Below are 125146 nucleotides of genomic sequence, written 5' to 3' on the forward strand. Positions count from 1 at the left end.
CAACTCACTCATTTTGTGTCCAAAGTCCAAACTGTCTTGGAAAGATCTTCGGCTCGTGTTGGATGAAAAATTCATCATCAGGCTTATCAAACACGTCCCATTTTGTTGTCACTTCGCCATTATCTAATATTTTCTGCAGACAGTGTAGCTATTGTGTTGATGTTGTTGAGGTGCTTCTTTGCTTCTCTTCTTGGTGGAAAAAAAGTTAAGGAGAAACCGACCGCCACATCAAGTTGGCTCCAGCTCTTAACCAAGGGTGACACCAAATTCCCGCCTTTTGTTGATAGCCTAATAATGAAGCAGTCGCTGCTTGTTTACTTCTTCCTTTTCAAATGTTATTTTTCTTCCAGTCCTTTGTTTTTGTTGACTGAACTCCTTCTCAGAGAGCCATGTGAAAAGGCCTACTGGGCTAGGTAGGCAGGTGTCACCAATGATAGGCTTAAGTACAGAAGTCCTGACGTCTGTATCGTTTATGATAGTCATTAACTCATATTTGATACAGTCTGTTTCTGCCGAAAATTTGACAAATTCGTCGGAAGTAGCATTACATTAGCGTTTTCTCACCGTCAGTTGATGCTTCATATCCATATGAGTCAAACCGCCAGGATCATTTGTTTATTTTTGGAACGCAGTTCTTATTTGACGCGATATTAAACACGACAATATGGGTTAGGGTTCAGAATTGGGGGGAAAACCCGCGACCCAGGTAGGATGCGTGAATTACGTCAGACTTCGGTGCTCAGGTTGTGGTCAGTGTTGCCAGGTTTTCCGAGAGAAATAAGCAACCATGTCTATGAAAACAAGACCATAGAAGCGACTGCCACATAAAGTACTTCAAACCTATCTACACTAGTGCAAAATGTGGAATATTTTTTAAACATTTTAACAACACAAATCTGGTACAGCACAATTAATTTCAGATGGGGGTCTACTACACGTTAATTTGGGGATCCTTGAAATGAAAATGTTTGAGAGCCACTGGTTCAAAAAATAATTAAAACATTTGGAAGCTAGCCCAAATAAGCAACTATACTTTAGAAACAAGCCCCCCCCCCGCCAAAAAAAAACACAACTACCTATATTGACAAGCGACAAGTTTCCCTGCTGAAAATGAAGCCAATGCGGAAAACAATGAAATATAATTATGAAAGCAGTTCTCATTAATGGCCTTGAGGTGGGTGTTGCTATTTCCCCTCCTGCTGGTTGCAGAATAATTGAAATGTCATTCCATATGAAGTCAATGGGACTTATTTCAATTATCATGATATGCCTTTTTGTTCATTATGCTCCCATTATTTTTTTTAATTCATTATAGGCTAAAGAAGGGTATGACCCACCCTATCTCCCCTAATAAACAAAAAGTTTAAGGGAAAATGTAGGTGTGATAATGATGTACCGTGCATGCTAAAATCATATAGCATACTATTATGTCTGACGTTAATTTTCCAATGCATACATGTATTCTTTATTTTTTGTTACATTTTGGAAAACAAACTGCCAACTTAAGGTTGAGGTGCCCACAAGATTTAGCAGCCCACTGAAGTTCAGTGACTGAACCTGTATCCATTGGTAACACCATGGACCGATTTGTATGAGTTTTGGATCATATCTACAGGAGTAGTATAGCAAAAAGTGTGTTTTTAAGAAAATGCTAAATGATCATGTCATAATCCAACGATTCCAGGAGTGAAAAAATCTTGATTGTCGACATATGGGTCAAGAGTTACTGTATAGGCCAAAACATAGACTTGGCCTCCCGGCCTGTCGAAGACAATTAATTGGGTCTGGCTGGTGTTATTGATCGTCACATGACAACCAGCGTTGTTTGGGCTGTAGTGGTAAACACGCTTCTCAGCCCAAGGGCCAAAAGTGTGTTTGGAATACTGTGGGTGGTATAGTGCTCTGATTCGATGAGTGGTGAATCTACAGCGAGCGCTGAGTTCACGAATCCAATTTAGTGGTGGAAGGGCACTCTAAGTTCTGCCGCTCAGAGAGTGCTCATTTACAAATGCACACAATGTTTTTGGCACTTTGCTCCAAGGGGTGATTTATAAGAAATAATAATGATGCCAAACCAGGAAGGCATCAACTCGATGCAGTGCACCCTGCATTGTAAGTGTGTCTGTTGTACATACACAGTGTTCATTTCACTCTGAGAGTGTACACATTTACCTGTAAAAGGGAAATTAACACTCCAGATTTAACTGTGCAGAGGAAACCAGCAGCCAGCCCAGGAGGTACTCAGATACCATGCCAAATAAGCTTATCCTTTGTGTTGTTATGGAGAGAGACTAGCCTATAGTAAGTTTGCTAAGTTTTGCAGGGGTGGATATGGAAAGAGTACTAATATCCCACACAAGTAACTTGTGCAGGATACTGTAAGTATTGTTACTTGAATTAAATATGACTCAAATTGAAATTAGTGGTGTTGAAAAATACTCAATTAAGTACAAAAGTAACACTTTTGTATAGTTATACTTAAATAAGGTCACCATAAAAGGGCCAATGTGGCATCCTGTCCATAAACGTTTTAATAGGATTTTGTCCTGCCAACCAGTCCCTGTCCAATTCATCTTTTCTTTATAAGAAAGCTTTCTCACAAACTGACTTACGAGGGATCAAACATACAATGGAATATCCTGATGATCCTAATTGATTCATAACAGCATAAGGCTACTCAGTGATTATTGAGTAGTTGATGGATACTACATCAAGCATCTACTTATGTGAAAGGAAAGGTACAATTAAATGAAAGCGTGAATCATTTACTAAGGTAACTGTAGGTAGGCCTTAGGGTTTTCCTTACAACTGTGAGAGGCAATTGAGAGGAAAAAATAACAAACTCAGAATTGGCAGATATAACTCGAGGGGATAACTAGCAATTCAGGCGTTTTATTTTTATTTGGCGATGGATGGAAATGGACTTCCATAGATATCTCTCTCACATGGCAGCTGTATCTGGTTCTTAGCATGGTCTCTTATTCCAAACACATGGTGTATCTCTCGCCCACCTTGATATTTGTCTAACCTGGCTTATCTCAGTTTGTAACGGTCTGACAAATATTCAGAGGCTTTGTGTGATCTATCTGAGCCGTAGATCTCTCTCCAACATTGATATATCTCTCAGAATGGGCTGCGGCGTGCTGGTACGCTGACAGCTTGAGATGAGACTGTTGAGACAAGGAAAGGGCTGGGAGAATATTCAAAGAGAGAGAGAGAGAGAGAGAGAGAGAGAGAGAGAGAGAGACACTGAGTGAGTTGAAACCGTGCAGCTTCATTCAGCCTGATAGGAACACAGAAAGGCAGTAATGTGGCTACAATAAAGACAGGTAAGGTTCTCAAACTTTTTCATGTCAAGAACCCTCAAATTGATATGTATTTTGCCATGGATCCCCATCTGAAAATGTTTGTGCCAGGAACCCCCAGAAGAGAAGATTTGTCTAAAAAGATTGTAATACTTTCAGGATTTAAGAATGTAAAAAATAGCAGATGTACAAGCTCACAGCACGTATCTGCTCATTTTGAATATCCAACGTATGAAATATGGATAAAGTGGCTAAAATGATTGTGATGCTGTAAAAACACGCGGGAACCGTGGGAACTGGGAACCGTGAGGTTCCCAGTTCAATCCTGGGCTCCCCCAGAGTTAGTGTCGAAGTGTCCTTGAGCAAGACACTGAAACCCTAACTGCTCACAATGAGCAGGTTAGTGCCTTGTATGGTTTCCTCCGCCATCGGCCTATGAATGTGTGTGTGAATGGGTGAATGTAATGCACAATCTATGTAAAGCACTTTGGATAAAAGCGCTATATAAATGCACCATTTACCACTGGGTTAGACTGAGGTACAGCTGATGTTAGTCTCGAGTAGCCATACGTTCAGAGAGATCTCCCCCTAAACTGATAGTTCTGGTAACATCTAAATTCAATGAATGGGCTAAAACTGGGTGGAGACAATTCAAAATGTTAAAGAATAACAGCATCACAGAGCCAATGCAAAAACCTTAAGGCGGTCCTTCATGTTGTCATCTTCATATGTTATCTTGGCTTGATTATTAACATTAAGAAGTGGTCCTGTATATAACTGTGTCGTTAAAGAATTATAAATGATCATGTTCTTTGACCATGCAGTATTTTTTTCATTATTCATTGTTAATTCATTATTGATGTGTGAAAATTATTAATATAGTCACTCACAACCCATTCATACTACACTCTCCTCTTCTCTTTCCAAGACAAGACAGTTACCGCACATGTACCCATACAACCCAGGTGCCAAATAACCTCTTAAGTGGTTACAATAGGACAGGGAGTACCCATAGTGCAGAGAGGTACATATAAAAAGCATTTATGAGACAACTTAACAATCTCGTCCCCCCCATCTGCCATACTGTACTCTCCATCCACCTCACGGCCTCGTGTGGAGTCCAGGGGAGTCGGTATACAGCAAGATCGTTATTATCGCTAGAGCAAGGGGTCCTATGGTGTTCCGGGGGCCGGTAATGGCCCACTTTGAGACGTGATGGTAGCTTGTCACAGGAGGCCTAATGAAGACAAAGTCAGGGGTTGTGGAGTGGGGATGCGTGGGTGAGGAGGGGCTAATGTTCCATTAATGGAAACCTCCGCTGTCCTTGACAAATCATAGGACTCGGAGCTGGCACTCACGCAGTGGGCGTATGTACTATAACAAACACTTAAGGTATGAAACACACACTGATACGCGTATAGTATACACGAGGCCTTGCGTCACCAAAGGCGTACGCCCACGTTTGACCATTGTAACTCCATAATGTAGACTAGAGAGGGAGCAGAGTGATGATGGCAGGTGTAAAATGTCTCACTTCACTTTCCTCGACGCCATCATTCAGCACCATTCATAATCTTCTCATACAAGTCTAGAATGGGTGTCACAAATTAAGTAATCACTGTGCAGGTAGGCCTATAAAAAGAACGCAGTGTTCACTTTAAAGTTTAGTTTAAAGCATGTGAGGTTGTTTATGACATTATGCCCTATGCTTTGTGTGACTTTGGCCAATAAAAATCTATACAGGCTTACTTTTATGAAAAGGGAGGGAGACTATAACAATAACATTCAGTGATGTCAAGGGAAGCGCAAAACCAAGATCAGTAGTGCATGCTCTCTCTCTTTCTCTCTAGAAAACTGGTGTATAATAGGGCTTACCCTGTAGTCCAATTAAATAGGCTGTAAATTCCATGCACCTCTAAAATGCTCCTAAAGAGCTTGGAGATGTTGAGCAGAGCTGTAAAGGGATGGAAATGGCACTCGTTGTGGCTATAGCCTGCAAGACATCCAACGGCTATAATGCTTTTCTGGAGCCATTGATAAAAACATTTGGAAAGTGGATGGTGTGGTGTGCTGTTAAGTGCGTTGTCATCCCCACACCAGGAAAGTTACGTGATGAGTGGTCTAAGATGGGAAGAGGCATTACTACTAATAGAGGAGCATTGATTTCTCACAACCACACTATACATCATTCCGATGGGGGACATATAGAAAAATAGCTATGCTTAGGCAGGCAGATAAATGGGGGGGGGGGCGCCCTACTAACAGACCACCCACACATAAGCACAAAAACAAACCTGTCCTACCCCCAATTGCATCCTAGGGCCTCAGTACATGCTGCAACAGAGTGATGGAGAGAGTGGGTTGTAAAGGACTTCAGACCATTAGGTTCATTGACACCTGCCAAAGGGGGGAGTGGGGCCGGTGAGAGTGCTGATGTGACACACAATAACATTATGAAGTTGTTGCAGGGAGAAATGGCGGTGTGTTGCTGCTCTGACAGACCTGGCATCATTCACTCTGTCCTCCCCCTGTACGGGAGCGTCATGGGCAATAACCCCAGCTTTCCTGTCACTGCAAAGGCAGCCAAGGACCCGGTCCCCACCCCACCCCATCGCCCGAAAGCACAACAACACTTGCAAGCACTTTTACGAGGGCTTGCAAGCACGCACGTCGCCTCATGCAGTCACAAAGCCACAAGGCTATGTTCACACTGTCACCTCAATTCAAATGTTTGGCCCATTCAGATTGGATTGATATTGGTTTTATCAAACAGCAAAAAAGAGAGAGAGAAAGAAAGAAAGAAAGAAAGAAAGAAAGAAAGAAAGAAAGAAAGAAAGACGAAATAATCACATTCCTATTTGTTTAGAATGCACAAAAAACAATCCAACTCCAATTTGGATAGGAAATCAAATTTGGGCTGGATTTTGGCTGCCAGTCTGAGCAAGGCCCAACATGCACAATGAACCACACACACACACACGCTCACTTGATTCACACCTCCATGCAGCCTCCCCACACATTTGCTATAATAACAGACAAAATGATCACAAGTTGTTTACAGCAAACACCTTCACCTGAGGACATTGCCAGAGCTGTGGGAAAACTCAGCTATAAATATTGCGGTGATACTGTAATGCCGCAGTTTATATTATCATAAATCCTATCATTCCTCTGGTGTAATGATATGCACCAGCTCACGTCCTCCTCTCACCCTCACCGTTGTTTATGCCGCAGCCTTTTAGACGTCATGAAACGTTTATAATTGGAAAGGGAACAGAAATGTATTTCATGCTTTTTTGAGCAATCCAGCTGCAACCCCCCACCTGAGAGGGGAGAATGAAGGCATCAGCTCTCGTCTACCAAGACTCAGGTGCCTTAGCTTCTGGCTGACTGACTACAGCAGTGGTTCTCAACCTTTCAGGCCACAACCCCCCAAAATAATCATATTTGAACTGTCACTTCACTGTCATCTTGGGACCCCCCAAAATCATGTGAGGTCCTTGTTTTTCAATGTTTAAGAACCACTGATTTAAACAACATTAGGAAACAAGCCCAAATAAGCAACTAAACTACACTTTAGAAACAAGCCCAAAAAAACCCCGCAACCCACAACTAAAGATATTTTCAAGCAACTTTACAGAAAAACAAGCCCAAAGTTACGTATAATAAGCAGACATGGCAACACTGGTACTGGGTACAGTGCATCAGGGAGAATTTCTGCATGCAGGTAGCAGCATCTATTGCCATTTCTGGCACACTACCAGAGTGCCCTCCTGTGGTTATTGATGGCACTGCACCCAACTGAGAGTGCTTTTTGATGCATTGCATGCAGGTGGTAGTGTGTGTGTGCTTGCTTGGTAATCTAGGCTATGTTTGGATAGCAATAAATCAATGGGGAGCAACAACACATTGGCATGTTTTTATCATCTTTCATATGCACTGACTGTGAAAGGAAAAACTCTATGAAGCAATTGTTTTTGGCCAGGTTTTTGTGGTCTGCATGGTTCAGTCATGATGGTCATCATGCCAGGCATACAATATGAGTATCATAAAGTAAGTTTATCATAAGCACCAAACAAGCAATAACTACATGTTTCATGATGGTTGTACTGTGGACTCACATTATTGGCTATTATAGGCATTATATGCTCTCATCATATATTTGTGTGCAGATGAGATCTTTGTGTGGAGAACCTGCTGCCATGAATTCTGAGGGAGAGCTGTCAGGGAGGTGATGTTAACCTTATCTCCAAGGAGTTGTTGGACGTAATGTTGTAGACTTGTCAGGATTAGAGACTTTCGAGAAATGCAATCCAATGGTTTTCTCTCTCTCTCTCTCTCTCTCTCTCTCTCTCTCTCTCTCTCTCTCTCTCTCTCTCTCTCTCTCTCTCTCTCTCTCTCTCTCTCTCTCTCTCTCTCTCTCTCTCTCTCTCTCTCTCTCTCTCTCTCTCTCTCTCTCTCTCTCTCTCTCTCTCTCTCTCTCTCTCTCTCTCTCTCTCTCTCTCTCTCTCTCTCTCTCTCTCTCTCTCTCTCTCTCTCTCTCTCTCTCTCTCTCTCTCTCTGCTCGGTTTCACATAAGACACTTCACAGAGGTCTATAGGGCAACTAGCGGACCGCTGAACGAACCATAGTCTTTCAGAATATGCTCTCTACGCTCTACAAGCCACATTAAAGTTTCAAGCTTTTTTGCAGTAAAAGGAGCTCTGACAAACGGTGATGGGTTTTATTATAAGCTGAGGCCAGACGCTGACAGCATCAATAATTCATCTGTTTTCATGCGAGTTCATATGCCACCGACTTAGTTGAGAAAATACAGGGCACTTGATTTGGGAGGGACGCTAACCGGGTTGCTTGGATCTTCAACAGGGGGCCCGGGACCTCTAATACAGTGGTTCTCAAACTTTTTCATGTCAAGGACCCCAAAATTGACACTTATTAGCCTGCGGACCCCCATTTCAAAAGATGTGCCAGGGACTAACCCCCATAAGAGAAGATTTTTTTCGGCTCTAGCAGAGATTGTCAACCATTCATTTCAAGGACCCCCAGGTTGTCATGCATTAGGCTACGAATCCCCATTTAATAGAATAATAGAATAATAGAATCTTTGGGACCCAAATTTATATTGTAAAATCAATGTCAATTTAACTCTCAGAGTTACAGACCCATAAGGGTCCATTTGGTGCCTAATCAATCATTTCGCTGGGGACCCCCTGGAACTCCCTCAAGGACCCCTGGGGGTCCCCGGACCCCACTTTGAGAACCAATGGTGTAAACAAACAAGCAAACATTCAATTTACACCACACAAGTGCTGTCAAACTAATCTATGAAGCCATCAAAGCTGCAGTGTCACTTGGAGCCTCCCATAGTCACTACAAGCCAGTGTGACATCTCTCAGATAGACATTGATGAGACAATCAGCTAAATATGGTGAGTTAGCTTTGAAAGCCTCTTATCAAGTTACATGGAAGGCTTACTTTTTGTTTTATTCAACAAAATAAACAAAATATATCTTTAGTTGGTCAGCAATCTTTAAAATTATAAATTGATAAAGTGGTTTTACCCCTTTGAACACATGATAGACTGTGCTGCCTATATAGCACACAGAGTCAATGGACTGAAAGAGCATCATCATAAGCATAATCCCCAAACAATGGGCGCTTATTACTGTAATGATTCTTGGCCTTGTACTAATCCTCTCAGGGCAGTCAGTGGGTACTGAGATCCAAAGACTTCATAAAATGTGAATACAAAATTACAGCTTTTTATCTTCAGTATTGGACACTGGAACACAATAACATGGAACTGAGCGGTGGGATGATAGATATGACTGCCAGTTGATGTGCTGGCAACAAGCACCAGTTTGTTTGTTTGTTTGTGTGAGCGAGCGTGCGTGTGTGAGAGTGAGTGTGCACGTGTATATGTTGGACATGTATGTACTGTGTTTGTGTGTTAAGCTTCTCTTCTTCCCTGGAAAGCCCTGCCCTGGCGTAATCGTTACATTTACACATTACAAGCCTCAGTCATCTCCAGGCTTGACTACTGCAACTCCCTCCATGGTGGCCGTCTGGCATGCTCACTCAAACCCCTACAACTTGAACCTCCCAATATTTTATTGACTTCTGGTTGCTGCCTGCATCAAATTCCACACACTGGTGATGGCCTACAAGGCAATCAAGGGCATTGCACCTCGTGTTTACCTTGCTATGCTCACTAAATTGCTTTGGATTAAGAGCGTCTGCTAAATGTCTGAATTGTAAATTCATATCTCCAGCATATAAGCCACCCTCAGCTTAGATCAACAACATCTGTCCCTCTCTTCCCTACAACACTCTGCCATCATCATGCTTTGCAGATGTATGTTGTTACTTATTCACATCTCGATAGATGTACTGTATACTGTTTGCTTATCTACAGATGCTAAGGTTTTGTGTTTACCTGGTATCCTAGTTACTTTGTAGCACTTTACCTTGTCCATTGTTGACAAGGGTTCATGCAATTTACTCCAATCTTAGACATAGTCGGTCTCTAGACATAGAGTGTCTGCTTTATGCCTGAATTGTTAATGGTGTGCTTGTGTGCATAATATACTGAATGTGACTGCAAGTGTATGTGTTTGCGCATGTGTGTTTGCGCGCGTGCATGTGTGTGTGCGTGCATGTACGGCCAAAACATTGGCTGCCTGCCATAGGAATCTGACACCTGAAATCACTCATTTGCTTCTCCTTATGAGCAGTTTGAACCATTAAACCAACCTTTTCACCCGACAAAATATTCTGTCAACATCATTTTATGTCCAGTCAGTGCAATTTCAGAATATTCTTGCCCCTTTCTACTATCTGGGAGGGCTGCCTCGTAATGGAAAATAATCACTCTGTATTACAATCCATTGTATTACCACCCTAAAAAAAAAGAAACTGTGCTGATGCACAGCACATTCTCTGAACGATGAGTCCTAGAGAAAAAGAAAGAAAGTGCAGCTCATAAAATGGCAAATGCTGAACTGATGTGTACTCCAATTATGCTACTTGTGTGCTCGCCTGGCGAACCCCAGGAGGTCTGTAGAGTAAAAACAACAACAGCAGCAGCACCACAGCGCCACACACGCTGACACACACACAACTAACAAGCTTTGTAGAGTCATCTGAATAACACTTAACCGTCAACAGTGTTGTCCTTCTGAATAAAAAAGGCAAACTAATCCTGGCTGTAAGCCCTCGTAAAAATAGGACTGGGAGTAGAAAGCAGCCAGTGTAGAGTCGGAAGATTAGGCTCAGGGATTAGCTCTCCGTTTGTTTTTGTGAGACTATCCCCGCTGCTGGAGGATGGTGGAGAGAGGAAGGGAGCCTGGGAGCACTGAGAGGGCCTGGCAGTACACCGGCCTGTTACTCTATTCACCACACTGAGTCTGGGAGAGGAGAGGAGAGGAGAGGAGAGGAGAGGAGGAGAGGAGAGGAGAGGAGAGGGGGGTGAGATGAGATGAGTTGATATGAGATGAGATGAGGGGAGAGGAGAGGAGAGGGGAGGGGAGGGGACGAGAAGAGGGGAGAGGAGAGGAGAGGAGAGGGTGGTACCTTTTTCTGCACACACATACAGTACAGTATGACTTCCAATGGGTAGATGTGTTATTTAGAAGTTTTAATTAGAGGAGAAGCCCCTTGAGATGCATCATCTCATTCTCAAGGGGGTCGTCGAGCACAAGATGTGTGTATATACCTGTGTGTGTGCGTGTGCGCCTGTGTGTGTGCGTGCGTGCGTGTGTGGGTGCGTGGGTGCGCTCGCGTGCGTGCTTGCGTGCGTGCTTGCGTGCGTGCGTGTGCATGTACTGTATGTATGTGCAAATGTGTGTTACTAACGTAGATCTGTGAGCAAAATCTTCATTCAAGTCATGCTTTATACATCAGATTGTGTGCCGTGTCAACGAGGGGGCTTTGCATAACTCCACTTCCTTCCTCTCTACCCAACTAATGATCATACTTAATCACAAGAGGCTCCGCCACAAATACGCCAGTCTAAAAAAGCCTGCCTTGCATAATGGTCAAGTCTGCCTGCAGGAAGGCACACTTTATCTCAGCGGAGTCTCACTCACTTCTGCTGCCTCAGCATTCATTAAGACCAGCGGCAGCCAGCCAAGGAAGCAGGGGTGAAAACTTAATGTTTCAAAGCGGATTGAATCTCGGAGGGAGATTTGGTTCGAACCGATATGCCTAATATTTTCATACTGTTAGGGAACCGCATGTGCAACATGCTGCACTCAATTTGCACTGAATAAAGTGGGCAAAGTGGGAATTCCACTTTGTCCAATAGATATTGGAGCACACTGTGGTTATATGCAGTCTTTATATATATATATATATATATATATATATATATATATATATATATATATATATATATATATATATATATATATATATATATATATATATATATATATATATATATATATATATATATATATATTATATGCAGGCTTTGATATCACTGTCTTAATGGTGTTTACATGTTATGCAAAACGTTACGCAATATGCAATTAAATTAAGCCATACTATTACACTCATAAGCTTTATATGTATCTCTGTAATTCCCTTTAAAAGGCACAAGTTGTCACAGTGCTTGTGTGTGTGTGTGTGCGTGTGTGCGCGCAAGAGAGAGGGGGGGGTGGATAGGCAGACATGTCACGTGTCTACATGTATGCAGTACAGTTTTAGAGAGCTTGCTCTCTACTGTCTTCTCTCTACTCTTGCATGCACACTGCATTTCTGAGGGCGCTTTTGCCTGTGTAACTTCCTGCAGATGCACACATACGCATGCAAAACCAGTCCATTAAACAGACTCACAGCAACACATGCTCTTCAATAACAATAACTGAATTAAGTATGTTAATGCGGTATTGTATAGTATCATATATTTTATATTTTGTATTATATAGTATGGAACAACGTTCCATACTATATAAAATATGTTTGTATACTGTATAAATGTTCATTGTGTTACATTTTAGGTTAATTAGAATAGTTATTTTTGGTTATATGTGTATATATGTATATTTATATAGGATATATATTTTGATATATAATTGAAGATTTTTGATATAATTGAGTATATTTTTTATAAGAGTAGTATAATGTGAAGCATGGAAGTCATCGAGTAATTATTTAACTTACAGATATAAAAGGGATGGGAGTTTATAAGTTGTACTTCAATCTCACTCCTTTTCGGATATGTTTTGATTACTTTCTCTATTTTTTTCTCTCATTTCTTTTTTTGCTATATTTTAATCTGATATTAATTTTAATTGTTTTTCTTTGTGATTTCGAGTGCAAAACATTGTTCTGTTTTTATTAACATATTTGAAATAAACATGACTAGACTAAACTAAAACAATTAGGAACGTCAACTTTGCTAACAAACTGAATATGTTCATCATCATTAGGTAGGCACTGAGGAGGAATTTAGGCCTGATAGCTATTGCTTTGTCTAGTTATGGTACTTGCTATGTCCTTGTAGCAGCTAGTATAACTATGGTCTGATCCCTGTGCTCTTTGGCAGAACTACCGTACCACCGACATGAGTGTTATTGTACTTCTCCCCATGATATGTACATTAAAGCATAACCATCACTACCTAGAATATTGTCTCAATCTCCTCCTGCCTCACCAATTACTGATTGATCCATACTTCCACGACAGTACTGTGATTGTGAGTGCTTTCTAGCCATTGAAAAATGAAACATATTGTGGCATTTTCTAATGCAATCCAAAAGAGAAAGTGGGAAAGCGAAATATAGATAAAAGCAACAGGGGATACACAAAGCAGATTTCAATACTTGCATCATGTGCAATTGTATTTCATCATTTCTAAAGCCTCTGGCCACCCACAGTGGCTCAGTAGGAGGTAGAACGGCTGCTTTGGAATCGGATGGTTCCCGCCGGGTTCGATCCCTGGCTCCCCCTGGGTTAGTGTCGACTGTCAAAGTGTCCTTAAGCAAGACACTGACTGAACCCCTATCTGCTCCAGATGAGCAGGTTGATGCCTTCATCGCCTTGCATGGTTTTCTCTGCTGCCGGTGTGTGAATGAGTTCACCTAATGCACATTGTAAAGCGCTTTGGATGCTGCAATGAGATAATCAAATTCCATGTACTCAATTGAATCCTAAAAGTGTAAATTGTCCTGCTCTAACATGTGCGACAAAACGTAGCCTACTGGGACAAAATAACTGAACATACTGTACATGTACCAGTGTGTACACTACAGGGCCTATAATGACATAATAGTTGACTATCTTGTCTTGACAGTTGAAAGCAGTTTACTTCTATTCCACTACATCTCAGAGGTAAATATTGTACTTTTACTCCACTACAAATCATTTGAAAACTTGAGTAACTAGTTACTTTGTAGATTTGGATTATTATCACAAGACATACATTAACCACTTCAGCCCTATATACATTTCGGCCATTTGAAAATAGTCGATCTACAAGCTCACAATGCATCACAATGCGACACATTGTGAGCTTGTAGATCTGCTATTTTCAAATGATTTTTACACATTTTATTTGAAAACATTCTGCATAAAGAGTACTTTCTACTTTTGGTACTTCAAGTACATTTTGATAACAATACTTTTGTACTTTTACCTAAGTAAATCTTTAATTCCATACTTTTACTTGTAACACTAGTATTGCTACTTTGCAGTATTGATACTTTTGCTTGAAAAGTAAAACAAATGTGAGTACTGGTGCCCAATGCCCTTTGTGTGCCAGCTGAGCTCCGCCCCCCCCCTCCCCACGCGGTATAAAAGCCAGGCGCGCACACTCAATAAGTCTTCTTTTCTTACCACGTCAGCCGGAGTAGTAGGATCCCAGCTTCTCTAGAACAACCGGAGCATCACTGTCTAAAGGTAATGTCAAAAAACAACCTTTTATTCAATACGTAATGCCTCATGCATGTTTCCTTTTGATTGCACAGCCTTTGCACAGGTTTTGTTCCGAATGGAAAGATGATCCCAGGTAGCGAGGCAGTCCGAGCCTTTGTTAAGGGCCGTTGACACTGAGCACTGTCTGTAACTATTAAGATAACTATAACTATATCGTTGGTTCACCATTTTATATTATAGTCGGTGTTAACTCTGCCATGCACTTGGCTTAGAACGATTTTGAACACTCTATTTTACGGACTAAATAGGGCCATTCACACGGTGTGAATGGCCCTATTTAGTCGGTTGTTTCCGTAGCTTTAGCATAATGAGTAAACTTCAGATACTGTAATAAAAGCTGCTGTGGCAACGGTTTCAATAGGCTCTAAACGTTGTACAGCATCAATAATACACTAGTTACCCTCCTTTGTACACTTAACAATGGAGCGGTGCATAATGTCCTCCTGCTAACAAAGGACCATGTGGTTGTGTAACGTCAGGCCCCGAACGCCGGCTAATGGCGACATTAAGTGAACTTTTAGTGATTTATCTTGACCTAAGAGTCGTGATGAAGCACTTTACTGTCGCTCACCGGGTTTGACAGATGGTTAAGTCAGCTCAGCTGGGGTCTGTCCTCAGGACCGATGCAGCTGGTCCATGCTGTCTGTGTGTGTGCCGGCCGGCTTGGGCCTGTGCTACATGACATGTCACCACTACTGTTGCCAGATCTTGCGAGAGAAATAAGCTACCAGGTCTATGGAAAACAAACTCAAAAGAAGGAACTTGAGGCCACATGAGGACTTTTAACCTATATGCGTTGGCTATTTGAAAATGGCCGATCTACAAGCTCACAACGCGCGTTGTGAGCCTACACATCTGCATTTTCAAAAGCTTGCAATAAAAGGTGGAATATTTGGATTTTTAAAAAACATTCTACAACACAAACACTCTCCTGTGGATAAGAGATTTTAATAAATATTTGATAACCACTGGCTTAAATAATTTAAAAAAATGTAGAAGCTCAAGCCCAAAGTAAGCGACAACACAAACAAGCCCAATAAAATCGCGGCCTGCAACTACACAGACACGAACCCAAAGTTACTTATAATAAGCGGACATGGCAACCTTGGTCACCACCAGCAGTCGGGTCCAAGATCACATGCCGCATGCGCTACACTCACCACGCCCATGCGCAACTGAGTCACTAGCTGGTGTATGATATCCCCAGCAAGGGATCAAGATTTACACAACCTGCTTGGCTGGCTTTAAGACATGTCACAACAAGCTAAGGTTATCCTATAGTAATAGAGGTAACCTTGATGTCGTTTGATTTGTGATGGGGTCGGGGGCATCTGGCCCCAGAGCAGACTGTGCCAGATGTGCTCAACAACAGTGAGTGATCCGTTTTGATGCCTTGATCCTGTCTGTAAGTTTTGTATTGGTGTCAAGTTTGTTGATTTTCTCCTTGTGTTTCAGAATCATGTCTGGAAATGAGGAACGCACCTTCATTGCCATCAAGCCCGATGGAGTTCACAGGGGACTTATTGGCGAGATCATCAAGAGGTTCGAAGTGAAAGGATTCAAACTCGTGGGCCTAAAAATGACACATGTAAGTGAAATCTGTACCTGCTCCAAATCTGCATTACTTGTACTTTTAATATGATAAGCCAAACGTTTTTAAGTTCTATATTTGTCATGCACTACATTCACATGTGTCCTTGAGTACCTTAAGACCTTAGAGACCTGAGACCAGATTAGCATCAAGTGTCACACATTCACAGTTATCCTTCCGTGCAAGCATCTGCCCATGGGCTTGGAGGTTAAAGGTCTTCAGTTAGTGTCACTTCTATGTGGCCTATTTAGGTTATATTGTTTATTCTCCAGAGGAATAACCCATAAATGGGGCTATTATTATCACTAAACACTGATATATGCACTGCTTTGCAGGTAACTGTCGTGGTGGTTTAACTCGTGCTTCCCCTGTGCAGCCGGTAGATTATTTTGTCTAAAGATGTTAATGGTTTTGTTTTGTCACAGCCCTCTGAAGACCTCCTGAAGCAGCACTATGAAGACCTTAAGGACAGACCATTCTTCGCCAGCCTTGTCGACTACATGCACTCTGGCCCAGTAGTTGCCATGGTAAGATGGTGAAACGCAAACAGATGGGCAGTGTTTAACTGAGGCACTTGGTGTCTGAAGTGAAAGAAAGGGGTCTTTTAATACCCTAGACAAAATGATGGACTTAAAACAATGTTTACGGAGAAGGAAAATAAAAAATGCTAAACTTGTATCTCCCTTGTGGTTGTTTTAATTCCAGGTTTGGGAAGGCAAGGAGGCAGTGAAAACTGGCAGGGTGATGTTGGGTGAGACCAACCCTGCTGACTCCAAACCAGGCACCATCAGAGGAGACTTCTGCATCCAAGTCGGGAGGTAAGGGCCACTGGTATACTGCTGCTCCATCAAAGTACAAATATTTCTAAACGTATGACCTAAAAGCTCTGTGAGTCATTGTGAGCTTGTACATCGGCTACGTCTACTTTTTGAGTATACAGCTTTTGAGTATAAAATATTAAATGTGGTGTATTTTGGTCATAATGTGAGGCATTATTGATTTTGATTATCGTCATTGTCTGTGTATTTACTTTTGTCATATCAGCCCTGTGCAACTTTTGTTTACAAGCCCTAAAAGCCACACAATTCATTTGTTAATCGCAATTATTTGTATGACAATTAATTGTAAGTAAAATGTCGTCATTGTGACAGCCCTAACCTTTAGACAATCGCTGCTGTTTACATGCCAATCTGGAAGTGTGCGTTCTAGGTTGAAAGCGCTGATTAGCATACAGCGCTGGCACTTGATCTCTTGGCTCGATTCGTTGTGTGAACTTTTGTTTTCTTCCCCTGTTTTCTTCCCCTGCTCAGGAACATCATCCACGGCAGTGACGCAGTCGACAGTGCCAAGCAGGAAATTTCCCTGTGGTTCAAGCCAGAGGAACTGGTCAAGTGGACCAACTGCGCACACGACTGGATCTACTAAAACTGCTCCGGCCATGACGTTGACCTTACACACTGGTTAAGGACCGGTTCACTTGCCTCCAAGCCTGGTTTCCCCCAATATTGGAGGATGGAGGAAAAGAGATCTGTTTGTAAATCAGTGTTTTTGACATCTCACATTCCCGTTGTACCTCATCATACTGTACCTGTCTGATTGGCCTCTTTGTAGGCCTGTTGTCAGTGTATTGCTGGTTCCATTTCAGAGTTCTATTCCTTATGCACATTGCATTACCCAGACTAAATGTACTGGTTCCATTCCTGACTTCTATTCCCCATGAACATTGCATTCCCCAGGTATACAGAAAATGTACTGTGTGTCACTTTTGTTAAATGGAGAACAAGTTTCCAATAAAAAGCAGTCATTCCCATCTTTGTGTCTTAATCTTTCACGTGCATGGTCAAATGGGTCAACTAATATAGATCGGTGTTTCCCCTATATGCATTAAGCAGTGGTGGGCCGCCACCCCTTAAATCCTTTTACAGAAATTCTATCAATGATCAAATGCGTTGATATAATGGTCTCAGGCAGAGTGCCATCACTAGTTGTTGATGTGTGACTGACGTATTTGTATACTTTGTCTAGTAAAAGTATATTTTCCTAAATTTGGAGACTACTCAAACTATACAGATTATTACTGTGCACATGTACTTTAAGACTTTGTGTTTGTGCATTTTGAGAACCCAAAAAACGCATGGCTCATTCCTCCCCCACACCTTCTGCTTCTAGCTAGGGGAAACACTGTAGATTATAAACTTGAAGAGACTCGGATAGATTGAACTGACATAGTCGGTACTATGGAGAGACAGCTGCTTGTACTGAACCTTCTGTGTTCTTCCTTGTTACAATTAAACACAAGTAGATAGACCGGCTCTGACAGCGTTGAGCTGCATTACATTTTTTTTAAGAGCCATATTGATGCTTAGTATAACCTGCCCATTAGTGCAGGCCTTATCTGAAGAGATTAAGAATAGATTTGCAGCTAGCTCCAGTGGCTGAACTGGGAAGGATGCCAAAAGGCCAGCAGATAATGGATGGCATTTTTCTCACACGGCAGGCTTTGAGGAGAACCACATTACCTGTGACCTTCAAAGGTTGAAGGGCTCAACTTTGAAAATTAAACAATTTAGAAATAGACGGATTCTGTATGTTCCAAGTAATTTTATTCAGTGTAAAAGTTAATCTTACAAAACCACCTTTTCACAGCCATGCGGAAACAGTTTGCAATGCTTGTAAACAAAATGAGCAATCATTACAACCAATAATGTTCCATTGTTTGATTTTATTTACAAATTCAAGAAAGTCTATCAAAGCTTGATCACAGCACAAATTTACCATATGAAAGGAAACGTGTATAGACGCTATCAAAAAGATGTACAAACTTTAAACTGCAATCTAATATGTACCTCAAGGGTCAGTGTTAATTTCAATAGATTTATAACTATTCTGAACATATATTTTTTTTATTTGTATCCAAAATAAATTTCGAACCATAACTTAACCCTCTCAATTCACAATAACAGTTTCTGACAATAATAATCCCAATACGATAAGTCATTTTTATCAAATATATATAGCACCACGATATAATGGTTGAATATAGTTGGGGCTATCACATACAAAAGACCCGTGTTAGTATCCAAGGAAAAAAAAACAACTATCTCCAATCTAGTCCATGGCACTGTACAGATCTAAAAGGATTGTTTGGGTGTGATCACTGCAGAACTGCTTCCATGACAATCCTTCTGAATCTGAGTGTGGGACGTGACTGGGAGATGGACAGAAGGAACAACCAATGACAATTACAACAAAAACAAGCTCAGAACAACATCAGCACAATGTTTTCTTTTCTTTTTTTTCCAACAACATGCATTCAGTTGATCAACGCACCCAGTCCCAAATAAGCTCCTCACTCAGTCCTAACTGGTCCTGATGCCCCGCATAAATCCTATGATGAGCTGGATCAAAGAAATGTGGTAGCATATTGCATTACACTTGCTAGTTTTCACAGATCTTAGGGGTGGACATGTAGAACTACTGGGTGGGGGAAGCAAAGATGTTCATCATAGATTGGGAGTCAAGTTGAGAAGGGGATGTTTAGATTGACTACTCACAAGGGAAAATGAGAATGGCTTAAAAAGAAGCCTTTTTTCCTTAACAAAAAGAAATATGCAAACAGTGTTGATTGTGCGTTTGATTATTTTGGGTTATCTGGGAGAGGGTAGCAGCAAAGTTAGCCCATGAAACAGTCTTTTCTTTTGTACTAAGATATTATGCAGTTTGGTCAGTAAATTAAGATTGTGACCATCGTTTAAACGCTCAATTCTCCCCTTCCAAATCAGGAAGGGAAATGAATCCTAAATTAATTAAATTCTAACCTGAAACCTATATATGATTGTGAGACACTACTTTTATTGCTCATTTGGTCTTGTAACCATAGCCGTCTAGTTTAGTTTAGTGTATCCAATGAAGCTGTAGACAAAGAAAAATGGAACCTTGTAGAAAACAGATTAATCGATAATCCTGTTAGAAATAACAGTGGAAAAAATCTATAGCAAAGCAAGAAGAGCTTCACTAAACATAGCCTTGAACGTTTGAACACAAAGTGTTTCTACATCATCAAGCCACAACACAGAACAGTGGGAGTAATAAGCAATAAAACATTCATACATCAAATGGGAAGCAAGATAAGACCTTTTTTTTCTTTTTTGAAAGGGCAAAGAAGTCTTCTTTGCGTTGCTTTTCACAAACCTATGAAATTAGATTAGACTTGTAATGCAACCATCTTTTGGCGACGTCATGACGTGTGACATGCTGTTGAATAAAATAAAAAAACATATTTTCAAGGTGAAAAGTGTCAACAGGACGCAGTTGAAAATACATAATTTGTTATCAATCTAAATGTTGCATGACTGTTGCCAAAGCATAAATCAGGCATTATAACCAAGAACATGTTTCCAAAAAATGCTTCCTGAGAATTGAATTGTGAACCTTACTGGTATAAAGACAAGTTATGTATCATTTGCCATCACTGAATAGCTTAAAACTATCATGCTTTTCAATATAGTATTTGGCCATATACAGCAATGCTATATTGTCATTTACCAACCCCAGCTCACAAAATCACAGTTATACAATACAATTGAGTTAAATCATCTCTTATGTAAATTATATTTAAATGTAGTGATCTTGTCATTAGAGGGTGTAAGACGTTTATTCAACATAAAATAATATGGGAACTATTATTGCATATCAAATTAGAGGACTTTGTGTGCTGTGAAAAACTCTTCCATGTTTGGTGTCTAGTTTTCAAGTGGAACATTTTAAGTTATAGTTTGCATATGCTATTACACTGCCTAGTTCACACGTTCTCTTTACATTTGCTAAACTTGCCTAGCATGAGGAGGTAGTAGATAAATAGCTGCATAAATCTAGCTGTAAATAACAAAATAATGTGGATTTGTTTTTCCACACATGCATGCAATAGAGAGAATTATGAACTAATCAGGATTTTTGCTCATTCCATCATAGTTGCAAAAACCTGTTCTGACTAAATAAAAATGATCTGTGTATTATGCAACTTTTAGATCCCATTGTCTGTGTGAATGTTGCCTTCAAAAGTAATAGTAAAGCAGTGCATCATTTGTACTCTTATTACTGACTAAAAACATGTTATTCTGTGGCTCAACTGAATAACTGACTCGAGTTTGCATCCATATGGCTCTGACAAGAGAACTACCCAAGCAATGAAAAACAAAAGTAATGCTTTGCATATCATTGTAATGTCTGACACATCCGTTCATTCAGTTTTCACTCAACTGCTTGGTTAAGAGATCATTACTTCTGTTTTCTCAGAGTAGACAAGCGTCCATGCTTTTCTACGACCACATTTTTATTACAAATGCTGAGTGAGAAGAGCTTCCAGCTTCAATTTTGGACCCCTTTGTCCTCCGCTGGGTATGAATGTTTACACATGGTCCAAAACAGTCAGTAAATCTGGCTGCGAAAGCCGATACCTGAAGACTTGTAAAGGTGATTTTCAACAGGCAAATCTGACTGGTTTGACTCCTGTAGTGCAATCAGTGACAGTGTTCGCATAATGTGCCCATAGCGACCACAACTTGCATACTATGCATGGCCAAAGAATTTTCTATGAGTGAGTATGCAAGTTTGGACAATGGGAATCAAATAACTTGTCAGAGTGTGCCCCATCATACCAGTAAGGTTTCTGATTTATACAATATACTCTGCTGGTCAGCTATTGGGACCCCTTGAAATGTTACCTTTTTTTCTTATTTTTTTTACCCCATCAACAGCTCCACTATTTGTTCTCAATATTATATAACACATTTATAATTTAAGGATTTTTGGGGGGAATTGCATCCAAAGTAATTTAATCTATTGAGGTCTTAAACATAGGAAAAATAAACCTTAAATATCAGAATAATTGTAGATAATACGTTTTTCACAGTAAACACTGTGTTTGGTCTTAGTGACAGCTGCCTAAATTTGCACAGTAAACAAGCAAACCGAACATTACTATATGTGTAAACATTAAACAGGATTGCTAATTGTCTGTGTTTTCTAAGAATAGGTACATTTACCAGATGCGGAAATACATCCTCAATTACAAGGTTCGAGGGATCACTGAAGAAGAGTCTTTACAGAGCTAAGTGCAGAGTGTGCTTGTAAAAAGCCACTCACATTCATGCATGTGAATCACTGTAATAAGTTGCAGACATGATTTAAAGGAGAAATTCTCCCAGAACGTTTAGAAACTTATTTTAACATTTAAAAAGGACTGGTTACCAAAATAGAGTTCCAATTATGCCCCTAGACAAAACATTTTCAACCACTATTTTGAATAACAAAAATAGCTGATCTACAAGCTCACAATATGTCTTCATGCAACGCATTGTAAGCTTGTAGATCAGCTATCGAATTATTTTGACTTGCTTAAAAAGGGTTGAAAAGTCTTCACCTATTAATGACATGCCCAAAATAGGGACAATGTATCACAATATATTTTGATTCTGTAATACGTTTGAATTATTAAGTGCAGCCGGGGGAAAATGTCAACCTGTTTTTAAAGAGAAGGTAACAAGGGGGACCAATGCTGAGCGTCACTGTACTATTCAAAACCCACTCTTTAAATCACATCTGTTATAGCTATATACTGTAGTTCTATATGAATAGGTCTCATCATACTTTATGAATATAATCACTCTGATACATACAACATCACACATTTAAGTACCCCATCCAGCCACCAAAAAGAAAATACAAAATAAGTAAATCATTTAAGACAAATGAACTAAAAACACTTGATAAAAACAGAAAAAAGCAAAATATATATATATCAAGACTTCAAGTACTATAAACAAAGCAAGTCCTCCTGGCAAAATTGTTCAAAAAACAAAACAAAATTATAATCAAAATATACATCATTCTGTTTCCATAATCACCCTCTGTTCTCTCTCCAGGTCAATGGGAATTCTGCCTGTAACGTTAGTAGCTGGCTCTCATACCTGATAAAAGAAAAAGAAAGACCTGGCTCAATGAATGTTTTGTCACAGTTTCTACAGGTCTCTGTGCGTGGCCCAGACTTGGGTGGGGTCAGAGTATTGGCAGAGGCAGGATGGAAGGCCGAGACAGACCTACGTTTAAGCAGGACTCTCAAGGAAACGAGGGGTTTTGTGTGGATACTTCCAGAAGTCTAATGTGTCTTTGTCTGGGTGGCTTTTCGGAGAGGAGAGGTGCTCGTTGCGGAATCATCCAGGGTGGTACGACAAAGAGAATGCCCAGATTTCAGTAACCCACCATTCCCCGGGTGTTTTTTGGAGAGGCACAGAGCAACCCCTCACTCATAACCCTGTAGGTGGTGTGAGGAGTGATCGAGCGTTGTGTATGTGCACACACGACGGCTACGAGGTTAGAAACAGAAAAACAACGAAAAAAAGTTAACTCTTGGAGAAGGACCTTTCTCAGAAGGATGCAACAAGCTTCCCCTCCTCCCCCCTGCCATGGGAGAGGTGCAGTGTTGGTCTATGAGTGTTGGGTTTCTTCTGAGGTGAATTTGTACTGTCGTTCCCCTCCATCCTGTCCCTTGGGTCTCCATTGGTGCACCGTGACCCGTTCCATCCTGCTTGGTTCCTCTGACCTCAGGGCTCCTGTTTGATGTAGTAGCTGCCTGAGCCGTTGCTCTCTTGGTCGGAGATGCCCTGGGAGAAGGTAAACTCATCCACCTCTGTCGCCTCCTCCTTCAGTCGCAGCAGAGACTCTGGCAGTGGGGGGCAGAGACAGAGAGAAAGAAAAACAAGATGAGTAAGTTGACAAACGTGCTTCTAATATGAGGAAGAACCGTAGTGTTGGTTTTCAGTTTCTTCCCAGTGGTTAAGTCAGATAGGGTTCTCCATGCACAGCAAGCACTGACTTAGCTACATGTTGTCCCTAATTGAAATGGAAACAGAATTCATGCCATATGATCATCCAAAAATAGGGCAGTAATGTGGCAATACATTGCTAATGTTTTTTTTTTTTTTTTAACAGTGCGGTTTTGTTCTTTACCTACATCTAAGCTTAATACATTGTTGCATGTCGATCGCTCACCGAAAACAACTTGTTGAAGAACATGAATCACAACAAGCACACATTCACCAAGTTCATTGAACAGTTGAAACATGCAGCATCAACAGTAGTAGCATCCACCACACAGCTAGCTCCACTGTGAGGGACCTACTTTGGAGGTTTTCACAAACCGCTCCTTTAAGCAGCACCCTCTGCTTCGGAGCGCTCAAGTGCCGTGCTTGGTTTTCATTAGTGTGCCGTTTACCTGGTTTGTGGGTTTGGTGGAGGTGGGTGCGGGGCCGGGGGCGAGTGGGCCCCTGGGCGGGGTAAGGGGGCGGACTCTGCTCTTCGTCCCCCGAGAAGCTCCTCCTCCTGCCTGCCTGACTGAAGGGCCGTCGACCGACTGGAATCTTCCTCTCTAAACACCAAGCCAGACTCGGGGTAAGCTACCAGGGGCTTATTACATACAGGGTTCAGTTCAAGTCGAGCTTGTTTGAATGTTCAGATTGAATGTAGGGGGGAAAAAGGTTAGACCTCAGGTGAGAATTGAAGCAGTAAACCCTCGTGCATTATTATGTTGCCGTTGAGCCCATCTGTATAAGCCCCTGGTACTCATGACTGCCAGACCCAAGTGAGCAGATGCACCATTAACTAACAAGAGCAAAGCTAAAGCAACGCCATCAAACTGCTTGAGAGATGCTCCATGCAGATTATACTTTAGTGTACTGATATTTTTTGGGCTGAAAGATCAGTGCACCATAGTTTGGTGTGAACGCCTAGGCCTTTTGCTTTAAAGTGTCAACAAAAACAATCAACACTTTTGCTTCGGTGTCACACGTGACATTAACCATTCAATCCAAAAGGGCCAAAAACACAAATGCCTATATCTTTCACCCTGTGCCAAAATATTCTGTAACATAGACACGTCAATCTGCCAGATAGAAACATTCCATACGTACACACCAAACACACAATCTGACCAGTGAGAGTTAAGATGAATGTCCACCTGTAGAGAAACTGGTGACAAGAATAGGATGGGGAAAGGAGGAAGTGGAAAGACGCGATGGAAAATAGGAAGCTAGACTGACAATATAGGAAGGATTACTCACTTTTCTTTTGTCCCTTGTACTGTTGGGCCTTTTTCTTCTGTTTGGGCACAGTTGGTGTCAAATCTCTGGTACCTGAATAAGAATTAAAGTACTAGGACTTACATTTTGGAGACTACAGTACTTTAACCACCCTTTAACCAGCCCTAATTTAACACATTTAGACCTGAGGCCTTCAGAGGTGTTCCCAGCTTGAAAGGCATACCAACGTATAGGTGTTCCAGGTCTAAATGGGTTAAAAATAAATAATTAAATAAATTGAAAAGGTTTCAAAAATAGCCGATCTACATTAAAGCTCAAAATGTAATCATGTTTTTATTTATTTAATTCTACGTTTGCCTATAATGCCAGGGTTAAAATGTAGGGTTTAACACCCAACATCAAAGTCTCTGAAATTAAAGAAAAGCGTCAGTGTGCATTGCTCACTCTGTGCAGCGGGTGGCTGGAGTTGGTATCCGGTCAGCTGACACCAGCCCACGGGGTAGAGGTCAGGTGACTCGCAATCCACCCATTGGTCGTACTCGTCTTCCCAGCCGTCAAAGTGGATCCGCAGCAGCCGGTGGACAATCCGCGTCACCGTGCCGACACACACCAGCCGTGGCTCCATCAGATCCACGGCCTCCAGCTTCATGCCCTGGCGGAAGCCGTGATTTGGGACATCCTGGAATGCCGAAAAATGGCGGAGGGAACAAAAATATTATCATTTTACACACTGTAAAAGAAGATTCAGATTTTTGGGGTTTTTGATGTACAAAACTCCAAAAACATCTTCCATCTTCACAGGGGAACTGAAGGCAAGGCAATTAAAAAAAAAGGATGTGACTTAAAAAAAAAGACTATTAATGAAACATACCTTGTTAAAGAGCTTGACAGGAGCAGCTATTGAACCCGTTTCTCTGAGGTAGTCAAACCATTTAAATGGCAGTTTAGTGTACCCTGAGGGACAGAATCAGTGGTGAAACTGGTATATTAGAAACCCTTCACCAAAACAGGAGGCCACAGACAAGAGGCCAAAATAAAAAAAATGAGCTAAATTGTATTTAGATCAGAGTACAGACTGGCCGTTTCTTTAAATATGAGGCGAGTGCCAAGTAGATTAGGTTTCTAATAAAGACATTTCTGAGGATATGAGTGCCAAAGGCTGATTTGGGACAGCTGGGCGTGTTCGAAGGTTCAAACCGGGAAAGATCTGGTTGTACATCTGCTATTTAACATTTTTGAACAATCTTGAAAGTGTGACAAACTACTGATTCAGAAGGCATTTGTAGAATCGGCCTCAGCAGGTCTTAATCGGTTAACGAGGAAAGACGGGTACCTCTAGGGGGCGTGAGTTCAATCTCGTTGATTTCACAGAAGCCGACGGGGAAGATGGAAGGAGACGTGGAGTGATAGCAGAACCAGTCTGAGCCATCCACCGCCTCCGAGCCATCGATCCCAATCATGAGGTACCCATCAGCCAACACCTGTACAGAGCAGACAGAAGACTGAATCACTATATGGAGGAGGAGGGTGGAGCCTGAGTCATGACAGCGGACTGAAACCCCTCCTCTAAAATACCAATGTCAATTCAATTCTTTAGTAGTTCCTAGGGCTGTCACGATTACAAATTTATGTTGACGATTAATTGTCACTCAAATAATTGCGATTAACGATTTCATTGTGTGTTTGGCCTTGAACATTGGGTAATAAAAAAATGCAAAGGACCAATATGACAAATAATTAGAATTAGAAATTGACATATTTGCAAATTTTTATGTAAAAAAAGCAGAAATAGTTGATCTATAAGCTTACAACGCGTCACAAAGTGATGCGTTGTAAGCTTGTAGATCTGCTATTTCTGCTTTTTTCAATATTTGAAAATGTGTGAAAATCTTTCAACATGGAAACGATTATGACGATTATGCAAAAATAATTGCGATTATCCCAAATAATTGCGATTAGACAGTTGTGTAATAATTGCGACAGGACTAGTAGTTCCACCAGCTCACCTTTCTTACAGTGGCTACACATATAGCTGAGAGATTGAGAGGATCGATGGCCTCAAGTTTCATCCCGTCCTTGAACCATTCCCCGTTCTGGTCCACATCTTTCACCTAGCGGAGCAGCAAAGAGGCATTAGCAAACCTTCTCACGCCAAAACACATAAGACGATCCAAAACAAATACCAACCCAAATGTTCTTAAACTGATCATGAAACTATTCAATACGAATAAAGATAATTATACAAATAACACACTGGATATATAATGCACTTTAACCACTTACGGTTTATTTTGTCGTACGACGGACAACGAAAATAGCTGATCTACAAGCTCATTAACGTGTTTGCATTGAAATGCGTTGTGATTGTATAGCTGCCATTTTTGCTATCATTGAAAAGCTTTGGCTATAATGACATGCTTAAACGGCTGAATGTTGTTCAAATGTAAAAAAAAAAAAAATGAAAAGAGATGATTACTTATGCAAATTATAATATTTCAATATACTTAAATTTACCTTCTGGAACAATTGTGAAGGAGCATCAACCTGACCCTCCATCTTCTTGGTCACATCTGGAAAACAATGAACAAGAGATTTATTTATAATGCTTTTGTTAAAGGAGGTTACATTTTCCACTAAATGGTCAAATTAGATTAGCCATTAAAAATAAAATGTATATTTAGTAAAGGTATTGCTCACATGCAATAAATTGTAAAAAGTCACACACAAGTTCTCTCTTTATCTTCTTTAAAATACCTTTTTAAAACATACTTTTATAAAAGGGTCTTTCCCAGGAATAAATGTTATTCGAGTCCCATAATTGTTTTTATTCTATTTTCAGTTTTATGTGAAGAACTTAGTTCCAAGAAGTGCTTTATAGATAACTAATGTTGTGTGTGTGGGGAGAGAGACACTGGTGGTTTAGAGAATGGTGGCACCATGCCAGCACACAGCCTGCTAAATACCATTGTCTCCACAACACAGCATGGAAAAAGGCAAGTTACTGCAGGATGGTAATACGTTTTGTTCCGACTAGGTGATTTCATGTGGTGTCAGATTTATGGTCTAGCCTACACAAGTTTCCCGACCAGGAAGTGCCACATGTCAGGTGATCAAGTCAGGGAAATCGGGATTCTAATCTGGATGCAAACGAATTAGCCAAATTGTGACGTGATCACAACTCAGCCAATCACAAAGGATATCAATGAAGGTTAGCCGTCTTTTATGTTAAGAGTCAGACTTTGTTCAGACTGGAAATCCAAATCCAGCCCAAATAATCTGATTTCTTATCCAGATTGGAGTGGGACTGTTTTAATGCAGTCTCAGCGAGGCAGGGTAAAGTGATTCAAATATGATGCCAAAAATCAGTTTCAATCTGATTTGGAGTGCCAGTGAACATAGCCTTATTCCCTGCACTTCTTCCTCATGTGGGAATCAATAACATATCCAGAGGTACTGAATACAGATAACAAACCACACATATGGCAAATATCCACATAAGTATTCAAACATGGAAAACACACACACAAGTGACATGCCGTTTAAAGTGGAAAATATATGAGTTGACGCTTGAAGTGGTGCAAGCCGTTTGAATGTGGTGTTAGCATCCAAACCTACCAGATCTCTTGAAGCGGTGTCCGATGCTGCGGGACCAGCCTATGTTATGGATGAGGGGGCTAAACATGTGGCACCAAAAGTCATCAGAGCCGTCCTGGCTCTCCTCATAGACCAGCCTGAGGCGTCCTCCGATCACCTGCTCCACCAGCGCCACCCGTGTCCGGCACAGGTGGTTCTTATCTACCACCTCCACCCGCATGAATTTCTTAAAGGGGAACTGCATGTTGTCATGCACCTAAGGAGAGGATGTATTGAAATGAAGACGATACCACAGGATATATGATATATCAGCCATGCTGAAATTTGGTATAACTTGGGTTGTATACAATTTAGGCATTTAACAGACGCTCTTAATCCAGAGCGATTTACGGTAAGCAAGGTAAACACGACATCAAATGCATAGAGATGGTAATCTAGGATCATGGGTAAACCAAGAACCTATCATCAGTTTAGACTCTAAACAGTATAAATATACAAACATCTATAATATGTACATTGAAACTATACAAACTATAGGATGCCAGGTCAACAAATTTACCTGGCATTTGTCTAAATAACATGATATCTAAATTACGTTTTAACTTTTGCATAAGCCTGCAAGTGCTACGGGCTAAGGTGGAGTCTGAAGAGGTGTAGCTACCTTGAGCATGATATAAGACCAAATATTGTCTTCAATGTCGTTTCTTTGAACAAGGAACCTTAAGGCGATTCCATTCACGATTCCATTCACTTTAATTGTATGGCAAAACAGTTCTCAACATTAACAATTACTGATACGCCAGTATCGGTGACCTATAAATGTGTTACATAAGAGAACTTCCATCAAGAGTAATGGCAGTACAATATTTTGTCTGCTTTGTTTGTAATTTTGAGACCCGTTTCACCATTCTATGAGAGTAAATAGAATTGCCACATCCAGTTTCTTGCTCACAGAGGACAGAAGCAATAGATAATGACTGACAATATTTTGAATTATATTATGCCCAAGGTCCAACACACGGTTCGATTAAAGTCCAACATAGCTTTAAATTTTCAAGACAAATCCATATGGATGCTGCTGATTTATATGAGTGCGTGTGTGTGTGACACGTACCTTGGCAGTGAAATCAGGTGGCAGTGTTTTGGCTCCAGTGAGACGTTTCACAAGAAAGGCTTTCCAGTTAGAGTACTTATGTTGTATAGCTGTAAGGGAGATAAACAACAATTTGCACTCGACTCCACAACTATCCAGGAACATAAAATAATAAATAACCGATAGTAGATCATTAGGATGGATTTTGCCTGGTGAGGTCCAGGTGGGAAATGCTGCCTCTTGTGGCATCTTATTTTGGGCCTCTATTATACATCTGCTGACAAAGACCTTTCTCTGTTCCCAAAATAGCCTGGTACAGTCAGCTTACTTACAGAAAACTTGGATTAGATTTGATGAAGTTTCTATTTGAGAACATTTAATATATAAGCAAACAAATTACGTCCTATTCAAAAATGCTCAATAATAGCAGCATTGTTTTTTTACATCTTTAAATAAAACGTTTGCTAATGTTTGCTATAATGACATACAATACAGAAGGGGCTTCAGGTTGAAAGTGGTGAAAAATCGGGACAAATCGGCTGCATAATTGCATCATTCGATATAACAAGTCTAATAACCATATATCGACCAAACCGATACATCAGTCTGGCTCTAGTTTGAATGAGACTCACATTTTGGAGGTACGAGGGGCTTGCCACTCGAAGCACACCACCCCACCGGGTGCACCTCAGGAACACAGAGATTACACCAGAAGTCCTTACTGGTATCATTGTCAAAGCCCTCATACCGCAGGAGAGCCTTGAACCCTGGACAGGAATATGCAATCTACAGTCAAAATCCATTCACACACTTACAATCTCTCAATATTTACACCCACACACAGAAAACTTGCCTTTTAAATCTTTTGTGAGAAAAAATATTTAACCCCTATATAGTTCAGTTGACCGGGGTCCGCCAGGGGTCTATACTTGGTCCCCTCCCCCGCCCCTCTACGCTAAATCTCTTCACCAAAAATAGCCGTAGATTGTAGATCCTCCATTTACACCAAATGTTCACCCATTATAACATGCCGAGAATAAGGACTCTATGGTTTGTGTGGCTAAATACATTTTAAGAAAAAATGGTTGAGCCTTACCTGCTAGCTTGATGATTCCCGCTATCCAGTAGACTTTAGTGGAGAAGTTGGTATCCGAGTTGAGGACTTCAACTCTAACTCCTTCTTCTATGTCTCCCCAGCATAAACCCATAGGGGACTGGAACACAAGTGGTATCAGGCCAAAGCTTATTCCATTGAAATGATTTGGCCAAAGGGTTTTAAACAGTTAATAAATTGTCACTCTAGCTACCCGATAAATCAGTGGTTCTCAACCTTTTCAGGCCGTGACCCCCCAAAATAATCATATTTGAACTGGGGACCCCCACCCTGTCAAGTACTTGGAATTGTCGGAGATGAGGCAATACATTCAGTATGACTCGGTTCCACAGATAAATATTGTGAAAATAGCAGATCTACAAGTAGATCTACAGTCGACTTGTAGATTGGCTATTTTCAAAATGTTTACCGCTTATATTATTTGACAATTTGACCAGTATTTATAGTGTAGTTTGTTGATTATTTTTGATGCATTAAAAAGGTTGTTAAAGTCCTTAAAGGTAGGGTAAGTGATATTTTTTGGTTAAAACAAAAAGTATTTTGTTAAAAGGTTAAAGCACTATATTCTGATAGTAATCATTGCTATAGAGTGTTTGTTCAGTAACAGGAGTCTCCCCGTCGCTCCAGCTCTTTAATAAACAGAAAATACATTTTCTGGTAGGTGTTAAAATCTCAGCCAATCAGGAGAAAGTACCCATTTTTAAGCTTCATTTTTATAGTGTTCCAGTTCCAATTTTGCCTGCTCATTTCTTAGTGTCATCACTTCCAATTTCACTTGTTTAATCTATATCCTGATTGAGTTCTCTATCCTGATTGGATAAAATTGGAAATGAAACTGAAACGAAAATTCATTTTCTGTTTTATAAAGAGCTGGAGAGACAAGGAGACTCCTTTTACTGAACAAACACTCTATAGCAATGAGTACTATCACAATATAGAGCTATTTAACACTTATTTTAAGCAAAGAAAATCACTTACCCTACCTTTAAATTGTCACTTTACTATGATCTGGGGACCCCCCCAAAATCATATGGGGGTCCCGACCCACAGGTTGAGAACCACTGCGATAAATCATCAGGGGCTGGCCAGCAACAGTTTGTACTCACATGTTTGAAACAGCTGACTGGAGCACCACTCGTGTTATTGCTACAGATGTATTTGCCCCATTCAAAGATTTCAACAGGGATCACTGGGAGAAATAAAACATGGAGTTAAGTAGAAGGTATTTTCCAAACATGACACCACTGCTTAATTAGTTTAATAAACATACCGGCTTTTGATTTGGCCTGGTTCTGTTGACTTGCTTGGTATTGGGCATATGCAGCCAGCTTCGCCATTAAGGGTTGTTTTTGTAAAACCTTTGCCTTTTTTGTTGGTGGTTTGCCCTTAAAGAAAGGAAAACACAATCACCACATCAATAACACTGGATGAAGACAGTTTGATCCAGTCTTTGATGCATTTTTGTGTATACGTATACATGCACATGGAGCATAAAATTCCAACACTGAAATCATCAGTCACCCTGATGAAGGCATTGTTTCCGCAACGCCTAAGTGCATTTTTAATTCTCGCTATGTATGCATTAGCCAGACTGTTAAAAGGAACTTTTGCACAAGAGTGCCTTGGTCTCATCCTTTGTTGCAATGAAATCAAATGTGGAGAAAAAAGCATGCAGTGCACCGAGTTTGCACACTTACCTGGAGTCTTGCCAAGATGCTAGCTTTTTTGGAATTTGAAGAATAACTCCTGGAGCAGGATACACTGCAGAAGCGCTTGGTTTTGGAGTAGAACGCGTCTCGTACACCAACCATCCCACACATCTCACAGGTGGCTGTACAGGAAAGGCCAATACAAAAAACACCATTAATGTAATAATCATGTGGCAAGCATTGTTAATCTACATTATGTATTCACTACACTGAATTATGTAAATCCATTCCATATCACAAAAACATGGCATTGCAGAGTAATTATAATTGCAATTTATAGTTTATATAACAAATATATAAAATAATGCATATACATAAACATACGCCTTTGTGATTCTCTTCTCAATATTGACAAGCTTTCCCCTTCAGATCATTTTGCACACCAGCATGTACTAACCCATTAAAACCAGGAAAGAATCTTTGTCATTTTAGATTTTGCCGTTGGCCATTCAAAAATGAGCTATGAGCTTGTACATCTATTTTTCAAACATTTTTAAAAAATCTTAAAAGTTTGAGAACTACTGATTTAGAAGGCATTTGTAGAATCAGCCTCAGTCTTAATGGGTTAATGTATATTTTATATGTATAATGAGTCCCATAGCTGTAATAAATGTTTCCATCTACTAACCCATGCCAGCCTTGCCATCAGGGTAGGTATACACTTGTCCATTGTTCTTGATGATGGGCAGGGTGGCAGGAATGGAGGGCACCACCTCATCCTCACTGTCCTCTGAGCTGGAACTTGTGGTGGACTCCTCGCTGCAGCTGTCATAGCCGTCAAACATGCCGAAAGAGTCTCTCCGCTTTCGCTCTGGACGTGAGGTGCGTTCAGCCTTTTACAGATGGAAGAATTATGGGGGGGGGGGGAAATGGGTTAACCTGGTAATAAAGGAATCAAAAATAACAATTATTTGCCAATAGATCTGTGCAGCTTTCCCAACAACATAGCTGAGCTGTCAGACGTTAAGCCACCAGAATAGGGAAGTTGACACACGCACACACACACACACACACACACACACACACACACACAATTATTATACAAAAATAGCCTTGGATCAAGACTATCATAAATGTAATTTATCGAGTCTGACTTTTACTTTCGTATAGATATCAAAATGTAAAAAAATATATGAAATACATCTATGATAAGTCTTGATCCAAGGCTAATCCAACAGTAAAATTCTAGTCTTCACAAATATGCTAAAAATAAAAATTGTTAAAAAATTGCAGGAACAAGACAAGAGCATTGACCATCTGGTCGTTGGGACCATCATTAATGTTATTGATTATTTATCTACTGTGGTAGCAGTTTCCTCGTCTGAGCATCACAGAACAGCTGACAGTTTAAACGCTATATTTAGTCTTCATTCTCAAACAAACAGCAGTTTAACACGCAGCAAAGCACCAGCCATCATTCAACTTCTACGACAAAACGAGACACAGTCACAACAAACAGAGAACCAATTAAAACACCTTGATGATGAGGAAGACGGGGGGCCTTTATCTGACTTAGCTTCTAGTGCTAGCCACCATTAGCACAGCTAGCTAGCTAGCGGAAACCTGTTCTTCCAGTTTTTATTAAAAAAGCAAACGGCAAACAATTTCAATTACTGAGCACTCCAACACATAGGGAACAAGAATAAGCATGGTTTTAATTTACGTTAGTCAGGCCTTGGGAGGTTTAACAAGCTTTCAGTTTCATTTATGTTGTAGCAACATAAATGCTAGCTTGCTAATGCTAACAGACAACAACAAAGGAGGAACGCTAGCCTGAGCAGATCCTCCCTGATCGGAGCCTCTCACGGCCCTTAATGTTTCACTGTTTTACTCACCAGATCCCTTGTGTCCTCCATTAGCCCCTCATGTAGATAACGTTGTGATTGACTGGGCCAGCTGATGCGAATAAAACCCCCCTAAATCGGGGGATGCATTGGGCTTTTTAGATGGTTTTAAAGTCTAAAAAAATGAATACAAACCAAAAGCAGGATATCAACAATTACAACTCCGGCGTTTCCGCGCATGTGTGACAGTGTTGCCAGATTCTTCTGTGACAGAAACAAGCGACTGTGTGTAGGGAAACAAGCCTAAAAGAAGCAATTAATTATGGGCCATGGACTATGGGAGGGGGGGCGGGGGGATTTGGAATATTTTGGAATATTTGAACAAATCTTGTATGGGGGGGTCTCTGCTCTCTGGCACAACATATTTTTAAATGGGAGGGGGAGGGGTCGGTGGACAAATAGATATTAATTTGGGGGGGTCCTTCACATGAAAATGTTTGAGAACCACTGGTATAAACGACATTTAGGAAACAAGGCCAAATAAGCAACTACACTTCAGAAACAAGACACAAAAAAACAACACATCAAAATACCAATATTTACAAGCAACTTACTAGAAGAACAAGCCCAACGTCGCTTATAGTAAGCAGACATGGCAACCCTAATGTGTGAGCGTAACCTACTTTTCTGTGATTGGGCCAGGCCGGAATGGGGGTGGATCACAGACTGATTTAGAAAACAAAAACATTGGGACACCCATCCCTGTGAAAGGTACCATGCCAGTACATATCATATGCCAGTTTCAAGGTCCATTATTTATTTGGCATTTGAGCCACGGACCACCATTTGATGAGATTTAGCCTCTCAGAACCCAAGGTTTAAAATATTTTGTTATTGTTGGATAAGATATTGTCCACACATCCATGCTGTATTGATGCTGGTGCCATAGGAGAGATGACAGGGAAACGTTTATCAAAATAACAATTATTCTACATCCTCTAATTGTGTAGACTTCTTGTAAATTAACTAATACAACAATAATTTAACTCTTGAGAACGTAAAATGAAACCAAATAGACCCGTAAGAGACCATTTTACGCTCTCAAGAGTTAAAGCTCTATAAGGGTCTATTTGGTTAACAGCTCTCCATCCTTTAGCTGGGGACCACCTGGAACCTCCTCAAGGACCACTGGTTGAGAACCACTGTACTATGCCACCATTGTTAACAGAAAGGGGATGTCAAATATAAACATTTGAATGAATATGACATGATCTGCTTATATATTATTCTGCACTATATTTGTATTGGCTTATTTAGGTGAATGCTGATTTTGTATTCAATGTAATACAATGCAATATGAGCACATCAATACAAAATAAAACATCCCTCTGAAAATAAAATAAGTGTCCCATGGCCATAAATAAAATATGCATTATGTCTTTGGATAATAGCCTTCATCTAACAAACATCAAAGCAGATCATAATTGCTGCTGTCCGGCAGAAACCTTGTGCCTCTATATTTCAACTCGCCCCCCTCGTAAATGTATGTTCGCTATTTTAAAGTGAAAATGTCTGCATGTTTGGGTTATTATAAATATTGAGCTTGTATCTATATCATAACTACATTGGATACATTGGAACACAGGTTATTTTATCCATTTCCTGAAAAGAAACCGTTTTCGACATACAGTATGAGGTTTCCACCTGACAGCAGCAATATGCTATAAAGCTCAACAATTTGATATACTGAATACAGTGATCTGAAATAAAGACATTGCACTTTAGTCTCTTTAACTTTATTCGTCAATACACGCTTATGGTGTAGTATATAGAGCTTTAATATTTTATTCACAGCAATATTTAAGACATTTAAAGGGATAGTTCACCCAAAAAATGACTTATTTTCTATCAATTAACACGGAGACGGAGACTTTTTTTTTTTTGCGATTTCCTGAGCCAATAATTTGATGACCGGTGGAAAGATGCTTATGTCTCAGGTAGGAGACTCAAAGTTGACACTTTGAGTCTCCTACCGGAGCCGCCGCCGGTCATCAAATTATTGGCTAAGGAATGCGACAGAAACTAAAAAAATCACCATGAATTCAATTCTCCATGGGGTGTGTTATCGATAGGAAAAAAAAAAGTAATTTTGGGGGTGAACTATCCCTTTAAGCCTTTATTATTATTATAACTCTGCTGCAGACACATTTCCATATTCAACAAAATCTGAATAGAATGTTCAGTACAGTTCTTATATAGTAGCATCTGAAGCCTTATAAATAAATGTGTCTTTAAATCTATTTGATTTACAATTTACAAATATAAAAATAAAAACAAAACATAAAACATAACCATTCAACAATGGCCTTCTGGTTCCGATAACTCACATCACAGTGCTTTAAACAAATAATACTGGAATTCTGTTTGCTCCCTTCTTCAATTCTCATACACATAAAACACTGTAAGAACAAACTGAAATAAAAGCAGCAATAGGCTGAACAGAACAGCACGGAAGGCTAAATATAATCTCAATCAATAATCCTGTTTTTGAACTACACATTTGGCTGGAAGAACTGCCTGTTGCACACTTGTCAAGTAATTATGGCTTCGTTGAGGGTTCATGTGGTTGTGGGGGGAGTGTCACTTCATCCCATTTATACTGATGGAGTGGATAGTCAGTGCTGGAAGCTGAGGGGAGAAGAGACCTTTATACAGACAAATAGTGGTTCACCAGGCCTCCATAATGTGTAGATGGATTACGATATTAATCAGAGAGGAGGTTATTGAATACCGTAACACTTATATCTTTGGTCTTAGAGCAGCTCGTCCTCGATTACATCATCAACACTTCCTGAGATTGAGGCAACTTCTGAGGTATGAAGAGAAATAATTTAGTTAATGGATGCTCAGACAGCGACCATACATGTGAGAAATACAGCAATGAAAAGCATGTATTAGTCCCCTTTCTATCCTATCCCTGTTCATATTGAAACCACCACAGTGCATTAGTGGCTCACATTAAGTGCCAGTGTGCTACCATTGTAGAATCAGAGGAAGTGCACTGGAATAAGATGTCACAGATTTGTCTGTCTGTCAGTGCATATGCAGATATGCATTTGTATGCATATACACTTTGTCCACCAGAGGATGCTGAAAACACACACCAAAACAAAACAAACTTTGTCTGGAACACAAGTAGACACCCCAAATGCAAGGCAATGGCTTAACTAACTCTAGGTGTGATGCTTTGCTATAGGCCTACTGGAGCCACATTAAAAAGAAGACCGCCGCGGTCCTGAACAGCGGCTGATAGGGACACACACATACAAACAAAGACACATGACCACACTGATGTGCAAACTATGGTCTCCTTCTACACCCTCTTGACTGCCTTGCACATCTTCATATCAGAGGTGCTGGTGACTGTCACAGCAGCGTCATTAATCAATAACACCAAAAAGCTTTGTTGGAGACAGATCATCTTCTCCCTTAACCCATTTAGACCTGAGGCCGATTCTAAAAAACACCTTCTATATCCTGACCTAAGTTTTCTGGGAAAAAAAACTCAAAAATTACAACAAATGTATGTTGCTATATACTGTGCAACAGGAACCCCAAAAGGTGTTCCCGTCCTGAAAAGTATAGTTACAAATAGGGGTTCCTGCCCAAAATGGGTTAACCAGTTTGTGTTAAACCCACCTGACAGGCTGATGCAGGACAGACTTAGCTCGGACGTTGCTCCCATCACATCATCCTATGGAAGAACAGAAGATGAGAATGTCTTAAGCCTAAGGCATTAAAGGAGTAACAATGTCAATGGTAAGAGGCTGTCATCATAGGAATCTCATTCTCTATCCTTTCCCATTTTCACAGTCAGTGTACATGAGAGAAAGAATGCAAGCCAAAGTTCAGTCACTCACCAGCATTCTCTGAAGACAGCCAAGGTTGTCCCCATCAACCGTTCCCATATCCTGGGACCTCACAGCATGGCCAAGCAGTACGAGCTCCTCACCCAAGTCCACAGCCTAAAAACACACAGAAAGAGGATAGAACACCAACATACTATAACAGCAACAATACAAACAACAAACTGCATACAATATTTTTTTTTTTTTTAAAGCCCCTTCACAAACAAATTGAGTAAACCAGCGACCACCCAGAATTGTATTATGAAGGGTATAAACACACAGCAGACCTTGCCCTCATTGTTGTCATAGAGCTTGACGCTGGGCCAGGAGGAGACCTCAGAATGAGAGTAGCTGCATAGTTTGGCCAGCAGGGGTCTCCACTCAGCACAATATGACAGCCTGTCAAAGTCATCCAGGGATTCCTCAGTCCACATCTCTTCTAGGGAACCGGTTCACAACAAATGAAATAGTTTGAATATCTAGATTGATATATAGCTAGATAAGTTATTGAGGGGGGGGGGGGTGTATGCATGCATTTATGTAAATACATAAATGCTTACCTGCTGGCTTCACTCCTGCTAAGCTACACTCGATGGCCTGGAACGGTAAACTGAGGAAGTCGCTCCTGAAATGCAAATGCAGAACATTACCAAAACAAAACATTACAGTAATTAATTGTGCCATGTTGGTACTTAGTCATTACACAATAGTATGGCTTCTGCATCTCCTATGCATTGATTATAACTCCCCCAAGCTTTTACCTCATACTGCAGAGGCAGTCTCTGGGTAGCTCCCCGTTGTCTCCAAAATCCACATAGTACAGATCCACCAAGCCTGAAGGCAGGACCCCTAGCACCCTGGCTCGGTTCCATTTGCCTTGTCTACGATATGGGGCGGCCACAATGTCCCCGACCACAATGGTCTCAACCCTGTGCTCCTGGAGGACATAAAACCATGGTTGTTTAGACACCCAGAATAATCCATATTCTTAAGATTACAAGAACAATGGAACTTGGTTCCTGCAGTAGTAAAATTGCATGGTGACAGGGCTCATTGCGTGAAATTCAATAACAACTCCACTACATATACTACATTGTTTCCCTCAACAGAATGCACAGGCTGCAAGATTTTGCCTTACAGTCAGGTTTCCGAGGCTGTAAAAGCGGTTCATTTCTTCGGTCAACTTGTCCAGCTGAAGGGAGCGCACCCCAAGGATCTGGATCCAGAAATGGTTTGGGTTTTCTGAGGCGGACACAAAAACCTCCAGGTGCTCATCGGGCTGGAAGCTCAGGTCCGGGCTGGGAACTTGACACAATAAGAGCAAAAATTTGAACACACAGAGCATTTATTTGTGTAGAAAACAGCAGGCTTTTTTTGTGTGGAAAGACCCTCCCAAAAAAGTGGATCGCACAGAGTGCAAAGTTTGCATGTTATATTTGGAAATGGAGACTGAATGTAGAGAGAGAAGTGCTTTGGTGAGACTACAAGTGGGCGGTGAAAATCAAATCCTGTATTTGTAATTCACTCAGCTATTGGATGTGTCCTCAGAAATACAGCTTTTAAAACTTACAGCTATGGTAAGCTGTTTTTTGGTTAAAGCAAAACGTTTTTGGTTAAAAGGCTAACGCACTATATTCTGATAGTAATCATTGCTATATAGTGTTTGTTTAGTAACAGGAGTCTCTCGGTCTCTCCAGCTCTTTGATGAACAGAAAATACATTTTCAGGTAGTTGCCAAAATGTCATCCAATCAGGAGAGAGTACCCATTTATCAGCTTAATTTTTAATGGTGTTCCAGTTCCAATTTCGTCTGCTCATTTCTTTGTGCCGTCACTTCCAATTTCACTTGTTTAATCTGTATCCTGTTTGAGGTCTCCTTCCTGATTGGATAAAATAGATATTCTGACCTGAAAATGCATTTTCTGCTTAATGAAGAGCTGGAGAGACATGGAGACTTCTGTTACTGAACAATCACTCTATTCTATAGCAAGGAGTACTATCAGAATATAGAGAAATTTAACACTTATCTTAATCAAAGAAAATCCCTTACCCTACCTTTAAATGTACAGTTCATGGAAGAACAAAATCTAGATATATAACAGTAATAACAGGGTAATCATTATTCAGGAGGAAATAAGCCTGTGTCATTCCAACTTTAACTTCTGAAAGCAGCAACGTACTTTCAAACTTGGACACGTCAGACAGTGAGTCTGGTGACATGATATCTTCCTCCTCTTCATTTTTCTCCAGATTTGGGACTCTGAGCTCCTTTGCCTCGTCTTCACACTTTACTTCAGGTTCTGCTTTGGTGCCTTTGGCCTCAAGGTGCTCCTGTTCCTCTGCTTTGACAGAGTAGGGACCGTTGTTGTTCAAAGCCAGTGGTTTGACCTCCTCCATCTCTGGCATCTGTACCTCAAGGTCCCGGGGTCCCCTCTTGTGGCGGAGGGCAGAGGCTTGGGAGATCATCTTTCTCATTGTCAGGTCCTCCCTGACTTTCTCTAGGATCATCTCCTGAAAATAGATAACTAAATTAATTCCTTTTCAAATGAACAGCAATGCGAATGCACTGAAATAGCATAAATAATCCATGAGGCCCAGGCAGTATTATCGCTTATTGGAGGAGTTGGGTCTCTCACCTTGGCCTGTTTGACTTCCTGACGTGTTCCTGTGATTGTTACGTTGCCCGTGGCCTCTAGGCTCCGTCCCGTATCCTTGGGACAAATTACTTTAGCCCCGGTGGTCCTTGAGATCAGCTTAATAGACTCGCCCCCACGGCCTGAAACAAGACATTACAAGACCACGCGGCACAAAGACAGACTTGAATTTCATTGAAGCACAAGTGAAAAGTAAATGTCATCACAGCAATTAATTTATTTTATTGGTAGCAGGCTTTATAATGTTGGAACAAGAGGCCTGAAAAAGACTAGTCTAGAAATATTGGTGCACTCAACCAAAAAACAAGCTCATCTTGATTAAGTTACCTATGATCCGTCCAAAGGCTGTTTGAGGTACCTCTAGGGTCTCAATCGTTGGCTCACAATCTATGGCCAAGTTCTCCAACACACAGCTGGCCAGCAGCACCTGTTCAGGGGACCCTTGAAGCACTAGGGACACAGCAGCCTGGGATCCCGGCTCCCCCAGCTCAGAAAGCACCTTTACATCAGCTCCAGATTTCTGTCTCACCTAAAATGTGTGAGTGAAAGAGGAGAAAACAGAGTTATCAACAGTAGTGCCACACATAATAGGACTCACAATTCACCAAAACATAAAAGTCTGCCTCCAGCAAAGCTTACTTCCGGTTTGAAACACTGTAGGTATGCTATGGCAACCAGACGGATTAGCAGGTGGATTCTCACAGTAAATTCAAAGTGAGTGTGACAGTGGGGATAATAGCATCCCCTTGTGCCAAATACTGCTTCAAGAAGACAAGCTTACTGTATATATATATATATTGTTTAAGCATATATGCATCATGCTGATCTACAATGTGACGTGTTTGTAGATCTGAAATGTTCAAAATATCTTAATGTTTGAAAAATGTGGAATATTCAAATCTTGTATGGGGGTCCCTGGCACAAAATATTTTACAGCTTACTGTATTGCTTTTCCTTTTAGTAAAAAAAACATGCATTTGTAAAAAAATGTCTATGGTGCCTCTGAAATTAATGTATGGGCATTGGGCATGGGAAACTGTTAAAAAATAATGGAAGGGGTCTTTAAAGTGAATTGTAAGATCCAAGGACAGGACTGCAGAGGAACTATAAACCATCAGGGTTATGGAGATAATTTTCAAATGTTTCTATGTGAAACTCACAAGAATTGTTTAGTATTTCCACTCACCGTATCCATAAATGTGGCTTGACATTTGCAAATATTTCTGTAAACTTCAATGGGAATTGTCATCTTTGACTCCTCAGCATCCACCACTGGAGCTGTCAATGACAAGACAAATTGCTGAATTTAAAGTTTCCTACGGCATAGTGATAACATCGATCTAATGACCGAGGAAGCCAAATAAACTCACAGTTGTCGGTGCTACCAAGTTGTCGGTAGACAATATAGCCCACAGTGGCCCCAACAGAGAGTCCTGCTGCCAGGGCCACCATCTTGCCTGAGCTCAGGGTGCTACTCTCCTTCACTGCATCCATGACACGATGTGCGGCCAGTGGAAGACTCCACCTGAGGGGAGAAATGCGAGAGTAACATTCCACTTGTAATGTTTGTCCAAACCATAACATCATCAACGACATACAGTACGATTTGTGACGAGGGCTGCAACCAACAATGTAATTATTTGATTAATCTACCGTATGCAATTAATTTAGAGGACAGAATGATGGTCATTTAAGGTAATAATTTCCCCTCTGGGATGAATAAAGTACCTACATACCTAATAAAGTATACAATTATGGTAAATGCTAAATTACACTTTTTATGAACCCAGACATCCAAACATCTGAAAATGTATTAATATCAGCAAAACTTTGTTTAATTCTCTTGACAATCAATAATAATAGATAAAAGATAATTTGATTACTATTTGTTATATACTGTAGTTCAAGTGGGTACATTCAGAAATGTATGAAGCATAAAATGTAGTGTGTTATGGTTTTTCATTGCACTCAAGACTGTATCAGCAACCAGCTCATTAATTTGTTGCTGGCTTTTTTTAGCCGAAACAGAATTCATCATGCAGAACAAACATTTAAGCAATAGCCAGTCAAATCTCATTTCATACACTCATGATGTATCCCGTCACTCCATCAGTAATTCTTCACTTGGCAAAATGTGAGTCACTGGCATACAAGGGCAGAAGCAGTGAAGCACATACTACATACACAAAATAATGTATACATCTAGTATAAATACACACAATCCACACACACACACACACACAGCGCTATGGTGCCTTTAAAAGCGACAAGCCAAAATGTGTGCAGGAGACAACAACCCACATTAAATACCAGAGTTGGGAAACCTCCAGTCAGTCCATTGAAAGGGTAATACAGCCTGCCGGCACAGGATACACCCCCGATTTTTACAGGGCTTTTATCATTGTACAGCTATAACTATAACTCAGGGTACGACAAGAAAATGAGCTGGAGGTTATCCAACGCTATAAGTGAATATTTGCCCACTCAGAACGAGGGACCAAGCGGACTGTGACACAACACCACCACCATGCAGAGGAGGCGTGTCTCACTGCGAGAAGAGGGCTCTGGGGCTGCAGCGGAGAAACACGTGGGACTTGGACACTCCCACGTCCATCTTGGAAGAGCTGTGACAAAATGACCCAGATCTTATTGGATCTAGGTTCTAACTGTTTAAGTAAAAAACAATGGCAAACGTTTCAGCATTCACACAAGATGCCGTGGCAAGATAATCTGTACTACCTTTATAATTCATCAAAAGCCAGAACAAACTGAAACTCCTTTTTGAGCTGTAGGCTTGTAGAGCCCCCGGAAGCAGACAGGTCAGTTTTACTGAGAGCAATGGTTCTCAGTAAGTGGGGGCCGGGCGGAGGGGGTTCCAGGGGTGCCGAGCGAAATGTGTTAATATTGCATTCAAATCAGTTGTATCACTTTAATGAAATATGTATCATGTTGATCTACGATGCGTGTTGTGAGCTTGTAGATCTGCAATTTTCAAAAATACATACTGTATCAATTTGAGGGTCCTTGATATGAAAAGGGTTGAGAACCACTGAGGGCTTAAGTGGTTAAAGAGATATTAAACATTAAACATTAATATAAAAACGTGTTTGAGATGTGAACCCATACCCTCTATATGGTCAACACTGGGTTCAGTTAAAAAAAAATGTTTATATGGATGAGTTGCACTTTGCATTTTGTCACACAATAATTGAAATTCAATAAATATGTTTTTTTTTAAAAAGAGGTTACATATCGCCCTCTTTCGGTTGACACTTTACCTCTACTGCACTGCTGATTTGTTCTCTTTGGAACCATTCTGTCAGGAAAAGGGGTTAGTGGAACATGCCATTAATAGTTGCAAGGAGATACCAGAAAACAAAGGTAAGGGTGGACGAATTGAGGCAAGTGGGATTTGAGGACACAACTTTCAATATATATTTGGTAGTGGAGAACATTACAGGCAGATATATAGCCTATTCGGCTGTTTAAAAAATAAACCCGGATTAGGAGTATGGTTTATTTAAAAGGTGCATTGCTATCATTGCTATCGAGTGATATAATTGTCAAAATAAGTGTTAAATAGCTCTATTTTCTGATAGCATTCATTGCTATCGAGTTTTTGTTCAATAATAAGGGTCTCCCTGTCTCTACAGCTCTTTGGTAAACAGAAAATGTATTTGCAGGTCAGGATACCAATTTTATCCAATCAGGAGAGAGAACGCATACAGGATACAGGATTAACTAGTGAAATTGGGCATGATGACACAAAAGAGAGCAGACACAATTGGAACTGTTCATTTGAAGCTGAAAAATTGGTACTCTCTCCTGATTGGCTATAATTGGCAACCCACCTGAAAATGTACTGCATTTACTGTTTACTGAAGAGGTTAAGAGACACAAAGTAACTGAACAAACACTCTATAGCAACAATGATTGTGACTGAACAAACACTCTATAGCAATGATTACCATCATAATAGAGAGCTTTAACTTTTTAAAGTGTGTGTGTGTGTGTGTGTGTGTGTGTGTGTGTGTGTGTGTGTGTGTGTGTGTGTGTGTGTGGGGGGGTTAAGTTTATAGGCCCTTACATGCTCAGGTTTATACATTAGATGGCGGTATGCGTCAAGAATACTGGATGCCAACAACAGCAAGTAAAAATCAAGAAGAAGCCAATGAGCCAATGAAGTGAAAATAACTGTACACATTGCTTTTTATTTTAATCTACCGTTATTGCATTTTCCTGTTAATGATTACTACACTCGTTCCTGTTGTGCACTATATTTTACACGATATTTTAGTGTCTACAGTAGAGTTTCAAATAATTATTATTTAGTATTTTTTAGGTGCAACGTGTTCGTGAGTGTTTGTTATTTGCATGTCCGAATGCTGAATATAAAATGCGTTTTTCGGACACCCTATACTGGCCTTCTGTGCAAATGCGAGGACACCAACCTGCGTGTTTGTCTGCAGAGCTCGTTTCTCCCCGCAGTGCTTCAAACGCAGATAGATGAGCTTTTGCAGTGCTTCCTCTCCGTCTGAACGACTACTACGCTGTTTCGAACCCCGCATGAGTTCCACCGGCTGGTGAGCGTCACAACGTTCGCCCCAAAATACAGTCGCCCCGGAGCAAATCCCGCGGTATTCACCTGGTATTCCAAAACGTACCCTCGGTAAACTATGCCCGAAACCTAGTCTTATTCCTAAACGTAACCACAGTAAAAAAAAGATGCCAAAACCTAACCTTACGCCTCAGTAAAACTAAGCCCAACTCTAAACTTATTTCTAACCTTATCCTCGGTAAAACAAATAGGATACAAGAACCGCTGGTCCGCGAAAAATAACAATAATGGGGGCGAGCGTGTTTTGGGGCGAGGCTTCCGGTTACCGTATAGCCTACTGTATAACGTAACGTTAATGTTGTAATTTTTTGCTATGCGCGGTTCTCCACGGTGCACGCATCCTCTGTATCTTAAATCAGATCCTGAGAGACGAGGTGATGACGACTAACTGTCGATGTGACGACAGCCAGAACGAGCCAGCAGAGTGCCATGTCCAGGTACAGACCATAGACTGTAGGTACAGACCAGTGGTGTGACCGTGTGAAGTAACTAAGTACATTTACTCAAGAGTCAAGACTGTAGCCTACTTAAGTACAATTTTGAAGTACTTTAACTTTACTGGAGTATTTCCAATGTTCAGTACTTTTACTTCACTCCACTACAGTACATCTCAGAGGCAAATATTGTACTTTTCCTCCCCTACACTTATTTGAAAACTTAGTTACTACTAGTTACTTTGTAGATTCGTATTATTATTATTACAAAACATAAATGACCCACTTCAGCCCTATATACATCAACCATTTGAAAAAAGCATACAATGCGTTGAGCTTGTAGATCTGCTATTTTCAAAAGATGTGTATACATTTGAAAACTTGTGAAATGGGACATTCTGTATGAGTACTTTTACTTTTATACTTTAAGTCAATTTCGATTATTTACTTGTAACAAAGTATTTCTACATTGAAGTATTGATACTTTTACTTAAGTAAAAGAATAGAGTACTTTTTCCATCACTGGACTGTAGGTACAGACCGCTCCACAAGCCTGGCTGGAAGCCCTACAGACGAAGCAATGGTAAATATAGGAGAGGACCTAACCTAACCTGCCTATTTGGACTGAGCAGCTGTTGTTGCTGTAACAGAATAAACCTGTACATCTTATTCTTGGCATCATAATAACAGCTCTAACTTGCATAGTTTCAGTATGCACTTTGTTTTACAGCAGCTCAGGCTCCAAATAAGAGTTCTTCATTGGGACAGCAGTCACACTACAATTGAGCCACCAGTGGAAATCCTTCTCTCAAGTCTCAACAAGGCCAATGCTTGTTAAAAGGGGATGTTGGGGCCAAAATGTGATTTATTTATTTATTTATGTATTAAATCACTGTGTGTGGGTGTTGGTTGCACTGTTAATCGCCACCGAGTGGAAAGTACCGGCTAAATCTAACCTGAAATGGGTAATTGGGGACAGGTGCGCAAGTGAGAAGGTTTCGATTGTGAATTTGTGAGTGATTTGTTTAGAAAGAAACAACTATTATGTACTATGGGTCTATGGCTGATATCAATCATCACTATAGAAACAATAAAACTGGCACATCCACTGTCTGGACGGCAGGTGCAGGACCGACAGTGGATATATATAAGAAATAATAAAGTCCGCACACTGTAAATGTAAAAGAAGCTCCCAGTCAAGCCAAGCCTTGGAATGTGTAGGCTCCAATTTTCACCAGGAGCTGTGCCAACTGTCAATGCCATCATAAATACTATGGATATACAGCTTATTGGTGACCAGAGTCCAGAGATGTCATTTGTTGTGAATAAATAACACCTGAGGTGGACCACAAACACTGAGCATCTCCCTCAGAATGTTCCCCCACAGCCCTAGTTCATTTAAAGTTCAATAGGGGGTCAACATATTTGACAGGGACACAAGAAAACAGAGCGTGGACAGTTTATTTAGAGTAGACGTTTCATACCTGGATCCAAGGCAATCTTAAATAATCATGTTATTAATTGTGGACCAAGTGGTTATTGGCGTAAGTGATTTGACGGGGATTCTAATTACCAATTTGCCAGGAGAGCAATCAATAGGTTCTGGCAATCTGACATAGTTTGCCTGGGATTGCAGACTGCATGTGTGGGTGATGAATAAATAAACTCGCAAGTATGTTACTGGATGAGCCATTTTCTACTGTTGTACTTGTAAATAGGATTACGTTATTTGGTTTGTTTCCATGTGTCATTCTTTTTTTGCTGTTGTCCTCAGACTCCGAACGACCACAAACTATCATGTGCTAAGAAAGCAGCTAACGCTACAGCGCATGCTGGCTACAGATGTACAGAATGACCCAGCACCATGACATTGTCAATACAACACGGACGTTGATTGTGATATTGGTCTAGTGTTGAATATTTAACGCCAAAATTGTAAAATAAGATTTTGAAAGACTTACATGTAGACCTTTTCTCTCCTTCGACCGCTGTCTCCCCAAGAACAGAACAGTGTTGCCACATTTTACGAGAGAAGTAAGAGACCATGAAAATAAGCCCAAAAGGCCACACCATGAGCACTTTAAAACTATAATATGCATCGGCCTCTTTGAAAATTGCCGATCTACAAGCTCACAACGACGCGTTGTGTAGATCTGCTATTTCCAAAAACTCTGGCAATAAAATGTGGAATATGTTTGAAACATAACACAAATCTCAAATCTGGTACATGCCTCCCTGGCACAAAACATTTATGAAAATATTTGAGAACCACTGGTTTAAATGATAATTAAAACATTTGGAAACAAGCCTAAATAAGCGACTACACTTTAGAAACAAGCCCAAAAAACCGCAACCATCAATATTTATAAGCAACTTAAAAACAGAAAAACAAGCCCAAAGTCGCTTATAATAAGCGGACATGGCAACTTTACCCCTTTGCAAACCATGCACCAAGGGTAACTCGTTCACAACACCGGCTGTGATTGGCTAGCTGGGACCCTTCGTACATTCTTAGCCAATCAGATTAGTTCAATCGTCACAGAGCCCACCACAGCAGTGGTTCTCAACCTGTGGGGGTCCCCACATGATTTTGGGGGTCCCCAGATGACAGTGAAGTGAATTTTAAGACCTTTTTAATACCTCAAAGGAAAAAGATAGAAAGAAAAAGATTATTGCATAAAAGGTCATTATTGCATTCAAGAGTAAACAACAAACTATACTATAAAACATGGGTCAAACATTGGCCAACTTGTCAAATAATGTAAGAGGCAAAAAACATATTTAGAGCTTGTAGATTTGCACATTTTTGCTATTTTCCCAATATATCTGTGGAACCAAGTCAAACTAAATGTAATGCGCCAACTTCTACAATTCCAAGTGCTGTCAGGGTGGGGCGTCCGCAGTTCAAATATGATTCTTTTTGGGGGTTACGGTCTGAAAAGCTTGAGAACCACTGCACCACAGCACAAATACCACTACAATCATATAAATAAAAAATACATTTATTAACATGACGTAATCAATGATACACAAACAAAATTAGGCAAAAACCTGAAATAATTTTACAGACATCTTAAAAAAATACAAAATATACCCTTATGTATCTTGTGAACAACCAAATAGTCCATTATAACTTCTTTCCCAAAGTCAACTGACAGAGGGTTCTGCTCTGAGCATCTGCATGGCATGGATAGGTTATAAAAATGTCTTATCAACCACACGTCACTGGCTGACGTGAAGAACTGAGTCACATTTACGTAGTGAGGTGAGGAAAAACTCTGCAGTTAGTTAGTACACACTTAACTGAATTCAATTCACAGTGTGCAGCGAACAAACCATAATAGAACAGTAAAATCATTTATAACATTTACATTGAGCAAGACTGAGCATCCAGCATTTATTTTTCATGCAGCATAGACTGAATGCTAGTGATTAACCAAAATATAAAATGGGGCTAACAGAAATGAGTCATTACTTATTGTAAATGTACCTGTTAAAATGATCTTATCTTGAATGGCATCAGATAACCGGCTACCTTTTTGTTTCTCCACCCAGCACAGCTTTAGTGCCTTGGAAACCATGATTACCAATTAGTGCTTTTACATCATATTCTCAACCATTTCTCCCTCAGCTAGTCCATGTACACAGATGTCAACGTGCGGGCTTACGAGGGCACACTATCAAAAAAGCGATTAAGAAGCGATTAATATCAGACCCATGTTTTGTGCCATCTTGGATTCAGGGCAGGTTATTATTGTTTAACATTCGTGCGAAGAGGGTTCAGTGACATCAAATCACATGGTAGCCAAGTTCTGTGGGTGACAACGTAAACCAATTCGTATGGCAGTACTTGGTGACATCAGATGCAATGAAAGTACAACAGAGAAGGCTAGTTTCATTGCTAAGACCATGAACATAGGCTGTTAATGGAACATGGTTACCATATGAATACATGGGCCTAAACATAGTCTAAATAAACTGAGTGGCAAGCTGCAGGCTAGGAAGGATATTTGGATCCGTTTTATCAGGGTAATAAAAGATCAACAACACTGGCTTCTTTTCCCTGGAATATGCTGGTCAAGAGATAAATTCAAAGTATTGGATATTAATAGAAAATGGTGGTTGATATCACCAGCTATCCATGTGCATCCTATATTAAAATTGACATGTGGGCATCACAAACATAACATTCAGATTAGATTGGCCAAATCCGGTCACACACGTGTACTATATGATTGGCCAAGCTTTGTGTGACGTAGTGCTCTGATCAGTGCTACTAGATTTTCAGGCCACAAAGAAGCCTGAAAATTGAGATGTGAAGGCCACATAGTAGCCTAATCATCTAGTACTACAAATGTGTTCAAAACAATCACAAGTGTGTGTAGCCTGTAGTTTAATTAGTCATTATTATGGTTTAATTTATACTTTGTTCCGCATTCCAAGCTCAACAACCATATTTTCTACTGAAAGAAGTGCCGATCCATTTTCCAATTGAAAATATCACTTTTGGCAAGTGAAAAGGTTGTGCAAAAAAAGTTAAAATTTGCTTAACATGTCTATGAATATGATGTCTATTTGTAGTTTAAGGACCACTTGTATTTTAGATTTGTATGCTGTGCAGCACTTTGGTCAACCTTGGTTGTTTTTAAACGTGCTGTACAAGTAAAATTGACTTGACAAAAGTCTGAAGCACTTCTGCTAGATCACAATTAGTTGTGACATCGCTGACGAATCCTTGATATAAATGATTTATTCAAGGATGCCTGTGTTTACCCATTGAGTTGGGAAAGTTTAAAGGTGAAAAGGGTAGGCAGACAGGCTGAAAGAGAAGGCAATTGAATGATATGAAGCACCTTTCAGGTGACTGTGTGATATTGTTAATAATACCACAGATGGAACCTTGTAATTCCTTTCAGTACATTGTTCACTACAGTATTCTGCTAAAGCCTTGCCCTAGGATCACTGTACTAGCAGTTTAAATAATTCAATAATCAAAGAAATCAAAGAAACTAAAACATTTTTTATAGCGCAAAGATTTGCAGTGGCATTCCTGCACATTCTTTAGATAGGTTTGTAAAAATGTGATCAATTAGACTTGATCCTTCACATCAAATAAAAATTAATCTTCATTCCTTATTGTGTTACAGCATAAATGACCTTGGCTTTACTCAGGAGTTAGTTTGTGTGGGGGATGGGGTAAAAAAAAAAAGAAGAGAAGTATATTGCAACTTAGTGGAGTGAATATTATCTGCATTATGGCAGAAGGAGAAGGGCTGAATTACAAAAGTCGCTGGTGCAGGACAAGGTGAGTAAAAACATCAGAAAGAAAAGGTCTGCTCAACAGCTTAATATTATGAAAACTATTTTACTGTGCAAATACACCTTTCGACTGGTAAAAGTATGTAAAACAGGTTCTTTCTGACTACTTTACACTGTTGACTGTTTTAACACAGCAGTGAGATTGTACTAATAGCTTGTATAGCCTAACATGTTCTTTATATCTGTTCTCTTCTTCCTGCGTCTTGGTTTAATGGGAGCTATTGCAAAATACAGTATGTAGCTTTCTCTGTATTAGATGTATAGTGTTTCTGTTTAACATACTTTTCCATATTGTGTCTCTACTCTGGACACGTGATGCGATAAGCCACTGTAATCATTATCACCTGACGAAGACCAAATTGGTCGAAACGTTGCAGTTTTCGGTGCATTAAGCCGCTTGGTGGACTTTTTCTTTTTTAATTAGAAAAGGGCCTGCGCCTCATAAATGCTTCTTTGTAACTGGTATCAAGCTGCCTGGAAGGCAAGAGGTAGCTTCACACCCTTTCCTATATGTAGTTACATGCATGTCAGGCCAATAACAAATGTTATTCTTACACACATACTGTATTCAACAATATCTTCTTATCTTTTGCTGCCAGGCCTGCATGGTGGCCGTCAAAGTCTAAATCATTTCAATGGTAAAGAGACACTAACATTCATATACAGTGGGTCTGTTAAATGAAGCCTGCTTGTTGCGCTAAAAACGAGAAAGGTGTGCTCCTCAGAGTGCAGGTCTCCGCCAGGCCGGGTTGTGGAGTTGCATCATGAGCCAAGGAACCCAGGAGAAAAGATTTTGATTGTACGACCTACGGTTCAAAAGTTATAGACCAAAATGTGTATCAGCCTGTTATAGCACCACCATTAGGCCGATTTGAGTGTGAAAAGTTTCACGCTGATCAGTCTAACGGTGCCAGAGATTAGCTGTTCGCAGACACACTCGTGGACAGATGGACGGACAGGGGTGAAAACATAGTCTCTGGCAATCCGGCCTGGCGGACACCAAAAACATGTCACAGTCTAACATCGGTCCTCTGAGGTCTAATGTGGCTGTTTGAGCACTAACCACTACAGCTAGAATTCCTCAAGAGGAACACAAGACTTAGGTCAAGAACGATCACAACGGAACCAAGATGAACCTAAATCTTGCCAAAGTGAAGTAGCTAGGCAAATGCCTCCTTTGAGGAGCTATTTCCAAGACAATGGTGAAGCACAGAATGATTAGGACCATGCAGGGTGTTCATCTCAAGAGGGAGGATAAAAGAGAAAGGGCATAAGCTCTTCAAAAACATTCCTCATGCCTTTAAAACAAACTTAGATTCATAAAATAAATATGTACAGCTTTTTGGGCTCTTTTCTAATAAAAAAGAAGAGATAAATTAATATGATAAAATAATATATCGATCATTTCAATAAAATAGAAACTGAGAATCTCAAATATTTGCATCATGAAGCCCTACTGATGCAATTTGGTTGATATCTACCCCACCAAACAGTGGCTGCAGTGCTTTTGAGTTGAAATGGGTCAAGTGCCTATGAAACGAGTCATGGATAGTGATTGTTAGAGGTGAAGCAATTCACCACTTCCCCTTTTCCAGAACGCCTCTTGGTTCCCAGTATAGTCACATGATTCAGTTCCTTGCAAGAAACCAATCAGAATGGAGAGTTCATTCCCAACTTGGTTTCAAACTGGAGCTTCTGCCTCTTCTGGTAGCGAACCCGCACCCTGTATAGGAAAGAGGGGAGAAAAACTATTTCACTAAAACACCTTATACAAGATGATAAGCCCATCAACGATTACCTTGAACTTGGACACTGAATACTGAAAAGACTGACCCCAAATGAAGGCTGTAGAACGATGACTACAAAATGTGAACAGAGACATTTACTTTCTACCTCTCTTGCAGAGTACAGTGCTCACTTCCGTGCGTGATTGTACAGATGTACACATGGATTATTAAAGAAATCACATAATCAAAATGTTAACACGTTTACCAGCATTATCACTCTGGTTCATAGGGTCCTTTCATCCTGGCTGTGAATCAATCAACCCATTTCAATGTAAGCTGAGAGAAAAGGATAGAATGATCTCGTCTAAAACTAATCCTCTGTAATCCAACTCTCATCTCATGTGTTTTCTCTCTGATCTTAAAACCAATCACTTCTTCAACTTCAAATTTGTCCCTTCCTTCTCTCTACCGTCTGGTGCTCATGAATCTGCTGGATAGCCCCACAATGTAATTTTGTATGGGTTTAACATAGACAGTACTATTTGTATTCTGCGTTTCCATATGCAATGCTTTTAATAGGACTACTTAACACTGACTAATATGTTAATATGTTCGGTACGAATTTCGGTTTAGAAGCCACGGTTCGTTGTTTTGTCCCCCCCCCCCCCAACCAGAATGTATAAAACCAAAACCACACAACTCATATTCTGCATATATTCAACACAGTAAAGTAGCATCACAGTACTGCCTCCATAAGTTTCTGTTAGATTTGTTCTCATAAATATGGGATTTCGGTCACACAGTGCTCATAAATCTATCAAGTATACATTCTGTCTTACCGTATCTCATTGAGCTTAACTAGTTCATTGACCAACACCACCAGTAGTGTGGACAGAGACACCAGCAGCCAGGCCTGCAAGGGAATGTCTCCCATGGTAAAGGTCATGCGGCTGTTCTGGTCGCGCCATAAGTGGTAATCCACCGTAGCCTGGACCACCTGACCAAACAAACTGGACAAGAGAAAAAATATACTTTCAATAAATATGGACTGAAAGATGAGAGCGTGAATATGTGAGATGGATAGAGAGGGAACGCCCCCTGCTGTTTGCATTCAAAATATAAGTTGCCAATAAAATGGATCTAATGCACATTTCAGGTTGTACAACACATAGTTACATTATGTTGTCCCCCTTCAGCGTCCCCCTTTCCCCAATCTTTAAAATGTGTTAAATTATTTAAACTGGTAGTTAATGACAGAAATATTATTTTAATGAGCATTTTTTCCAAAGCAGACTGCAAAGCCTATCGTGTTGATGTTGCCACTATCACACGAAGCAGGGGGTATTTAAACATGTCTATATTCATCAGCTGACTTGTTAAATGCTTATATAAGGTATATAAAGCAATAGTAAACATCAGTCATATGCTGCTGCTGATTCTGCTGCAATTCATTTCTTATGTGCTAATTTATGGTTTCTCAAAAGCTTTAACTGTTTTTTAACACATAATCAAAAAGTGTCCCTATGGGGAAATGAATGGTGATTAAACCTTTTCTTTTAACACAACCAGCAGATGGCGTAGGTCTACACCAGGGGTAGGCAACCTTATCACGGGTGCCAACATTGGCACAGGGGAGGATGATCACTGGCACAATGGCATAAGTGTGAGAGAGAGGATTTTTATTTAAAAATATTCTAAAACTCTGAACTGGAGAGGGAGTCTGGGAGATAGGTGGGGTTATTGCCCATAAAAGTCTAATGGTCATTACATCCTGATCAGTGAAAGAAAATGTTTCTGCTCAGATGTTGAACTTAATGTTGACATGGCACACTGACTAAAATGAATAAAACATGGCACTTCATGTCAAAAAAGTTGCCAACCCCTGGTCTACACGTTCACTCCCTATACAGTAGATACTGATGATGACTTACACCACAGGTACAGTGAGGCACCACCACGTGTTGCTGAACGGACTCTTTTTCCAGAGGGGCTGAGAGCGGTGCACATAGCTCAGGGAGAGCACCACTGGAACGTCAGCACAGAAACAGAAATAGACAGTACAGGTTTTAAAGAAAAAGAAAAACGTTTATCCATTTTTAATCTGAATCCTGTTGTTCTATTGTGAGGAGAAAATCTGATATAAATCTTCCCAATGCATTCTGCTGTGTCATTGTCTCAGGGCTCACTCTCAAAAGGCACTGAGAATACTTGCCAGCCTAAGTAAAATGTGTAATCCTTCTCACAATAGAGCAATAGGATTCGGGGAAAAAAACTAAAAGAGCAGTTGGCCTTTATTAAAAATGCCTTTACTGTCAGAATGTGCTGTGTGTGTGAGAGAGAGCTCCTACCTATGTGTAAGGCCAGGAAACCCGCCATAACCTTCTGAGTAAGCAACAGACCATTGGAAAGCTGAATGAACCACTTAGGGGCGTCCTCAGATGAGCTGCATTAAAAAAAACACATAGCATAGTCATGGTATTAATTAAAAACACTTTCACAGTAGCGTCCCAGAGAGAAAAAAGCAGATCTACAAGCTCACACAGATAGTCTATTTTCGCAGATCGTCTATTTTCGCTAAATGTCATACAACTAAGTAGGAGCGGTATTGCAGTCGCTGTACCGCACTGTTGTGACAACAAGAAATGACTAAAGTCATAATATAGCCACGAGCGGCAGGCTTTTTTTGCCCCAATCTGCCGTTGAGAAATGTAAATTAAAAAAAAAAATGAAAAAAAAAAAAAAAACGTTTTGAAAAAACATTAAAAAAAAAAAAACTTTTTTGAAAAAATATATGTCCTTTTGAATATGATTTGACATTCATATTATTAGCAGCTGTATTGTGTGTGTCCCCCCCCCCAAACTACTGAAGTTAAAGTATCAGTACTGCAATGTAGAAGAACTCTGCCAAAAAATGGCATACCTCAATATGACATTTTGCAGCTATATTATGACTTTGTCATGTCTTGTTTTTTTATAGTGCTGTAACATGTTATGGCCTAATCACTGTCATTCAAGCATAAATGTCTTAACATTAAAATAAAAATAAGTAACCGGTATAGGACTAGCCTACCTATTGTGGTACAAAACAAGTCCTTCTGCAGTGAATTACAACATTAGGATTGTGCAGAATTCAAGAAGCTTTATTTGTTACTGACTCATAAAGATACAAGCAGCGAAATGTTGTTGGAACTTGTACCACAGATGGTTCTACATATAATTGATATAATGAAGAAAAGAAAATATTAAGCAAGAAAATAAAATGGACAATAATAACTAAATAAAAATAGCCTACAGATATATACAGTTTTAGGAATACTCTGGGACTTGTCTTAGACAGGCATGTCATCAGTGGTGTAAAGTAACTACATGTACTCAAGTACTGTATTTAAGTACAATTTTGAGGTATTTTTCACTTTACTGTTGTATTTCCAGTTTTCAGTACTTGTACTTCTACTCCACTACATCTCAGAGGCAAATATTGTACTTTTGCTCCACTACAATTATTTGAAAACTTGAGTTACTAGTTACTTTGCAGATATAAATTATTACATTATAAAACATACATTAACCACTTTAGCCCTATTTTATACCAAGGCTATTTGAAAATAGCTTATCTACAAGCTCACAAAGTGTCACAACGCGACGCGTTGTGAGCTTGTAGATCTGCTATTTTCAAACATTTGTGTACTTTTACTTTTGGTACTTTAAATACATTTGGATACCAACACTTTTGTACTTTTACTCATGTAAATTTTGAATTGCGGACTTTTACTTGTAACAGAGTACTTCTACATTGCAGTATTGATACTTTTACTCAAGTAAAAAACATTTGAGTACTTCCACTGCTCCTCAGAGTTAAATCAACACTGAAGCCCTGCGGCTGTTGTAAATCACAGATGATTAGCAGATTCTCTGCTGGCCGACTATCAGCCTCTCACTCTGTCCTCTCACTATTACGGTTAGCATAGCATGTTGCTAACACATCAACCACAAACTTTTCGCTGGAGCTGGAGAGTGTGTGTGTGTGCTGGAGAGTGTGTGTGTGAGTGAGAGAGAGAGAGAGAGAGAGAGAGAGAGAGAGAGAGTGAGAGAGTGAGAGAGTGAGAGAGTGAGAGAGTGAGAGAGTGAGAGAGTGAGAGTGAGAGAGAGAGAGAGAGAGAGAGACGGAGGGGGTGCTGTGAATGACGGCCGTCCATTGGCCGTCCATGGGCCGTCCATGGGCTTTAAAGTAGTGTCTCCCCATTGGCTGTAAAATAGTGAAGGACAGCCAGGACAGCCAATAGACAAATAGGTGTCCCGAAAACATGTCGAAAACATGTCGTGTCGCGAGTGACGATGTCTGAGGCTGTCTGTAGAGCCGCAGCGCTTTCAGCTCGCGGCTAAAAAAAAGAGCTGAGCCAGAAGGCAAAGCTCTCGGTCTACCAAGCAATCTTCGTTCCTACTCTCACCTATGGTCATGAAGTGTGGGTCATGACCGAAAGAATAAGGTCGAGGATACAAGCGGCCGAATTGAGTTTTCTCAGACGGGTTGCTGGCATCTCCCTTAGAGATAGTGTGAGAAGTCACAGTCAGTCACCCGTGAGAGTAGAACCGCTGCTCCGTGACTTGGAAAGGTGCCAGCTTAGGTGGTTCTGACATCTAGTATGGATGCCGCCCGAGCGTCTCCCTAGGGAGGTCCTACTGCACATTTACTATACTAATACTGCACATCTATTACTTGCATTTGCAGACTATCTATTACTTGCATTTGCAGACTAATAGATTCAAGATGTGTACACAATAAGTAGAATTCTTTGGTTTTGGTTCCTCAACATTATTGAACCACTTAAACCTTACTTGTTGACTGAGTACTCATGGTCCCATCCTTTTTGATCTCAACACCAACGCGTTGCGAGCTTGTACATCTGCTATTTTTGCTGAATGTTTACCACAGAATAGGGATGCTAGGGTTCATGTGGGTAAATTAAGAATAGCAGCAACTAAGTTGACAATGAAGGACTGTTATTCCTACCTGGCTATGAGTATATGAGAGCAGTTGAATGTGGTGTTGCTGCTCATGTTTTCACAGAACCCTTGCAGTGTGAAGCCAAAACCCAGCAGGTAGACACACATCGTCAGACCGAACTTCAACAGGAAACAGCCCAGGAAGTAGTTCTGGGTCTGATGAATGAAGACATGATGGCAAAATATTTGACAAACTGTATGCCAAGTGAAAAGACAGGGTGTTGAATTTGGAAAAGGTACAGTGCAGAATCCTGAGTGTTCATTTACCTCAAGAGAGTCTAAATAATTGACACTACAGGTCATTGTTTTACACACCAAGTTTTACAGTGAACAAATAAAATTGGTGCTTATGGACCCATCTGTAGCTGACGAACGCATAAGAAAGGTTCAGCTCAGCAGCCATTATAAATGATCCTACCTTCCTAGGAATGGAATCTAGGTTCTTCCCTGTGGCAACATTCATGACGGAACTGTCTGGAGGCTTCCCCAAAAACGACATACTGTCAACACAATGCATATAGATCATTAGTTAGGACACAGAGTTATGCCAATAAAGAAAATGTGCATTTATAAAATTGCCATCCTAAAATATTGATGTCCTCAAGTAATACTAATGTAATACTAATTGTGTGTGTGTGTGTGTGTGTGTGTGTGTGTGTGTGTGTGTGTGTGTGTGTGTGTGTGTGTGTGTGTGTGTGTGTGTGTGTGTGTTACCTGAGCAGTGGGCAGCTAAAGCAGGACAGCCAGAGGATGTCAGTTGTGTTGATGGGAGGAGGGAGCTGAGCTAAACATGCTAGGAACTAGAGACAAGCAAAGACACCCTCAATCAAACCTGACCATACACAAAACCGGAGGCATTTGACTGAGGCCATGAGGTTACATTGACCAGATTTGTGATATATGATATCATACAGAGAACATCATGTTGTCTATAACATTCAGCTAGTCAGCGCACTCCTCACACAAAATAGGTCCAAACTAATTCACTTAAATTAAGTCAGTGACAGGATACCCCATACCATCCAATAAGAAAATGCTGTAAATCCTTACAATATATTAGGGGTGTGCCGATATATCGTCCCGCGATATATCGCGATACGTTTTCGCGACGATATGTATCGTTTTGGGAAAAAAAAATATCGTTTTGAAAAAAAAAATGTTTTTTTTTTTTTTTTTTTTTTTTTTTAACACCAATCAAAATAATCAGGCATGCAAACAGCCCCGAGGTGAAAAGGGTGACAACATGTTTTTTTTCGGGTCAGGTGTCACACTATTGCCCTATTTGGATTCAAAACGGCTGAAAAGCTACAAGTTTGCATGTCTGAATAATGCAAAAACAGAATTATTTGTTTGCATTTCCTTTTTTTCTCCCCCATTTATTTTCATAATAAAAAAAGTGCGTATCGTATCGTATCGAAATCGTATCGAAGTTGTGAGCCAAATATCGTATCGTATCGTTTCGTGAAATTAGTGTATCGGCACACCCCTACAATATATACATAGTAATCATATACAAGGCAAAGCGATATGGCACTCGAACTAGTGGTCTGGGGGCAGCCGTAGCTTAGTGGATAGAGAGGCTGTCAGAAGGTCACCATTTAGCCTCCCAGCCTGGGTCTAGGTGTCAAAGCGTCCATTGGGGAAGACACTTATCCCCTAACTGCTGCCCCCCCAAGCACTCATGACCATCTGAGCAGCCACCAACTCGGTCAAGCTGAAACTGAATTTCCCGAACGAGATGAATAAAAGGTCTACAAAAATATCATGAATATTCACAGCTAGAGGACGCTGTTAGTCAAAACCCAGTATTTAGAGCCTTTTTAGTATTTACCAAGTTCAAGAGCCATATTGTTTGATACTTTCATATCAGCTTGAGTCACATGTTTTTTCTCTCACCTGGATGATAACGAGACAAAGCTGGCACTGCAGCAGGAAAAGGAAGCACTTGCGGATGCCATAGGTTGTGTGTCGTGCCTGGAAATAAATTAATTTGTAAACAGATCTGAATGAATGAATGAGTTGTTAACTACATAAGCATCTTTTCTCCATCACCTGCTCTATGAGTTTGACAATGCTGACGCTCTCCCCCTGGTGGAAGGTGACGGAGCAGCCCAGCGTGTTGAGCTGCCCGGACAGGCCCAGAGGAGACAGGCCCTCCGAGTTGCCGTTGAACCCTCCGGTAGCGTAACCGAAGGTCTCCCACGAGCAGCGAGATGGGTACAGGGGTTCCAGAGCAATGCTGGGGAAGAGAAAAGGGGGGGAGATGGTCCGTTTGTGTAAAAAGGGGGAGATGGTCTATTTGTGTGCATAATGCATATAGACATGTGATGTATCAAGAACATCTATTTATAAATGCTGTGAACAAAACAACAGCTGTTAAGGGACATTTGTTTGTGTGTGTGTGTGTGTGTGTATCAGTGTTGTGTTCTATTTTTTTCTGAAGGTATACGCTACGATACGATGCGCGTGGTCCAAGGTATACGCTCTCGCGTTTTCAATGGATGAAATGGTTATTAGACTGTATACGCTTCTTCCCAAAATAATCTGGACTGTGTACGGCGTATACAGCATCTGACGGTAGAACACACCACTGGTGTGTATGTATGTATGGATGTGCGTGTGTGTACCTGAGATCACTCTGCAGAAACAGGCAGCTGTTGCGAAAATTGGCAGAGCTCCCCAGACAGCATGTGACCTCTCTGTTCTCCTGCATGATCTTCATCATTTCACACATGGCTGTGGACACACATCATTACATGTATACATTGGATTCTGGATTTTTGTCAGTGGTTAAAAACAAAAGGGCTAAATTAGGTGACACAATCAAACTGGTGGTCTAACTTTTTGATTGCTAAATAAACAATAGCTACACAATAGTTGAAGAATTGCTGACGCAACCACATTTTAAAGTTTATTCATAAACTTGACATTCTTCACTGCCAGATAGACAGATAGTTGGCCTTTATAGATCATGAGGGATATTCAGCACCACAGTAAGGAACACAGGGAAAATAATGGAAGATAATTCAGAAAAAAATCATCCAAATATATTTAGCACACAGGATTTGATGGTGGGAACATGTTATTGAGATACAGTATTTTTAATCGTCGTTATTTATTTACAAGGTAGGACTGATCCACCTTTTACACTGAATGGCCAAAAGGGGGCATGGCAGTCGCTGTGGCCATTGCCAATCACATAACTTCAGAAAACATTCACGTAACACCGCAACCTCGTTCCCACCCTTTTCTCATCTCCGTGAAGAGAAACCTGGTAACGAGCAAATGCAGAGTGTGTCTATAGGGCAGGACTTCCGTTGTATGTACTTCCCCGGAGGCTGTCTTTTCTGACCAATCACAACACAGGTTTCATGCAAGGGGAATGTAAACAGATCTGCAAAGCATCAACACAACTTGGACGGTACTTCTGATACTTTCAGTAGCAGGTCTTGCCCAGCATGCAGCCGTGCACAAAAAAAAAGACCTCCCTGGATTTTAGAGCATCTTCAAAGAGGCCATGTGGGGTGTCAACTAAATCAGGGCAGAGCCAAAAACATCCTGGTGGATCCTATTCTCTCTAGCCAGACTGTTGACTCACACATAATGCTTCTGTCATACAGTCTATGCAACTGAAGCGCTGAAAACGCTCTCCCCTAGGGAGGTCCTTGTTGCACGTCCCACTGGGAGGAGACCCTGTGGCAGACCAAGGACCAGATGGGGGGGATTACATCTCTACACTGGCCTGGGAACGCCTCGGGATTCCCCAGGAGGAAGTGGCTAATGTTGCTCAGGAAAGGGATGTCTGTAGCTCTCTGCTGAAACTGTTGCCCCTGCGACCCGACTCCGGATAAGCGGTTGAAGATGGATGGATGAATGGATGAATGGATGGAAATGATGAACAGATGACAGATTTCTTTCTCTGCTTTCAGGGGGTGTAGTTCCAGAATATATAGCATTCAGAGATTGTGGAATAGTTGTCTGGCTACGCGAGACTAGGTGGATCCCACCAAACACCACACTCGTTTCTGTTTTTTCAGTTTCCGTTTTTCAGTTGAATTCTAAAAATATGAAGTTGAAACCTTTTCCCAAGGGGGATGTGGCAACACTTTATGGACACGGTGGCTCCTTGGTGGAGGTCTGCACATTGTCATATTGTTCTTATGTTGTTTTAGTAAATATACCCAAGATTCTCTGGAAAACCATATTTAAACACAGAGTGGACTACCCTGGTAAATTCAAATTCAAATGAAATAATGAACAACCTTCAAAACATTTAGACTCACTGTCAGGTGTGCAGTCAGTGAACAGCGGCACTAAAAGAGGCACGTTATCAATGTTCTTCAAATGTGGACGAACTTGATGGATCCCACGAGGTAGCTTGGCCTGGGGAGAGGAAGGCAATGAAAGGTAGAGGGAAATGAAATTCAGCAAAGACATCATGAAATGGCATGTATTTTCAACAAAATTAATTGAGAGAGAAAGCAGCTCATTACTGTAAGAATGTAGCACTAACAGATACACTAATGTAGGAACTTTACCACTGGAGCTGTGTGGTAGGGCTGCATTCTTTTTTTTGTAGTAATGAATTAATCTATTGATTTTATTTTTCATTATTCAATGAATGTACCTAACCGTAACCATGAATTAATTTAGACCATAAAATGTTAAAAAAGGCAATTATTCTGAACCTGCAGTTTAGCCTGCAGTCACAAAAACATACATTTTCAACATGAAACAAAAACAAGCATTCACATTTTTGGTCAAGTTGTTAAAACCCACATACTGTGATATATATATATATATATTTTTTATATGACAGATCACTAAAATGAATTAATTAACAAAAAACATATTGATCTTCTGTCAAGTGATTATTTGTTTAATGCCTATTGTGTGGTAAACCCATTCAACAATAGCAGGGTCAGTAGTATTACCCTGTTGCAGTCCTCCAGGAAGCTGGGAACGTCACTGTCTGTGGGCTGGAAACTGGCCAGGTCAGAGTGGATCTCCTCCTCTGGGAGCAGCGGTCCTTCAGCCTCGTCTCGAGAATCTGCACTCAAAACACAAACCACGTCATATCCAAGGAGAAGTCAACCCATGGATATGCATACGCCTAATTTATGCTAGGTTGTGCATCATGTGTACAAGCTCTACAATCTCACAACGCGTTACGATGTGAGCGGTTGTGAGCTTTCAGATCTTCTTTTCTCGATATGCGACACAGGCTAGAAACTGAGTAAATAATCTTGGAATCACATGGCAACGCTGTGGATCGATGTGCTTCTATGTGGCCAGTCTGTGACATCATTTGCCTATGACGTATCTATGACGTATGACTCCAGATGTGGGCAAGGTTTTCAGCCAGATCGTAGCCACTTGACTTCCCTGGTGTGGGACTCTGGTTACCTTGGTGCAGATCATCGTGCAGGGAGCCCTGGCTAGGACTGGAGTGCACCGGCCCTTCACAGGGGCTGTCTCCGTTTGGAGTCAGAGAGATATGACAGTTCCAGCCTGTCTCCAGACCCATCTTCTCTGCAAACACCTGCACGGATAGAACGTTTAAAACCTAGGTTCAGATGGATTTTGTACTTGCATTATTTGCAGTGAAAGTGACTGTTGTGGTGCCCATTATTCCCTCCCCAGATCATTGTGTGCATGCACAAGTCTGTGGTGTGTGTGTGTGTGTGCGAGAGAGATAGAGACCTTGCTGCGGAGCTCGTCCTCCATGGAGAAGTAGACGAAGCGGATACAGGCGGTCACCAGGGCGTCGATGAGTCGCACCGTGTCCAGCCGCGCCTGGAACTGAGATGACACCATGCCCATGAAGATTTGACCGCTCAGCGCCTGGATGCAGTCCTCTCGCTCCAAGCCCTCGCCGATGCCCTCTGCAAGGACGACACCAGAGAAAGGTGGCAACAGGAGAGAGATGGAAAAGAGCGACAAGGAGGGGGTATAAAAAACATGCTTGTGTGAGGAAGGAGAATCCCCTAAAGCAGTGGTTTTCAACCAGTGGTCCTTGGGGGAGTACCAGGGGGTCCCCAGCGAAATTAGTTAACATAGCGTCACAATCGTTTTAACAACTTCGCTTTGGCTATTCAAAAATAGCAGATATACAAGCTCATAGCGCGGCACTCGTGCCGCGCTATGAGCTTGTAAATCTGCTATTTTTGAAAAATCTTGAAAATGTGTGCATATCTTTGAATATATATATATTTTTAAAGCAAACATTTTTTACTCAAATCTTTGCTCCTGGGGGGTCCCTGGCACAAAACATTTTCAGATGGGGGTCCGCAGCCAAATGTATATCAATTTAGGGGTCCTTGGCATGAAAAAGGTTGAAAACCACTGCCCTAAAGAAACTGCATGTGTGAAAGGATATTCTATGAGATCTCTCATCTTTTGTTTTTAAAGGTACTGCCTTGAATAAATCTAACCTCCAAGTTGTCTCCCTCTCCATGCTCTCTATCCTTTCCCTTCCCACTGATTTGCTCTCTCTCCATTCCAAGCCTCATCAAACACACATCACTCTTTGATGTTCGTTCTCCGCCTTTCCGCAACATTCCCATGACCCATCAGCCTCCCTCCAACCAAACCCATGGTCCTTCCTTCCTACCATCAGAGCTCCAGCTGTTCCTGCGAGAGCTGTGTTTGATGGGGGTGGTGGCGGGCAACTCCACCCCAGAGAAGAGGCAGGGGCCTGGGGCCAGCTCCACGCACTTCCCATTCAGCTTATTGGACAGACACACCTGCATGGGCTTGTAGGCAAAGGCAGAGCAGTAGCCCGACAGGCAGGCACGATGGTAAAAGTCCAGAACCTTTTTTCTGAAAAAAAAAAAAAAGGTTTAAATGATAGTTAGTGGAATGTTTCCAGCTGATTGCTCTCTGACAGAAGGTTTTATTTTAAGAGGGGGAGGAGGGGCAGTTTTATTTATTTAGATAGAATAGTAGAGTCAGTAAATTGAGTGGGGGAAGGGCCTGCACAGTTCAGCCGGATTCCAACTTGGGTACATTGTTGCTAATGGAATCTAACTTGGGTACATTGTTGCATAATAACATAATGGTCGATGCACTATCCACTCACCAACTGGCAGCCCTGATAGAAGCTTTCTCATCACAGTAAGGAAAGCAAGCTTAACTAGACGCGTCGCAATTGGCAATTGCAAAGTGTGGTTGCGCCGACGCCGGTCGGGACTCGAGTAATACGCCGGGAGGAATACCGTCGGAGACTGCGCCAATTACATCGTCACGTCACTCCTGAGATCAGTTGCGTTTCATTTTGAGAGGATTGATCCCCCAAAATGCATGTTTTTGCATCAAACGGTTACATTTTGTGCATTTGTGGTGCCCCCTATGGATCAAAGTGGAAATGCTTTTGGGGATTGGTTTAGTATACCACCCTTGACATGTGATTAAATTTTGGGATTGACCGGACGTTTCGTTCGTGATTTATGGCCTTTTTTGTCAAACGGGCCCCTCCCGCTAACTTTGGAAGCCATTTACGGACGAACGGTACGGACTATCAAAATGCCGCTTGGATAGGTTTATCGTATGGGTCCATAGATCACGTGTACCGATTTTTGTGAGATTTGGAAAAAAAAGTTGAGGAAAAGGAGCAAAAAGTGTGTTTTGAAGAAAATTCAAAATGGCGGAAAATCTATCCTGACGCAAATGGGCGTGGCCTATATGGGGAGATGCGTCGTGACCCAGGGAATCCAGGGAAAAATAAATTTTGCTTTTACGACCTACGGTTCAAGAGTTATAGGCCAAAAGGTAAAGTGGGCTGTTATAGCGCCACCATGTGGCCGACTGGTGTGATTATTTTCTTAATAATTTAGCAAAAAACTATTAACCTCCCCTCCAAATGTGGTAACTGTAGCTCTTACGGTTTCTGAGAAAAAAAATACTTGAATGGGAGTTTTTGCAATTCCCATTAAAGTGGATGGGGAAATTTAATGCACTAATAAATCAATATCAAAAAATCTATCCTGACGCAAATGGGCGTGGCCTATATGGGGTGATGCGTAGTGACCCAAGGAATCCAGGTGAAAAGAAATTTTTATTTTAGGACCTACGGTTCAAGAGTTACAGGCCAAAACGTAAAGGGGGCTGTTATAGCGCCACCATGAGGCCGAATGGTGTGATATTTTTTTAAATAATTTCGGACTAAATTATGAACCTTCTCTCCAAATCTGGTAACTCTAGCTCTTACGGTTTCTGAGAAAAAAATACTTGAATTTGAGTTTTTTCACTTTTACATTAAAGTGGATGGGGACATTTAATGCACTAATTAAATTAATATCAATTAAACTAGTCAACCAATCTCTTAGCAAAATACAAGCGCACGATTCCCGTTCAAGACGGTCATTTTGATATATGGCACAACATTAGGGGATAAAAACTGTGGGAGGAGATGCGGTTTGAAAAAAGTTTATCTATAAATAAAGATGGAAAGTGTATAGAGTACTATAGTCTGGTTGCCCTGTTGGGCAACCACACTAAAAAGGCACGTGGATAATTTTCCCCATCAAAATCTAGCCTGTGTGCTTACCTGTCTGAGCCGGACAGGGGGTAAATGTCGGACCCATCCCAGAAGTCAGTGCAAGCCTCCAGGATGAGGTCAGCCGAACCGTGTGACAGCATCTGGACGTTATCTGTAGAACAGAGGATGAGGCATTTAACTTTTAACTTTTAAGTTGACAAATCTAACACTGTTCATAATATGGATTTGCCAATCACAAAAAGCACATTTCACTGTTTTGGTAATCTCTCAAGAACAGATTCCGACCTGCGGTGGAATCTGTCGGAGCGGTTCGTCCTAACCAGTGCGCATTGGCTAAAAGTGGGCGTGCCTTCAGATCAGGAAGTGGGCCGCGCTTTACCCAATCAAATGTAGTGGGCGGGATTCACGTGTCCATCCACCATGATCCACCCTCCCCCCCTCGAAACTAGCCGAAACTAATTTAACAATAGCGTCCTCGGAGCGGACAAAACCACGGAAAGATATTCACATTTTAAATTACTCTTTCATCATAGAAACAAGTGGGCTTATAACCAAAACCATCCATGTTCTCTGGGAGAAGTGGTGTTAGTGTTCCGTGTAGAAATATTGTTAGTGGGAATGAAAACATGGTCGCACCAACCGGAAGTGATGCGCTATAGGCAGACATGAAACCGGTGTTTCCCTGCGCTCTAGTCTAACATTATACTCCTGCCAGACTCCACAGAATATCAGAAAAGCAGAGGTCGCTGTTTTTCATTTTCTGTGGGGTCTGGCTACGCGAGACTACTGTTTTGGAGACATGTGAAGATAGACACGGGAAATTACACTACAGAGCACGGGACCAAAACAAATAGGCGTTTTAATAATCTAGTCAGACATTTATGACCCCATATAGAAACCTCCTGGCAGGGCACGGTTTGCAAGCGCACAAAAACATTTCCACCTCCCACTGCTACAACTCCATTCTAGGGGAAACACTGTAGTGCAGTGGTTCCCAAACCTTCTAGCTCAAGAACCAAAAGGGAGATTAGACATTTGCCCGGGACCCAAACTACTGAAAATAGCAGATCTACAAGAAAGAGAGAGATAGATAGATATATATATACAGTGCTGTAGTGTATACTCACTGGAAGAGGAGTCTCGTACAAAAAGGGACATGAGGTGGGACATGGGAGGCTGCCGTTTGATGAAGGGCTGCAGGCGTCTTGGACATGACTCCTTGTTCTTTTCACCTGAGGGCAGCTGGTATAAGGCAAGGTGGTTCTCCTGCTTAAACAACTCCCTCGCACCGGGGGTAAAGCCTGACACACACAAAAACACAGGAAATTGAAATTAGACATAATTAATGCATGAGTGCATGCGTGTATCTGTGTGAGAAAGAGAATGTGTTTAGTTTGTGTGTAGGAGTTAAACGATTAATTACTAATGTATTGATTAATTGTCAAAATCGTATGAATAACGAGGTATCATGTAACAAGACTAAGTATAAAAGCTGTGCTGTGCCAACCAGACCAAAGACATTTAAACTTAACCATCCTTAAAGCCACTAGTGGGGCTAATAAATAATACAAATAACATATTGTTGTTGTAAAGAGGCAGAATTGGGTGTGTTGGGGTGGTGTATTTAATATTTAATTCACAGAGGGAGGCAATAGAGAAGGGGGGGGGGGCAGTAAGTTTCATCCTCTGCAGAGAATGAAGTTGTACTTAAGCTCCTCTTGAAACTATGCTTGGCAAAAAGTGCCGTACCATTAGGGCTGGGCGATCAAACAATCTTGATAGTTGATCGCGATAAAATGTACGTCAATGACGAAGATAAGCTATGGACATTAATACTCAATATGGATAGATCTAACAGTCTGTCACACAGCTAAAATAAACGCAACAGTGTCGGACTGCAGCTCTTAGCTTGCAAGTCAAAGTACACGCTCATTTCCTACTGTGACTAAGAGTTTATATTGAGCTACCAAGCGGGGAGGAAAGTGCATGTGAAAGTGATTGAAATGGGGGGAAAGCAGGAAGTGCAATTCCCTGGAGGGGGACTTTCCACAGAAAACTAACTACTACGAAATAAAGACTGTTAGTTACAGCAGTGGTTCTCAACCTTTTCAGGCCGCGACCCCCCCAAATCATCATATTTGAACTAGGGACCCCCTAAAATAATCTTATTTGAACTAGGGACCCCCTAAAATAATCATATTTGAACTGGGGACCCCCCCCCCCACCACCCTGACAAGCACTTGGAATTGTAGGAGTTGAGGCATGACATTGGACTTGGTTCCACAGATAAATATTGTGAAAATAGCAGATCTACAAGCGCTGTGAGCTTGTAGATGGGCTATTTTCAAATATGTATTATATTTGACAATTTGGCCAATGTTTGACCAATTTTTATAGTATAGTTTGTTGATGACTGTTGATGCTGTATTGTTTTTTTTTTTTGTATTAAAAAGTTCTTAAAAGTCCTTAAATTGTCACTTCACTGTCCTGTGGGGAACCCCCCAAAATCATCTGGGGAACCCCCTGGGGGTCCCGACCGACCCACAGATTTAGAACCACTGAGTTACAGCACTATTTGAGCACAAACATTTTCCCCTCTGTGAGCAACCGTGCCATCCTCACCTATGAGCCGGGACAGCTCGCAGAGCCCCCAGGGCACGTGCACGGGCAGCACGGCGCCATGGCTCTCCTGCAGCGCCAGGTTGGACAGGTGGTCAGAGAAGCGACACAGCTGCTGCGTGACGCTGGCATTGCACAGGTTGAGCATGATGTTGAGGCCCAGCGGCTTGAGTGAGGGCAGGTGGCACTGCCAGGAGAGGTCATCAAACTGGATGCTGACAGGGTTCTGCTGGTCCTGCGACAGGCTGAGCATCTCCAAGTGGTAGTCGCACACAAAGTCATCTGCCTCCGGGCAGCCGAGGTCCTGGAAGACAATGGAGGAATTAACGAGAGAAGAAAAGGACAAAAAAGTTAGAGAGCAACTAATGCAAAGCTCACAAGTACAGAAAGGAGTGATTTATGTCTTACTACGCTTGTGGCAGGGGTTTGTTGCTTTGGTCCCGATATAGTAATACCAGTTAAAACTGACAGTCCTCTGGAGCCCATGAGGCAAAGAATCATTTTTATATTTAAGATGTTCTTTTACAGTTAAGGTTACAATTAATAAGGCACATAGGCAAGTACTGGGTTCAGACAATTAGGGTTTAGGTTTAGGGTTAGGATGAGGAGCTACGGTTAGAGTTAGTTTGAGGGCTAGGGAGAGAGATTTTGCAGTAAGGGTTGTGTGTGAAAGGTAGTGCAAGTGATTTTAGTTTTTTAGTCAAACAAATAGGTTTGTGTTAAAGGTTAAAGCTTCACATTCCGATATATCTGCTATGTATATCTGCTATTTTTGAATAGCCAAAGCTAAGTGGTTAAAACGATTGTGACGCTATGTTAACTAATTTCGCTTGGGACCCCCTGGTACTCCCCCAAGGACCACTGGTGGTCCCCGGATCACTGGTTGAAAACCACTGCTTTAGGCGATTCCGAGTAAAATCATTGATGTTTTTTGTCCCCAAAAAAAACATCACTATTAGTTTGGGTCAAAAAGTCAAATGACATTTTTAATGAATACCGGTACTTGCTTTTGACATACCCACAAGGATACAAATACGAGTGAGTGAGTGAGTGAGTGAGTGAGTGAGTGAGTGAGTGTGTGTGTGTGCGTGCGTGAGCTACCTGTTCCTGGTCCTCCTCCCCTCCCTCTGTGTCGTGGCTAAAGCTGACGTTGGATCCTGAGTGGTGTTTGGTGCGTGTGTGGATGTGCTGGGCTGCCAGCCGCGGACGCAGCACATCAGACGAGCGAGCCGTGTCATGGGATGTTTCGCTGGGCTCGGGCCCCTCCCCCAGCTGCATGGAAGACTCCATCGGCAGACAGAGGAGGGCGTCTGCTTCCTGGACCTGTACGGACAGGAGGGATAAACAATCAGTACGATTCGACAACTTCAAAATACCAAATGTGGAATTCATAGGGATTGACTAAGTCAGGGGTCTTCAACAGGGGGTCCAGGACCCCTAGGGAGTCCTCAAAGCAACTACGTTGACAATTTGCTTGGCACCACTTTAAGGGTGAAGGGTGAAGTTACAGACTATGTAGCATTCTAAGATTGTCTTCTGGCTTGAGAGACTAGATAAGTAACTACATGCCACTTACATAAATGGGCAGCAGCCAGGATGACTGAATAAATATTTGTATTGTGAAGGACAAAAGGAACAAAATATGTATAATGAGAGTGAGACAGAAAACTGAAAAAAGGTGGAACTGATGAATGAAAATTTAAGATTTGAATAATTGATAACAAACAAAGACTCATGCAAAAATAGCAATTTCAAGACTATCACAATTAAAGCTTTTTTGTACTTTTTGGACCATTTTTTAAAGTATAAAATCAGGCTTAAGTGATTAAAACCAGCAAAAGACCATACTTATGCCATGTCACGATATCTAGTCTCATATCACGATATGGATATAATATTGATACTGTATATTGCCCAGCCCTAGTAATGATGAAGAGTGAATAAGCTATACTCGTCTTCTCATAAGGAAGACACCCAACGCACACACACACACACACACACACACACACACACAGTGTCACACACACACAGTACACTCACACATACATTACCTCATCCCTGTCATCATCACCTTCCATGCGGCAGAAGGAGTTGATGGACAGGTCATCTTGAAGGTCGTCTTGGCTGTCATGAGAAGGTTCTACTCGGCCGCTGAAAAAGAGCACCGTCTCCGGACTGGGGTTTGGCCATGATAGAATGCCCTGCTTGTCTACACAGCACAGCACCTACAGACCCATAATATGTACAGTATGTAAGTAGGCTCACATTTTGACTGTACTAATTAATTTATATAACTACTGTATATATCAGGGGCGCCGGAACGGAATATGACGTGGACCGTCCGTGCGTGCGCGAACATTTTGCGGTTATTTCGGGTGGGTTTGTTGATTTTTGGGGGGGATAATGCGGTTATTTCGGTTAATTCGGTTCGCCTCGCGCTCGCGGTGGTCGCGAGGTGCGGGGGACTGGACAGATTTTATTATTTATTTAAAAAATAAATAAACTGAATAGTGGGGCGGCACAGTGTCCTTTAATTAAACAGGCTCCGGCGCCACTGGTATATATACATTATCTTCGCTGTCATTCAGAAACCTGTCCAAAACCATAACTTTTCAGGAAATGGAAAAATGAACCTGTGTTCCAATGGGTCCAATGTATTTTTATGTAGTCACAAGCTCTTGTTAATACCTGGTTAAATAATATTGGTTAAATATTTATAAAAGCCACCCACAGACAGACTAGATCCTACGACATTCAATCTAGAGATGCAATTATTCTTCCTGTCAGTGAGGATATACATATGCTTCAGAGTGAATTACACACACACTACTCACAGTGACAGATCCTAGGATGTGTAGTAGGCTGGAGGTGTAGCAGAGTGTCTGAGATTCTCCCTTCAAGACGCCCACCAGATGTCTCCACACGGAACGCAGCATTTCCTATACATGCACACACATCCACAAACAGTTAGACCGCCGCTCTCTGTTCAAAACAACACTCCTCAAAAATACATTCAAAAGCCCTCAAGTGGTATTTTTGATAATGCTAAAGCAACAAATCAAACATTTTTTTGATATTTAAGCTAGCCTGCTGTGGCGTCAAGTTGTGGAGTGAGCGGAGTTACTGTAAAAGATTAGACTGAAAAGTATATAACTTTTTTAAAGCAAATAAATAGGCCTATATGAGCTTTATGGCCGACATAAAAAAAGAAACGGCTGTTTCTAAATGTAAAAAAGTGCTACTGTTACATGAGAAGGAGGCAAAGCCTAATGTGTGAATTTCCATGCTCTCCTTGGCTTTGTGTGATGGGAGTCCATGATGGCCAGCACAGACAGCAGGGGACAAAACAATCCCGATGACATCACTGCTCAGTCCTGACACAGTCGAGTGCAGCTCCGTGATTATTTCAGAACCACGGTTCCCTTCCTTGTTACCTCTCCTTTTTTAACAAACAAGGCAAATTAATTAATCCCAAAGAAGGAGATGAGGAAAGGACACAAGGAAAGGAAACCCCACAGGATTAATGGTGTGGGTGCCTCATTGAGGGTCATTTCCAGTCATGCAGAGCAGGCAGACGTGGACAGAGCTGGAAGGGCATGCACTTAAGCCCTTCTTAGAAACACCCATTACCGTACCGTTTAACTGGCCTATACTGTGTACTTTGTCATATGACAAATATGTTCTCATTGCGTTTCGCTATTTTAAAAAAATAAAATAAAATAATGTTTTTTATATATTTTGGAACACTTGACTAAACTAAGTACACCAGAGTTGTGTGTTTAAAGATACCAAGGACAGGTCAGTAACGTCACCACTAAGCGTCATAAAGCAGAAATGCTTCAGACTCATAGGGCCCTTTGCTTGACCTCAAAACCACAATGTTGTCACACGATGGGTGAATTATTTTGCTTGACAAAAAAAAAAGAAAGATCATCGAGTGATACTTGTGTGGGCTGTGTAACTACAGGCTACACACACTTCCAATTGTGACATCACTGTCCAATCCTTGGTTTATTAATTCTAGCCTGCCACTTACCCGTTTATTGTTCTGTAGCAACAATACAATAACCAGACACAACAGAGAGAATGGGATTTACTGTATTGATTTCAGCTTTTCTCTGATTACCAAAGATCAGCAGGCAAGGGGGAAAGGGATTACAGACTGGGTTTGCTCAGTAAAAATCTGAGACTGTGGCGAGTTTAAAAAGTGTGGAAATGGCAGGACTGATTGTCAAAATAACATGACAAAGATGATAGGAATCATTTGTGCAATCAGACATCCAAAAGTTCATGGTCGAAGAGTGTTGATAGTCCATAATATGAAGAATGAGAATGACCAAAGTGAAAGGAAATAACTGGCCGTGCAAGATGAAGAAAACGTATAAAAGATATATATATATTTTTTTTAAAACTAGACGAGAGGATAGACAGATGAACAATCAAAGAAGTGATCATAATCAAAGATGTCCATGAAGGTTTCCATAAGTCATTAGGATGGAGGAAAGGGTATAGTGAGAGCTGTGTACAGGGTTCCACAGAGGAGGGGGGGTGCAGGGGTGAGGGCAGCGAGCGAGTGGGAGCGAGCGAGCGAGCGGGGGAGCGAGCGAGCGGAGGAAGGGAGACAGTGAGGGGTTATACCTGGGAGGACACCACTTCCGTGTAGCTGCTTAGGGTATCCTCAGAGAACTTAGCAAGCTGGGGCAAGAGAAGAGTCTAGTTAAAACACAGAGGGAGACCCTCTCTGCGTCTCCTCCGTGTGTGTTGTGTTTGTGTAGACGTTCGTTACAACATACGACACAAGGGCATGTACCCTCTCTCTGTTAGGAGCTGTACTGTAACTCACTGTTAATGCACACAAGGTTACAAGGGATTGTGTGTGTGTGTGTGTGTGTGTGTGTGTGTGTGTGTGTGTGTGTGTGTGTGTGTGTGTGTGTGTGTGTGTTTTAAGTGTATTTTTGTCTCACCAGGCCCGTGGGTGAGGCGCGGCTGGACTCGGCAAGAACGCGGGCCTCTCCATAAGCATTGACCAGCACCCACATAAAAGGGAAGACCAGAGGCAGGATCGGCAAAACACCCATCAACTGGAAAAACAATTACATCTCATTCAACTTCTTTTTAATCTTAATTTGAAACTGAGTACTTACAGTAATATATATAGACACACACACACACACACACACACACACACACACACACACACACACACACACACACACACACACACACACAGTCTGTACCTGCAACTGGAAAAAGTTGAAGCAGCCAGGGGTGAGGTTGGGTGCATCACAGAAGTAACGGACAGTATTCACCAGTAAAAACGCCACCTACAGTAAACCAAAATGATTGTTTTAAAAACGGGTAGAACACGCAATGCCAATTAACAGAAGGAACATTTTTCAAACTCATCTAAGTGCTCACCAGCACAACAGGACAGGTTATCTTGGTCATAACTGACTGCACAGTGAACCTCTCATTATCCAGAGCCGTGATGGGCCGAATCAGGGCCATCTCCAAACTTTTCCTGTTGAAAGAAAAAGATGGCAAGGAAAGAAGATTGTTTAAACCAATTACTTCTTCCTCATTGATTCCTGTCTTTAGTGAGGTTGGTGTTTGGCATGTGACATCACACGCTGTCTGAGTGGCGTGCCAGTGAGTGCCATGTCTGAAGACCACATTTTTGTTGTAAAACACTACATTATGCATTGGAGATATGCAGAGTGCAAGAAACTACCAGGATTTTCACGGTTAAGCTTCAAAAAGACATTATGAAAACAAAAAACATGATGGGGGGGGGGGGACTTTAAGTAATTCTGCAGCCTAGGTGCACAATACATTAACCCCCCTTTTCAGTGTCTGTACGGGTGTGAGCACTGTACCGTACTAGATCTGCAAGATATACTATGGGTATGTACAGTATAAATACTTAATGCCTTTTTCCAGTGATTGTTCAAAGTACAATGAGACATATTCCAGTGTGTGTGCACCAGTTAGGTCAGACTTGTAAATCCTCACTGTAAATGGACGATTTACGATAAAAAAAAGAAACCACAATCATTGACCACTTTGATTTGGCAAAACAAAGTCTGGAGAATCATTTGGATGATGTGAAAAAACATTTACCCAAAAGCATTACTTCTGAGAAATAATTAACACTTTCTACCAACCAACACACTGTCAGCTCAGTCCGACCTTTCTTTATCCTATGCTATCCATGTATAGTATACGCTGAAGAGAAAAGTCAAGAACAAACAGTAACAAAACACAAACCCACCACTAGCCCAGTAGTTCTTAAAGTGGGGTCCAGGGATCCTCAGGGTTCCTTGAGGGGGTTCCAAATGGACCCTTACAGTATCTTTAACTCTGAGGGACCTATTTTGAGGACGTTAATTAACACCCGCCGCTAGGTCTTAACCATGGTCTTAAATTGCATCATGGGGGTGCGTCCAGCACAATGATGGTATTTGCACGACGCAAAAATGCGCCTAGCACAATAGTTATGGGGGTCCTTAAAATGAAAAGGTTTGAGAACCAGCGCACTAGCCCAACATAGCCGAGTCACCGACCTGACAATGTCCAGGACTGGTGTGCGGACAACTCTGAACAGCCGGTGCTGTTGGGGGCTCTGAGGGCCTCTCTTTTCATTGGCCAGCGGTGAGGGAGGAGGGGAGACTGGGGGGAACACGTCTCCTGGCTCCAAAACGATGTGCTCGTCATCCTGGGGACGAGTAGACACAGAGGAGACAAGTAAAGCCTGAGTTATTCTTAGTTGTGCACTGAAAATAGCCACAACGCCACAACAATAGCAACAACGCATTGCAGTGCAATGTGATGTGAGCTTGTAGATCTGTGGTCTGTATAGATCTGTGTAGTTCACACAAAGGGAGAGAGAGAGAGTGCATGTGTGCGTGCGTGTGTGTACAGTATCAATACACGTTCGAACCTTGATCCCCCTGAGGGAAGCAAACGCCTCTTGTCCGGGTCTTAAAGCTATAACGTCCCCTTCCACAAGCAGACTGACGGGCAGGTTGACCAGTTGGGAGTCTCGGTACGTCCAGTGGAGCGACCAGGACGGAGACGAGGGAGTGTACAGGTCAGGGTAGAGAGACGGAGACCACCGTATCGCCTCAACTTCACACCCTGAAGTATAGTCTTTAGTGGGGAAGTGAGGAAGGGGGGCAAAGAGACAAAAGAGGGAGGGTGTGGAAGATATAATAAGACAACGTTAAAGCGTTTCAATGAGGAGATGGTGAGAAATTCAAAGAAGAGTGAGATCAAAGGAGGGGGTTAAATCTCAGACGCAGGGGTATGGTTCCAGTCCACCACTATGTAGACTGGGGTTTGACACCTCCACGGTGCCTCCGACCTGGCCGGGCACTCCAACGAGCACAACTGACCGTGTTCATGGGTGGGAAGCCGGCGGTGGGTCCAGTGACAGAGGGTGTTCCGTCACTGGACTAGCAACTCCTACTACAAGGTTGGTTGGGGCACCTGATCAGCATGGAGTGGAACTGGGAGGGATAGTGTGTGTTCCTCCACACTCTCTCCCACCAGTGAAACTCCTCCCCGTCAGGTGAAAAGAAGAGGCTGGCGACTCCATACGTTTCCATGGTTGTCTACACCCTCCCCTCAGTCCCCTGACCAAACAGTAGGGGTTGGCAGTGACAGGCACTACACGAACATGTGGGGTATTGGCATTTGGCAATGACTAAATTGGGAAGAAAATTGGGGGGCAACAACCTAAAAACTGTTGATCAAAATCTACTCAAGTTGATTTCTCACCATTGAGCTGTGCAATGATGAACTTGAGGCGTCTGACCATCTCGCTCCTCTTGAGCTTCTCCTGTCGGCCAACCAGCAGCAGGTTGAGGATGAGGAGCAGGAGAAGAGCGGCAGCATTCATCAGCTCCATGCCAGTACTGAGAACAGAAGAGCCGCAGATGAATATGACAGAATTCAGAAGATCAATTTGTCAATTCACACAAGGCAATCTGTCTGTGTGATGAAGTCAAACGCATCATTTTGCATACGCAACGCATGCAATGACGCAAAACCGAAGTCAACCATTATACAGATGGAATACACCCTCTTGTGTTCTCTAACCAGAGACCTCTGAGTCACTGGTCGGGCTCCCTAGGTCAAGGCCAACCTGCTACCCCATGTATTCACACGGATGAGTCTTAGCCGGGACACATCTTTCATAGATATTCAATGCAAAAAAAAACATTTCCATTCAGGTGACCCACCTGCCCTGTGGCTGGCTGCCAGGGCAACAGACCAGTCCCAGTACCACCAATAGAGTGAGGGCAGCTCCTGGCCAATGGAGACAGGAGGGACGGTTGCCATGGTAAAGGAAGCTCTTCAGCCAGCGTTCCTATGGTTACACAAACAACAGAAAACTATGATTTGCAGCAACTTATGAAATACATCTGACATAACACATAAAACTTTGTTTTAAGAATTTGGATGAAGAGGTCTGCGTGTGCGTGTGTGCGTGCGTGCGTGCGTGCGTGCGTGCGTGTGTGTGCATGTACCTGTAAGGAGAGTCGTCTGCATGTGGTCTTCTGATCCTGTTCCAGCAGACTGGTCAGCTGATCCCTGAGCGTGGTCAGTGCCTGGCCTGTAGACAGGCCTCGAATCACAGCTCCCTCCTCCTGCAACACACCGTCAACACTGTTTACTTAAGACCCTGTAAAGTATGTGTATGTGTGTAAAGTATGTGTATTCTAAAATGTTCACATCACAGAATAATAAGTTATTAACAAACAAGCCAAATATTAAAGTTGTTTTTTTTAATGCCACGTTTTGAAAATTACGTTCCAAAAATAGTTCTGGCTATATTTGCATATTTTCCAGGATGCACTTTGGGATACTGGAAATACGGAGTCGTTTTTCTAGTTAATTGTATGTCGGAAAGTCTTATGGCAGGGGTCTTCAACAGGGGGTCTGGGACCCCTAGGGAGTTGTCAGAGATCTGTCGTCACAGATGCTGATATGTGGCTGGCTGGCTATTATCTATCCATGCCGGGAAAATAGTTTAGCCTGAAATTAAGTGATTACATATTGGATAAATACTTATCTAATGTAAATAGAAAAGCGGGACTTTCCCACAGTCTCCTCTACCACATGCTCCTCTGTCTATGACGAGTATCCACATAGAAACATGAACACACATACACATATGAACGCATTGATGTACACACACATTCTCAGGGTTCAGCTTTCAAACGTCACATCCCACACAGCTACACTATTAATAACTGCCCATTCCCCCAGAGGAACAAAGCATCAAGAAAATCCTCAAGACTGACTTAAAGACAGACACACACACAGGAAACCTAAGCCGTCTTAGTATAACAGGGCACACCCACTACCTGACCTCGGACACCCAAACACAAACACGTGCCTCGTGCGGATTATACAGGCACATACACACACGCACACAAACGCACTTAGCGCCTAGAGGCTTACCTCAGCCTCATTTCTCGGACACGCCTACACAAATCACCAATAGGCTGACAGATGCAGCGAGGAAACATCATATAAGACGACCAACTTACTGTCCTCTTCCTCCTGACAAAGAAACCGCCTCCCATCTTCAGCACCATGACAACCTTCTTTCTCTGCCTCTCTCTATCTCTCTCTCTCTCAACACTATTACTACCACCAGTCAGAGCTAAAAAGGACGGTCTATAAAAGCAGCCACAGTGTGTCAGGAGAATATGTATGTATTCTAGGGACTACATTTAAAAAACAGTGTCCCTGTAAGAAAAATTGCTTGGTCATTTCATTTGACTAATTTCGATAGACGGGAACCAGCCAAAGATGCTTTAAACCTCACCCAATTCCCTCTCCTCTCTGGGCCCCATATAGTGGTGCCTGCCTAGGTAGCCAAATCCAGCAGCCAAACAAACCCCCCCAGTTCATTTCAGTTCAGCTCAGCAGCTGGCTCAGAGAGACAGAGAGAGAGAGAGAGAGAGGGAGAGCAGGGGGGGGGCGCGAGAGAGGAGAGGAGCTGAAATAGAAAAAGCAGGATGGACAGAGAAGAGGGAGAGAAAGCGAAAGAGGCTCTTTACACAAGAGGACCATTGCCAACCTGGCCCGTATTACCCTAGTAGGGCTTTGTTCCACTTTTGCCAGCAAAGCGCATTCTGCAGTGAGAGGAAGGGATGCAGAACGAAAGTCCAGTGAAGAGGGAGGGAAATTCCATGTAAGAGAGAGAATGAATGAAAGATGGCAAACAAGAGAAGGGCAAGAAGAGCATGAATATAAGAAGCTGCAGGCAAGAGCCTGGAGAAAAGTACAGATTCTCTGCACTTAACCTCAATCAAACTCTTCACAACTTCACTCTGCCAGGATCACATAACCATAATGCAGAAATAATTGCCTGCTAATGCTGAAGAAAGACATTCAAGCTACTTGCTCCATGATCATAACATCATTCTGCACACTTGCTCTCCGACACATGAAACTATTATGCAATATGATGATGGTCCAGTATGTCCAACACATGTCCAGTAATCTAAATAGATTTGACAAACACACAAACACATACTTAAAAAGTCATTTACACATGGAAAGTGTAAGAAGAGCTTCTACTCTACCTCAACGACTTCTAGGACATTCATGTTTCCCTGAGGAAGAGAGCCAGTGGCAACACTGGCAACATGTTCTAGCTTGTACTGCTAAGAGTTAATGATTACATAAATGGAAAGCTACATACAGGTGTGGAACACAGAGAGGAAAAATAGATGGCCTCATTGTTGAACTTATTCAATAACTGGCCAAGGGCTGGCCATTTTCCATTCCTGTGCAGATGGCGTGCTGACTCAGTGAGGTTCTCCTACATAATATCTATGTTTAACTATAGAATGGTTTGATTAACTGATCCTTCTATATGACTAATCTGAAATGCCAGAAACGGAGGAGGGAGGGTGACAGATGCAGTGATAAATGTATGGGATGGAGATTGTAGCGCTGGGGTCGTAATTGACACTTTTGACTTTAAACTTGTGTGAAGGACGAAGCAAGAGCATAACAACAACTTCATGATGACCTTCCTCTTGGTCATCTAAACAATAAACATAAGTCTTTACTCTTTAAACAAGACCTGACCTAGATCTGCATCACCCAGTACACTTATTGTGTCATTGTATCCATGTGTGTGTACAGTAGTAGGATTGGGACAAAAAAACAAAACGATATAGTGCTAGCTGATTAGACTATTGTGATATCACAATAATTTACAGACCACAGGAAGATATTTCTCAATATTGTCACATTTTCTCAAAACGTTAATCGTCTCTGTGCAATGTGGGACTCTATCCCTTGCATTATATATCAATAACCCCTTGGGCTTATCTTGCTTATACCATGAACACGTGCACAAATGTTAATAATACAATATAACTTATACAATTGGGGTGGTTGTACAGTATATGGTCTCCCTGCTGCTCTATTGAGACATTTAGATCATGTGTCTAGGTTGGACACGATCTTTGAAACAATTTTATTATTATTATGAATTTTGAACGGTGATGAGCCTACTACATCAAAGCCGTGGTTATCTGAAAATAATGCCAATCTCATACCAATCACAAATAGGATGATGTTGCCTTATTACAGATACCGCCTTATGCTCCCTTATTACTGACTCCCTACTGCCTTATTACTGTCTCCCTACTGCCTTACGCACCGAATCCACCAAAAATATAATAGAATTGGGGTGGTATTTGGTCTCCCTGCTGTTCAATTGAGACATTTAGATCCTGTGTCTAGGTTGGACACAATCCTGTTTCTGGTTTGACACGCTTTATTGCATGCGACTATTGATGACGTCTGGTCATCCTACATACAATGTATTTCTAATATGAGAATAGCTTTTTTTCCCCCGCCCAGAGTGCGCGCAAGCGGAGTGTCCGTGTGGGGCTACATGCATTAACATGGGGCTGAAGAAAAGCAGCGTCTGTGTACTTATACTCCTGTGGGTTTTGTGCGTTATGCTCCTTTATTACTGACTACCTACTACCTTATGCAGTGTTACTACGGACTCCCTAATGTCTTATGCTTCCTTATTACCAACTAACTACTGCCTAAATTGTGTTTCTTTTTGCTTGTATCTTGTATAAAAACGACAGATGTACTTTGTACGATGTCAATAAATAAATCATCGTTTTAAGAATCTCTGTGGCTATTGATATATTGCCAAGCACTGTTCCCTTGCGCTATGTGCTGATTAGCTGAGTATACTCCTCAGGTTGGTCTAAAACCCCAAGGGCCAAGACCTGTTTCATATAAACACCCGGCCGCCCCAGGGACAGGCAGTTATCATTAGCAGATGCTCAGCAGCCAAACGCAGAACACACGCACCTGCTTCTTATCCTGCGGCTCCATGGCGACCAGAAGCACTCCACATACTCCGCTCCTCTAGCGGCCAGTGACACCAAGGCAGAGCCCTCACTCTCTGAGCTGGGCACTGCACACGGAACCGTCCCGGGCGGTCCTCCTTGAACGTCCGTCTCCGACAGCCACTGCACGAGTCCCCCAGCCGAGGACAGAGGAAGACAGAGCAGCCTCGGTCCTGGCTGGCAGCACCACCTCTCTCCCAGCCTGCTCTGCCAGTCTGATGGGAGGAACACCCTGACCGTGCAGGAACCGGCCACAGAGAACCGAGGAACTGTGGGAGATGAGATCCTTCCTTGGGAGATTAACTGTAGTTCAGGTCTGGCCAAAGTGTGGGTGTCCTCTTCATTACGTGCATTTATGGATCTGTGGATGAAAGGGGTAAATATAGAGTGCAAATTATTACATATATACACAGTAAGCATAACTAGAGAGAGGCACACAGACACCCGCAGTCCCGCACCCAGGCCAGAACCTTGAAATGTGGGCCAGGTTAATGCACATGTCATGTCTTTTTGCCGCTGGGTTGAATTCCACACCTTTGTCAAACCAGTCTGATCTACTTCTATAGCACATTCAGGCTGTCTTGACATAACAAGAGACTCCAGGCGAGCCCAGGTGGCAACATAATAGTTGCATTGAAAGGGTATCAAGGGGCCCAGAATCTACTGATGGTAGCCTCACTGACTGACCACATAAGCAGCTTCCTCTCTGACACAAAACACTCACTGAACCCCAGAGTCAGCAGTCTCCATTGGCTCAGAGATGACAGTGCTCAGCCAAACAGAGAGGAGAAAAAAAAGACCACCAGACAGAAACATGAGAACAAAGTAGGCTTGTATCAAGACTATCATATATGTATTTTATCGATTTTGACATTTGCATATAGATACGAAAGTAAAAGTCAGACTGGATAAAATACATCTATGATAGTCTTGATCCAAGGCTAAGAACAAAGGAGATTCTGCAAAGAAATTATGAAATATTTTGCACACGACTATTGACAGTAATAAGGCAGTAGGGAGGCAGTATCTGTAATAAGGCAACATAATCCTATTTGTGTTGCCTGTATAATGCCCTATTGCACAACTTGAAAATACATTTCTACGAAACCACATTTAAAACAGTTAAGGCGTCCAAATAATAGTTATTATTCTGCAGGAAACTGCTGCTAACTTCGTCACACTGACATGCTTTAATCTTCTGCTGGCTGACAGTGATATTATTGTGACTGTCTGAGGCGTGGTGTCACTTTCCCTCTAGGATCAATGTGCATAGTTTACAACCACCATAGCTTTACTTTAGCTGTCCTGCAAGCTTTAGCTAGCAGTGGTGGAAAAGGTAATCACATGTTTTACTTAAGTAAAAGTACCAATACTGCAATGTAGAGACAATCTGTTACAAGTCTGGTATTCAAATTTTACTTGAGTAAAAGTACAAAAGTATTGGCATAGGGATAAAGTGGTTAATGTATGTTTTGTAATAATAATCAAAATCTACAAAGTAACTGGTAACTAAAGTTTTCAAATAATTGTAGTGGAGTAAAAAACACAATATGTCTCTCTCTCTATTGAAAATTGTAAACACTCCAGTAAAGTAAGAAATACCTCAAAATTGTACTTAAGTACTTACTACTTAGTTACTTCACACCATTATTGTGTATTATTGTGTATGTCTGAGGCGAGGTGTCACTTTCCCTCTAGCTGCATATAACCACCACCACTTTACTTTAGCTGTGCTGTCAGCTTTAGCTAGCGAGTTGGTCTCGAGGAAACCCAATGATTTCTGACCCCAGTTTTGAGTGATTTGACCCAACTTTGAAAGGCTGACAGCGCGATGCTGTGTATCTCTAATTGACCCAACAATATCACATTAGATGATACAACAACACAGCTGTCAGCCACTTTAAGCCAGAGGCAGTCGAAGCAACTGAAACTGTGAACACTGCTCAGTATTTTGCTAGTAGCCTTTTTTATTTGCACAAGCTAGCCAGATGAATACCAAAACACTCGCCCCAAAACACAGTTACCCCGGGGCAAATCCGACGTAACCACAGTAAACTATGCCTAAACTAAACCTAACCTTGTTCCTGACCGTAACCTCAGTAAAACGGTGCCAAAACCTAAACTTTATTCCTAAACTTAACCTCAGTAACACTATGCCTAACTCTAAACGTATTTCCAACTTTACCCTCATTCCTCAGTAAAACAAATACAATAATACAAGAACCACTGGTCCGCTAAAGAAATGAGGGCGAGCGTGTTTTGGGGCGAGTCTTCCGGTTCCCAGCCAGACGACTCTCTCGGTGTCAAAAGCAGATGCTGCGTCGTGTGGGCTGCAAAATGAGACTCATTTTTGTCATAAATAACTCGAGTTATATGTAATAACATGGCTTCGCACTCACCAGCAGATTAGTGTTGTTGCTTAATGGGGAAATTAAATGTCCTTTAACGTTCACTTGTATCTCGGACATCCACCACTCAGCCTGAAGCTTCCCCACGGAACAGCCATGTTAAGTTGAGAAACCAAACAACGTTGCCAGGTTTTGAGAGAGAAACGCGCAACCAGGTCTAGGAAAAGGAGTCACTAGCCTGGTAAACCCCCCTCCCGAAATCTCATTTGCATTTGATTTCACTGTGAAATCAAATGCAAATGAGATTTACGGTTAGCAGTTCACACCAGTAATAGATAATAACCATTTTATTAATAATCATTTATTTTGGTGCACGGATTGATAACAATCTTAAAAGAAGCCACATGACATGAGCACTTTTAAACATGTATCGATTATTTGAAAACAGACGATCTATTTTTGAGTGGAAAATTACATATTAATCTGGTTTAAACAACAATAGGAAACAACAAGCCCAAATAAGCAACTACACTTTAGAAATAAGCCCCAAAAAAACGCAACCCGAAAACTACCAATATTTACAAGCGACTTTACAGAAAAACACGCCCAAAGTCTCTTATAATAAGCGAACATGGCAACACTGGCAACCATGCAACCTACAGGGCGGGGCGGGGCGTTGTGCTGACGCAAAGAAGTGTTACGGTGCTCTCATTGGACGGATCGGAGGTTTACTCTGTTCTGATTGGTGGTTACGAGAGGGGAGAGAGTGGAGGTTTACTCTGTTCTGATTGGTGTATACGAGGGGGAGAGATCGTATTCTCCCCCTGACAAATTCTACAGCTCTGTTTTGAAATTGGAAACCTTATACCTTGCATCTTGAGTTCCTCTCTTGTTTGTCGCAGTGGTGGAAAAAGTACTCCATTTTTGTTTTACTTAAGTAAAAGTATCATTACTTCAATGTAGAAATAATCTGTTTCAAGTAAAAAACAGGAATTCAAAATTTACTTGAGTAAAAGTACAAACGTGTTGGTATCAAAATGTACCTAAAGTACTAGCCCCTACGGAACCTCTCCCTCCGCTGTACTGTATAGCTCCGAGATGAGGTCCCTCGTTAGTTACTGCCGTCTGTTTTCGAAATGGTCGCACGTCGTCCACTTTACATGTTTCTTACCCCTTTCTGCACATCGTATCCAAAAAGTAAAGCATTTCCGCCACTCTCTCAGATGTTTGAAGTTTTAACGCGCCATAAAAGCTATCCAACGGGTTGAAGAAAGTATTTAATTTGCCTCGGTTTTCATCCGGCTCCATAATATTTTGCATTAGAAGATGCAATTCAACATTTGACCAGTAGGGTAAGCAGTAATGTTATCTCTACGGGCGCAACTCTTGCGCAATGTCTTAAAAACCATGTAACCGGATGAAAACCGAGGCAAATTAAATACTTTCTTCAACCCGTTGGATGGCTTTTATGGCGCGTTAAAACTTCAAACATCTGAGAGAGTGGCGGAAATGCTTTACTTTTTGGATACGATGTGCAGAAAGGGGTAAGAAACATGTAAAGTGGACGACGTGCGACCATTTCGAAAACAGACGGCAGTAACTAACGAGGAACCTCATCTCGGAGCTATACAGCGGAGGGAGAGGTTCCGTCGGAGCTACTAAAGTACCAAACCATACACACCATGTTCTTATTTTGATCATAATACCCAATTACTGCATGCCAAGTCATGGTTGACACTTATTTACTATGACACATTATGAGTCCACTAGTACTAGTGGTTCTCAAACTCGAGTGCACAAATGGAACCAAATGGACCCGTAGGGTCCATTTGGTTCCATTTGTACATACCTGTTGTGGTCATTCAGGGCTATCTCTATGTGTTTCTGGTATTGCATTGTATATATAATGTATTATTGTCTGCCCATTTTGTATGTCTGTGGCAACAAAAATATTTTGACAAATGTCCACCACAAGCCAACATGGCAATGACCCCTTGGATGTACTCATGCAGAATGTCCCATTTCACAATGAAGTTTTCAAATGTATAAAAGGTATAATGTGCATGAGCTTAGATCAGCTATTGCCTATTTTCAAAATGGCTGAAATGTATATAGGGCTGAAGTGGTTAATATATGTTTTGTAATAATCTACATCTACAAAGTAACTAGTAACAAAGTACAAGTAAAAGTACTGAGAATTTGAAATCCTACCGTAAAGCAAAAATGCCTCAAAATTTTACTGAAGTACAGCACTTGAGTAAATGTACTTAGTTACTTTCCACCACTGGTTTGTCGTTGGTAAAAAGCTCATGGAATGAGTAAATAAATAAATATATACTGTATATAAAGAGCATTTAGAACAAAACACCAAGTTATTTCTTTTTTAAATTTAGATGCATTTCTGTGCCAAAATAGATACATAAAATACATAACTTGCAATTTACATATGCCTGTTTTGATTTTCAAATGTGACTGTACGAGTCGAGCCTATTAGTAGGAAATTGATAGTTTAATGGCTCTTCTCAAATAACATGCCTGGCAAAACATCTATGACGTCAGTGAGTGGGTCATTGGATGAGTCAGTGGCGTGATTTCTGACAGATTCAGCTGTGGAGCTCTGAATCTGTCTTGAGAGAGTAGAACTCCAACAACACATTGAATCAGAATGTAATTTAGTTTAGTTTATTAGCACATTGTAATATAAAATAGAAACTATACATATCAAAAGAAAACACGTTAGTGTGCAAGAAAAAGGAAGAAGACAGCAGGCTTATTTGGAATCCTTTCCTTAATGGAAGAGGTCATAAAACAGCATTCATTATAAGTTCAATAAGAACAATACAAAAGAATACAAGTTTATAAGGGGAGCAGCATGCAATAAATAAAAACACAAACTGCACAAAAGAAAAAGACAGAAACACTTTTTTTTTTTAAATTACACATCAGAACTAAATCATATGAACTACTGGTGAGGAAGATGTTTCTTATGTTTCTTAAATATTGGCAAGGATAGTGATGACTTAAGAGATGTGTCTAGAGAGGTCCACAACTGAGGTCCTCTAAATTTGATGAAAAAATGATGTTTAGAAGGATAAATTAAAATAATTTCTTGAGTGAATGTCAGAAAACAATTTATGAAAATAATAGGGAATGTCTGTTTGCATTTTTTTTTTTGAACATAAACAGAATTGAAAAACATTTGCCTCATCTATAGACAATAATGAATATTTAATAAATAGCTCATACAATCATTCTCATAAACCTTTGAGTTTTGAATGATCAGTAATTTAGTTAAATTTAGTTTTAGCTGACTCTTTGGTTGATTTTTAAGTCCTCACTGTATTGCCTATTTTAATGTTTTATGCTTTTGCTTTTATTTTATTTTATTTTTCGTTTGCTTTATTGTTAAATTGGTTGTAACTGTAACTGTATTTTTGCTCTGTAAAGCACTTTGCGCTGCATTTCATGTCATGAAAGGTGCTATACAAATAAAGGTTATTATTATTATTATTATTAAATATGATGGATATGTAGCAGCTCAAACAATATTAAAAATATTAAAAATGTATAAGGCGTGACTGGAAAAAAGTAATATGGGGGGAAATTAAGCTATAATAAAGAGTTAAATGAGACGAAGAATGAACCAGCAGGCAGATGTTTCTCAATATACAAATTCTGTGCACAGAAGCACACAAAACAACACAACCAACAAAACCCTTTCTAAACGTTGTGGATAATAAACAAAGCTGATCCATAACTAAATGTTCAAAATACAATGAGTTAAGTTGATGACAAATCAAATCAGATACCGATGCAAACATCATATCATACTATAATTCTAGTAACCTCTGTAGTGGTGGTGAGTACGTGAGTGAAGACACCCGGTTCTCCTCACTGGCAGGACCAATTGCTCTGATTTTGCACACAGCCATTGACCATTACCATCTGAACGCAACTGTGAAGCCCGTTTTTCAATTTCATCAAATCTCAGCTTCTTATTAGCGTTTTTCTGTCAAACACTGTCGCCATGGTTACGGGCCTGCCCAGCTATGGGACGAACTGCCTCCCGGGTTGCCAGATCATGTGCGCACATCCCCCCACGGATGCGCTGCGCCGACGGGTATGGTCTAGTTAATATGAAATAGCATATGGTACTGAAATATGAACCTGAGGCTGTAACTCATTTCTATAAAAGGCTTTATATATTTTCAACAAACCACAGCTTTAGTCCTGTTTGCAAAAATGTTGCAATGTATTGAATGCTGAAGGCCCAAAACCTATAGGAATCCTATAGCCACGTCAGTGTAAAATGCATCTCTTATTCATGCTGGGATCAATATATATCCAAAATGCATCGTTAGATTGTTTGTCTCTAAATATTACATTGATGACATTTTCATTTATACTGCATTTGACTGGTTTCTGTGTTGGCCAGCAGAGGGCTCCCTGGCCTCACGTAAAATGTTAATTTGTATATGGATGGGTTGATTGATTGTTCAACATAAACTGGACTTTGAATAAGAATGTTCACTGTTTTAAGAACTAGTGATTTGTTTTATTTTGTACATTGCAGTATGATTCACTAATGGTTTATAACAAATGAAAAACAAATAAATGTACAATATCAAATATATGGATACTTCTGAGGGCCGTATACACAATTGTAACATCTGTGAGACTGTGAGCATGTATTATTACAGGCGTGCTGCAAATTAAGACCGGCAATGACAGTTTCAGCGAAGGTGATGTTATAGTTCTTTACCTCTCCCTGTTTGGAGGGTTCGTTGAGGAGGAATTATTGCTCCAGAACATAAATGGAAAATCCTGGTTGCTTCAGTTCAGGACCCCTGAGAGAGCTGAAGTGGCGCTCGAGCAGCTATGTGAGAAATCCCAACATTCCAAACTAGTCCTTCTCCCAATGGGGGAAGATTTGCTGATTCTCAGTCCCGCCACCAAAGGCGACGTTGCACTTCAAGCGAAGAAGGTGAAGACCAGAGTCGGACCCTATATCAGCGTGCTTGCCGATGAGAACCTCAATGATCGCCAGTTTGGAACCATCAAAGGAGTAGCCAAACTATTCATGTCCTTCCAAAACAGCATCATCGGCGACAACGTAACAAAAGAGGATGGTAGAGGGAAGCAGGCGCCAGAGGAGAACATGGAAATGCGCCTCAACTATCATCGGCAGGTGGCGGAAAGCCTCATCTATTCGTGGAGGTTAAGGTGCAAGGAAATAAGGAAGAAGCTGGATAGCCTGCAATTTATTGTTTTGGGCAGGGTTCGCCGAACACAGAAACGGTCAAGCGAGGCTTTCCACACAATTAATGCAGTGCTTGAAGGTGAGAAGACGAATCTTCAGACCGAACTTGATAAACTGGACAGGAACATCATTGAATTGAAGCGGTACCTGACCCGACAGCCCTGATGATGGGATCATCCTCTTCTACCTGTAACCCTGATGACTACCTCTTCCACCTGTAACCCTGATGACTACCTCTTCCACCTGTAACCCTTCTACCTGTAACCCTGACGACCACCTCTTCTACCTGACGACTACCTCTTCTACCTGTAATCCAGCACTCAACACCGCTACTGACTTTGTAGCTGTAATGCTGTCGCCTACACATGTTACCTTCCGTAACATGAAACGTTACAGTAACGTTTTTTTGTCTTGTTTGTGTTTCTATTGTAACCAGAACCACCCCTTAGAAGGAATGTACGTGAAGGTATGCTCAACGCGTGAGCTGTGAAGGCTTTTGAACGTTTTTTTTGTTTGCCTAATGACATACCCAGAACTCATTATTAATCGATTGTTTTATGTTTTTTTATAATCGATTTGTTCAATTAAGTGTTATTACAACCCCAATGTCAAATGATGCATCAGTTTTATCATTATATAGATTTATGTTTATGTTTTCCCGTTTTCCTTCTGATGGCTTTTTACTAGCTGCAAATAGTATTTTGACAAGAGAACTATCCCGTATTTGTATTTTCCTCTGTACGATAAAACATAGAGTAAAAGGTACCTCATAGGAACATATCCCCTTTTCTTTTGTAGCATCTTGTGTATCATTTAAAAAAACAATACTTTGTGATATTTCCAGAATATGTGAATTGTCCACATCTAACCCACCTACCTACGTGGATGTGTTAAGGAAAGATACTGGTGTGGAAAGCCATTTTAATCACACATTCACTTTTGGAGACGACTTTAATTTCCTTGGTATAATAGTCCCATAGTTGTGGGTATCTAAAGAATTCTTGTTCATTCTAATCATATATTCTGGAAGCTCTTGTTAATCCTTCTCTGAACAGACTAATTAGCTCTGGGGTAACGGTTTATTTCAGTAAGGATACGCAAGAATTGTTGCCATTGTAAATTGTGTTCACATTTCTTTTGAGTGCATTTCATATAGACATTGATATATATCTATTTTGCTGTATCTACAGTAGTGTTTTGAGTTTTCCTCATGGGATCAATAAGTATTTTTGTTGGAAATGTCTTTTTGTTGGAAATGTAAAAAAAAACAAAAATGCAGATGTTAAGAGCCAATGACTGTTTTTCATATAATTCAAAATGGTGGGAGATCTAAAGGTCAGAGGTCAAAAGTCAGAGTGTGAAAGTTGTTCAGCATGAGGAGACGCATGTGTGTATCGAAGTTTCATGGCTGTAGGTCAAACAGGGCATGAGTTTTACCTGTTCAAAGTTGGCATTTTCAATTGAGTGCTATAGCGCCACCTTTTGACAAAAGATTGTGAGAATTATTTCTTGATGGTTTTTTATGACCCTCTACCATATGGCCGAGTTTCGTAAAAAGCGTATGCACGGTTCAGCCAGAACTGCGAAAAGTGGTAGAAGAATAATGCCAATATTAAAACAGAGCCATGCTTGCAAGCCTGGCCCTGTAATAAATTAAAAGTAATAGCTAAATAAGAGCCACAATCCGATCTACCGCTTCGATAATCGGCCGATAAATCGATCATGAAAATAATCGTTAATTGCAGCCCTATTGTTGAGTTCATGGTGATGTCCTTTTGATGAACCATAAGGCTGCTGTACGTAAACTCTTACTGGAGTTGCCAGGGTGACAGCTGTTGGAGACAAGGAGATATGAGATGTTTCTGCTACGCTGAACGTCTGCATCATAGATGCTTCCTGGGCGTCTCCCCTAGGTCCTCTGGAGTTGAAGGCGACTGATGGTTTAGAAGGTTTCTTTATTGATATAAACACACCGTGGAAACAAAAGCATAAACACAGTAAGTCATCAATCAGGAATCAACAAATCAATAACATCAATAGATCAAACATGACAGGTACAAAAGGCAAATATGATGCCAACATGACAGGTACAAAGGGCAAATATGATGCCCAATAAAGAGTGATCACATTAGTGTACGTAATTATTTTTGCTTTGAGCAATTTATTTAGATTTGATAGTCATTTTATATCCCCCTTTAAACAAACCATAACCGTTTTATTTCCATTCTTGGTTCCACATAAAAGTGAAACAGTTTGGTCACTAGGTGGCAGTGTGAGGGTTAGGTCTGCTCTGAGACTGCTCTGCCCTGAGACGCTCTGCTCTGAGACGCTCTGCTCTGAGACTGCTCTGCTCTGAGACTGCTCCGCTCTGAGACGCTCCGCTCTGAGACGCTCCGCTCTGAGACTGCTCCGCTCTGCTCTGAGACTGCTCTGCTCTGAGACGCTCTGCTCTGAGACGCTCTGCTCTGAGACGCTCCGCTCTGAGACGCTCCGCTCTGAGAGTGCTCCGCTCTGAGACGCTCCGCTCTGAGACGCTCCGCTCTGAGACGCTCCGCTCTGAGACGCTCTGCTCCGCTCTGCTCTGCTCCGCTCCGCTCTGAGACGCTCCGCTCTGAGACTTTCTGCTCTGAGACGCTCTGCTCTGCTCCGCTCCGCTCTGAGACGCTCCGCTCTGAGACACTCTGCTCTGAGACGCTCTTCTCCGCTCTGAGATGCTCCGCTCCGCTCCGCTCTGAGACGCTCTGCTCCGCTCCGCTCTGAGACGCTCTGCTCTGAGACGCTCCGCTCTGAGATGCTCCGCTCCGCTCTGAGACGCTCCGCTCCGCTCTGAGACGCTCCGCTCTGAGACGCTCCGCTCTGAGATGCTCCGCTCCGCTCTGCTCCGCTCCGCTCTGAGACGCTCTGCTCCGCTCTGCTCCGCTCTGAGATGCTCCGCTCCGCTCTGCTCCGCTCCGCTCTGCTCCGCTCTGCTCCGCTCTGCTCCGCTCTGAGACGCTCCGCTCTGAGACGCTCCGCTCTGAGACTGCTCCGCTCTGAGACGCTCTGCTCCGCTCCGCTCTGAGACGCTCCGCTCTGCTCCGCTGCTCTGAGACGCTCCGCTCTGAGAGTGCTCCGCTCTGAGACGCTCTGCTCTGGGACGCTCTGCTCCGCTCTGCTCTGAGACGCTCTGCTCTGAGACTGCTCTGCCCTGAGACGCTCTGCTCTGAGACGCTCCACTCTGAGATGCTCCGCTCTGAGACGCTCCGCTCTGCTCTGAGACGCTCCGCTCTGAGACGCTCCGCTCTGAGACGCTCCGCTCTGAGACGCTCCGCTCTGAGATGCTCCGCTCTGCTCTGAGACGCTCTGCTCCGCTCCGCTCTGCTCCGCTCCGCTCCGCTCCGCTCCGCTCCGCTATGAGACGCTCCGCTCTGAGACTGCTCTGCTCTGAGACGCTCTGCTCTGAGACTGCTCTGCTCTGAGACGCTCTGCTCTGAGACGCTCCGCTCTGAGACGCTCCGCTCTGAGACTGCTCCGCTCTGCTCTGAGACTGCTCTGCTCTGAGACGCTCTGCTCTGAGACGCTCTGCTCTGAGACTGCTCCGCTCTGAGACTGCTCCGCTCTGAGACGCTCCGCTCTGAGACGCTCCGCTCTGAGACGCTCCGCTCTGAGACGCTCCGCTCTGAGACGCTCTGCTCTGAGACTGCTCCGCTCTGAGACGCTCTGCTCTGAGACTGCTCTGCTCTGAGACGCTCTGCTCTGAGACTGCTCTGCTCTGAGACGCTCTGCTCTGAGACTGCTCCGCTCTGAGACGCTCTGCTCTGAGACTGCTCTGCTCTGAGACGCTCTGCTCTGAGACGCTCTGCTCTGAGACTGCTCTGCTCTGAGACGCTCTGCTCTGAGACTGAGACTGAGACGCTCCGCTCTGAGATTGCTCCGCTCTGAGACGCTCTATTCTGAGACGCTCTGCTCCGCTCTGCTCCGCTCTGCTCTGAGACGCTCTGCTCTGAGACTGCTCTGCCCTGAGACGCTCTGCTCTGAGACGCTCCACTCTGAGACGCTCCGCTCTGAGACGCTCCGCTCTGCTCTGAGACGCTCTGCTCCGCTCCGCTCCGCTCTGAGACGCTCCGCTCTGAGACGCTCCGCTCTGAGATGCTCCGCTCTGCTCTGAGACGCTCTGCTCCGCTCCGCTCTGCTCCGCTCCGCTATGAGACGCTCCGCTCTGAGACTGCTCTGCTCTGAGACGCTCTGCTCTGAGACTGCTCTGCTCTGAGACGCTCTGCTCTGAGACGCTCCGCTCTGAGACGCTCCGCTCTGAGACTGCTCCGCTCTGCTCTGAGACTGCTCTGCTCTGAGACGCTCTGCTCTGAGACGCTCTGCTCTGAGACTGCTCCGCTCTGAGACTGCTCCGCTCTGAGACGCTCCGCTCTGAGACGCTCCGCTCTGAGACGCTCCGCTCTGAGACGCTCTGCTCTGAGACTGCTCCGCTCTGAGACGCTCTGCTCTGAGACTGCTCTGCTCTGAGACTGCTCTGCCCTGAGACGCTCTGCTCTGAGACGCTCCGCTCTGAGACGCTCCGCTCTGCTCTGAGACGCTCTGCTCCGCTCCGGTCTGAGACGCTCTGCTCTGAGACACTCTGCTCCGCTCCGCTCTGAGACGCTCCGCTCTGAGACTGCTCCGCTCTGAGACGCTCTGCTCCGCTCTGAGACGCTCTGCTCTGAGACGCTCTGCTCTGAGACGCTCTGCTCCGCTCCGCTCTGAGACGCTCTGCTCCGCTCCGCTCTGAGACGCTCCGCTCTGAGACGCTCTGCTCCGCTCCGCTCCGCTCCGCTCTGAGACGCTCTGCTCCGCTCCGCTCTGCTCCGCTCTGCTCCGCTCTGCTCTGAGACGCTCTGCTCTGAGACGCTCTGCTCTGAGACGCTCCGCTCTGAGACACTCTGCTCTGAGACGCTCTTCTCCGCTCTGAGATGCTCCGCTCCGCTCCGCTCCGCTCCGCTCCGCTCTGAGACGCTCTGCTCCGCTCCGCTCTGAGACGCTCTGCTCTGAGACGCTCCGCTCTGAGATGCTCCGCTCCGCTCTGAGACGCTCTGCTCCGCTCTGAGACGCTCCGCTCTGAGACGCTCCGCTCTGAGATGCTCCGCTCCGCTCTGAGACGCTCCGCTCTGAGACGCTCTGCTCCGCTCTGAGACGCTCTGCTCTGAGACGCTCCGCTCTGAGACTGCTCCGCTCTGAGACGCTCTGTTCCGCTCCGCTCTGAGACGCTCCGCTCTGCTCCGCTGCTCTGAGACGCTCCGCTCTGAGAGTGCTCCGCTCTGAGACGCTCTGCTCTGAGACGCTCTGCTCCGCTCTGCTCTGAGACGCTCTGCTCTGAGACTGCTCTGCCCTGAGACGCTCTGCTCTGAGACGCTCCGCTCTGAGACGCTCCGCTCTGAGACGCTCCGCTCTGCTCTGAGACGCTCTGCTCCGCTCCGCTCTGAGATGCTCCGCTCTGCTCCGCTCCGCTCTGAGATGCTCCGCTCTGTTCTAAGACGCTCTGCTCCGCTCCGCTCCGCTCCGCTCCGCTATGAGACGCTCCGCTCTGAGACTGCTCTGCTCTGAGACGCTCTGCTCTGAGACGCTCTGCTCTGAGACCGCTCTGCTCTGAGACCGCTCTGCTCTGAGACGCTCTGCTCTGAGACGCTCCGCTCTGAGACGCTCCGCTCTGAGACTGCTCCGCTCTGAGACGCTCCGCTCTGCAACGCTCCGCTCTGCTCTGCTCTGAGACTGCTCTGCTCCGAGACGCTCTGCTCCGAGACGCTCTGCTCCGAGACCGCTCTGCTCCGAGACCGCTCTGCTCCGAGACCGCTCTGCTCTGAGACGCTCTGCTCTGAGACTGCTCCTCTCTGAGACGCTCCGCTCTGCGACGCTCCGCTCTGCTCTGAGACTGCTCTGCTCTGAGACGCTCTGCTCTGAGATGCTCCACTCTGAGGCTGCTCCGCTCTGAGACGCTCCGCTCTGCTCTGAGACTGCTCTGCTCTGAGACGCTCTGCTCTGAGACGCTCTGCTCTGAGACGCTCCGCTCTGAGACTGCTCTGCTCTGAGAAGCTCTGCTCTGAGACGCTCTTTGCCTGCGTGTCGCTGGTGAGGGATTTTGCCTGTCAATCATCGCCTCTGCTCCGCCCCCCCCCCAAAGGAAAGGATAGGGGAGGGGAGGGGCGAGGAGGAGAGTGGGCGGGATTAATGGGCTGTGACCTCACTGCCGAAGGGCCAAGCTCAGATTACTTTTCAGCCTAATTATTCAGAAAACCCTAGACCACAGAAAATCCACTGAATGTTCAAAGTTCAGATTCTTTGGGTGTAATTGAGGTCATAAAACCCCCCAAAAAACATAAAAAATAAAAAAAAGTGAAGATGAATGTCATAGAACCTTTAATGTTGGTTTTAGATATCGTTGCTGTCGGGGGCCGAAACCTCTTATCTCTTATATTTCAACTTTTGGTGTTTTTTCATAAATTAACGCCCTACTTCAAGACACTGTATCCAGATGTACACTTATTCACTTAGAAATGTTCAGGTCAGGATACCAATTGTATCCAATCAGGATGGAGAACTAAGACAGGATATAGATTAAACAATTGGAAGTGGTGAGACAAAGAAATGAGCAGACAGAATTGGAACTGGAACGCTATAAAAATTAAGCTGATTAAATGGGTACTTTCTCCTGATTGGCTGAATTTGTCACCTACCTGATATTGTATTTTCTGTTTAATAAAGAGCTGGAGAGACATGGAGACTCCTGTAACTGAACAAAGCTCTATAGTAATGATTACTATCAGAATATGGTGCTTTAACCTTTTAACAAAAAACCTTTTGTTTTAACCCTACCGTACGTTAAAGCTCTATATTCTGATTTTCTGATCTTATCATTGTTATGGTCATTTATACCCATATGAGTCATAGGGCTACTGGAAACTTTAGAGGTGTTGTAGCATGTTGTTCCCACCGGCGCAATACACTTTTCTCTATATATTCAGCAACTGCTTCCTGTTCTGTAATTTTCACTTCCTTCCAGATGGTTTTGTTTTGGTTGCTGAGAACAAGCTGTGAAGAAGTACTGGGTGAAAAAGGTGATATACCTGGATACATGGGCAAGGCATAAACCCACCTAACATAAATGATTGGTGGGAGTTTTTCAATGAATGCGGGAGAGGACTGTTTACCTTTAAATGCCATTAAGATACCTGGACGTCTCTCTTTTCTCTGCTAGGGAATGTTCCTTACACATGCAAATTAGAGGTTTGTTCAAACAATGGGAGGTGTGGGGTTCAGAGAGGGGGGGGGGCTCAGAGAGAGAGAGAGAGAGAGAGAGAGAGATAAGAACACAGACTATTGCACAATAGGCTCTATGCACAGCAGCCATATTGGAAAGAAATTGGGCCTCTTCTTACTTCCTTCACAGGTGTTACCAATGATGCTAATGAAGGCTCTGTTCCATTCTGGTCAGGGTGCTGATATCGTGCATGTTGGCTCACTAGAAACACTCCATTTTGGTTCCCAAATGGCCCCTTATGGTGGGTGTGTAACTCTGAGAGTGTACAAATGGAACCAAATGGGTCCATTTGGTTCCATTTGTACACTCTCAGAGTTATGGGGGTCCTTGAAAATAAGACAACCACTGTGCTACACTAAATGGAACAGAGCCTTAATTAGTATTATTGGTAACACCTGTGAAGGAAGTAAGGAAGGGGCCCAATTCATTCCCAATATGGCTGCTCTGCATAGAGCCTATTACTGATTAAAAACAATGAGTGAGATGTCTGTCTGTGAGAGATGTACACACACACACACACACACACACACACACACACACACACACACACACACACACACACACACACACACACACACACACACACACACACACACAGATCAGGTCTTGGGTCTAAATCTCAACTACTGTGCACAGTGGTTTAACTACTGATACTTTCACTTTGATCTGGCTTAACTGTACAGTTGTGGCACTGTAGACACATCTGTATGCTATTTTTTCAATTGATTGTACAGTATTGATAACAACAGTGGTCTCTCACAATCGGTCAGCACATATTTTTATAACAGAGTACTTTTACTTTGCAGTATTGATACTTTTACTTAAGCAAAACAGTTGAGTACTTGTTCCACCACTGTTGATGTTTTTTAACATGACTGCCCTGTTTAAAATGATTGAACACAATAACCAGTGTTTATTCAATAATATTCAATCATATAATCAGATAATACTACTACTGAATAATTCCAAAGATTAATTGCTCCCCAGTTGTTTTGTTTTTTTAGCTTTGTTGTTTTTATTATTCTTATTCTGTTGCTATTATATTTATTCCTTGCATTGTTAATTCTAATTTAGAGTTGATGTATTTCTTATTTAAAACAATATATATAATGTTATTATTATCAATATTAATTATTATTATTATTATTATTATTGCTGTTATATATTTCGCTAACTTCTTCTCTTTAACTTTTAAATTAGTGAAATGACGTTTGCATTGAAAACAAATGTATCTATTTTTGGTTCGTGCGCATGAGCGTGCTTGTAATAGAGTGTGTGTGTGTGTGTGTGTGTGTGTGTGTGTGTGTGTGTGTGTGTGTGTGTGTGTGTGTGTGTGTGTGTGTGTGTGTGTGTGTGTGTGTGTGTGTCTGTGTGTGTGTGGGGAAGGGGGGCGGGGCTTGTGTCGTGTTCGTGTCGTGTTTGTGTGTGCACGTCATAGAGTTGTTTGGGTGCGTGCGCATGTGCGTGCGTGTAACAGCGTGTGTGTGGGTGTGGGCGGGGGGGGGGGGGGCTGTGCTTGCGTACACGTGAGAGGGCATTCCCGGGGATGCCCTCTTGCATGTACGCATGTCTGCTTGTCAGACCAATTACAGCCCTTGTTGGTTTGTCCCGCCCCTTAAATCCACCGTTCCCGCAGAGCTCGGCTCACTTCTCAAGGTTTCCAGCGGATGCTAGGTCGCTCGATACTAGGTCTCTCCGGTCGATGATAGATTACTATGGAAACTGTTCTACTTGATTTCGGTTCATATATCACTGATCTACTTTCATTTCGTCGTCTTTTGTCTGAGGTGAGTAATATTACTTATTTTCCCGCCTTTATTACTTTATTTGTATTTTTTCCCGCCTTTTTTGGACTACATGAACGTTCAGATTTCAAACACAGTTTTTACCCCATGGCCACGGATGTTATAATTATGTACGGGCCCTCAGAAGTAGCCGTATCTTCCGTATTGTTCAATAAAAACGCATCTTAATCCGATCGGTGGCCATTTGCTCATAGCTGGCACAGTCTATCAGAGTGCAGTACACCTACCAACCGATGGGTAATGCAGTTGAAAGCATGGCGGACATGCTGAGAAAATGGCCACCGATCGGATTAAAATGCTTTTTATTGAACAATACTGAAGATACGGTTACTTCTGAGGGCTCGAACAGAATTGTCACATCCGTGGCCATGAGGTAAGAACTTTATATTTGAAATTTGAACGTTTATGTACATGTACGGGCCTTAAATGAATTAAGTGCAAACGCCAGGTTACGTTTGTTTCAGGCCCCAGGACTCTGTTGGTTTGTTTTCATAAACTTATGTCACAATCGACCTGTCCATAACAATTCATTATACAACGCAGAATGCAGCTTTTAATCAACATTGCATTTGTTATATCTTGTCTGTTAAAATTGAGCTTGTAGATCTGCTAAAACTAACTTTAAGCAGCCTCTGAAACTGGGTTAAAAACAACCTAGGCTAACCAGTGCTAACGGCTATAAAAGTATGCCTACAACTTCTGCATGGCAGTGACGTTTTAAATGATTACATTATCAACAGTATTGCTATCATGTTTATTTATTTACCAGGGACACAGTGCACATTAATCAACATGTTGGTTTTCACATCCGTGTAATGAACCAGAGTTAGCCAGAAGCTAGCTTTCATCTGTAGTCCCTGAGCAGGCTGTTAAAAGTGGTGATATAACTCATTGGTTCTCAAAGTGGGGTCCGGGGACCCCCAGGGGTACTTGAGGGGGTTCCAGGGGGTCCCCAGCTAAATGATGGATAGGAACCAAATGGACCCTTATGGGTCTGTAACTCTGAGAGTGTCCAAATGGAACCAAATGGACCCTAACGGGTCCATTTGGTTCCATTTGGGGACACTCAGAGTTAAATTAACATTGATTTTACAATATAAATTGGGGTCCCAGAGATATAAATGCCATTAAATGGGGGTCAATAGCCTAATGGATGTCAAACTGGGGGTCCTTTGAAGTTAAAATGGTTGAGAATCACTGCTAGAGAGCCGTAAAAACCTTCTCTTATTGGGGTCCCTGGCTTATCTTTTCAAATGGGGGTCCGTGGGGTAATAAGCGTCTATTTGGGGGTCCTTGACATGAAAAAGTTTGAGAACCACTGGAGTAACACGAGTTTAACGCTAGAAGGAGATGCTGCTGTAATTTGACTGTTTTACTAGCAGTAAATAGACATTCATTTGACGCACTGTTTGGTTCAACAAGTGTTTATCTGCACCGAGCATTGTACTGGGTTGACTAATGTTAGAGGACGCCGTGGCTTTGCGGTTGTTTTCATTAACCTGGTTGCTTGTTTCTCTGAACCTGGCAACTGCCATGTCCGCTTATTGTAAGCGGATGGTCGCGCTTCTTTTGGGGCTTGTTTTGGGGTTGAAAAGGACCGTAGTGACAGTAGACGGTACACGGTCGGTCGTACCGTGTCGGTCGCGCATGCGCGCCACTCTCAATTGTATATTAGGATCATCATATTTATGATTATGTGCCCACATTTGTCTCTAAATTGTGGAGAAACTGTCGATGCGGAACCAAACTGTCAAGCAATTGTTTCCGCCCAGACACGTTTCACTGTCGCACACGTCGAAAATAGCAGATCTACAAGCTCACAACGCGTTGTGAGATTGTAGATCGGCTATTTTCAAATAGACTATGTATAAAATAAGGCTAAAGTGGTTAAGGTATGTTTTATAATGTAATAATTTATATCTTAAAAGTAACTAGTAACTAAAGTTTTCAAATAATTGTAGTGGAGTAAAAGTACAATATTTGCCTCTGAGATGTAGTGGAGTAGAAGTAAAAGTATTGGAAATTGGAAATACTCAAGTAAAGTAGAAATACCTCAAAATTGTAGGCAAATAGGTTTTATAAAATTTTCATGAATAGGAATTAATATTCACATTTATATCCATGAATAACTTTGGTTAACTAGAACACTGACCTGACTTACTTGCAAATCTATGCCCACATCAAGACTTTATTTTAGTCTAAATATTTGTCCCTTCCTGCTCCAACTTAGAAGGACAGAATTGTGGAAAGTGGGCAGGGATCACGATGTAATCTATTGGTTGCTTCATGCCAGTGTTAGACTTGATTTAAGAAGTAGTGCTTTTCCAGTCAGAAGACAGATTGAAAGAAGTTATTGGGAAACGGTGGGTTAGAGTACCTCTTTCTCAAGTGGTCTTTGAAGCCTAAAGACTGGTGGGGATCACTTTGAACCTCGCCTCCCTATTTTGGGCATGTTGTTATAGACCAAAAACAAACCTGATCTACAAGCTTGTTTGAGTACCTTGAAAAGCTGTATATCAATTCTACATTTACACTGATCAAATTAGTTTAACAAACTTTGCAGGTTTGTCCGACTTAATACATGATTAGATTTTATGCTGAAACGCCATGCTTGGCTTGCATTATACGTCCTACATTTGAAGCAAATGGTGTCTCAAATGAAGGAATAGTAACCCCCCTTCCTCTCCAACCAGACATACAAGGAGCACCTAGAGGGCCAGAAGCACAAGAAGAAGGAAGCGGCTCTCAAGGTGTCTCAGAGCAGCAGTAGCAGCAGCAGCAGCAGTGGAGGAACCAGCAGCTCTGCCCGCGGCGTCCAGAACCAGCTCCGCTGTGAGCTGTGTGACGTCTCCTGCACCGGAGCCGACGCTTACGCCGCTCATATCCGTGTGGCCAAGCATCAGAAGGTAATGTATTTATTTTATGCTACCATGTATTACCATCATGTGTCACTTGCTCGCATAGATCAGTTCTTTTTGACCAGCGACACCATTTTACCTATGGATTAGGCTTAACCACGTAAGCACTAATTTGTACTTTGGGATACAAGCTCACAGCTTGTTTTATGAAGTTTTATACATTGACTATTTTTCAAAATTTGAGAACTTTGATAAACATATTTTTTAAGTCTTTAAACCTTTGCCTATAATGGCATGCCCAAAATGGGTAAACCAGGATTAATGTGGTTAACTACATTAATCTGACTACAATCTTTCAACGTGTCGCACTGTGAGACTGTAGATATTTGTAAAGGGGTAAAAAAGGAGGGGGCCCATTATAGACCCCTGGCTGACACCGATAAACACATTATTTAGGAACATAATGGATTGTAAACGGTCTCAAAAGATATTAACCCTCATTCAATATACACACGCCCACATACAGGCAGGCTTACTGGACGTTGTGTACTTGTCTCTATACTGTGTATATTTGGCACAGATGTATGCATATATGACCGGTACGCAAGTTCTATGCTTGGTTCAGGTGTTTGGAAGGACAAAAAAAACAGAACATATTTGCATATCTGGTTTAATAAAGACATAAGCCAATCCTTTTACAGCTTCATAAGTCATAAGGGGAACTTTAGCTTTGACGTGTTTTGGCAATTAAAGCAAAGATGTCAACAGGTGTGTTCCCAAATATGAGATTTATGATATGAGAGCATTGGCCGTACTGACGCACGCTGGAATGATTACCAACGTTTGTCTGTGACTGTGTTGTGGTATTAAATCATGCTGCAGTGTTTTTAGATCTTACCACAATACTGATATTCAGCATGATGTACAATACATTTTTTTCAATTGAAAAGAAAAGGGGAAATCCTTCTTGAAGGTAAAGCCTTTATGGAATAGCTATAATTTCATTTTAGAAAAAAAACATGTGTCCACCTACAGAACTCGGCCTTTATGAATTGAATACGCAGGACCACAATGGAAACAAGCCCTCAGGGATTTTTGTGTTATCCTTTTAGCATTATTGTGTAGGCCTTACTGTGCCTCTGTACTTTTTGCAAACTGCTGATAAAGAATTCAATCAATCAAAGCCACACAGCAATTTGCATGATGCTCAAGCAATGGCTGAACATGGCTTGCTATCATGCTGCCTAGGATGGCGAATAAACAGTGATGGGGGGGCGCTCGGCAACAGTCTGTCGTCTGCCAACTCCACCGCCCCCGTCAAGAAGGCCTCCGCCCCCAAGATCAACTCTGTTGGTCAGTAGGCCCCTTTGAATGTTGACGTCTCCTGGCGGTGTTTGACAATGACTTCATTCTTCACCTTGTTGCCATTATGCTCTGTACTGTGTTTTTGCTGTATTCCTGTTTGATTAGTATAGCTCTGCATTTAACCAGTTCAACCACATGAATCCTAGCGTCCCTATTCAGGGCTTGTCGTAATAGGCAAACATTCAGTGAAAACAAAAATCGTCTCACTACACGTCACAAGGCATTGTGTGAGCTTGTAGATCGGCAGAGATTGATGAGTGATAGAAAAGGACGGGGCCAATTACAGACCCCTTGCACACCCATCTAAGTATATAGGGTTTAAGTCATTGAACCCCTATGTACTTATCACACAATGAATAAAGAAAACGACTTCCATTTTCACTTTAAAAATTATGAAACTTTTTTTTTTTGACAATTTGCACCTATGACGTGCCCAAAATAGGGACACCAGGTTGAAAGTGGTTCAAACACTCATCACTAATAAAGAGTGAAGCTGGTTTCACAGAGCGTGCTTTGCACGCAAAGTCTCTGCCAACTTGTGTAGTGATGGACGTCGACCAGGCGTGCGTTTCCAAACCTAACATTTCTTGAAGTTCTGTGCCTTGTAGAATAACAAGTGTATAACCTAGTTTAACCATGCAGTCAAATGACCATTAGTTCACTCCTGGCCCTTGCAAATGGAAACGGTCATTGTTTTCCTTTTTTTTTTTAAATTAAATTATTGTGATTTATTGCATTTGTATGCTGTCCATTAGTCAAAGCATCTGTGGACTAGTGACTCCTCAGTAAAATGTAAAATGGAATGTCACAGTTTTAAGTAAACCAATACTAAGAATCTTTGAATGGGATTGTGTGTTAATAGTGATGTTTTGTTTGTTTTTGCATGATAAAAATTTTGATTTGCAAATTCTTATCAGTTAATCAATTCATTTTTTGTGTGTATTTACGATTAGAGGTTGGGTGTTCACTAATGTCTATGGTAAGTTTACGGTAACTTTTGATTGAAAAATAAGGCCCTGCTACAAATAATAACTTCTCTAGCTGTGGTCTTTTGGAGCAGTAAGGATGAAGTCATTAGTAGACACAATTTCGGGTTTTATCGTATTTGTTGGCTGTTCACTTCATCCAATGCCATCTGCAAACTCACAACACCTTGCATCGCCTATTTTCGCCACTAAATAGGCAATTTATGAAATATTGGAAGAGTGTTTGTGCCCAATAGCAATGGTCTGAGACTAAAGATCTACATGCTAACACGTCGCATCACGACACATTGTTAGCTTGTAGATCAGTTATTTTTGTGAGTATAAATTATATTGTTAAATTGTCCTTTTTTTTTAGTAAGGCAAAAAAGTGTGCACAACTGCAGCAGCCCAAATAGGGAGACAGCTGTTTTTTGTTTAACAAACCCCACTGGCCATGAACCAGAGGGGAAGGCCAGTGCTGTGGATGTGGGGATGTAATCGTTCTATATTGCACTCCATCAAACACAAGTATAAAAGAGTTAAAATGAAGACTGGCTCTGAGTCTGCCGTACAATTGTATTTTTACGGCGTTGCTCGGCCATACCCTACCTGTCTATGAGAGGGTCTGTGTGTCACAAACCACAGTACCGATCAGTGCTAAACTTGCATGCACGCTACACAGAATTAACTCCACATTGGAGCCATGCTGTTGGATCCTATAAGAGTTCAAGTTAAAAAACACTGCTATAGAGGGAATTGAACATTTTGTGTTACCCATCTCCTTAGGTCCGCAACGATGAAGGCAAAGTCATCCGCTGCCTTCCACTGCAAGCTGTGTGAATGCAGTTTCAACGATCCCAACGCGAAGGAGATGCATCTGAAGGGAAGGAGGCATCGACTGCAGTACAAGGTTGATACATTTTCATAGGTGCAGGCACAAGTGTTATTATGCCTAATGTATTATCTTTGGCTGATGTCGCTTGCTGATAAGAACTGATCTTCAAGTCATGTTTTAGCTGGGACAACGTTATTTTTAGCATGACAGGTTTTTAGACCGAAGCGAATAATCTACACGACCCAGGACACTAGACTGAACTATTTTGAATGGTTAAACAATAAGTCATAAGTTGATCATGCCGTCATCTGTCCTGACATTTCCTCTTCACCTGGTCTTTTAGAAAAAGGTGAACCCTGACCTTCAGGTGGAGGTGAAGCCTAGCATCCGTGCCCGTAAGATTCAGGAGGAGAAGATGAGGAAGCAGATGCAGAAAGAAGAGTTCTGGAGGAGGAGAGAGGAAGAGGAGCGCTGGAGAATGGAAATGAGGTACGATGAGGTCTTTGATGACCAGCTGATGTTTTTTTGTTTTTTTAACTTGCGTCTCCATTCTGGGGAAAACATCTGCCGAAAATAGTGCAGATATATTTTCCACGGAGATTTGATGTAGAGGGGAAAACGGGAGGGAACCAAGTATAGACCGCTGGGTGATCCCAGTCGACTAAGTATATAGGGTTTAAGTGGTTCATCAGTGGACATTCTCCATGTCTAATCTGCTGAACTCCCAGGTCACTGTTTTTTTTTTCTTCCCCAAACTGCTGAAACTTTCCAGGCGTTATGAAGAGGACATGTACTGGAGACGCATGGAAGAAGAGCACCACTGGGCTGACAGACGCCGTATGCCCGACGGAGGCTATCCTCAGGGGCCCCCTGGGCCGCCCGGTCTCTTGGGGGTCCGGCCTGTCATGCCCATCCCTCAGCCTCAGGGACCTGTGGATTTTTGGGCGGTGTAGCCGTCCCTATATGTGAGGTTGGGACATTGACATTTGCTGAACTGTGATTGGCCACCCATTGTACCCCCCAAACCCTGCACTGTGATTGGCTACCCATTGAACACCCCTTCCACCCACAATGGGTGGCCCCTGGACACCCCCGCTGACTCTATTCAGCACTGTGATTGGCTAGCGAGACACATGATGAAATTAATAACCTATAAATAGGACTATGCACTTTAAAAAAAAACTTTTTTTTTTAAGTGAGCTTCCATCACTGTGATGACCACTGTGATGACCACACCGCCCACTTCACACTGGGTGTGTTTTTTACTATTTGAATGCAGTTTTGCGTTGAGTTAATCAAGTAACTTGTTGCAGAACTATGTCTTTGTCATTAAAAAGTAATTGGTTACAGAATTGCCTACTGAGAATAGTAACTCTTTGGAATACTCTTACATGAACTAAATTGAAACCTCATTGCGATTCCTTTCTTGTCCTGTGAATGAATAGTTTTCTTTCCACCATTTCTCTTTTAGCCGCCTCGTCGCCCCGACTCTTCAGACGATCGCTACGTAATGACCAAGCATGCAGCCATTTATCCCTCAGAGAATGAACTCCAAGCTATCCAGAAGATTGTGTCCATCACAGAACGTGCCCTCAAGCTGGTGTCGGACATCATCACTGACCAGGACAAAGACAAGGGCAAGGAAGAGGACAAGGAGAAGGAGAAGAAAGAAGTCGCTAAAGACAGGTGAGGCATCTGAGAGAGCTCAACATCTCTTTGTCTCCTCGTGTTTCTGTGTTTAAACTTCAAACATAAAATATACTTAAAGTACTAGAATGTTTGAAAAATAGCAGATAGTAGATCTGCTATTTTCAAGTAGCATATTTATAAAGTAGGGCTAAAATGGCTTTCAAATAATTGTAGTGGAGTAAAAGTACAATATTTGCCTCTGAGATGTAGTGGAGTAAAAGTAATTACAATAGTATATTTGAAATACTCAAGTAAAGGACAAATACCTCAAAATTGTACTTAAGTACAGTACTTACTTACAGTTACTTTACACCACTGCTAGATAGCCTGCCTGTAGATAGTGCTTTTGTAATAGTTTCTAATGTAACACTCCTCATACTGCATGAGTTGTGTACCCTATATCGTCTTAGTAACATTATTATGTTTTCTCCATCAAAGCATGCATGCTGTACGTGTGAAACATCTTGACCGGCAGAAATACATCTGCTTTGAGGGACCACTGTCTTTTACATCATTTCTGGAGTGTGGTGAGTGAAACATTGTTCCACAGCATGCCCTATGCCATTGATGGTGTACAAATGATTGGGGTCCATTTGGTTCCATTTTTACACTGTCTTAACATTGATTTTACAATATAAATTGGGGTCCCAGAGATAGACATGCCATTAAATGGGTGTCCTTGATATTAAAATGGTTGAGAATCACTGCTAGAGCCGTAAAAGTCTTCTTAGGGGGTCCCTGGCATATCTTTTCAAATGGGGGTCTGTGGGCTAATTGTCAATTTGGGGGGTCCTTGACATGAAAAATTGAGAACCACTGTCATATGCAACAACATGCTGGGTGTACAGTACAAGGAAGGCACAATCCATTTTATTTAGGATAGAGTGATTCAATGTCTTCAGTAGGGCTGTCAATCTTCCTCATATGATTGAATGTTCTGTGGCTATTTTAATCCATTTTTATGACACATTAATACAAATTAAATCAATTGCACAACAGATTTATCAATAAGCTTGTGCAATCTTGTTTTGTCTTCAGTTGCCAAGAAATTTGAAATTCCTAGTACCTCAGACTTAAAAGTCTATGATGACTTGAACACTGAAGTTGACGAGGAGGCGTTTCAGTTTTTTATAAAGAAACCAGACCTTGGTGTGTTGGAGATTTGTTCACCCCAAGACCCAAATCCTGAAGGTGAGTTCGGTTGCTTATCAACATGGAGCCTTATAGCCTCATCCATACAGTCCTGGCTAACCTAAAATGTCACACAGGTAAATTTTTGTACTTTGAAATGATCTTTGTTTCTATACGCCCAATGTAAGTAAAAGAGAGAAAGTGTCTGAGGAAGAACTTTGTTGGTGTGTGGATCCTTCCGTATCTAATGTGAGCTTTTTACATTACACTTGCCACACACATTCCTCTCTTGCTAATCACACTTATGTCAACATTATTGCGAGATTCAGTGAGCCCCTCTGCAAGCAATTCCATTCCAATTTCCTTAAATATACTTGGCCACCAAATGTAGTGGCCTGTAGGGCCAGACTTGAAGGGGTCCTTGGGGGGGTTCCAGGGGGTCCCCAGCTTGATTGATTGCTAGGAACCAAATCGACCCTTAATGGGTCTTTAACTCAGAGTCTATAGCGGGAACCAAATGGACCCGTAGTGGTCCATTTGGTTCCATTTACACACTCAGACTGATGCCTTGCCATGTAGATTGGGCTCCCAGAGATGAGAATCGTATGAAATGGGGGTCCGCGACCTCATGCAAAACAAACTGGGGGTCCTCAAAATGATAAAGGTTGATAATCACTGCTCAAAAATCTATGTACACGTGTTTCTTAATGTTTTGTATCTGTCTCTCTTTCTCACCCATCCACCCCTGTCTCTCTGTCCAATGGTTCCTTGCTGTCTCTCTCATTCTTTCTCTCTCTCTGACTCCTCTCTCTACGCCACTCTCTCTATCAACCCTATCTCCCTGTGTGTATCTTTCTCTCCCACCTCTACCGGGTTCCTCTCATCACGCTGTCCCTCCAGGTACAGACGGCGCGGCCTCTAGCTACCATGTCAAACAGTTGGAGGAGCAGAACGGCAGGCTGAAGGAGGCCTTGGTCAGGTCAGTCAAAATGTGTACATCTGTTTAAAAACAACAGCAGTTGACCCAAATGGTTTCCAATCAGGAATGACTTGACAACAGCATGATAGTCATAATAACCATTATCCACAAAAGCAAGTGGTTTAAAAATAAACCACTTGACTTAAATGATATGTAGGTGTCCTCTGCTGCTTCGGACACACGCACATTGTACTTTTACAATAACAAGACATAGTCTGGTTATGGCTTTGCCTCCCTGTCAAATTGTAAGCAGAGTTGTACCGATACTTGTATCGGAAAAGCTGCCGATACTGCCTAAAATGCTGGCATCTGTATTGGCGAGGATGACATTCCGATACCACATAAATTACATGATATTTCATTCATATTTTGATTTCTTCAATTGATGTTGCATGACTGTTTTATACTTTTACTTGTACTATTTACCTGAGAGTGTACAAATTATATACTCTTGGAACCCCCTCAAGGAACTCAGATGGTCCCTGAACCCCACTTTGAGAACCACTGTCCTAGATTTGTTTAAATGAGATGCGCAAGTTATGGGGATCGGTAAGGGAAAAAATGGTATCGGTTACATCTCTAATTGTAAGTTGTTAACCCCCCTGTTATGTTCACAGGACGCGTGACCTGTCCTCGTCAGAGAAGCAGGAGCACGTGAAGCTGCAGAAGCAGACGGAGAAGAAGAACGTGGAGCTGGACACTGTGAGGAGCCAGAAGGAGAAACTCCAAGAGGACATGACACTAGCCGAGGCAACTATCGATGAGCTGAAAGAACAGGTACGGACAGTTAGAGCGAATCACTATCATTTTGAAGAGGGGGTACTGTCTTCCCCTGTATAGGATATGAACCACATGCTTAAAATGAAGATCATTTCATCTTTTTCTTTAAAAAGATGACTGCTAATGCTCTTTATCATTAAGACCTGAGGCCGATTCTGCAAATGCCTTCTAAACCAGTAGTTTTTCCAAGATCTTTCAAAAATGTAAAAAAATGGCAGATAAAATCTAAAATGACACAGATCCTTTCCCGTTTTTAAGGGGTAACATGTTCTAGTTTACTATTTCACCATATCTAAACTACTTTAACAATAAATTTTACACACTTTAATTATACAATGAACAATCAAACAGCTAAGTATGCAATACACATGAACTTAATTTTATTTAACCACTTAAGCCCTAAAATTCTCACTTACATGCCCAAAATTGGGACGGGACGTTGAATGAAAGTGGTTAAATATTGTATTTGCTGATGCTGATATTGTCAAAAAAATAGAATGTTTAAAAGAACAAAAGCACAGCAAAAGAAACACAATACAAAGTGATGAAAAAATGTAAGAGGCAATCCATTTGGGTTAAACAGGTTTCCTTTGCAGATATGAATGTCATTCTGTCAAATTTGCAGATATTAGTGAATGGGATTGGGTGAAGTGACATTTAAATGGATATGGATAATTGTATGTGACTTTCAAACCATGTGCCTCTTGTAATGATTGTGTGTGTGTGTCACAGGTGGATGCTGCGCTGGGGTCAGAGGAGATGGTGGAGACCCTGACGGAGAGGAACCTGGACCTGGAGGAGAAAGTCCGGGAGCTGAGAGAGACGGTCACTGACCTGGTCAGTGCACCTGTGTTCTTCACCCCGACTTGCATGCAATCAGTGTTTCATAGCCCATTAAGACCTGAGGCCCATTTTACAAACGCCCTCTCAGTGGTTCTCAAACCTTTTCATGTCAAGGAATTGTACACAAATTGTTGTACAAGCTTGCAGCGTGGCACGAAGTGACACGTTGTGAGCTTGTAGATCTGCTATTTTCAAAAGATTTGTACCGGTATACATTTTGAAAACTTAAAATGGGACATTCTGCATAAGGAATACTTTTACTTTTGGTATTTTAAAGGAATAGTTTACCCCGAAAATAACTTTCCGTCGCATTCCTAAGCCAATAATTTGATGACCGGCAGCGGTTCCGTATGGAGACACAAAGGAGATTCTTTGTATCTCCATACAGAACCGCTGCCGGTGAGTAATCGATAGAAAACGTCATTTTGGGCGTGACCCCTTACTATCCTTAAGTACATTTTGATGCCACTACTTTTGTAGTTTTACCCAAGTAAATTTTGAATACCAGACCTTAGCTTGTAACAGTTTTCCTACATTGTAGTATTGATAATTTTACTTAAGTAAAAAGATTTGAGTACTCCTTCCACCACTGCATTTGGCTTTGTTCTATGCCTTACAATGTATATACTACCACACATGACGGTCGGTCCCCTCTTCTGTCCTCCCAACAGGAGGCCATTAATGACATGAACGACGAGCTCCAGGAGAACGGCAGGGAGACTGAGATGGAGCTGAGAGAGCAGCTGGACATGAGCGGGGGTGAAAGGTCTGCGAGGCCCACAAGAGAGTTGATGCTGCCCAGGAGACCATGGCCGATTACCAGCAGACCATCAACAAGTACAGAGAGCTCACTGCCAGCCTGCAGGTGCATAGATCACTACACACATACACGTTGTACTACTATACTTACTTACCGCAACATTTTAGGATGGATTTTCGTTTTAAATGCATTTTTTCCCCCATGAGTTTTTTTGCCGTTTGTAACCCTGAACCTAACTCTAAATCCTAATTCTGACCCCAACCTGAATCTTTTCCTAATTGTAACCTTGGCTCTAAAAGTCTTTGTTAACAAATTCTCTTGTGGTGTCCAGGAAAATGGCCTTCACAAGGTCAATTTCTACTATACTTATGGGGACACGCGGCCCTCAAGTATATTCATAAACACACACACACACACACACACACACACACACACACACACACACACACACACACACACACACACACACACACACACACACACACACACACACACACACACACACACACACACAGGAATGAGAAGTGAGCTGCTATGATTATCAGTAGGTCGTCAGTAAATGCACATTGCTCACTGCTGTCTGTGTGTGCTTTTCCCTGTGCACCAGGAGACCAACAGAGAGCTGAGCAGGTCCTGCTGCATCCTCCTGCAGAGATGTTTGATTTCAAGATAAAGTTTGCAGAGACCAAAGCTTATGCCAAGGTACGGCTGAGACGAATGTCAGAATGATAGGAATCTGATTGGGAGTTGATGGGGATTTTAATCAATCCAATGACAATAAAATGTCTAAAGTGACACTTTGGTACCACTACCACAAAACTCAAGCCAAGCCATACTGGAAAGAAATGGATTGGAAAAGGTTGTATCCAGTTTAACTGAGCACTAGGCTTACGTGATCATAATTCTTGTTAATGGCATCAATGGACATTTAGTTTAAAAGTTTTACATTAATAAAAGTTTAAGAAGAGTAATGAATATCATATCATAAAATTAGGATAATCATTTCTGGATCCTAAAATTATTACGATATTTATCAATTCCGATTCCTTCATTTTCATGGGTACCTGGCAGTTTGGATATGGTTCCTAATTTCTATACCCAACCGTGACTGTGTGTCTTCCAGGCCATCGAGATGGAACTGAGGAAGATGGAGGTGGGCCAGGCTAACCGCCAGGTGTCCCTCCTCACCGCCTTCATGCCTGAGTCCTTCCTCCGCCATGGAGGAGACCACGACTGTATCCTGGTGCTGCTGCTCATTCCAAGGCTCATCTGCAAGGTGTGTGTGATCTGCAAAAAAACGAAAAAAATAGTCTGACCAATGCCACATGGGTTCGATCCTGATTTTGGAGAGTCCTAGACCACTAATGTTTGACCGATCTTTTGTAAAAAAAAAAGTATTTTAATGTATTTAACAACATAAGCCCTGTTCATACATTTTCAGAAGTAGCCTATCTACAAGCTCACAATGTGTCGTGAGCTTGTAGATCGACTATTTTTGTTATTGTTTTGAAAACGTTTGTTAATGTTCACTTAAGATGACATGCCCAAATAGGGACACTCTGTTGAAAGTGGTAAAACATTGGGACACATCGGCAGCCAACCGATGTATCGCTCAGGCTCTGCTTACCACCTGTTCCCAACATGTCCGTGTGTCATTTCCCCTGCAGGCGGAGTTGACCCCCTGCAGGGAACCGCGATGAGGGGATCCCGTGGAGAGCAGCTCAGCTTCGCCTCAGGACTGGTCTACTCCCTGGGCCTGCTGCAGGCCACTCTGCACAAATATGAACCGTGAGTGACTATCGCACATGAGAGACTAAATTGGGAATGTTGTCATTGGAGAATACCCACCATGCTAAAACTTTATAACAAGATTCTAAATAAATTAAAAGATTCTGGTAATGCTCCATGTTGCTATTCAGAACTGAACACCTTTATTCCCAATGTATTGAATATCTTCAATAAAAATTCAGTCCAATCTGCTCTGAGACGCTCTGCTCCGCTCCGCTCTGAGACGCTCTGCTCCGCTCCGCTCTGAGATGCTCCGCTCTGCTCTGAGACGCTCTGCTCCGCTCCGCTCTGAGATGCTCCGCTCTGAGACGCTCTGAGACGCTCCGCTCTGAGACGCTCCGCTCTGCTCCGCTCCGAGACGCTCTGCTCCGCTCCGCTCTGAGACGCTCTGCTCTGAGACGCTCTGCTCCGCTCCGCTCTGAGACGCTCCGCTCTTAGACGCTCTGCTCTGCTCCGCTCTGAGACGCTCTGCTCTGAGACGCTCCGCTCTGAGACGCTCTGCTCTGAGACGCTCTGCTCCGCTCCGCTCTGAGACGCTCTGCTCTGAGACGCTCTGCTCTGAGACGCTCCGCTCTGAGACGCTCTGCTCCGCTCCGCTCTGAGACGCTCTGCTCTGAGACGCTCTGCTCCGCTCCGCTCTGAGACGCTCCGCTCTGCTCTGAGACGCTCTGCTCTGAGACGCTCTGCTCCGCTCCGCTCTGAGACGCTCCGCTCTGCTCTGAGACGCTCTGCTCTGAGACGCTCTGCTCCGCTCTGAGACGCTCCGCTCTGCTCTGAGACGCTCTGCTCTGAGACGCTCCGCTCTGAGACGCTCTGCTCCGCTCCGTTCTGCTCTGAGACGCTCTGCTCTGAGACGCTCCGCTCTGAGACGCTCTGCTCGGCTCCGCTCTGAGACGCTCTGCTCCGCTCCGCTCTGAGACGCTCCGCTCTGAGACGCTCTGAGACGCTCGGCTCTGAGACGCTCTGCTCCGCTCTGAGACGCTCTGCTCCGCTCCGCTCTGCTCCGCTCCGCTCTGAGACGCTCTGCTCTGAGATGCTCTGCTCCGCTCCGCTCTGAGACGCTCTGCTCCGCTCCGCTCTGAGACGCTCCGCTCTGCTCCGCTCTGAGACGCTCTGAAAATTATTACGATATTTATCAATTCCGATTCCTTCATTTTCATGGGTACCTGGCAGTTTGGATATGGTTCCTAATTTCTATACCCAACCGTGACTGTGTGTCTTCCAGGCCATCGAGATGGAACTGAGGAAGATGGAGGTGGGCCAGGCTAACCGCCAGGTGTCCCTCCTCACCGCCTTCATGCCTGAGTCCTTCCTCCGCCATGGAGGAGACCACGACTGTATCCTGGTGCTGCTGCTCATTCCAAGGCTCATCTGCAAGGTGTGTGTGATCTGCAAAAAAACGAAAAAAATAGTCTGACCAATGCCACATGGGTTCGATCCTGATTTTGGAGAGTCCTAGACCACTAATGTTTGACCGATCTTTTGTAAAAAAAAAAGTATTTTAATGTATTTAACAACATAAGCCCTGTTCATACATTTTCAGAAGTAGCCTATCTACAAGCTCACAATGTGTCGTGAGCTTGTAGATCGACTATTTTTGTTATTGTTTTGAAAACGTTTTTTAATGTTCACTTAAAATGACATGCCCAAATAGGGACACTCTGTTGAAAGTGGTAAAACATTGGGACACATCGGCAGCCAACCGATGTATCGCTCAGGCTCTGCTTACCACCTGTTCCCAACATGTCCGTGTGTCATTTCCCCTGCAGGCGGAGTTGACCCCCTGCAGGGAACCGCGATGAGGGGATCCCGTGGAGAGCAGCTCAGCTTCGCCTCAGGACTGGTCTACTCCCTGGGCCTGCTGCAGGCCACTCTGCACAAATATGAACCGTGAGTGACTATCGCACATGAGAGACTAAATTGGGAATGTTGTCATTGGAGAATACCCACCATGCTAAAACTTTATAACAAGATTCTAAATAAATTAAAAGATTCTGGTAATGCTCCATGTTGCTATTCAGAACTGAACACCTTTATTCCCAATGTATTGAATATCTTCAATAAAAATTCAGTCCAATGAGAGACAACTTTTCTCGCTCGTATTTCGTATATAAGTTTTGTCCTCTGTTAACTACTTAAGCCCTACATACTTACCGTCATACCGTATGACCGATTGCACGCTCCAAATACCCACCCCACGCACGCTCCAAATACCCACCCCACGCACGCTCCAAATATCCACCCCACGCACGCTCCAAATACCCACCCCACGCACGCTCCAAATACCCACCCCACGCACGCTCCAAATACCCACCCCACGCACGCTCCAAATACCCACCCCACGCACGCTCCAAATACCCACCCCACGCACGCTCCAAATACCCACCCCACGCACGCTCCAAATACCCACCCCACGCACGCCCCAAATACCCACCTCACGCACGCCCCAAATACCCACCCCACGCACGCCCCAAATACCCACCCCACGCCCCAAATACCCACCCCACGCAAATATGAACCGTGAGTGACTATCGCACATGAGAGACTAAATTGGGAATGTTGTCATTGGAGAATACCCACCATGCTAAAACTTTATAACAAGATTCTAAATAAATTAAAAGATTCTGGTAATGCTCCATGTTGCTATTCAGAACTGAACACCTTTATTCCCAATGTATTGAATATCTTCAATAAAAATTCAGTCCAATGAGAGACAACTTTTCTCGCTCGTATTTCGTTTATAAGTTTTGTCCTCTGTTAACTACTTAAGCCCTACATACTTACCGTCATACCGTATGACCGATTGCACGCTCCAAATACCCACCCCACGCACGCTCCAAATATCCACCCCACGCACGCTCCAAATACCCACCCCACGCACGCTCCAAATACCCACCCCACGCACGCTCCAAATACCCACCCCACGCACGCTCCAAATACCCACCCCACGCACGCTCCAAATACCCACCCCACGCACGCTCCAAATACCCACCCCACGCACGCTCCAAATACCCACCCCACGCACGCTCCAAATACCCACCCCACGCACGCCCCAAATACCCACCCCACGCACGCCCCAAATACCCACCCCACGCACGCCCCAAATACCCACCCCACGCCCCAAATACCCACCCCACGCACGCCCCAAATACCCACCCCACGCACGCCCCAAATACCCACCCCACGCACGCCCCAAATACCCACCCCACGCACGCCCCAAATACCCACCCCACGCACGCCCCAAATACCCACCCCACGCACGCCCCAAATACCCACCCCACGCACGCCCCAAATACCCACCCCACGCACGCCCCAAATACCCACCCCACGCACGCCCCAAATACCCACCCCACGCACGCCCCAAATACCCACCCCACGCACGCCCCAAATACCCACCCCACGCACGCCCCAAATACCCACCCCACGCACGCCCCAAATACCCACCCCACGCACGCCCCAAATACCCACCCCACGCACGCCCCAAATACCCACCCCACGCACGCTCCAAATACCCACCCCACGCACGCCCCAAATACCCACCCCACGCACGCTCCAAATACCCACCCCACGCACGCCCCAAATACCCACCCCACGCACGCTCCAAATACCCACCCCACGCACGCTCCAAATACCCACCCCACGCACGCTCCAAATACCCACCCCACGCACGCTCCAAATACCCACCCCACGCACGCTCCAAATACCCACCCCACGCACGCTCCAAATACCCACCCCACGCACGCTCCAAATACCCACCCCACGCACGCTCCAAATACCCACCCCACGCACGCTCCAAATACCCACCCCACGCACGCCCCAAATACCCACCCCACGCACGCCCCAAATACCCACCCCACGCACGCCCCAAATACCCACCCCACGCCCCAAATACCCACCCCACGCACGCCCCAAATACCCACCCCACGCACGCCCCAAATACCCACCCCACGCACGCCCCAAATACCCACCCCACGCCCCAAATACCCACCCCACGCACGCCCCAAATACCCACCCCACGCACGCCCCAAATACCCACCCCACGCACGCCCCAAATACCCACCCCACGCACGCCCCAAATACCCACCCCACGCACGCCCCAAATACCCACCCCACGCACGCCCCAAATACCCACCCCACGCACGCCCCAAATACCCACCCCACGCACGCCCCAAATACCCACCCCACGCCCCAAATACCCACCCCACGCACGCCCCAAATACCCACCCCACGCACGCCCCAAATACCCACCCCACGCCCCAAATACCCACCCCACGCACGCCCCAAATACCCACCCCACGCACGCCCCAAATACCCACCCCACGCACGCCCCAAATACCCACCCCACGCACGCCCCAAATACCCACCCCACGCACGCCCCAAATACCCACCCCACGCACGCCCCAAATACCCACCCCACGCCCCAAATACCCACCCCACGCACGCCCCAAATACCCACCCCACGCACGCCCCAAATACCCACCCCACGCACGCCCCAAATACCCACCCCACGCACGCCCCAAATACCCACCCCACGCACGCCCCAAATACCCACCCCACGCACGCCCCAAATACCCACCCCACGCACGCCCCAAATACCCACCCCACGCACGCCCCAAATACCCACCCCACGCACCCCCAAATACCCACCCCACGCACGCCTCCAAATACCCACCCCACGCACGCCCCAAATACCCACCCCACGCACGCTCCAAATACCCACCCCACGCACGCCCCAAATACCCACCCCACGCACGCTCCAAATACCCACCCCACGCACGCCCCAAATACCCACCCCACGCACGCTCCAAATACCCACCCCACGCACGCTCCAAATACCCACCCCACGCACGCTCCAAATACCCACCCCACGCACGCTCCAAATACCCACCCCACGCACGCTCCAAATACCCACCCCACGCACGCTCCAAATACCCACCCCACGCACGCTCCAAATACCCACCCCACGCACGCTCCAAATACCCACCCCACGCACGCTCCAAATACCCACCCCACGCACGCCCCAAATACCCACCCCACGCACGCTCCAAATACCCACCCCACGCACGCCCCAAATACCCACCCCACGCCCCAAATACCCACCCCACGCACGCCAAATACCCCCCCGCACGCCCCAATACCCACCCACGCACGCCCCAAATACCACCCCACGCCCCAAATACCCACCCCACGCACGCCCCAAATACCCACCCCACGCACGCCCCAAATACCCACCCCACGCACGCCCCAAATACCCACCCCACGCACGCCCCAAATACCCCCCACCAGCCCCAAATACCCACCCCACGCACGCCCCAAATACCCACCCCCACCGCACGCCCCAAATACCCACCCCACGCACGCCCCAAATACCCACCCCACGCACGCCCCAAATACCCACCCCGCACGCCCCAAATACCCACCCCACGCACGCCCCAAATACCCACCCCACGCACGCCCCAAATACCCCACCACCGCACGCCCCCAAATACCCACCCCACGCACGCCCCAAATACCCCACCCCACGCACGCCCCAAATACCCCACCACCCCACGCACGCCCCAAATACCCACCCCACGCACGCCCCAAATACCCACCCCACGCACGCCCCAAATACCCACCCCAATCTCACGCCCCAAATACCCACGCCCACGCCCCAAATACCCACCCCACGCACGCCCCAAATACCCACCCCACGCACGCCCCAAATACCCACCCCACGCACGCCCCAAATACCCACCCCACGCACGCCCAAATACCCACCCACCACGACGCACATGGCCCCCAAATACCCACCCCACCGCACGCCCCAAATACCCACCCCACGCACGCCCCAAATACCCACCCCACGCACAGCCCCAAATACCCACCCGCACGCCCCAAATACCCCAGCCCCACGCACACTGCCCCAAAATACCCACCCCACGCACGCCCCAAATACCCACCCCAAATACCCACCCCACGCACGCCCCAAATACCCACCCCACGCCCCAAATACCCACCCCACGCACGCCCCAAATACCCACCCCACGCACGCCCCAAATACCCACCCCACGCACGCCCCAAATACCCACCCCACGCACGCCCGAAATACCCACCCCACGCACGCCCCAAATACCCACCCCACGCACGCCCCAAATACCCACCCCACGCCCCAAATACCCACCCCACGCACGCCCCAAATACCCACCCCACGCACGCCCCAAATACCCACCCCACGCACGCCCCAAATACCCACCCCACGCACGCCCCAAATACCCACCCCACGCACGCCCCAAATACCCACCCCACGCACGCCCCAAATACCCACCCACGCACGCCCCAAATACCCACCCCACGCACGCCCCCAAATACCCACCCCACGCCCCAAATACCCACCCCACGCACGCCCCAAATACCCACCCCACGCACGCCCCAAATACCCACCCCACGCACGCCCCAAATACCCACCCCACGCACGCCCCAAATACCCACCCCACGCCCCAAATACCCACCCCACGCACGCCCCAAATACCCACCCCACGCTCGCCCCAAATACCCACCCCACGCACGCCCCAAATACCCACCCCACGCCCCAAATACCCACCCCACGCACGCCCCAAATACCCACCCCACGCACGCCCCAAATACCCACCCCACGCACGCCCCAAATACCCACCCCACGCACGCCCCAAATACCCACCCCACGCACGCCCCAAATACCCACCCCACGCCCCAAATACCCACCCCACGCACGCCCCAAATACCCACCCCACGCACGCCCCAAATACCCACCCCACGCACGCCCCAAATACCCACCCCACGCACGCCCAAATACCCACCCACGCACGCCCCAAATACCCACCCCACGCCCCAAATACCCACCCCACGCACGCCCCAAATACCCACCCCACGCACGCCCCAAATACCCACCCCACGCACGCCCCAAATACCCACCCCACGCCCCAAATACCCACCCCACGAACGCCCCAAATACCCACCCCAAAATACCCACCCCACGCACGCCCCAAATACCCACCCCACGCACGCCCCAAATACCCACCCCACGCCCCAAATACCCACCCCACGCACGCCCCAAATACCCACCCCACGCACGCCCCAAATACCCACCCCACGCACGCCCCAAATACCCACCCCACGCCCCAAATACCCACCCCACGCACGCCCCAAATACCCACCCCACGCACGCCCCAAATACCCACCCACGCACGCCCCAAATACCCACCCCACGCACGCCCCAAATACCCACCCCACGCACGCCCCAAATACCCACCCCACGCACGCCCCAAATACCCACCCCACGCACGCCCCAAATACCCACCCCACGCCCCAAATACCCACCCCACCCTCGCACGCCGCCCCAAATACCCACCCCACGCACGCCCCAAATACCCACCCCACGCACGCCCCAAATACCCACCCCACGCACGCCCCAAATACCCACCCCACGCACGCCCCAAATACCCACCCCACGCACGCCCCAAATACCCACCCCACGCACGCCCCAAATACCCACCCCACGCACGCCCCAAATACCCACCCCACGCCCCACCAAATACCCACCCCACGCACGCCCCAAATACCCACCCCACGCACGCCCCAAATACCCACCCCACGCACGCCCCAAATACCCACCCCACGCACGCCCCAAATACCCACCCCACGCACGCCCCAAATACCCACCCCACGCAACGCCCCAAATACCCACCCCACGCACGCCCCAAATACCCACCCCACGCACGCCCCAAATACCCACCCCACGCACGCCCCAAATACCCACCCCACGCACGCCCCAAATACCCACCCCACGCCCCAAATACCCACCCACGCACGCCCCAAATACCCACCCCACGCACGCCCCAAATACCCACCCCACGCACGCCCCAAATACCCACCCCACGCACGCCCAAATACCCACCCCACGCACGCCCCAAATACCCACCCCACGCACGCCCAAATACCCACCCCACGCACGCCCCAAATACCCACCCCACGCACGCCCCAAATACCCACCCCACGCCCCAAATACCCACCCCACGCACGCCCCAAATACCCACCCCACGCACGCCCCAAATACCCACCCCACGCACGCCCCAAATACCCACCCCACGCACGCCCCAAATACCCACCCCACGCCCCAAATACCCACCCCACGCACGCCCCAAATACCCACCCCACGCACGCCCCAAATACCCACCCCACGCACGCCCCAAATACCCACCCCACGCCCCAAATACCCACCCCACGCACGCCCCAAATACCCACCCCACGCACGCCCCAAATACCCACCCCACGCACGCCCCAAATACCCACCCCACGCACGCCCCAAATACCCACCCCACGCACGCCCCAAATACCCACCCCACGCACGCCCCAAATACCCACCCCACGCACGCCCCAAATACCCACCCCACGCACGCCCCAAATACCCACCCCACGCCCCAAATACCCACCCCACGCACGCCCCAAATACCCACCCCACGCACGCCCCAAATACCCACCCCACGCACGCCCCAAATACCCACCCCACGCACGCCCCAAATACCCACCCCACGCCCAAATACCCACCCCACGCACGCCCCAAATACCCACCCCACGCACGCCCCAAATACCCACCCCACGCACGCCCCAAATACCCACCCCACGCACGCCCCAAATACCCACCCCACGCACGCCCCAAATACCCACCCCACGCACGCCCCAAATACCCACCCCACGCACGCCCCAAATACCCACCCCACGCCCCAAATACCCACCCCACGCACGCCCCAAATACCCACCCCACGCACGCCCCAAATACCCACCCCACGCACGCCCCAAATACCCACCCCACGCACGCCCCAAATACCCACCCCACGCACCCAAATACCCACCCCACGCACGCCCCAAATACCCACCCCACGCACGCCCCAAATACCCACCCCACGCACGCCCCAAATACCCACCCCACGCACGCCCCAAATACCCACCCCACGCACGCCCCAAATACCCACCCCACGCACGCCCCAAATACCCACCCCACGCACGCCCCAAATACCCACCCCACGCCCCAAATACCCACCCCACGCACGCCCCAAATACCCACCCCACGCACGCCCCAAATACCCACCCCACGCACGCCCCAAATACCCACCCCACGCACGCCCCAAATACCCACCCCACGCCCCAAATACCCACCCACGCACGCCCCAAATACCCACCCCACGCACGCCCCAAATACCCACCCCACGCACGCCCCAAATACCCACCCCACGCACGCCCCAAATACCCACCCCACGCACGCCCCAAATACCCACCCCACGCACGCCCCAAATACCCACCCCACGCACGCCCCAAATACCCACCCACGCACGCCCCAAATACCCACCCCACGCACGCCCCAAATACCCACCCCACGCACGCCCCAAATACCCACCCCACGCACGCCCCAAATACCCACCCCACGCACGCCCCAAATACCCACCCCACGCACGCCCCAAATACCCACCCCACGCCCCAAATACCCACCCCACGCACGCCCCAAATACCCACCCCACGCACGCCCCAAATACCCACCCCACGCACGCCCCAAATACCCACCCCACGCACGCCCCAAATACCCACCCCACGCCCCCAAATACCCACCCCACGCACGCCCCAAATACCCACCCCACGCACGCCCCAAATACCCACCCCACGCACGCCCCAAATACCCACCCCACGCCCCAAATACCCACCCCACGCACGCCCCAAATACCCACCCCACGCACGCCCCAAATACCCACCCCACGCACGCCCCAAATACCCACCCCACGCACGCCCCAAATACCCACCCCACGCGCCCAAATACCCACCCCACGCACGCCCCAAATACCCACCCCACGCACGCCCCAAATACCCACCCCACGCACGCCCCAAATACCCACCCCACGCCCCAAATACCCACCCCACGCACGCCCCAAATACCCACCCCACGCACGCCCCAAATACCCACCCCACGCACGCCCCAAATACCCACCCCGCACGCCCCAAATACCCACCCCACGCACGCCCCAAATACCCACCCCACGCACCCAAATACCCACCCCACGCACGCCCCAAATACCCACCCCACGCACGCCCCAAATACCCACCCCACGCACGCCCCAAATACCCACCCCACGCCCCAAATACCCACCCCACGCACGCCCCAAATACCCACCCCACGCACGCCCCAAATACCCACCCCACGCACGCCCCAAATACCCACCCCACGCACGCCCCAAATACCCACCCCACGCCCCAAATACCCACCCCACGCACGCCCCAAATACCCACCCCACGCACGCCCCAAATACCCACCCACGCACGCCCCAAATACCCACCCCACGCCCCCAAATATCCACCCCACGCCCCAAATACCCACCCCACGCACGCCCCAAATACCCACCCCACGCACGCCCCAAATACCCACCCCACGCACGCCCCAAATACCCACCCCACGCCCCAAATACCCACCCCACGCACGCCCCAAATACCCACCCCACGCACGCCCCAAATACCCACCCCACGCCCCAAATACCCACCCCACGCACGCCCCAAATACCCACCCCACGCACGCCCCAAATACCCACCCCACGCACGCCCCAAATACCCACCCCACGCACGCCCCAAATACCCACCCCACGCACGCCCCAAATACCCACCCCACGCACGCCCCAAATACCCACCCCACGCACGCCCCAAATACCCACCCCACGCCCCAAATACCCACCCCACGCACGCCCCAAATACCCACCCCACGCACGCCCCAAATACCCACCCCACGCACGCCCCAAATACCCACCCCACGCACGCCCCAAATACCCACCCCACGCACGCCCCAAATACCCACCCCACGCACGCCCCAAATACCCACCCCACGCCCCAAATACCCACCCCACGCACGCCCCAAATACCCACCCCACGCACGCCCCAAATACCCACCCCACGCACGCCCCAAATACCCACCCCACGCACGCCCCAAATACCCACCCCACGCCCCAAATACCCACCCCCACGCCCGCCCCAAATACCCACCCCACGCACGCCCCAAATACCCACCCCACGCACGCCCCAAATACCCACCCCACGCACGCCCCAAATACCCACCCCACGCACGCCCCAAATACCCACCCCACGCACGCCCCAAATACCCACCCCACGCACGCCCAAATACCCACCCCACGCCCCAAATACCCACCCCACGCACGCCCCAAATACCCACCCCACGCACGCCCCAAATACCCACCCCACGCACGCCCCAAATACCCACCCCACGCACGCCCCAAATACCCACCCCACGCCCCAAATACCCACCCCACGCACGCCCCAAATACCCACCCCACGCACGCCCCAAATACCCACCCCACGCACGCCCCAAATACCCACCCCACGCACGCCCCAAATACCCACCCCACGCACGGCCCCAATACCCACCCCACGCACGCCCCAAATACCCACCCCACGCACGCCCCAAATACCCACCCCACGCACGCCCCAAATACCCACCCCACGCACGCCCCAAATACCCACCCCACGCACGCCCCAAATACCCACCCCACGCACGCCCCAAATACCCACCCCACGCACGCCCCAAATACCCACCCCACGCCCCAAATACCCACCCCACGCACGCCCCAAATACCCACCCCACGCACGCCCCAAATACCCACCCCACGCACGCCCCAAATACCCACCCCACGCACCCCCAAATACCCACCCCACGCACGCCCCAAATACCCACCCACGCACGCCCCAAATACCCACCCCACGCACGCCCCAAATACCCACCCCACGCACGCCCCAAATACCCACCCCACGCACGCCCAAATACCCACCCACGCACGCCCCAAATACCCACCCCACGCACGCCCCAAATACCCACCCCACGCACGCCCCAAATACCCACCCCACGCACGCCCCAAATACCCACCCCACGCCGCCCAAATACCCACCCCAGCCCCAAATACCCACCCCACGCACGCCCCAAATACCCACCCCACGCACGCCCCAAATACCCACCCCACGCACGCCCCAAATACCCACCCCACGCACGCCCCAAATACCCACCCCACGCACGCCCCAAATACCCACCCCACGCACGCCCCAAATACCCACCCCACGCACGCCCCAAATACCCACCCCACGCACGCCCCAAATACCCACCCCACGCCCCAAATACCCACCCACGCAGCCCCAAATACCCACCCCACGCACGCCCCAAATACCCACCCCACGCACGCCCCAAATACCCACCCCACGCACGCCCCAAATACCCACCCCACGCACGCCCCAAATACCCACCCCACGCACGCCCCAAATACCCACCCCACGCACGCCCCAAATACCCACCCCACGCACGCCCCAAATACCCACCCCACGCCCCAATGCCCCAAATACCCACCCCACGCACGCCCCAAATACCCACCCCACGCACGCCCCAAATACCCACCCCACGCACCCAAATACCCACCCCACGCACGCCCCAAATACCCACCCCACGCACGCCCCAAATACCCACCCCACGCCCGCCAAATACCCACCCCACGCACGCCCCAAATACCCACCCACGCACGCCCCAAATACCCACCCCACGCCCCAAATACCCACCCCACGCACGCCCCAAATACCCACCCCACGCACGCCCCAAATACCCACCCCACGCCCCAAATACCCACCCCACGCACGCCCCAAATACCCACCCCACGCACGCCCCAAATACCCACCCCACCGCACGCCCCAAATACCCACCCCACGCACGCCCCAAATACCCACCCCACGCACGCCCCAAATACCCACCCCACGCACGCCCCAAATACCCAACCCCACGCACGCCCCAAATACCCACCCCACGCACGCCCCAAATACCCACCCCACGCCCCAAATACCCACCCCACGCACGCCCCAAATACCCACCCCACGCACGCCCCAAATACCCACCCCCGCCCCAAATACCCACCCCACGCACGCCCCAAATACCCACCCCACGCCCCAAATACCCCCCCACGCCCCCAAATACCCACCCCACGCACGCCCCAATCCCAAACCG

General features: G+C 44.2%; 4 protein-coding genes and 1 long non-coding RNA gene across 9 annotated transcripts; 2 read left to right on the top strand and 3 right to left on the bottom strand.

Annotated features, from left to right (window-relative positions):
- Positions 1 to 14109: 14109 nt before the first annotated feature.
- On the top strand, positions 14110 to 17644 carry LOC311060441 (nucleoside diphosphate kinase A-like). Its single transcript, XM_084078619.1, has 5 exons — positions 14110 to 14207; positions 15699 to 15831; positions 16260 to 16361; positions 16540 to 16652; positions 17145 to 17644. Exons 2-5 carry the CDS (start codon positions 15703 to 15705, stop codon positions 17257 to 17259), a joined length of 459 nt encoding a protein of 152 aa, XP_083934745.1. The 5' UTR covers positions 14110 to 14207; positions 15699 to 15702; the 3' UTR covers positions 17260 to 17644.
- A 1789-nt stretch (positions 17645 to 19433) lies between these two features.
- Positions 19434 to 34438, bottom strand: mbtd1 (mbt domain containing 1). The gene is made up of 17 exons (XM_084078974.1): positions 34275 to 34438; positions 33068 to 33272; positions 32428 to 32561; positions 32001 to 32115; positions 31837 to 31919; positions 30713 to 30830; positions 30249 to 30383; positions 29638 to 29726; positions 28545 to 28779; positions 27444 to 27499; positions 26936 to 27040; positions 26263 to 26410; positions 25801 to 25883; positions 25374 to 25608; positions 24951 to 25022; positions 24107 to 24259; positions 19434 to 23554 (listed from the first exon to the last, which is right to left on the bottom strand). The coding sequence occupies exons 1-17, from the start codon at positions 34293 to 34295 to the stop codon at positions 23436 to 23438; spliced, it is 2106 nt and encodes a 701-aa protein (XP_083935100.1). The 5' UTR covers positions 34296 to 34438; the 3' UTR covers positions 19434 to 23435.
- Positions 34439 to 36364: 1926 nt separating this feature from the next.
- Positions 36365 to 47840, bottom strand: tdrkh (tudor and KH domain containing). Of its 3 annotated transcripts, none has more exons than XM_084077646.1 (14): positions 47799 to 47840; positions 42156 to 42310; positions 41972 to 42063; positions 41113 to 41314; positions 40768 to 40907; positions 40312 to 40642; positions 39270 to 39436; positions 38893 to 39068; positions 38692 to 38756; positions 38419 to 38570; positions 38144 to 38248; positions 37923 to 37977; positions 37015 to 37092; positions 36365 to 36911 (listed from the first exon to the last, which is right to left on the bottom strand). In XM_084077646.1, coding segments are annotated over exons 1-13 (1698 nt in total). In that variant the 5' UTR covers positions 47801 to 47840; the 3' UTR covers positions 36365 to 36911; positions 37015 to 37036. The 3 variants fall into 3 exon arrangements, with proteins under 3 accessions (XP_083933772.1, XP_083933773.1, XP_083933771.1); XM_084077647.1 differs by lacking the exon at positions 47799 to 47840 and adding an exon at positions 45237 to 45484; XM_084077645.1 differs by lacking the exon at positions 47799 to 47840 and adding an exon at positions 43335 to 43627.
- A 983-nt stretch (positions 47841 to 48823) lies between these two features.
- Positions 48824 to 83935, bottom strand: tmem94 (transmembrane protein 94). Of its 3 annotated transcripts, none has more exons than XM_084079093.1 (32): positions 83810 to 83935; positions 81373 to 81771; positions 77538 to 77657; positions 77250 to 77377; positions 76786 to 76922; positions 75947 to 76155; positions 75570 to 75721; positions 74425 to 74527; positions 74244 to 74330; positions 73971 to 74087; positions 73645 to 73701; positions 71841 to 71945; positions 71058 to 71231; positions 70108 to 70329; positions 69010 to 69310; positions 67515 to 67688; positions 66436 to 66538; positions 64501 to 64709; positions 63591 to 63772; positions 63294 to 63429; positions 62822 to 62937; positions 62171 to 62270; positions 60515 to 60623; positions 59940 to 60126; positions 59784 to 59861; positions 58602 to 58687; positions 58306 to 58387; positions 57895 to 58043; positions 55232 to 55326; positions 54815 to 54908; positions 53723 to 53893; positions 48824 to 52879 (listed from the first exon to the last, which is right to left on the bottom strand). In XM_084079093.1, the coding sequence occupies exons 2-32, from the start codon at positions 81394 to 81396 to the stop codon at positions 52807 to 52809; spliced, it is 4080 nt and encodes a 1359-aa protein (XP_083935219.1). In that variant the 5' UTR covers positions 81397 to 81771; positions 83810 to 83935; the 3' UTR covers positions 48824 to 52806. The 3 variants fall into 3 exon arrangements, with proteins under 3 accessions (XP_083935219.1, XP_083935218.1, XP_083935220.1); XM_084079092.1 differs by having other exon boundaries at positions 73645 to 73719; XM_084079094.1 differs by lacking the exon at positions 73645 to 73701.
- A 20227-nt stretch (positions 83936 to 104162) lies between these two features.
- LOC311060554 lies at positions 104163 to 104956 on the top strand. The gene is made up of 3 exons (XR_014602282.1): positions 104163 to 104206; positions 104475 to 104620; positions 104904 to 104956. It is a non-coding gene; the product is annotated as an uncharacterized lncRNA (long non-coding RNA).
- The last annotated feature ends 20190 nt before the right edge of the window (positions 104957 to 125146 follow it).

This window comes from Gymnoscopelus microlampas (genome assembly GCF_963454915.1).
Source record: "Gymnoscopelus microlampas genome assembly, chromosome: 14".
In the NCBI taxonomy this organism is placed as follows: domain Eukaryota; kingdom Metazoa; phylum Chordata; class Actinopteri; order Myctophiformes; family Myctophidae; genus Gymnoscopelus; species Gymnoscopelus microlampas.

Bases quoted from the DNA above. Each gene is read 5' to 3' on its own strand.
- tdrkh (XM_084077645.1), bottom strand. From the start codon at position 43,399: ATGGACGTGGGAGTGTCCAAGTCCCACGTGTTTCTCCGCTGCAGCCCC. The intron at 40,643-40,767 runs GTGAGAGACCCA...ATCTATTTTCAG, and splicing joins AGGAAGTCAAACAGGCCAAG to GAGATGATCCTAGAGAAAGT. The intron at 39,069-39,269 runs GTAAGGCAAAAT...TATGTCCTCCAG, and splicing joins ACAGCCTCGGAAACCTGACT to GAGCACAGGGTTGAGACCAT.
- LOC311060441 (XM_084078619.1), top strand. From the start codon at position 15,703: ATGTCTGGAAATGAGGAACGCACCTTCATTGCCATCAAGCCCGATGGA. The intron at 15,832-16,259 runs GTAAGTGAAATC...GTTTTGTCACAG, and splicing joins TGGGCCTAAAAATGACACAT to CCCTCTGAAGACCTCCTGAA. The intron at 16,653-17,144 runs GTAAGGGCCACT...TCCCCTGCTCAG, and splicing joins TTCTGCATCCAAGTCGGGAG to GAACATCATCCACGGCAGTG.
- mbtd1 (XM_084078974.1), bottom strand. From the start codon at position 34,295: ATGGAGGACACAAGGGATCTG. The intron at 32,562-33,067 runs GTTAGTAGATGG...TTTCCTGTACAG, and splicing joins TGATGGCAAGGCTGGCATGG to CCACCTGTGAGATGTGTGGG. The intron at 26,411-26,935 runs GTGAGCTGGTGG...TGCTCTGTACAG, and splicing joins GTGTAGCCACTGTAAGAAAG to GTGTTGGCTGATGGGTACCT.
- tmem94 (XM_084079092.1), bottom strand. From the start codon at position 81,396: ATGGAGCCGCAGGATAAGAAGCAG. The intron at 76,923-77,249 runs GTGGGTCACCTG...TTCTGTTCTCAG, and splicing joins GGCAGCCAGCCACAGGGCAG to TACTGGCATGGAGCTGATGA. The intron at 73,720-73,970 runs GTGAGACAAAAA...TGTTTTAACTAG, and splicing joins GCGCCTCACCCACGGGCCTG to ACTCTTCTCTTGCCCCAGCT.